This window comes from Odontesthes bonariensis, chromosome 4, assembly GCF_027942865.1.
Source record: "Odontesthes bonariensis isolate fOdoBon6 chromosome 4, fOdoBon6.hap1, whole genome shotgun sequence".
Taxonomy (NCBI): Eukaryota; Metazoa; Chordata; class Actinopteri; order Atheriniformes; family Atherinopsidae; genus Odontesthes; species Odontesthes bonariensis.
Genome location: NC_134509.1, coordinates 25218240 through 25362418, shown reverse-complemented (window position 1 = coordinate 25362418; position 144179 = coordinate 25218240). Strand labels below are relative to the sequence as shown.

The window sequence follows — 144179 nt, the reverse complement described above, 5'->3', positions numbered from 1 at the left end:
GTTTAGAGCGAATTACTTTCTTCAAGGGAGGCACTCAACTGCAGTCCATAGCTAGATTGCTGAAGCAGCAACAAGGCAACAAAGTCTAATAGCAATTTTAGAGCCATCTCAAACACAATTCTGCAAACAAACTGGTCAAAAAAGGAATTCATAAAGGAGCATTTCAAATTTAGATAAGTGGCTTTGATCAAAATATAAATGTATCAGACAATAGCTATATTTGATTTTCCTCCTCTGGGTCATAAGAGCTGGTGTCTATTGGGAACATAGCAAAATAAATAAATAAATAAATAAAAATAAATAAATAAAAATAAATAAATAAATAAATACAAAAATAAAAAAATAAAAAAAAATATTGGGAACATAGCGGTAACACAGTGGAATCACAGGGCTGATACATAGGCTATTAAACATAATAGCAATTAGGCATAGGCTATTTGACAATCAATCACACTCACATGCACACGTACAGGCAGTTTAGAGTGTACATATGTCTCAAGTGTCAAAATTATTATGTAGGGCCATGTATAAAGTCTGAATACAGACTAAACTAAGTATCTTAGCTTAGCTTAGCTTAGCATAATAAATTTAAACAAAGGAAAACAACAAACCTGACAAGTTTCATATGACAAAAGAAGGCTTAATACCTATAACATATATGTTTTGTAACATCCGTTTATGTATGGATTAAACATTATATCTGATTTATCTATATGGATTATTGCATATAAAGTGGTTTGCTTTATCATGCATTCACACATACAGATTCAAGCACCAGGACCCTGCATTGCTGCCTGACGCCCTAGATAGTGATTAAAAACACACTAAGCTGCACAAAAAAAGAAGGTGTGGGAAAAACACAAGTGTATGGTTACATTTCGGTTGAACTAACATGTTAAGTGCGCTTTAAGTCCGGTGTTGGTCAGACTAACACAATAAGCATAGTTACATGCTCTGTTGAGACAAGCTCTGGCTGCAGCTCGACATGGACATTGAGTTAGGCCAATGCCCTTGTCCCAATATACGCGCAGGGGAGCAGAGTAGGGTTATTGACTGAAGTATGTGCAACTCTGCAACGCTGTGGACTGTGAAAGAAGACGTTTAAGACATTCTGCACCTCTAATGTTATCTGTGAAAGATCATAGTACATGTAAGTGTAGTTGAATTCACTGTTCAGAAGTCGTTTTTAAGGTACTTTCAACAGTGATTTTTTTTCTTATGATGCTGCGGTTATAAAATTAGGATTTCATCAGAGCAGAACAGTCTGGAAGTACTTTAAACTACTGTGAGTTGACAGGTAGTCTTAATGAGCATAAGGAAAATAAGTGAATGAGAACAGATTTATTGGGAATTTGGCTGTCTTTATATAAACTTAAAGTTAATTATTTTTACAAAAAGATGGAACTTTGGACCATGTGCAAAATGCCGAGGCCCACTTGTGTCTAGATGAGAGTATACATGAGTGATTTGATGCCCAACCTCATTATCTGAGTGTTTTCGTCCAGTTTGGAGAAGCTCGATTTTGTGCCGTTTTTATCTGACTTATATCTGCATATGTATCTACATGCATTGTAAAAGTCCAGTTTTGATAGGGCTAGCACAATAGTTCAGTTTTTTCCAGTGTTATGTAAACTATGTTCACTACTGGTACCTTCAAATGGAGTCAAGCTTTCTACGTTTATGAGAAAAGCCTTCTTATAAAGCATGCAGGTTTTATTTGAAGAAATAATGCGTCTCATTAAAGATGTGTCTCATTTTGATTATCTCACTTGTTACTATCCAAAGTGAGCTTCTACCTGATGTATGACACATATGTTCACACACTGTGGGGTACCATTTACCTAGTTACCGGTTACGTATTGCTGTCAAATTTGATTAAAAACCTTCTGACCCCTTCTGTGACAAAACGTAACCTTTACAACAGTAACCAAGTAACCACTATTCACGATGAAAATGAAAACCATGAATTGCCTTTGCCTTTATCCTTGTTTAAGATGTCTAGTAATCCGTTATCAAGTGGTTTATAATTTGACATGATATCCTTTTCCTTACATTCACAACAAAAAAAAATTCAGAAATATCAATTCAGAATCCAAGTTAAACAGTTTTAGAGACCAGATGCATGCACATTAACTGCTAAAGAAACTCTAGTGCCCAGCCAAGTCTCACTAGGAGTTGAATAATAAACATGTTGGTTCACTTGTCCATAACATAGCAGAATCACCCTCCATGGTTGTACATTTTGAGATTGTTATATATCCCTAGGTTGTTGTTTTGTGTAGGGCAGCATTTATGTCAAGGTATATATTTGTTACTGTCTAACCATGTGTTTTGTAACATGTAAACCTAATGACGTGCATTAATTCTAACCATAACCATGTACTTTTAATGCCTAAGTGTCATTTGTGGGTGTGCAGTAGAAATGTAAGGACTTGTGTGGGAGGGAAGTGGAAAAATGCAATGACTGTTGAAAACATTGTGCAGGACAACCTCAAACCAGCATTTTCTTGCACAACAGTGTTACAAATGTCAAATTTCCTTTTACCATCCCCCTTCTTCCGCAATATTAGCTTTTGTGACCAAGTAAACACTAGCAAAATACAGAAAGTGAACAACACCGTTCAGGAAGTCATATGTAGCTGTAGGAAGTCGACTTAAGCTCTATTTGAGTAGGGAACAATGAAGGGAAAAAGTAGTAGATGCAAAATATCTTCACAGTGAAATAGTTTTGAGCTGCAGATGACTGGTTATTTCAAGCTCTGCCTCAGTCAGGTAGATATGCAGGGTAAAATTAGTTCCCTATAATGCATTCTTGGGTCTTATCGGAAAATGTGCATCTATCAGCTACTCATATCAGATAGTGACACTTCTGTTTTGTACATTTTTGTTCTAATAAACTAATAAATCATAGACTTAAAGAGCCAGTGGCTACTGGCTGTAGTTTCAAAACCAGATTACTGCATCTGTCTTTTTTCGTAAAGGATTTTTTTCTGCAGAAATGACGTTCATTGAAAAGTTGCTTGACAGAGAATGTGGGCAGAGAGAAGGGGATGACATGCAGCAAAGGGCCCCAAGCTGGGACTGAGTGCAACTGAGTTGAGGAACTCAGCCTCAAGCCTCTGCTCTACTGAGGGAGCTACAAAGTGCCCCTGTATATATAATTTAGTCTGATGTGTAGTTGCCTACAAACATTACTGGATGCACAACTATTCAGGCATAAAAACTGGTGTGGCTGGTCACGAGACTGCATATAAACTAGTTAATAACTATTTAATAAACTGTTTTAATAAACAATACCTTGGATTGTTGGTAAATTTTTGATGACTTGATAATAAAAAATAAAATAAAAAAATCGTTATGAGTTTAGTTTTAATCATAAATTGTGTGAAATGTAAGGTTGACAACGTTTTAAAATTACTTACCAGATTTTTTTAATGCTTTTTTTTATGCTGTCATTATTTCACAGTATCACTGGCATGGTGGTAATGTTCTGCGGGCCCTTTAAAAAAAAGTAAGTAAGTGCACATGTGTAGCATATTTATGATTGCTATCTTTCCTATCCTGTATTTGTTCTGGGTGTGCGCACAAGCTGCCATATGGAGGTGACCAGTAGAGGCAGCATAGAGACACATTTAAGTGTCTTCCATGATTTAGTGGCCTCAAATAGCATCTAGTATGCCGCAGCTCTTGCTTCTTTCAGCCGTCACATAACAACATAAACCAAACACTTACATCCTGCAAATTCTAAAGTTCTGTGTTGTCTGGGGGCTACAAAGTAGTTAACACCGTTGCCTCACAGCAAGAGGGTTCCTGGTTATGAATATAATATTTGATACAGGAACAATAGAAATGTTTGGGAGAAGGTGAGTAAGTCCCCTTGTGTAGCTCTATGGCACCCATAAGGTGCCATTGAGCTAATCAAGTCTTCTCCAAATTGTTGCGCAACCAGCACACATGTAATTTAATAGGTCACAGCCAAAAGTGTTGAGCAGTAATCATTTGAAGGTTAGCACACATCCCACTGGGTTCCCTTGTGCACATCTGGATGTTTGAAGTCTACTTTGTGGAGCAGGTGAGCATCCGTCAATGAGGTGGTCTCTGGAGGTCAGTAATCTTTACCCCTCCAACCTGACTGCCTGCAGAGCTTTGTAGGGGGAGGAGAGTGTGCCTCTGTGTACCTTTCTAGTTTTTACATCCTCTGCACATTGATAGGCAAGAACTGAGGTAGTGAAGGGATTTATGTTTGAAAAGTGAAAAGTTATACGCACTTAATAGATTTGAGTAGTATATGTATATATATATACGTATGAATAAAAGATTCTGCATGACTTATTTTCTCATCAAGATTAACAAATAACTCAAACAGTAATTCAACTTGCACTCTGATGCTGAAAAAGAAAACAACACCAAACAAATTGTCCCTTATCTGATGAGAAGAAAATTACATGTTGATCCTCGTTTGGGAAGCAGAACCCTCATTGATCCAGTCAAGGATAGAGATGTTGATGATTCTTTTTGTTCTACAGAAATATCAGTTCGAAATGGATCTGTGGGAAAATGTCATTGATAAACACACAGATCATAAACATAAAGCTTAATTAAAGCTTATCAAGGTTATAGTGTTATTCGCTCCAACAAATGTTAAGAGGGAGTAGAAAAACAGCTAACTGCGTTCTTCAGTATTTCATATTAATAATGAGTTCAATTACCATGTGTAATATGAAGGGCTAGATTAGATTAACAAGCTAGCATCATAAATCATAGACATCTGCCTGAAGGGAAAAAAATCCTGATGCTACTGTTGTTCTGAGCCTGCTAATAAACTGGGTAAAAGTTTTATCAACCCAGGCCTGAAATGTGAAGTCAACAAGAGAATGACCAGGGATTGATCCCAGTGGAATCTTTTCTTTGTTTCTTTAGACGTAAAGCAACACTTAAGGACGTGTGTGGACCTTAAAGCTATGTGCTCATGACTTGTTTTAAAGTACTCTGGTGACTTTGCTTAATGAAAGTCTACCCTGATGCGCCCAGGGGCTTAGAAAATGCAGTTTGCAAGAAATGCAATTCGCTTTATGGCGCCACATCACATGATATTAAGACCCTTTTGCCTTAATCATAATAATCTAACCTTTCTTCCTGTCTTGTTTGTGTTTGTATTTAAGACAAAAATTCGGGGAAAAAAAGAAGAAGTCAGACTAGCTTTTAATCGCTGGAGTGAGCTCAGAGAAAAAACATGACTCACGGTGGACACCGGCTTTTTATTACACGTGGTACTTTTTGTACTTAACAACCAATAAGCTCTGTTGTTTTGTGTTGTGTCACCATTGTTTTGTTTGGCTTTTGTTGAACCTGTGGGTCGTAATTCTGAAAAATTACAAGAAATTTGTCAGCATTTTATCTGCTATTTAAAAAAACTTAGAGGTTATATTGGTAAACTTGACACCTAAGTTGCAGCATATCTAACTGGGCAAAGCACGTCACACTTTTCAGTGTTTGTGGTACATTTCTAAGGTGTTTTTTTCTCCATCTGAGCCCTGCACATGCACAGTCATGCATGTGAATTTGGTATAATGTGCATGGCTCAGATGGTGATTTTTATTTCTATATCAGTGGTGTTACATCCCACAACTGTAGGAGAACCCAAAAGCAAACAAATTCCTGTCTAGTGCTGCTTTAAAACAACTGGAAAGTTTCTGTCTTTTAAGTAGGAGCAGTGCCTGCTAAGCTAGCAGAATCATGAAGTCTCTGAATAAAAGCTGTGCCACAATCACACATCAGCACATCGCCTAACAGATGGCAACTCTAATTATTAATGATACCTTTTGTAAAGCAAGGAAATATAGATCGGAACAGTTTGGTAGGGATGGCGTCAAGGGAGCAGGTGCAGGCCTTTAGATGATAATTACTATTGCATCTACCTTCTTGGAGTGATTCATTTGTTTATCAATGAGAATGAAACTGTCAATAGAAAAAAAATTAACATTTAACTAAACAGACATAAAGCAATGCAGACATTTCCCTGAGAAACTAATGACGCAGGGTTATTTATGGCCGTGTTAATTTAGCCACATCAGCCACAACCTCAGGGCTCGGAAGATTAATGATTGAAATATGCTCTTTCTGACCTCTCAGTTCCACATCTGTTCAGCTGCAAAGGAAATTAAAGTTCACTGAAGTGACCTGATTGCGCTAAACAAAAACTCTTCATAAAGAAGCTTGATCTGATGAATGCGTGATGCGATGTTATCTTTGGAAACATGCCGAAGCTTTATTTTGGGTTAAAATTGCAGAACATTTCTGCACCAGCTCCATGAAAGGTAGCAGCCAGACAGTGAGGGAGTCATTCTGATATTCATCACAGACGAACCAGAAAAAGAGAGAAAATCAAGCTTTGAACATTATTTTTTAACAAAACTGCATCTTTCCAATGATCAGACCATATCTGTTTCAAAGCTGTAACATATGTAAGAAAGGGAATTCTTAACACCGATATATGAAACAGAATCATCTAAAGCCGATCAGAGGCACTGTCCTCCCTCTAAAGCTTCCCATTATAAACTATGCCTTTTCACATGTTTCATGTTTCATGAACATTTCAGATTTGCCTCAGCTTTTTTTTCTCAAAGTAACACAACAACCTTATGATTAAAGGTCTTTAAACAATTAAATAAGAACACTTGTGGTGGTACAGAAATTATTAGAGCTTGTAGTCCTGTTACATGTGCCATAGGCAGGACATGGTTCTTCCAGGCCTAAATGCCAAAACTGAGTCATTTTATGTCATTTATTTTTGTGTTCTTAAGGAATGTATTGTGGTGCTGTTGATGCATATGGGGATATCTTTGGTATTGTGGATTTTCTTGAGGTTACAAAAATATATAGAAATTTGTGAGGAAAAGATGACCGAGCTGCAATGAGAATCTGACCACACTGTGATCTGAGTCTGCAATATTGAAACCACAGATTGCTTGATAAGTATTCTACAAAAAATGCTTTAAATGCATAATCTAATGCAATCTGTTACACAGAAACTACATCATATATATTATGGTAGTATATATAATATAAGGAAAGAAAAAAGGCGCACAAGTCACACTCACCTCCTTGTCCTTGTAATTATCCACACAAATCCTAGTTAATTCTGCTGGATAGATATAATCAAGCATTGCTTTAAAGGTTGTGGCAACAAGGAATTGTGGAACAGAGTCTCCTTTTTTTCCATGAGGGATGGTGCATTATTTCATATGCTAAAGGGTTACTAAAGGAAACACTGAAATTCCTTTCCTTAGAATTTCGGCTGCTGTTTAGATAAATCTGGGTCATTTCACTCAGTATGGGACCTTGCTAAGCAAAAAAAGACTACGCAACCAGACCTCTTGTGGTTATAACCTTAATCAGTTTCTTGTTCTGATGTTTGCAATCTTTTAAGTGTACCAAACTTTGTGTTGAGATCTCCATCCGGAGCAAGTTACTACGTGTGGAATATTACCGTTATTACCCAAATGTTACTAATGAAACAGCCGTCTCAATAAAGGCTTTTAAATTCATCCTTTCAGACGTCCGCTTGATCCTCTTATTTTCTTCAACGTTTGTGTCCCTTATCTGGGAACACCCTCACTATACTTATTTGATCTTCCATCAAATCATGCTATGGATTTTTGCTTATTTTAATAGTATTTGAAGATTCTCTTTTTCTCAAAATAAAAGCTTTGTCATAGTGTGCAGGCTGGATGGGAGGGAAGGGCACAGCTGTTGCATTATGGATTAAGCAGCGGCAGCACGCACCTCTCAAAGAGTCAAGGGAACATTTTAGGATGGGGTGGTACACGCGATGCGCTCTTAACAGACGTGTGTTAGTCTGCTGAAAATGTGTATGCAAGTCTGTGTTTTGCACTTGAATATCAAGGAAACAAAACAGATGTGAACAATTGAACATTTCTTCAAATTGATGCTGTCAGTTGCCTTTTTTTCATAATAAATTGTAAATTGATAGATTAGAAACAGATCTAAAAAACAAAATGCTGTCATTGAAATAGTTCTCTTCATTGAAGTTTGATTTGATCTGTTTTATCATCAGGAGCTGCAAACAGCTGAACAAGGTTGCTGTAGGGACACATCCCACTGGGCTGACCTTGTTTTGTTGCTCGGCTGCATCCTCCCCGGCCTACTCCAAAATATCAAGTCTCAGCTGAACAGCACTCCCTCGGTGTCAGGCAGTGACTGTACCAGAGATTTTGGCAATTTGAAATGTCATAAGCTATTGCAGTGTTTCTTTTAACTGAAGAAAAAAAAAGCTTTAAGTACATTATTTCTAACGGACGACAATAATGGGAATTTATTTATGATTGTTAATATGGAGTCCTCACATGGAAAGAGATGGAGAGAATTTCAAGGTTTTCCAAAGTATTCCCAAGTCGTTTGACATTTCTGATATATATTTTTTTCAGCACAGTCGTCGTGAAAGAGACACTTCTTACCCCCTGTGCATCCAATGCCACAGCAGTCACATTTTTAGCTCCTCCATCTTTCAAACATTACTTTCTCCAACTACCTCCCTCTTTGTCTCACAGTGTTTGAGACAGCCAGCCAAAATCTAAAAATACCCACCTTTTAATGTTTAATTTCAATAGTTTCCTTATTTGAGCATGGATTTTCACATGATACTTTTAATCACCGGAGGTGATGAATCACTCTTGTCCACACTTCTATCTATTTCACCATAAGGGAGGATAGAAGAAGGCCCTGGTGTGATGTGTTTTGAATTACGGTTTCAGGCTGTCTGCTAGTTGGAAAATCAAATGCTAAATCAGAGGTATCGGATTACTTTTTAAATAGAAGGAAACCCTGGAAGACTCCATAAATGTAAACAGACAAGAAAAAAACTGTTTAGAATGTGTTCAGGACTCTTTTTTTGCAGATAGGTACTCCTGTGTTTTGGTGTGCATATCATTCCAGACTGAAGTTTAAATGCATCCATCATGGACATAAATGTCTTTACCGTATTGAAATTGAATGATTTCTTTGGACTGTTATTTTTTTCTTTCTCTGCAGCAAAATTATAGTAAAATCACACGAGATGGTAATGAAAAATAATAATTCGGTGCTGAATCAATGCACGACATCAAACTACACACATTCTTTCTTTTCACTTTTATGAATACATTTTACAAAATCACAGAAATATCCCCAGGGCCTTTTCACCTCCTGTCAGAGATCATAATTGATTGGAGCTGTTAGCTTATCCTTCCCGATGTAAAATGGTTTGTTTGAAAGCGCACTTTGGACTGATCAATTCACAGTAAACAGGAAAGTTCAAACAGCTCAGCGCACATCTGAGAAAGAAGACTGTATGTTAACAGAAGTCAAGGCAGAAGACAAAGTCTATCGGTCTCATGATCTGTGGTTTTGTGGTTTGTTTTTTTTCCTTTCTTATGAGTTTTCGTGAGTTTTTTTAGTTTTTGTTTTCAGTTTTTGGTTTTTTGTTTAGATTAGTCCACACGTTTTGTTTCTGTTTTATAAACAAAGTTTAGTTTTACCTCATTGGATGGAACAATATTTAGGGGCTGGAGCCTATCCCAGCAGTCATTGGGCAAGAGGCAGGGTACACCTTTGACAGGTTGCCAATCACAGGGGCATACTAGACAAACAACCATGCATGCTCACTCCTAGGGCCAATTTAGAGATAACGATTAAATTAACATGCGCACACGGGGAGAACATGCAAACTTCACACAGAAAGGCTCCAGCTGGGATTTGACCAGGAACCCTCTTGCTGTGTGCTAACCACTGGGCAGCCCTCAGTGAGACCAATGTTTCCCAATCCTGATCCTCAAGCCCCCTACAATGTATATTTTACATTCCCTCCTCTAATATACTTGATTCAAATTAATGGATCTTTATTGTGTTTTTGCAGAGCCTGAAGAGCTACTGAGCTTCCTCAGTTATCTGAATCAGGTGCGTTGGAGCAGGGAAAGGGGGCCGGAGGACCAGGACAGGAAAAACTTCACTACAAACTTGGATACAGCTAGATGAAACAGGCTAATATAAAGCTATTGGATAAAAGTTTTTCTAATGAAGATGTATGTCGTACAATCCCTCTGCTTCAAAGAACAGCTCAAAGAAATCACTGAAAGCCCAATATTGACGTGATATTCATGAATATGATGAGTTTCTTATAACTTCCAACAGGAGAAGTATGACATAATGCATGGGTTTGAATATGAATACTCATTAAAATCTTGAAAATTGTATGTCTCGTGTTGGGTTTTTGGTTCGTGAAAGCAAAATATAATTCTCACGTCCCACCATTAGCCCATACATGGCCAGATATACTCCGCAAATGGTGACTGCGTGCTTATGTTTTATAGACCACTGACAAAGTTAGCGGTGTAATCAAATGGTAAATATTAGGGCTGTAATCAACAATAAAGTCCTGGCTGAAGAAAAATGATGGAAATCTCAAAATGTTTGATTTTGCCCTTTTCACTTGTCTATATCCTCTTACTAACAACTGTGTAATCGGTATATTGAAAAAATTAACCTATGTTTCTATACTTATTTCGCCAAAAATGTAAAAAATCTTTCAATATTTAAATATTGAATCTAATGTGGCAAAGAAAGTTTATTTGTACAGCACAATTCGTATACAAAAAAAATCATTAATTAATTCAATTTAAAAGTGAAGAGTGCAGATAAAATACTTTCAGGTGTCATATGCACAGCTAAATAGAACTGTTTTCAGCCTGGATTTAAACATTGTCAGAGTTGAGGCCTGTCTCACATCTTCTGGAAGGCTGTTCCAGATTTTAGGGGCATAAAACTGAAACGCAGCCGCACCTTGTTTAGTCCTGACTCTGGGCACCAGCAGGAGACCCCTCCCTGGGGTTCTCAGAGCCCGAGTTGGTTCATATGGCTCTAACATGTCAGAGATGTACTTTAGCGCTAGACCATGAAGAGACTTGTACACGAGCAGAGCTGTTTTAAAGTCTATTCTCTGAGCGACAGGAAGCCAGAGCAGAGACCTGAGCACTGGACTAATATGGTCGTATTTCTTGGTTCTAGTCAGGACTCGAGCAGCAGCGTTCTGGATGTACTGCAGCTGTCTTATAGCCCGTTTAGAGAGCCCAGTGAGCAGGCCGTTACAGTCGTCTAACCTGCTGGAGACAAACGCATGGATCAGTCTCTCTAAGTCTGGTTTAGACACTATTCCTTTGATTCTGGCAATGTTTTTTAGAAGGTAAAAAGCTGCTGATGTTATTGATTTAATGTGGCTGTTAAAGTTCAGGTCTGAGTCCAATATTACCCCGAGATTTCCAACTTGATTATGTAGGTTTTAGAGAGAGAGTCTTAAGGTGATTGACAATACGTTCTCTTTGTTTCTGTGGGCCACAGTCAATGATTTCAGTTTTGTCTGAGTTTAGCTGGAGAAAATATTTTTGCATTCACACACTGATCTGTTCGATGCAGTGACACAATGTATCTACAGGCCCGTGTTCTCCTGCCGTCAGTGGCAGTAGATCTGAGTGTCAACTGCATAGTTGTGGTAGGACACATTATAGCTCCGTATTAGCTGGCCTAATGGAAGCATGTACAGATTGAACAGATCTTGGACATATATCAAAGAACACAAAATATGGAGCATAGATATATTAGATTAAAAGCCACTTAATGTTCACCCAGTAAGTAAAATCAGTACCCTCTAAATGAAATTCCCTGAAAACATTTGAAGAACAATGGTGGCACAGCCCATGCCATTCTCTGATTGGTGACACAGACTTCCAGCTAATGTAATTGCATTTCTCAGGTTGAATACCCTCCATCCTCCCAGAAGCTTATAGAATGAGGTCAAGAATAAGGCCTGCAACCTTCCCCTTTGTTCAGGGACAAATATCCTCCTTTCCTCTGTCTCTGCCTGCCTGGCTCTGCTGGCTCTGTCTCTGCTATTATTAGAAAAATCGCTCTGATGCCAAGGTTCACTCTGAAAAACGCCACGTCACACACGCCACAGGCCCTTCCTCTAGAATGACTCAGCATCCTTAGAAAACAGCTAGAGGTGGTCGAATCATGAAAAAACCCAGCAAAAAATTATTTTCCTTGCAGTAGTTCTTAATCAACAGGTTATTCTCAGCTGCCACAGGTTTTTAGGTGATTCCATTAACATCTACACAAGCAATACAATGTCTCAAGTGTGGTGTAATTGCTCTTTAATTTGCACTCTGTCTCCTTTATTCATCCTCTGCAGTGACCTATGTATATTCATGTGTTTCAATCCCCTCAGTCCTGTCTGGACAAGCGTGAACTCTTTGTCTCTGAGAGCAGTCACTCCCCAAGGCTGCTGCAGCTCTGCAAGGCACCAGCAACAGATTCTAAGGCAACGGTAACTAACAAATTAACGCTTTGTTTACCCGTACAAAAACTGAGACAAGCATGGCTTCTTTAACTGAGTCAAGTGGCTGAATTATATTAACAGTACTTTGAAAGTCTCTGCTCACTTTTTGGGCTTCTGTGGGTAATAATTTGTACAAGCGGACTCACACATTTCACATTTATTATGTCTGCAAAACTGTCACCATAGTCTGGTGAGGAGGGATGGCTTTTATTGGAGAGGCTGACACACTGGTGAAATTTACAGCTGTGGCCTTCTCAGCCTGATTCTCATTGCTACCATCAGGCAGAACATAAAGCAGGTCTCTCCCTCATCGTAGACCCCCTTTTTTTCCTCTACACAGTAACATGGAGGACATGAAATGGAAGTATTGTCCCACAGATGACAGCAGAGATGATGCTTGGTTAACGCTTTAAATTTAGATTCTGAGGGAGTCAGGTTTAATGTGTGTGGGATGTGGCAGAAGTAATGCATATACGTGTTAATGCTTAAATTAGGTGTTGAGACATGTCAGTGTTTGATATGCAGTACTCTGGAAATGTTATAGGCACCAAAATTACAATGAAGATTCCCTAAAAATGCTTTTGAAGATAAAAATACTATCACGATTTAATTTATTGATTACTTTTGGAAGCAGAAATAAAAATACACCAAATCAATGTTTGGCATAAGCTCATTTTCATTTTCTAAAAGGGGATGTGAAAATGACGAGAGATGCCTCCCTACCTTGTAGGTAAGAATCTACACATGTAAAGTACCCAAAGCTGTTGTGATTTGCTGTATGAATAGCGTGTGATTTCATGACTTTTAACAACTTTCAGTCAGTTAATGTAGAGTGTTATAATTGTTTGGGCAAATTTCTGGTAAAAACAGAAGCTAGGGAAGCTGCTTTTATCCCTAGAAAGCTACAATCTGCTCTGATTGGTCAGCTGACCAGGCTCCGACCACCATTTCACAACAGACCTGCTAAAATTCAGAATTAAATAATTTTCCTGAAATATTGAACTCTAAGATAGAGAACAGAATAACTAAAAAAAACACCTTTTTTTTCTTTGTTGGGAAACAAACAAAGAAAAACACATATTGGTGTTTATGTGTCATTTTTGAAAGACAGCTCACATCAAACTCCTTTATATTCCAAATATATTTAATCAGTTCAAGGTATCATAATGAAATTAATGGAGAAATTGTTTTCATCTGTGTAATGCAGAAACAGTTTGCCTTTCTTATTCACAGATACACCATTTAAAACCAGCAACTGCTGAAGCAAAACAGAAAATGTACTGAATTTCACATGAATCCCACAATGAAGAGGCTTTTCACTGCATGTTGCACAAACTACGCATGTGACAAATAAAGAATCTTGAATCTTTCCAATAGGAAGTTGTACTTTGCATTAGAAAGATTCACAAGGTAGATACACAAGATGGAGGGACAGTGATATGTTTAGTTTGTTGCCTTGAGCAGCTCTCAGGTACGTTTTGTGCTTGTGAAGTAGCGGCAGGGTGTCTGAGGTGAAACTCAAAATAGAAAGTTGAAGCACTCTTCAAGTTTCAAGCAAAAAAAGGGAGGGTTGTTTCATAACAGGGCTTTTACGGTGGCATCTCGCATCAAGGCTTCTGCCACACCTTCCGCTCAGCAGCATTGCAGGGGTATAAATCTTTGAAGAACCGCAACCTGCGTCACACGTGTGCTCCCAGCTCTGTGGCTGTCCCACCCAGTTGGTGGGCAAGAGCAGAGATGGGATAATCAGAGATGATCCGTGAAGCTCAAGGTCTCGAGGTGTGGGGCTCTGTGTGTGGAGCAGGGATCAGGGTGTAAAGATAACTCAAAGTACAGCAGCACGTAATCCACCATATCTCCGTAATGCACATGTGAGGGGTGTTCTTGAGAGGCAAAAGAATACATTTCTAACTTCAAGAAAGAGATAAAGGTGATGTTTCTTTATGGCATGTACGAGTCAAAAGCAACTATGTTTTTCATGGATAAAAGGAGCAGAATTATTTTTTTAGAAAACTAGAGAAAGTTTTGCAATATATTACAAGAATAGCTCTCTAAAAAGTTATTTTGAGTAAAAACTTAAATAATTGCGACTTTGTTTTTAAAAAAAGCCTTCTAAAACCTGAGGGTTTCTTGGAAAAGTTACAACTGTTTGCTGAAACATTTACTTTCCCAAATTCTGAAAACAGCAGACACATGAAAAAAAAACATTTGAGAGGTTCAACCTTCTGCTGTTATTGCATTTATCTACTGTGTCCTTATGTTTACCAGTTTTTAAAAAAGAATTTGTTTGGTTGAAAATGTTGGCCTTGCATGTGTTGCATTGACCTCGTGATTATAATCAGTTGCATGTTATCTGTTGAAATCTAATGGACAACTAAAATGTAATGGAGTGAAAATACAGTGCTTGCAATCAAGGTGACACCATCACCAATCAGACAAAGGCTCTAAGAAGTTATTTCAAGCTGCAGTATTAACAGGATCTTAAACACAAGTTTCCAACATTGTATGTTTTTGGATCTAACACAATATCTCTTATATTCCAGCTGCACATCCACTCCCAGAGTGGGTTTTATATATAAAAGAGAGACAATGCAATCATGTGCAGTTCCAGTAAAGTCAAGTCTTTATTGATATGGTGTCATACAGCAAAACACAAGTCTTACTCACAGTAAAGAGAATAGCATGTCAACTACATTCAATCTCTATGCTTTTTATCTAATGGTAACTATAATGAACACTAATAAAGAGATAATAATAATTAAACACCCCACTGGACTGAATCATACACATCAAACACATGGCCAGAAGCTGCTGGTGTTTTAAGGCATTTTACATCCTACAGTATCTGTACTAAAGTATGGCAGAATATTGGTTGTTTATTATGGTTTGGTGACATACTGTATATTTTGACAATGCGTTTTCCATGAATGTGCACTTAAAAGGATTTGGCAGTGCTGCAGTAGTGACGTTGTTTTTGGTTTGCAGTGTAAGGGTAAACGCTTGACATTTGCCATCCATTGAAATAGTGTGTACTTTAAAACGCTATTAGCTTTTTATGACATTTATTTTCTCTCCGCTTTCCACTTGAATTCAACATTCCATGAACCAAAAAAATCCAACTTTCAGATTTTCTGCCTTCCATTCTGTTATTACAGTTAGATAGGCCACGGTGTAAAAATACAAACACTTAGGACAGTACTAAGATGCTCGTCATATGCTTCAAGTAAGACAACCAAACCCAGAGCAGCTTGCTGTACAATCAGTTTTTTTTTTTGTTTGTTTGTTCGTTACCATTCGTAGTGTGAGTGCAGTTTGTCAGGGCTTTAATCACCACGACCAGCAGCAAGAGGATATGATAGTTGTGTTCAAGCTGGCAGTGCACAAGCAGGAAAAAAACAAAACAAGCTACAAGTCTCGTACTGAATAACTCCTAGCGGTGACGTCACACTACAACAGACATTTTATCCAGTCATGGCCACAGTTAAAGAGAGAGAGGTCAAGTTGTTTCGAACACATCTATGTCTGACAGGCTTTTGTTGGCACGGTTGTCTTCAGCCTGAGTGATATGATTCTGGGGTTCAAATGTGCTTCATGAGAGATGGTGCTATGTTGTCTGTTTATATAATTCGTCACACCCGGAAGGATGGATCTTATACAATCTCATGCATTTGTGCTAAAGAATAATTTACACTTCAGTATCTATTTGACTGGGTTGCCTAATAGACTCCTTCTTACCTTTTTTTGTTTCTATTTCATTTTTTAACATTCCTCACGCCCTGCATCCTTCATAGAAGATTGTGCAAACTATCCAAAATTTGCCAACTAGCTTCCATTCTTACGTAAGTGCTTCAAAGTGGAGCATCTTTATATTCATAGTATGAACAGCTGGGATCTATGATCTACTGAAGCCACACCCTTATTAAGTTACAATTATGGTGTCAAATCGAGCCCAGCTGTCAGTTACAGTCATGAACAGGTGCTGTGCATGGTGATGCTGATGAATTCAATGCAAGCATGACATCTACATGCAAATTCTGCTTGATTAATACAGTTTTATCGTTTGGATCGTGTCTTAATCTCATGGAAATAGCTCTTGTAACCACTTTAACTAATGACACATCATTGTTACGTCATAAAAGGTCAGTGCTCCCCTAAAGACGTTAATCCTCCTTCCTACTGTTGTCATGCTAAGCTGGTTGGACTGCGGTCAAACTGCTGATGCATCTACTGTCATTGGAAAAAGTGTGCAAGAAGTGAATTAGGCTTTCACTAATGAGACAACACATTGTTTCTCAATAGGATGTTTTCTTTAATTATTATTGTTTATTTTGACTGATTTGTTATGCAGAAGGTGTGCTTCCTCTCAGAGCTGTCAGTAATAGTAATATAAGACCAGTTACAGTTGATGTGTTTAGGATCTTTTTTTTTTTTTTTGTCGTTGTTTGTTTGTGTGTAAATGAGCACCATAACAGTCACACACACACACACACACACACATGCTTCCCTTGGAATGTGTTGAGAGTAAGTCACAGCTTGTGGTAGAAATGCATGATCAGAGTTATTATCTACTGTGCATCGGCTCAATGTTGGTGAAACAGATCAGTTGAATGTTGTTAATGTGAAAGACCATACTTTTGAACGAGATGCTACCTATGTGCTAGTTACGGTTCAACGTTGAGTTTGTGAAAGAGAGAAAGTGAGAAGAGCTGTACTGTATTTTGATAGTGTGATTGTTATAGTAGAGTTATAATGGATTTCCTTTAGGGAACACCTGTGGGAGAGAATGGGGATGAGAGTAAATACTCCAACATGAAAACAAACCTGTATCCTGCACTATTATGACTAGTAGACATCCAACACACATTAAGTATGCTTTTAGAATAGGAGGTGAAGACATGTATGGATTTACAAGTTAACGGTAAGATTAAGGGGGCAACGGTAGGCTTACAGTAGGCTTTTAGTTTTTCTGATTGGTGGAGATATCCTCTTGCTGCTTCTCCATCTTCTTGGTCTCCTCGTAGACTTCACGTGGGGACACCTTCCCACCAGACTTGCTCTGCTGTTGCTCCTCCTCCTTGCCCTCCTTCTTTGAGCTCTTGCCAGAGCTGGTGTAAATGCGGGTCTGGTAGCTATAGCCCTGCCCACCACCGGCACTTATGGAGGAGCTGGGATAGGCGATACCCGTTCCAATGCGGGTCTCCTCCCCTTCCAGGAGTTTCCTGCAGAAAGGGGTGACACCAGGAGTGATTTAGAGAGAGCAGACAGTGAGGTGTAGTGAAGGACAGAGGGAGAATTAAAACACTAAAATAAACAAAAAAATAAAAAATTGTGTGTACATATTTTTAAATTTTGCCCTTTCACTTAGGTGTTATCTCTAAGATGACCTTACCTGTAAGCTGCAATTTCAATGTCCAGGGCCATCTTGACATTGAGCAGATCCTGATATTCCCTCAGATGACGAGCCATCTCACTCTTGGTGGTCCTCAAGTCATTTTCCAGCTCTACCATGTTATCCTAGGCAAGAGCAGTAGACCAGGGTGCAATGTCAAAATTATATTCTGTAGCCACAATGCTTGATGCAGACTTCTCTCAACCCTATTGTTTAGCTGAACATCGTGGAATGTTGGAATCAGTTATGGGTGAAAAAGGTGGAAATGTTGCTCTTGTAGCAACATTTCCATTAGATCAAAAGCATTTTTCAACCAGAGAGACTGATTGAAAGCCATTACTGGACAAAAAAATGACTCATTTAGATCATTTGTATGCGTTCGGTGGGCGTTGTCTGATGCAGCCTCGCACGCTGTCTCGGGGGAAGTGTTTCAGCACCACGGACAGAGCCCGAAAACCAGATGCTGCCCCTGATTTTATTTATTACTGAGATATTTATACTCCTTCAGAGGGAAACACTAGACAGAGTATTCATTAACGTGTAAATAAACTTTCGTGAGGCTGACTATTTAAAAAAAAAATATATATATATATATATATATATATATATATATATAAAAGCTGATTTTAGCTTCCATAATTACAAGTCATTAAAAGAGAATTACCTGGTAAGAGCCAATCTCCATATTGTGCCTATCCTCCATCTCTCGGAGCTGCTTTTCGAGAGACTCGTTGGTTCCTCTCAGGCTCTCTATCTCGATGGTCTTGGACTGCAGCTGCCTCCTGAACTCGTTCATCTCCTCCCTGCTGGCGCGGATGGCCTCGTTACTCCGGGTGGCCTGCTCAGACAGGTCCGCAAACTTGTTCTTGTACCACTCCTCGGCGGACTGCAGGTTCTTGGACGCCATGGACTCATACTGGCCGCGAATCTCTTTGAGGGCGGAGGTGAGGTCTGGCTTGGACACCTCCATCTCAACAGACACCTGAGCAGCCTGGATCATGTCCGTCAGCTCGACCACCTCTTCTTCGTGCACCTTCCTTAGGAAGTTGATCTCGTCCAGGAGAGATTCCACTTTCTTTTCCAGGTCCAGGCGCACCATGGTAGCATCATCCACATCTTTTTTAAACGCCTTGAGGGTGGCCTCCGCCTCCTCTCGGGCACGGAACTCCTCTTCGTATTTCCCTCTGACCTTCTGCAGGTCGTCGTCGATGTTATCCCTCTCGATCACCAACTGGGACTTCTCTCCGTTCAGTTCCTCAAGCTGGGAGCGGAGTTCGCGTATCTCTTGTTGGTAGAGATCTGCCAGGCGGGAGGGATCCGTCTGCCGCTGGCGCAAAGCACTCAGCTCCGTCTCCAGCACTTTGTTGTGCTGCTCCAAGTTACGCACTTTATCGATGAACATGGCAAAGCGGTCATTGAGGCCTTGCATTTGTTCCTTTTCATTGGTGCGGATGATTTTAAACTCATTGTTGAGGACGCTGCTCTGTGTCAGATCGAAGTTCTCCAGTGGCATTGAGAATGAGCGGCCAGACTTCTTGTTGTACGAGCCCAGGGACGTGGCGCTGGCCCGAGACTGAGAGGAGGACCGGTAACCTCCGCGTGAGGACATGCTCATCGGTGTGCGCGATGGAGAGGACGCATAACGGGGAGAATCCCCGAAAATCCTCCGGTAGGAGGAAGCGGAGAACACTTCAGATCCGTAGCTCATCTTCGCTAGTATGGAGACAGTGCAAAGCAGTGGGGGCGCCTCCCTTATATAGGGGGATCGACCCAATCACTAATTAATGCCAGCTGGTAACATCCGGATTCGGTTCGTTCCAGATACGTCAGGTAGACCGGTGCTGCATCTACGAAACCTCACAAAATATTGAACGACTCTTTTTCTTTGGCCAAAATTAGTCAGCAAAAAAAACGACCCGGATGTGAGTTGTATTTTTTTATTTTTTATTATGTGGAACAGATGGATCTGTCCGGTTTGGCGCAGTTGTGCTGCAACCACACTAGATCCTGCATTGCACATTTAAAGAAAACAAATGAAAATTAAAAATAATTAAAATTTTCAGCTTTTATCAATGAAAAAACTACTCGAAATAGCACCCCAATAAAATAACATGAACTCAGAGGAACATCAATCCCCTCTTAATGCGCGAATTAGGTTAAAGAGTTGTGAGTATAGGCTATCTACTACTATAGCTACTGTATGGCTGTATCATGAACAATCTTTGATTTGTTACCACAATTCCTTGTAAGACAAGTAAAAATGTACATTTTTAGACCATGTAAGTTACAATTTGTTCTTTTCAGAACAGTTTCAAAAGTAAAAAAAGGCCTTTGCTGCCCCCTGTTGTCAAATAGAGCCGTAATGCAACCAGCCTGAACACAAATGTTGGTTATATTTGTGATGTGTGAATAAATGCAGCCTTGAGTATGGAAAGGCTACTGAATGTTTGACTAATATGATGATAGATGATCTGGTTAACAGGCAGGTTGACCAGTGGTAACAATTTTACCAAATATGAAGCAAAGAGAAATAAACCCAAAACCCCCACAGAACTTCAGTTGTGAAAGGTCTGATGTGTCAGATCTTGTGATCGGGACTTTCCTGTCTTTGTGAACCTTATCACTGTATTTTGCAGCTTTGAATAAAAGATTTGTTCCCTTGTTGAATTTCTGTTTCATTTTTGAAGATGTGTTGCGTTCATGATTGCGTTCATGATTTCATGAAATAAACAAAACAAAATAAGTCATACATTCTATGTGACACCATGCAAGTCACAGTAAACAGTGGATTTATGACAGGAAGTTACAGCAGGGGAAGAACATAGTAGATGCATATCAACTGAAATCATTTATTCACATAATATGGCAATGTATCAATATTTGACTTTGTTCTTTGGAATCTGAAAGGCATGAATTAAATGGCTAATTAAAAACAGTGCGATCCATTTTGACTGTGAGATGTTTTCTACTTATTTGCCGGATAAAAGAACAGATTTAAATATTTGAGCATTGTCAAAATGTATGCTGTAATGTGACCTGATTTATAGTTAAAATAGTGTGGAAGGACACTGGCAATTTCCACAAGATGAATATTGTTTTTTGGACTGCAGCACTTTGCCCGACATCCATTTTGTTTGAAAATCTTTGTGCCAATAAAAATGTCTTCATTGACCTCAAAGTAAAACCTTTTTTAGAAATATTTACAAGTTTATCAATTATAAAAAAATATAGAAAAGTAAATGCATCCTGTTTGTTTCTGGAACTTGATTAGGGTTGATTTGGGGCAAATTGGTCATTTAGAAAGAGCCCAAATTTCGAAGAAATGTAGATAAGGAAAACAAAATCATGTTCAAAGCCTTAAATCATCCCAATATTGCAATGGCCTCAATAGGAAAGACTGGGCAGACATTATGGTTCTTTATACATAACTCCTAACTCTGTGTGGGGGGGGAAATCATGTGCTACTTATCCCCTGGCTAATACTTTCCATATAGTAGGCAGGGTGGCGCTAAAAGCATAGTGTTGATGTGCTTCTTAGTGGCAGGAACTAGAGCTGAGCAAAGCAAAAATGCTCCTTAAAGAAAATGCCTTTGGAGCACATGTGACTTGAAACAGGACCAATAGTTCATCTTGCAACACAACAATGGTCTGAGGCAAACAGACGTTTGAGTTTTTCATGTAGGTTGCAATCAAGAGCTGCCCCTTGAACCTTTTATGTTTTAAGATTTCTAGGAGGGACATTTTTTTCTGTAAACGAAATTACATTATGCATATCTGAAACTGAAAGTGGAACAAAGAAAACAGCGCTTACATTTCATAACATTAAAACACCCTTTTACAGGCTCAGTTCTAATCATTTCAAAGATGACACTCCTATTTGTTGACATCTTGAAGAGTCATGTTTTAAACTGAGTAATGATTGTCCATATTGTGTGCTAAAGAAGCGTGCTTGCACCAAAACAGCAAAAAGGAGTATAAGCAACATGTTCTCACACATTTTAAGCTTTTCATGAGTCATTTGTTGCTAAAAATGCATGAAATATGTTGCTAGGGTAACCGTAAGGAGCAGGGCGTTATCCTTAATCAATGCATGACATGCAGTGACACACACAGACACACACAATGTTTGGTTTTCACATGACCTGCTGTGTTATCAATATGCTTTTACACTTAACTGGGCTGGTGTGAGTCTCTAAATGAGGGATTCAGTCAGTCAAGTTTTCATTCGTACATCATCTTGAGGGGTGGAGCTTGCCAAGAAGCAAGAACTTTTATGCAAATTGAAACGAAAATTCACATTGTGTCATTATGAAACCGTAAGTCATAAATATGAGACACAGGTGTCGTGCTTGTGTCATAGGCTATGTTTCATGTGGATCCAACTCTACTGAGTGAGTGCATATAGGAGATATACTTCCTATCACTGATTAATAACTTGGCACAACACCTGCTGACTTCATGACTTTTTACCTACTAATCTCATATTTATGATTTACTGTCTCATAAATAGCCTATCACACACTATGTAACTGTCTTCCCCCCGTGGTGGCACTGTTTGGCTTCCAGCTGATTCTGTTATTTATTAATAAGATTACATTATTAGCTCTTTAAAAATTACTCCAGCCAAAGAGTCAGAAGTATTTGTACACCTGGGCCAGCAGTAGAGAGAGGCGGGATTGATTTACATTTTCATTTAGCACTGCATATTAAATAATTCAGATATTCTGAGTTAGATTAGATCGTTTCTCCACTGGAACAAACTGCCAGTGGAGATCAAACTTTCACCAAATGTAGACATTTTTAAATCCAGGTTAAAAACATTTCTTTTCTCATGTGTCTATGCATGAAATCTGCACGATATCTTTTAATTTATCTGGACTGTTGCTTGTTTTTAAATTCATTTAAATTATTTTATTTGTTTCTCTTTATATTCTGTTATGTATTTTTAATGCTTCTGACACTCCCAGCTGCAATGCTTTTATTTTATGTGAAGCACTTTGAATTATTTTGTACATGAAATGTGCTATACAAATAAATTTGATTTGATTTTTGATTTTGAGTTTATCAGAGAGGAAGGAAACATTTTTCAGAAAACATTAACTGATGTAATTTTGATGAGCAGGTAACAGTTCTTAAGGGTTTATGCAAGAAAGGGGATTTTACTATCCTTCTTCTACCAGTACGACATCTATCTATATATTTCTTGACCATTCTGAAAACTATGAATATGATTTTATGCAGGAACGATGCATTGATGGTTATCGAGGCTTGTCAAACTGTGGTCACGTGTCACTGCCACGAAGACATATAGTCCCGCCTCTTTGTTTTACACAGAAATAAACGCCGCCCTCTGAATGTCTCATAACAACAGCTGGCAGTTCATACAGACTGTAGAACGCACTCAGAGCACGGACACTCATCTACTGCCAAGCTTTGCAGAGTATTCACCGCCGCTTTGCCTGTGGCTTTCTCAGAAAAATACCCTCTTTCTCCCACTTTCACCCAGCTCACGGCGCATGCTCAGACTAACCGTCGGCGCATTTGTTTTATTCAGGAACTCAGAGGTGAGTACAGTAATGTCAGTCGCGGCTGAACGTAGGGAAATCTGCACCGACAGTTTAAGGTTTATGTGTGTTTTTGTCCCTATAAGAGGCAGCTGACGCATTAGCTTTGTCCGGACCACTTCACTTCTGTCTGTCCTTCCCACCAGTGTCAAATAAAAGGAGCAGGGTTAGCAGACTGTTAGCTAGCCTTGCAGTTCGGCAAATAAGGAAACGTTGTTTGGAAACCGTGCGAACAAGGTGTTCTTTGCTGCTAGCTTGTGTTGAGGCTCCAACAGTGGCTAATCTTTTCACCGCTGAATATTGTTATTCAGCCACAGATAATGCTTAACACAAAAGACATCCTGTTAAGACTGTGTATATTGTAACAACAGACGGCTTTTAACTGCAGACCAGACCCGAGGAAAAAATGAAAGCACTGTTCTGCAGTGTAGTTGTACCAGAGCCTCCTTCAGACCTCACTGGCCCCTTTGTCACCATTAATCAAGATGTTGTGAATACATTAGCTAAAGAAAACAATCAATAAACTGACTGAATTTGGTATTCTTTCCGTTATTTTTTTCAAAAATGCCCATGCACATAGTTGAAGACAGACCGAGTCCCCTGTAAAGCTGCGCATTGATCATGTAATGGTCCGAGGCGGTGTTTTGTGGCCCAGTTGACAGTTCTTTTCCTCGGCATTTGAAGCTCATTTGCATTCGTGCTGTCACTGAGAGCAAGAAAGCTGATCTGTGCCCTTCCTTCCGGCTGGTTTCCCAATCAGGGTAGAATGATAGAGCGTCAGCAGGGGATGAAAATCATACAACACTGGCCATAAAAAACTAAAAAAACAAAAACACAATGGGCTTTTTTTTTTTTAGTACTGCTTGTTTGTTTGTGATCTGAGCAAGACTTTGTCACAATGTAATAGTAAGACTTCTGTGTGTGAAACTGTGTTACAGGTTTTGATTTCTCATTTCAATGACTGCACTCATCTGACCCCTTCTTTGCCATGTAATCTATTGTTTTAGCAGTTTGATGAAGCCACAGGAGACTACCTAATTGTGAGATGATGATTGAATCAGTAGGATCTATTGTTTCTATAGATTGGAGCTTTGTTAATCCCATTTATCTTGTTTCATTAGTCTAAAAAATGCTGCATCCCAGGTGTGAGTGAATGCATATTGGTAACTAAAAGCACTGAAATGATTTGATATGAACTCAAGCAAATGTATTGTTTCCTCTTTCTGCAGACACTGAACGGTTAAAAAGATGACCACCTCATGGAGTGACAGACTGCAGAACTATGCAGACTTGCCTGCCAACATGGACGGCTTGACAATGAAAAAATACAGGAGGGAGCCCTACCACAGGTATGTATATATATATATATATATATATATATATATATATATAAAAAAAACAAACACATTTGTGGCACCTGGACTTTGTGGCTTGAGGTTGTACAACTAATTACAGAGACACAAGCACGACTGTGGAAAACCAGTTTAAGCAGCTGTTACCTTTGAAGGAATATAAGAATCCCAAAGCACGAACTGAATCCAGACGTTCAGAAATGTCGGTCAGAGTAGCTCGAAGAATAGGTTTTATTTTCTTTGACTCGTCAAAGATTGACAGTATTTATAGTACTCTCCTGAAACTATTGAAATGGTAATGCAGTATTGTAGTAAGATAAATGATAACAAGATAAGAGCCGTCTTCATTCCCTTTGCGTTACGGCGCCTCGAACAATACATTTAGGCAGTTTCTCCATTTTGCTTTATTCACAAAAGAATAAATAGTTTAAATTGAATTTGCCCACTTCACATCTAGAGTTAAAGAAATGGTTTGTGTAGTTATATGCAGTAACCACAAAGGATGACAAGGCTACTCTGTTTAGGAAATACTGGGAACCCTGTTAAAAAACATTGTTTTTAAAGCTTCGGCTCAGTCAGATTGGCTCTCTCCTTCGTTTTTTTTTTCTTTTTGAGACCAAAGTAAATGACACAGAAATTTAGAAATGTACAAAAACAGCTCTTAAGGCCACAGTGTTTTCTAATAGAAATGTGCCTATATTTCCATTTTCTTCCCAGCCCCGACTCACATATAATGATTTCAAAGCAGTGACTGAACACGAAGGAAAGTTTCTCCTTATAGACTTTAAAGAGAGAGACTTCTGGTATTTTGCAGTTGCTTTTATCTGTTTGATTGCGGTCCCGTATTCTGTTAGCTGCCGTTAAAGCTGCCGTCGGCAGGTTTTCAAAATTCCGAGTCTAAAGTCGGAAAATTCTAAACAACTTTCAGGTTCCTCCCCCTCTGTGGACGAGGTTGTGCATGTGAGTTCACACCAGTGTGCGTGCACACAAGCTGGGGGCAGACTCACGCTCAGCATGGAAGACGTGGTTGGTGACTGTTCTGCTCAGATAATAGATCAATAATAAACCTAACGTGATTGGTTAAAAACAGCCGGGAGCGCTCGATTTTTGCAGACACGATTACAGGCTTCAGAGGGAGCTACAGAATTTGGGATTTTTTTCTAAACAGCCTATTTAATATTCTCCTTTCAGAATCCCATGACAGTTCAAGCTAATATGACTAAAAAAAAGTTGCCGACGGCAGCTTTAAGGATTACAGAAATGCTACTTTGGGATGTCAGATTGTCACATTTCCTAAGCTGAATCAGTATTTACAGTCGAGCAGGTTTTTCTGGCAGAGATTTCTTGGGTGGGGTTTTCATTTTGGCTCCGATGTGGTGTCTTTCTCTCCGTCTGATGGCAAAATGTCAGCAGACTTTTCCGGCCCTTGTTGAAAAGCTTGTGGTTGCATGTAGTTCATTTAAAGACAGTATATGTATAAGTATATGTCTTTGACTCTTTAGCGCTCTTTATGGCTGTTACCACTGTTGGACACCCTTGTTGCCTGCTGATGGGGAAACACCCTGCAGTGAAACAGGCTGATGTAAGGAGAAGTTCATTTGTTGGCTTAGTAATAATATGTGTTGCTGTTTAATGATTAACTCTAAGTCATATGTACAATGGGTGTAGTTGTTCCCCCGTGCCTCTCTGTCATATATCATGCTCAGATGTTTTATGAAACCATCACTTATCTGTTAGGTCTGTGTGCGGCGTGTTGTCAGGACAAAAGTCACTCAGCCCGTGACCTCCCCCTCCCCTTCCATTACACACATGCAATGCAAAGCAAAAGTTCTAAGTTCCCAATCAGTTAGGTGATCGTTCGTTTATCACACAGATGGACAAAGATCACTCCCGCAAAGCAGGAGCTCAGATGAAACAATGCATCCTGAGTATCACATGGCAGGGGGCCGACGACTCTGCCCAGCACAGATAAACGTTCTGACACACAGTCACTGTCTGCCTGAGATTAGAGGCTAACGGAAAAAATCTGGCAGATTGTTTCTCAGTTGCGTTCAGATGGAGTAAAAGTTATTAAAGGATACTCTTGTAGATGCAGTGTGGCCCATGTGAGTTATTTGAAGTAACACTGATGTCAGCAGGACCAAAGTCAAGCCTGACTACAGTGATCAAGACACCCCCACCCACTGTCAAAATGAGCCGGCTTAAGAGCGACACAAGCTATCATTTATGGCTGTACAGCCTTCCAGCCAGAGGTTACATTTTAAATGTCAACAGCACAATAAGAATAGGAAAGATCTAGATTTAAATCCTTCCCCTGAAAAAGCTTAGGCCCACTCAGTGGGAAATGTTGACAGCAATGTAGCACATATGCTCAGATTGTTCGGGATTCAGTCTTCCTTGAGGGCAACATTATGACATAATGAGATTTAGCAGTCAACCGGATACATGTCAAATGACCAGAACTAAAACTTTGCCTCTCAGTTGAGGGCATTTACATAATTTGGTATTTAAATGAACTAAGAAAATGAAAGATTTCCTAAATTTAAGCAGACAGAAAGGACTATTAGTACCCTTAATTTTTGTGTTTGATTATCTGAATTCGACTACAAAGGAGTAACGCATTTCAATGCCGTGATGAGTTCAGAAACCTTAGATTTAATTTATGTTGAGCAATCGGATTTTGTTTCCTCTACAAAATCTGTTGAAGTCAGATAAACATAAAAGGTGGGGGGAAAAATAAATCGCCAGCCCTGTTAGAAGTTGTCACCAAGTGACAAAATCAGTCAGACAATTCCTGCGCCAAGTTCACCAAGGACTGCAAACAATTAATCTCTTAATCAAAAAAAATGATTGGCAGTTGCGAGCCAACTCCGGGTGTTTATAGTGAGCCTGACCTGAGTAATGTGAGCACCTGTCGCTTGGGGCTCCGGCTTGCTTGATTCTACCTGACTTGTGATTGTTCTAGATGTCTTTGAGGGCCCACAAACATCGTGCCGCACAACAACAACTCCCACTGACAACACACAACAACAGAGAATGACGCGGAATGGCCACAATCATTTTTGCAACAAGTCAGAAAATTTCTGAATGGCAAGAAAGCAAAGAGAGAGGGAGGGGGGTATTGTTAGAGGGCCAGAGCTGCTCTTTGCTGCTGGAGCAGATCAGACCAATGCAGAGTCAAAGTGGGATTTAATTTCACACAGAATGTATTGCCAGTCGTGTCCTGGACTCGGCTCCAAATGGGAACTTGTTCACTATGGATCTGCTGCCAGGTATTTCACAGCTCATTAACAGATTGGTCAAACTGAGGAGGCAATTGTCACAGATTGATGGATTATGGATGTTTTGTGCATGTTGAATGTTTAGGTCGTGTGTTAAAAAAACGTTTTCTTTGCTTTAGTTTGCCAATTCTGGTTTCCCCTTTAGCTTTATTTATGGCATGGGTAAATATTGAATTGTGTGGAAATATTTCGAGGAACACAGATAGTTTCAGCTCAGTCGTAGCTGTTAGAGATAAGTTATGTGGTTCTGTGCCAGCAGGTACAGTTTAAGGTAGCAGTGATCGACTGGTGTTTCTGTGTCAGCCAGGCTGTGTGAACATTAGCTATCTTTGAAATAAATGTCATTGAATGCTACTTTTTTTTTAAATCCTAAAGAGAAATGAGATTGTTGCAGTATATATTATTGACCATATCACAGATGGTCCTTCTTAAGACTCATTCTCTTTGGCTGTTAGGGTGGGCAGGAATGATCTGAAGCTGTTGCAGTGCTTTCCACTGTGTTTTTCTATCAGCTCCTCTGGCTCCAGAGCAGTCCTCACCATAGGGCCAGCCTTCTTCATCAGAGTGTTCACCTCTTTGAGTCACTGTCTCTGACACTGCTGCCTTAACAGATGGCTCCAAAGATGATATTTAGTTTCTATTATTTCAGTTTAATCAGGATTGTTTGCAGCAATATGTTACTTTTCTGTTTTTCTCTCTTTCTTCTTTGAAAAAATGCCCCTAGTGACTTAATAATGTGTTCCCCACATTATTGTGGCACAAAAAGCAGATAAAAGACACTCTACTGGACATAAATTAACATTTAGGGCGTGACCAATACTTTATTTTTTTATAACGGTGTTGCTAACAGTGGAGTCAGAGTAGTTTCGCTGGACGATGACATTATGTCTTCATTGCCTCTAGGACCTTAGATTGTATTCCTGAGGATGCTAATATGTCTGTTTCTGATTACATTGCAACTAAGATGCTTTTCTCAACTTTTATCCTCCAGAATCTTTGTCAACAGAAGCTTGGCAATGGAGAAGATTAAGTGCTTTGGCTTTGATATGGATTACACTTTAGCAGGTAAGTTGAATACTTATTTACTTATTACCAGTAGCAGTAGCAGAAACAGAGAGTTTGGAAAATGGTAATAAAAAATAAAAAAACTTGATATTTTTTAGTTTAAGCCTTTTTTAATGTGAGATTTATCTTTTGTTTGTTTTTTGGGGCTTTTTTAATTCAACACTGGGCTCAAATGCTAGTTATTGATGCCAATCAAAAAGTGATATAAATAAATCACGATGTAGATGTTAAAGACTAAAGTGTGCTTTTTTTGCTACCTTGTCATCAACCCCTGAATTGCAGGTTGTTTGCCACAAATTTTATTCAGGCCAATGTCAGTAATGTACAGACCTTCGATCAGCAGATCTAAAGCATAGCGCCCTAATTCTCAAAGTCCGTTGTGCGTATTTTCTTTTTGTAACTGAACGGTAACTGGGCCACACATATCCTGACATTTCATGCCGTTTTGATCTGTGACTCCAGTCCAACTCCAGTTTTTGGTCTCTATACGTCTAAAAATAAATCTTCCCTAACTTTGAAAATCAGGTCACATTTGTTTGTTAAGTTCAGCGGTGGTGGCTCCCCTGAGAACAGGATTCACTGGTAATTCCTATGTGGCTGTGACCCTTATTCCCACCCAGAGTGCATTTTGCAGACGCTCAGCTGTTGACATGGCTCACTTTATGGGAACTCGTAACCGAGTGTTAATGTTTGCTAGAAATCTGGCTATCATGTATCTTTGGACGGTTTTCATGTTTCAACCACAGAGGTGCCTCATCACTCTCACAGAATGGTTGCTGCTTAAGAGCAGCACCCCGGATGACTGCAGGGTTTGTTTTAGGAGGAGTTCACATGTGCAACATGCCTGAACATTGTCGTCTGGGAAAAAATTCACAGAGGACTTCCTTTTATTGGAAGGTAAACTTGATGACTTTGTCTGATGCTGGTAGAACCTAAGCACAGTAGAGAAATGCACTGAAAACTACTTTGATGTTTTGTTAATTGTGTAAGGTATTGAAGAATACACACACAGTTAGCAGATTGGTGAATTGATGGTTAAACCAAAGCTGCTCACAAAAGCAAGTAAAATGTTTTCTGTGATGTTTCCTTTTAAGTTAAAGTGATAAACACATTGCATTCCAGAAAGCTGTAGTCCAACAAGATATTTGACATGTCGTTGCCTCTGTTATTTTTGTCCTGGCTTAGTCGCACGGCCTCTAAATCAACCTTAAATGACCTGACCCTCAGATCTATGGGATCAACATCTGTCCGTCTTCATTACTATTATTACTTATTGCCGCTTGTTGGAAAGTTTTTATAGCACTTACAGTAAAATGGCTGTCATCAACTAGTAACACGATCCGTCTTTCATCTGTATCATCTCCGCTGTTGTCGATCATACAACAGAGGAGTGGAAGTAATCTTAATATAAATTACACCAAAATGCACCAAAGACGTTCACACCAAACTAAAACATACATTGTTCTAAAACCAAAGAAAAGATAACTTAACAGACTTTACTCACATACCTGCACATACGATTAATTGGGGTTTTAATTTGGGTTTGAAATTATATTAATGGGAAAACAGTGGAGAAAGACATTCACACTGTTTTCTCACTCCGACACGCCACAAGTTCATTATCTCTGATGTTAAAAAACTAATTCGAGCATGATAATGTACCCCCTGACAGGGGAAGACTGACCTCACTACAAATTTGTTCTATTTTCATTTATTTCTAAGCTGTAGAGAGTGCAGCACGTACCCAAGACTGAATAGTTAGATGAGATTAGGAGAACAAAGCTGTAAAACAGTTTTTTTTCTCATTGTTTCACAGTCATTATGTTCTAAAGTACATGAAAAAGTAGCTGGACCTCAGCAGAAACGTGTCACATTGGCAGATTCAATGTTGTGACTCTGTGATTGCATACTAGGTTAAATGTAGAAGATTAGGCTGTAATAATCCACAATTTCACATCAGAAACATTGACGATTTGTGGACTACGACACGGAGACCGCTTGCAGCTCAGCCGTATAGAAGCTTTTCAACATTTATTCTGAGGTAAACGGAGGTATCCTTAAAAAAACTCATAAAAATAAAGTTTAAAAACACACTTTTGGATGTTGCTTGTCAAGAAAATGCAGAATCACTGTCCTGGCCCTCGGCAACTTGGTTAAAGACCCTTCTTTAGAATTTAAAGAAAGAAATGTCTAGAAGTATGCTTCTCTCAGCCTTTCACAGTCAATACCTCACATAATCTCTGCCGTAAGGACTGTTGGGTGTGGTTGGATGTGTGACTGTTGGCAACAGAAGAAAGTGAATTCTTCATTTTTATATCACCTGTTACCAGCTGAGATTGCGAAATCGACTTCAAATCTGAGAAACAAACTAATATATGATAAAATACAGAAAACCCAGTTAAAACTTTGACAGAGTACTTTGTGTTCTGGTTAGACTTCATAATCTATTAAGATAAACATGATTTTGGGGCTTTTTTTGTAAATTGTTGAGGATATTGTGATGATATGTTGCCATTATACATGTTGGCTTGTGAAGCCTGTAGTATTTTTGCTACACTCCAGCCAAGCAATTTGAACCCTTGTTTTACTACATACTGTACCGTTTTTATAGGCTGTGTTAGTGCATTTTATCTTTACCAGCTCACACTGCTCAGTCATGATACCTTTGCACAGCATGGGGAAAGTAGAACTCAAATATTTGCCCAGTGTGATTTCTTAGAGCGCAACTTACAAATATCTCACATTTTGTAATTTTCCGTGAGGCTTTGTGAACTAGATCAATATTGTATAGAGGAACATTGCTTCATCTGTTCTTCTTCTCCTAAAGGGAACACGTAATAGCCTGCAGAAAATGTCGCTCCAACGCATAAAGTTCTTGGTTGTTTGAGAGATACAAACAGTTTTGCCCTAGTTTTCCAGCAGACTTTAGGCTGGACTGTCGCCCCTCGAGGCAGTGCTGAAGTTTTTTCATTTTTCCACAATGTAGTTTCATAAATCTATCACATAGACCTACATTCGCACACTAGTGGCAACGGATAAATTAAGACACATATAGATTGCTACGTGACATGGTTCAGATAAAGTCGCCCTGTATGAGACACTTGGATTTAGTGGTCTATTAGAAGAAGGGTGCTTTAGCTTTTAGAAGTTGTTTAGCTTGAGTGTGAGGGGTGTAGGTTACATGTGGTGACCTGGCCTATAAACTCTCCAGAGACATCACACTGCTCAACAATTGGAGCAGCGGGAGTATAATAAGATGGCAACAATCCCATCAGGGATAAAAAAGTAACATATTTCTGAAGCTAAAGTCATGTCTCACCCTAGCTCTAAGAAGATGTGTATTCTTGTGTGCATGTCTATGTTGACAGCATGAGAAATGTGAGAGGGGGGCTTAAGGGGGCGGGGGGGGAGGCAAGGACCCCGATAAAGCAGAAATGCAAGAATGTCAAGGACACAACAAGCACCAATAATGCAATTTCCTGTCCCCACAAACACGAGCTTTCCTTCTGCTGACGCAATCTTCTTGCACGCTTTCTTTACTTCTTTCCTTTACAGTAAATTAGCCTTACTACAATCTATCCACGAACATGGTCTCAAGTGTTGCCTCAATGAAAAACAGCTCTGTAAATCACTCTGCAATGCATGGCTCAAGCATCCAAGAATCTGAAATAGTGAGTGGCATCTTGACTGACTTACTGGTGAAAAGGATACACTGCAAACCCCTGGGTGTCATGTGACTGAGGGGAGCTAAAGGGGGGCTTGTTTTTCAAGTTTCTAAACAGTAATAGAGGGTCGTTGCGTAATAACGGCAGAGAAAAACAGGCTAAGTTGTATGATATCACATCACTGTCTGGTAAAGATAAAGAAACTTTAACTTTTTGGCGTTTTTCTTGTCTTTTTTTTTTCAATCTGATGTTTTGTAAAAGTACTTTTGAAGATCTATTTTCATGGGATTTAGAAGCATTTTGATAAATTTTTGTAAAAATGAACAACGAAAAAAAAGGTTAATCTAATTTTTGCACAGTGGTGTCTGAGGTGTGTAGCATGGATTTGACAAGACAACTTTATCCTAGATGACTGGCCTGATTCACTTTACAGTCCTGAGATGTGATTTTTCTGGTATGTGAGGACCACACTAATGTCCAGGGAACAACGTATAAAGACAGCCTATGTCTGAACTAAAGGCAGAGAGGCTGATGATAGCAAAGGTGACAGAGGGGAAACGGCTCTCAAAATAGGTTTCTTTGTAGCACCTCAGATGTTCAAGAAGATTATGACAAGTAAGTGAAGAGGAGGGGGTAAGGGGATGTATGCTACTGCTCCAGGCAGAGAGCCCAAAGCCTCAGTGTGCTGGGAGAACTCAGCGGGGGGTGAACTGCAAGAGCCTACGTGATTATAATGCAGAAACAGACTTGGGCTTGCAGAGCTGGGGAGTCAACAAAAGGACAAAACCTCACTGAGCCAATGATTTTTCACGTAACTCGGCCCATGCTCATAATGTGCCTCTGTGCAAAATGTGTGTGCGTTAACTTGACTGCAGAGTAGCCCACAGATGTTTTTTCTGATTGACCTGCAGTGCAGTTCTCAAAGTTTACTGTCCCCTTAAGAACCATCAGCCAGTTTCTCCCCTCTCCGGGGTCCTCCCAACACCCCACTGGGAATATAGAAAGCAGGCAACAACACAAGTGCATTCTGTGTTTTGTATTTATAACATCTGACATATTCTTTTTCCACTCTCAGATAGCATTTTAATCCTCTGCCAGCCTTTTCTTAGCCTAGCATCAGTCTGTGTTTATATTTCCAGAGCATGGGGTAAATATAAAGCCATGGCGGTGACAGGGTGGGGGCTTGCCAGTCTCTGCAGGGCTCATTAGAGCTGCTGATGAAAATAGAGTGAGTTTTCATTTTCACACCCGATCCCCTTTCTTTTTGGATTTGCATGCCGTACATCAAGATCCACGCTAGTATCACAAAGGATGGCAGTGTGTGTGTGCGCGTGTGGGGAAAAGGTCCGGCAAGGGGGGAGAACATGTTGTCGAAATACTGACACAGTCTCAAGTGGATTACAGATAGTCTTGGAAAAGTCACATTTAGATGTGGCACAAGCTGAGTGACCTCAACAAACTCAATGTCACCTCCAGCTGGTGTTTGCAGTGGAATCTCCCGCAGGACATGTTCCATGTGTGCATATGTACACATGGTTCGCATAAATGTTCACGCCCGCCTCATGTTCTCCAGCTCTATGGCGGATAACTGGATCATTTTCAAAATACCAGAGCCTGAAGACAAGATTTTTATTCTAAACCTGTAATTTACATGTTATTTAAGTTGATAATTCTTGTTTGTTCATAATATAATGAATAATATTGACGTTTACTTATTTTTACTGATATTAAGAAAAAAGCTGGAAATTCTGACATTTTAGGGAATGGACCCATTATATATACACATTTATGTATACGTATATACATACATAACATTAGCATAGATTTACTTGTGGCCAGTAAATCAGACACGGATCTGCTCAGTTCTCTTTCCTCATGTGATATCATTAAGGACATTTACTTAACAAAGTTCAAATATTTGTGTCTCATTTCTAGTGTATAAGTCACCTGAGTACGAGTCATTAGGCTTTGAGCTGACGGTGGAACGGCTGGTCTCCATTGGTTACCCCCAAGAACTGCTCAGCTTCGTCTACGATCCGTCATTTCCCACCAGGTCAGACCCAATCACACTGCACGGACGTCAGGTTAACGCCCGACTGCTGCTTCTGTTGCTGCTTGTCTCTTACCATTTAGGAGGCTTAAACTTTATAACCTCCTTTTAACCCTTTTGGTTGGTGTTTTAAGGAGAGCTGAAGAACAGGATAAAAAAGCCCAACATCTGTTGATTGATTGTTCAGTTCCACTGTAGATTTATTTGGTAGCTACAAAGGTAATAACTGTAAGAACAGTCCAACTAATAACAGTTAAAGTGCCTTTATTTATAGATGACAAGTAAAGAAGATTAGTTTAATTCCATGTTAAAGCCTTTTTAAAATTTTTCTTTTCTTCTGCTTTCAGGGGCCTTGTGTTTGATACTATGTATGGAAACCTACTGAAGGTTGATGCTTATGGTAATATCCTGGTCTGCGTCCACGGATTCAACTTCCTTAGAGGGTGAGCGTTTTGTAGCATTCTCCCTTTGCAGCGCATGTTTCAGTGCAGAAAAGTGAGCACAAGGAAGATGGAGAAATATGAATTTTTGCCTGTGTTTTTCAGCCCTGAAATCCGTGAACGGTACCCGAACAAGTTCATCCAGAGGGATGATACAGAGCGTTTTTATATCCTTAACACACTCTTCAACCTGCCAGGTAAGGTCTGTGAACTTAAAAGAGGAGACGGGGGGACTGTCTGAAAGCAATGACATCAGGAAAGGCTTGAACACTATCGATAATTTTATTGAGACATTTTGTGGCTGATATGTCTTCTGGTTTTCTTCAGAAACCTACCTCTTTGCTTGCCTAGTGGATTTCTTCTCCAACTGTGACAGATATACAAGGTGAGGAAGCTTTTGTTACGCTCTGTATCATGCAACAACAAGTTTCTGAGCGCCGCATGATGACATAAAGACAGTTGCAAGCCACACAGGGGCCGAGAGAAAGCCCTAAAGCATGGGAGGGTCCAGGTGTTTCAACTGCTAATCTCAGCTAATTCTTTTAAAATCAAGTAATCGAGTAATCAAGTGGGACTTCAGTCAACAAATGCCTCTCTTCTACTACAGTTTTTATTAATTTTTTATAGCAGATGTGAAAAAAAAAAAGCATGGATTCTCTGCCAATTGAGATAGCAGCGTAAAACATTTTTTACTAACTATTCACAGAGATTAAAATCCTGATTTAACATGATAATCTCCCAAATGCTACTTTAAAGAGGTTTAATTGCCTGTAATTTTTAGGTTTTTTTATTTATTTTTTTATTTCTTTATTTTTTTTGAGAATGTGACCTGGAATGGCTGCATGTCCTTTGTCCTCTGAAACCTGGTTGTTGGTCTTTTAGGGGGAGAATGCTTTCCTGTTTGGCTGGGGACCCTCCAACAAGGGAAGGCTATCCCATTTAAAAGCAAACAAAAAACAAATGTCACGTTTTCGATAACCGTCTGTAAAGATATGGCCTGCCCGACGGCTGTGTACGTGTGTGTCTTTGCTCCGTTTCTCTAGCTGTGAAACTGGCTTCAAAGATGGCGACCTCTTCATGTCCTATAAAAGCATGTTCCAGGACGTCCGGGATGCCGTCGACTGGGTCCACTTCAAGGTGAAATGCGTGCAGTGCAGTGTTTACAGACATGCATGCAGGTGATGCCCAATCTTTCAGTGATTAGTCTAACTCTTGTGTTTAACACTGCAGGGAACGTTGAAGGTGAAGACTGTTGAGAACTTGGAGAAGTACGTAGTGAGAGATGTAAGTACTTCGCATTCATCCGGATATCTGCAAGTGTACTGTGGCAGGGAACACACACACTCACACAGTGTCTCTTGTTCTTTGTAAAGAAGCTGTTTTGTTGAAGATGCTTAGCTCTTTTCTGCTTCTCTGTTCCCATCAGGGGAAGCTACCTCTTCTCCTCAGCCGAATGAATGAGGTAGCCAAAGTTTTCTTGGCTACTAACAGCGACTACAAATACACGGACGTGAGTATTTATGTGCAGTTTACTGTTTAGTGGAGAATGCTAATGAGGGTAATTGGAAATAAAAGTGACATGTGGGTAAATTCATTCTCTTTTATATATCTATATGTGTACATATATATGTATGTGTCCTTTTTAGATCAAAATAATGTTGCATTTGTCTTGACTTTGAGTCCTTGTGTGGCTCACTTACAGAAAATCATGACTTACCTCTTCGACTTCCCCCATGGCCCAAAGGTAAAATCAGATTTGCTGACCTAGCAGGTAAAAGCAGACATTTCATATTCTCATAAGTGTTTGTGTAACGGCTTGTGCTTGTGTGTATTTACACCCCCCACAGCCTGGTACCTCCCACCGGCCCTGGCAGTCTTACTTTGACTTGATCCTGGTGGATGCCAGGAAACCGCTGTTCTTCGGGGAGGGTACGGTGCTCAGACAAGTCGACACGGTGAGCAGACACGGAGCCCGCAGACGGGACAGGGAGGACATTGCCAATAGCTGCACTGCTTTTGAACACTGGCTAATGGAGCTGAACATGCTGTATTTTCCACTGTTAAGAATTTGCGAGAGAAACGTGCTTTTCTTGATATGCTCATAGGAGTTATGGGGAAAGTGAAAACAAGCGAGTTAAATCCAGTATATGTCTAACTGTAAGATAAAATAGTATATGAGAGGCCCACAAAGAATTTTGGACATCATGGTCACTCATAACGTGACACAATGTTTGGTAGTCTTAAAAATAGAGGCCTCACTAATGTTCATGAAACATACAATCTAGGTGTTTAATTTCCATTATTTGCCTTTTCCCTTCTAATCGAATCAGACTACAGGACGTCTAAAGATAGGAACCTACACAGGACCTCTCCAGCATGGAATCGTGTACTCCGGAGGTGAGACTTGTCTTTATCCAACTCATTCGTTCTTTGACTGAGTTTCCATTTTTCCCTTCATTTTTGCAATTGAGAAAACACCGACCGTGTCACTGATACCATGTTATCACCCTTAAGGTTCCTCAGACATTGTGTGCGACTTGCTTGGGGCCAAAGGGAAGGATATAGTGTACATCGGGGACCATATCTTTGGAGACATCCTCAAGTCCAAGAAACGTCAAGGCTGGAGAACGTTCCTGGTTATACCTGAGCTGGCCCAGGAGCTGCACGTTTGGACCGACAAGAGCTGTGAGTGTGGAGGCGAGCACGTGGAAATACTGGATTTCTACAGTGTCTTTCAGCTGCACTGATGAGTGAACTGCACAGGATAAAAAGTTCTGGTCAGGTGTCAGGACCTGTTTTGGGGTCTGACATCACATTACAGGGTTGTTTGATTACACTGGACTGTGCGTGATACATCAGCAAATTATAAGCTTACTGTGAAGTCTTTTTAGCCGATAATATCAAAGTTATTGTCAGAGCAGCTTCACTTCTGCTAGATTTCCCCTTAAGGTTGATGACTCTCGCTGTTTTATACGTCATGTGAGTGAAAACGGGATGCCATAAATAAGGGAAAGATAGAAAGAAGTTATTGAGTTGTATAAAAGATTGTTGTGAAGTAAATAAGCATTTAAATGCTGCGTGACCTGAAAGCAGAGAAATATACAAGCAAGTGAGTCGCCATGAATGCCATGAGGGATTTCTGTTGGATTAATTGTGCAGTCCTCGTGTCCACAAAGATATTGGTTGGAGTCTGGCGAGTTGGCAAGTTAGCAGAAAAAAATACAGTAAAGACAGAGAGTTTGAGTTTGAGTTTGATTTGATTTATTTATTTATTTTTCTGTGTGTGTTTTCCAGCATTATTCGAGGAACTGCAAGGCCTGGATGTTTTCTTGGCAGAACTTTACAAGTAAGAACTGCAAACTTTAGTCGCTTTTAGCCCCCTCCCCCCATAACTTCACCATATCCCATTTTCTCCACACTGTCTCCTGCACCAACTCTGCTGCACTTTGCTCTCTGCAGCAACAGCGTCTGTTTGACGGCATGTGAGCATAATTTTGAGAGAGAACAACGAGGTCAATAGGGTAAAGTCTGGAGGGTCGGCTCAGGCAGGCCGTCAGATAACCAGGTTCACTGACAGTATTTATAGCCTGGCATGACTTGCTGTTGCACCACCTCTTTGACATATTACCGTTCAGCAAAGTGATATCAGTATCCCTCCCTCCCCCACACACTCCCTTCCTCATCGTCTTTCTCTACGACTCTCCTCAGACATCTGGACAGCAGCAGTAATGAGAGGCCAGACATCAGCACTATTCAGAGAAGAGTCAAGGTACGTTTCTATGACAACAGGAGGCCTGTCCACATGCTTTTAACAGTAGCTATCGGACATCCCTACAATACAGCATGTTTGATACCTTTTTACGGTGTGTACTTCAGTCTAACCATTAACAGTAAGTCACTTCATCAAAGAGCTCATTCATCTTTTTAGTTGGACCGTATTCAGCCTTTGTTCCCTATCGGCTGGTGAAAAAGTTGTTGATTTTAGGATATCAAATGAGGATGAGCAAACACAACACCCCTGAAAATCAAGGGTGTACATCAAGGCTAGGTCCTGGGACCACTTTTTTTTCATTTAATTTTTAATGGTCTTGATCGAAATGTATCATATGCCAAATTCTATTTTTACAGCGATGATACAGTCATGTACTGTGCTGCATCTACAAGTGATCAGGTTGTCGGCCTCAACAAGCTTTTAGTCCTGTTCAGCAAAGCTCATTATGTTCTCAAAAGCAAGCTCAAAGCTCCTGAATCTTCTGCCTGTCGTCACTATTCAGGTCTACACGATTGAGTCAGTATCCCAGTGCATTCACCATCAGCAGTTGGTAAAAAAAAAAAAAAAAAACTGAAGTTAACATCTTTTTTCTTTATGATCAAATCTAAAAAAGAGACTCGTTGCCACGACTTTCATGTCTTTGTCGGATCACAGGGATATTATTGGCATGCATGCATCTTTGCAACGCTTACATATGTAGGATACAGCCTCCCATGGAGCACTAAGGCACATCACAAACATTGTATTCTCACTTATACAGCTATTCCTGGTCTGGTTCCAGCTTATCTATAAACCTACATCATTCAGTAAAGTTTTGAAAGTTATTGCCTTTACTTCTAAAGTATCCAAAGTCACACATTCCCATAGCCCTAAACATAAGGAGTCTTTATCACTAAATGAATGTAGCCAAACCCTAAACATATTAAAGGCACATATGTCTGGTTGTAAATGCTATAATTGACCATTTTAGCCTATTTGGCCTAAAATTATCGTTTTGCTTACACTGTTCCTAAATTTTGGTTTCTTATTATGCTTTAAATTTATTATTCTTTTAGCTCCTTTTCATTTTGTGGGCTCTGTGTGGGCTGTGTTATTCCTTCTGACCTAAGCCGCTGTCTTTCTTTGCCATGTGTGGATGAGATTTTAAATCTCACATATTACTGTTTTTTAAAGAAAGTTTCACAACAACGCGTTCTCTGTGCGTACCTTCAGAAAGTGACACATGACATGGACATGTGCTACGGCATGATGGGCAGCCTTTTCCGCAGTGGCTCCAGACAGACACTGTTTGCCTCCCAGGTGATGCGTTATGCCGACCTGTATGCCGCCTCCTTCATCAACCTGCTGTATTACCCCTTCAGCTACCTCTTCAGAGCTGCACACGTACTGGTGAGTATCAGAATATCAAGTGAGGGAGGGGTGCCATGCTAAAACTTAATCGATACAGATGCCAAAGTCTTTTCTCTTAATAGTTAGAATAGTAAAACTTTCAGGTCTTTTAAACATTTTCTCTTTATTGCTCAGCCTAATTCTAAGTCTTGTGCAATTTTAAGTTGGCATTGAAGCATATAATGTATTTTTATTGGCATTACAGACAGTATAATGTTAAACATGTTGTTATAAACGTTAAAAATTGATGTAACCTGTTTGTGGACTGCTTTTTTGATGCACAGTTTAGAATGTTTTTGCCTCCATCTTTGGTTTTTGACCCAGAAATAACGTGAAAGTCTGAGGACACAATACCCATCCATAGAGTTACATAGAGTTACCCATACATAGAGTACTCTGATGTCATGATGATGATCCCTTCTTATAATTTAGAAGAACTTTAATCCCATTAAAAAATAAACCACCAGGAAATTTGGCTGGAGAGACAGAGCCACTCTGGTATAGCAAAGTTTCTTTCTCCATGTCTTACTGTCATTGTAACAAAGATACTTTTAGTATTTAATTGAAGGAGTGAAATCCGACTTTGCAGCAACAATCTGAAAGGAAGTAATTACAGTTTTTACATATAGTAAAATGAGTGATTACATACAGTATATTTGGCTCTTTTTATTGGAACTGACAAATTATTTGTAATAACAAGAAAATGGCTGACTTAACTGTAGGACAAGCACACACTAAGCAGGCCGGTCACAATTACACAGCTACCTTTACACAGTTTACATCATACACTCACAATTTGCCACCAGGTTTGTGCTAAAAATCAAGCAAACTTAATAACACGGTTGTGGAAAGTTGTAGCTGCATCCACAAAGTTAGAGTCATAAGTTCAGCGTCAGATTTCAGGTCTTTACTCCCCAAAAGCAAGAAAAGCAAGAACGATTCTTCCTCTCGTTTTATATATTTGCTGTTGAATGCAGGTTCTTTGTGGGAGGAGGTTGCGGTAAAGGTAATGTTTGCTTACCAGGAGCTTCTGACATTTGATAATGACTGAATCAAGCTTTACGACCTTCTCCTCTGCTTTATGCTTTGGTAACAGTCACTTTATTTGTTTGCTATTGCTTCCTTTCTTTCTTCCTCTTCTGCTGGCTCCACAACAGAATAGAAAAATATGGCGACTCACAGCTCATCAAGTGGTGCAAAGTGTTATTACTGTAAAATGCTTTGCATCCCCGAAGTATCTAAGCTGCATAGTACACAGGCTGCTTTAAAATAACGTCATGCATACTGTTCTTTTCCAATTCTGTTGATGGGTGTAGTTGACTTTTTGACATTTAAAACCTTGTTTTCTCCATAGAGCACCTTTAAGTTTGGGATGAATAGCACTCATTCCAGGCAGGGTGTCTATGAGTGTGTTTTTTGTTGTTTTATTTTGATAACAGCCAAAGATGTTCATTGTTTTGTCAGCATCCTGACCAAAAAAAAAAAAAGGCTGTTGCTTAAACACGGTGTTTTAGATTAAGGATCAACTCCTTAGTAAGTCTGGAAGCAGTGGCTAACACATTTTTTTATTTTTCTTCTCCAGATGCCCCACGAGTCAACGGTCGAACACACCCACGTAGACATAGACACAGAGTCGCCGCTGGCGACGCGCAACCGCACGCACTGCAGCGACTGTAAGGACCTGGAGTGCAAACGCAACCAGCTGACCCGCTCCTTCAGCGAGATCAAACCTCCCAACCTGTTCCCCCAGACTCCCCAGGAGATTACTCACTGCCATGATGAGGATGATGATGAGGAGGAGGAAGAAGAAGAAGAAGAGTAATAAGCTCGATCTACAGAGATGAGCCGTGTTCCTGTCGCCTTATGTTTCCCAGTAGAGTCGGATAGTGATCTCTCTGAAAGCGAGGCAGGGAAGAAAAACTTCTCCAGTATGTGTCTGTGTGTACTTATGAAATAAATTATATATTTACTGTAAATATCAATAGGGTATACACACATACACATACACACACACATACACATCCTGGAGATTTCTGAGGAAGTACAACAGACCATTTGCAGTGGCGATCTCACAGCTGTCAGAAGACTGCATGCATGCTCGGTCCTTAGACTCATCAAACACTAAATTTCCATTTCTTTTATAAGTTTAAGACCTTCTGATGCGTTGAAGTGGTTGTACTCATAGTTACACGTTAATCCATCGGATACGGTCACGATACTGTAATTTTAACTAATATGGGCTAACAGAAAATGCACAGCAAAAATCAAATGAAAGCACTCTTCTGTGTCGGGGCTGAAAAAGATTGTTATTTTTAAAGCTACGAGGGAACAATATTGAGTTTTTCGTCTGTTCTGCTTGTTTTCTACACAGCGTTGTAACTTGTATGTGAGGGTGTGTTCATCTGCCAAAGTAGCCTCGTTCAGACTGTAGCGTCTCATGTGACAGTGAGGATCTGTTGTATTACAAACAAAGTGACACACAGGAGCTCTGAAGCACAAGCTGGTGTTAAACCGATCAATATGCATTTTTTCTTTTTATTTTGTTCGACGTTTGGTTGGGATACGTGTTATGGTACATGACTGAGGTGGCTTCGCTCATATTTTGTAACCAAGCAACAATGAGGACAGGGTACCGTAGCTGCATTTGAGTCTCTGTGACAACCCTAACGTACAGCAATGTTCCTGTAAATAGCTCTGAGGCAGACCGATGGCTTTGCCGTGAGTTCACACGCAGTCCAGCAGTATTTTTCAGCCTGAATTTGGTCATTTTGAAAGACGAAACATGAGTATTGCATCTGATCGTTGGTGGTTGTGATAACAAAAGATATGTGAACTGATTTTATTTATTTTTTTCTCTTCAAGTGTATTATAAGAGCATGAAGATGCAAAGATGTCAAGCTGTTTAGTGCAAAACTCATGTCAGAAGGTCTGATTGGCTCCAGCTTGCTGTTCATGTGACTGATGCAGAGTCATCAGCATCATCCATGAGAGGAAACATGCTGACATGCTGAGTATGTACAGTATTCTTCTGTTTGCCTCCTAACACTGTGAAGCAGTCACTTCATTATAGTGTAAGTTCAAGCTGTGTTTAGTTAAACCCTCCTGAAAACATTTTCCATTTTCTACACCTTTTAGAATAAAATAGAAGTTTCAGTGTGTAAGATTTAGGTGGATTAAACGGGCAGAAATACAGCTTGATCTTTTAAAATTTCATTATCGTTAGTGTAGAATTTTGTAAGAATAAGAACTGTTACCTTGAAACAGTGATGGTCCTCATCCTCACACTCCATTTTATTGCAACAACCTAAAACCGAACGTTTCAGCTGGTTGCAGTCTGCAGTTGTGCCACTAGATGTCACCAAATCCTACACACTGAACTCCTAATATTTATAAATAAAAAGCAGCATCTTAGAAATAATTATACATAGATAAATAGATTTTTAAACCTTGATTCTTAACAATTCTGCCGAGTGCATTATTGCTCGTGCTGAAAATGCATATTTTCAATTTAATTAAGGAAAAGAAAGCTAGTTTAACCATCAGTATTAGTCTGTAGGTCGAAGGGAGCTGCCTGAACTTCTTTTTCCTTTTCTAACATCTGCTGTGTCCTCACCTTTGTGTTGACAATTTGTATCATTACCAGTTAATGTTGGATCGGCCTGATGATTTGGGCCACAAAAGGGAAGGAACATGCCGTCTGCCTTTTGCATAACTTTTTGTTTGGCTTGATGTGGAGTGGAGAGAAGTGAACGTGTTCACCTGGGGCTTTATGAGACGATTCATTGGTTAAAACTTGTTGGAAATTGAAAAATGTATGATTAATGTTTGTTTTTCTTTTGGTTCCTTTTTTTTTTCACATTTTATTCTCTTTTGATCTTTTTCTTTTTTTTGCATAGAGGAGCTGGAGATGCTACACGAGGCAGCTGCATTGCTAGTTGGTTATAGTTGACTGCATCGTTTGCATGCACAGATTATGACATCCATTCTGCCACGACGGTTATGGTAGCGTCGCTTTTTACTTTACCTGGTTTTCATCATTTAAAGAATTTATTTTTTAAATTTTTCTTTGTAGTTTACACAGATAAATAACTGCAAACCTGTACAAAATAAAGACTCTTAAAGTGAAGGGAAATGTGAATAGCATGTTAAGTACCATAACTCATATTGTGATCAACACCATGGGGTTCTTATTTTTCTAACCAAGTGTTTTTAAATGGTCTTGGTTCACAGAACTGTAAATAGACCTTTCCATTTCCTTTTCTTATCTTTTTCTTTTTTTTTTTTTTTTTTTTCAAATATAGCTTTTTTTTGGTTAATTTTTATACAGTAACACAGAAGTCTGTCATGCAGACTTTACCAACTAAAGCCTTGTGAACGGGTTTTAGTGCTTTAGGTTTTTATTCATTGCTGTGATGTCCAGAATGCATTTGCGTTTTCTAAACTCTCTAAAAAGTGATCTTTTGTGTTTTTATGCATATCGATTTATGTTCCTCTGGACAGTGTTTTGTTTATTTGTTTCCAGAAATTATCCTCCAAACTGTACATTGAGGTAAATTCCATGAAAATCTAGAATAAAGATAGTTTGTAATATTTTGTTGTCTTGCGTTTATTCATATTGTGCCAATAGACTTTAATTAAAGTTCTAAGTAATGGACGCTGCACTATGAAAATTAAATGATAGGTGTCTGAGGGTGACACAGGTTGCTCCATCTCAGTTTCAAGTAATTTCTTTGGGATGGTTCTTTATTTGAAAACACATTTATTACATCATTTCAGTGAAGGTTGTGCAAATGCACAATGTAAAGCGAGAGCGGGGGAGGACCCGCCTGCCATCCGCTGAGGAACACAGTCCTCACACTTACGTAATCCCTTAACCACAAACATCCATCTCACGGGGCTTTGCAGCCATGCTGCATTCAAGGTCAGTGATGCTGCAACATTTTAAACATCCTCATACAGTCGTCGTCTCTTGACTCAAAGTTATTTTGAATTAATAGTGACTTAATTACGATAAAACAATTTGGATGACTTCAGCTGGAAGGTTCCATGTTGATATATTACCTACAACGGAGACCAAGCAGCCTCGGACTGTGTGGTGTGGATCAGAGGATTATATATTTACCTTACCAGGCGGTATTAGAGTTCTGAGTCAGATAAGGGATGGAAGCTTTGTTTGACAATCTCACTGCACATATAAAGCTTAGCTTGGCCATCGGGGACACGCCACAGTGTAGGTGATAGGGAGGAGCAAAGACCAAAGACCCTTCCAGTCGAGCTCTGAGGATATTGACTGAGAGATCACATGTCCTCTACACAGAACACAAGGTTTTTGCCTTCTGGCAGATGATACAAAGTTCCTCGCTGTAAACTCAGTGGTGTTAAAAACTCCTTTGTTCTTCCTCTATTGTTAAACACATCTGTGTGAGGCAAGACTGTATGGTCACTGGGAACTATATGCAGTTTTATCATCATGATCATCTTTTGCTAGAACTGTGAATTCATCTATGTTTGGAGCATTTGAGCTCAAGACAACTTTCCCCAAGGGGACAATGAAATAAACTGTAACATCTCCATGGGTGGAGTGTAACTACGTCAAATACAGAGGCATAGTTGAATAGTTCTAATAATTTCATATTGCACTTTACCTTACCAGTTACTTTACAAAGATTTGTTCTTGGAAAAAGTGTGAAGTCCTAACAAAACACTGTGTTCTTAAATTGTATAACATACTGTAGATGTATAGTTAAAGACTTGGCAAAGTCATTTTCATGTAAAAAAAAAATAACTTTGGGCTGTTTGTTGAACAGTAAAAGCCTTCTGAATGAAACTAAAACTAGTTTCTAAATCATTACAAACCAAATTAATTAGTATTTGAGAAAGTAATCAGCAGTTAAACCCACGATGAAAGTACCACCTCCACCTGTCACAGAGTTTATTTACTGCTTTCATGCGCTTGTGTAAAATATGATACAATTATCATATATCATACAGTACTTAAATGTTCCGAATACTATCATCATGTAGGATTCAGCCTGTCTGAAGCCTCTGTTTTGCTGGACTTGGATATTTTCTGAAGGTTTTCGGAAAGACAGCATCCTCTGTAGTCAGAGGATATAAAAAATGTAGCACATTAAAGAGTCAGTTACACAAAAAACCTCAGCTGTAAGGTTGTAGCAACAAAATAACTGAGTGTACTGAATTAAGTGTGTTTTCTCTCGCTAATGTACCCAACCTTAATCTGAAAAAGCATATTTTCTAAAAATTTTGATTGAACGAGTCCGGTGTATCAGTAAAAAATGTGTCTGTGGCGTCAAGTGGGAGCACACACCAAAAGCAACATTAAGCACACGGAGCCAGCACCTGTCTCATCTGTTAATCATTCACTTTTTTATTAAACCACCAGCTGGAGGCAATGGGAATGTTGTGTTCAGGTAGAAAAAGCATCATGAACAGCACACACAGGCAGCACTGGGATGGACAAAAGACCAGGTAAACACACACACCTGCGAAGCATTCACACAGTCGAAGGATGGAGTGTGGAGAGTTCATGTGTGTTTTCTGTGTCAGAGGGTATTAAAATAACCCTGTCGCAGCTGATGCCCCCCACCCCACAGTGTTTCTTGTTGTGCATTTAAATGTTTTAATTGTCACGCTTCTTGTTCTCCTGTCAGGCACTAAGATCCACACGCTTGTGTGAACGTCACAATCTTTAAATCAGACTACATTACTCTATATCTCTGGAGTGATTGTCCCTGCAGAGCAGAGTGGGACTGCGTAGGAGCACTTTCAAGTAAACAATAAACAGCGAGCGCAGCTGCAAACAATGCAGACGTGCTCTGTATCTGGTTATGCAACAGGGACGCCCCTCGTGGCGGGGGCAGCCGGAGGGACTGTTTGTCCGTGTGTGCAGATTTCAGAAATTCAGAGGCAGATTTACACACTCACATGCGACACACACTGACACACAGAGAAATACATGAGGAAACAGCTACCACCAGTGGTTACAATCTGCAACTGCATTTTCAAAATACAGATTCAGCTTCAGGACACTTTTATGTTGCGGCAAACAAACGGCCAGCACACAGAACAGAACATATGTAAATGAGCAGCCCTGGAAGTGGCATCAACATATTTTTAAAGCCTAAAATCTACACCCCTATAGATGTAAAGTTAACAATTATTCTACTCTATGTATCTTTAGGAACATTTTCCAGCACGCATAGTTTCTTTAAACTCATTCCTGTTTTCATGAGGTACAACATAAGGGCAAGAAACTACAAAAGAAAAAACAAAACCCTTTAAGAAATAGTTCAACAGTTTTGAAAATAAGCTCACTCGCCTTGTTGTCACGTTAGGTGAGAAGATGCATGTCTGTATACTCAATATGAAGCTGTTTTTGTGCAGATTAAACAAACAAGGTGCATGCAAATCAATGTAAAGACTGAAAAAAAGAGACTTTATAGCTTTATAAAGTGGTAGTGGTTCTTGGCTCAGCAGAGTTGCTTCCAAGTGGAATTAATGAGTGTTTAGAACGTGGCAGACATCTTCTCGTCTAACTCGACAAAAGAGCAGGTAAATGTTTTCTTCCCGAATAAACTACTCTTTAAATGTGTGCTCTTGGAAATGTGAAATAAACACTACAGTGCACCTAAGATAAAAGCAGAACAATATAAATATCTCTCTTTAATAGCAGCCAGCATTTGTGAAGAACATTTTAGATTCTGATCTGAATCAACTCAAGAATTAATAAGCTGAGGTTATAAACTACAATATGTAGGGAGCCAAAACAAGTACAGTCTAGTCTCTTTCACGTTAACTGCTGCCCACGCCAAAAAAAAAAAAAAATAGAAAAATAGAGCAGAATGACCAGGTTAGCTCTCACAGCCATACAGAAAAAAACCCAAAACACATTCATAAACATTAAAGGTGGAGAAGCATATCTGTTCATCATTAATGGACACGTTTAATGTCGAGGTTGCTCTTTGTGACGTTGATGGTGCTCAACACGTTAGATGAGGTCATTAATACTGTGCAATTATCAAGTTTGATTATGCTTAAAATTGCTTAAAAAAAAAAAAGACTCCTCACATGCATAGATACCACGCCCCCTGATACACACACACACACACACACACGCGCACACACACACACACACGCACACATCCACACACCCACCCAGTTACCCCCACACCCACCCGAACTACACTGTAGTGACAAGTCAAGGCATCATAAGTCCCACATGAACTCCACGAGACATCGTGGAGGTTAAAGGATGCAAAAACATGACAGAGACAAAGACAAAGAGACTAAGAACAATCTTGCTTGTGGATGGCTGCAGTTAAGCATTTTTCAAAAACAAATATACATACAGTACATACATACAAATATATCTGTCAATTTATAATACAGTTAATTATCTTATTCATAATCATCTCTTAAATAAATCATGGTTCATTGCACTTTGTTAAAATAATTAATTATATGATTTTTACTTAAAGGCAATAGTGTGATTTTTTTTTTTTAAAGGTGAAAAAGATAGTGTACCATAAGCCTGATTTAGGATAACAGTAAAAATAATAAGATCTGTAATATACATACTGTATATGTAAAAGACCCTCACCTCCTCATATACATGAGTGGATGTTCATCCCCATATATGTAGCATGTTCTTCTTGATATGACACTCATGCATGCTTGAATGCCAGTTTAATTCATATCACGTCTCCACGCATACATATATACATACAATATTATAAAATAAATAAATAGAGGAAAACATTCTGGGTTTGTGGTTGAACGGTTTTTGGTGCAGTCTTTGACCAACCGTTGCTCTCTGCGTGTTTGAGTTTGAGTCTGAGGGGATCAACAGTCGCCTGAACCTCCCTGAAAGGTGCACCGGAGGGGTGGGGGGGGGGTTGCCTTTGTTTGTGTGTGGGGACGTGAATGCGTGCGGACGGTTGTGAGTGAGATGGGAGCAGGGGGTGGGGGTGGGACCAAAGTCTTTGGCCTGAGGAGAAAGTACAGCAAGTCGTGTTGTGTTGTGTGTGTGCCTGCACTCTGTCGTCCTCCAGTCCAAGTCACCGCTATGAAAGTGTCCGATTGTCTCAAACAAGAAGCTCAGTCACAGGTTCTGTCCGGATGCACCCTCCGTCTGGGTGTAGTACAGCAGGGATTCTGACAGCGTTCAGGCGGGGGTGTTGGGGGTGACACCCGTCTTTCCCCCCCCCCCCCCCCCCCCCCCCCAGTGTAAGGGGCTCACTGACTGACGGACTGACTGGGGGCTACAGGATGGAGCAGAACCCTCTCTCCACCTGCCTCTGCGTCCCCACTTTCCCTCATCTCCCTCTACGTCACCACTCCATGCGTGTCCACGAGACAGGGTGGAGGGTCTGGGTCTCCACCGGGCTCAGCGGGGGCTACATGGGTCCCTCGTTGTGGCCGCTGTGGTTGCTCCTCATCAGGCCCACACAGTTCTGCTGCTGGTTGAGCAGGTGGGACGTCTCGTTGGCCACCGCGATGGCCACGGCGGGCGTGGTGCTGGCGGTGCTGGCGGTGCAGGCCGTGGCGGTGAGGACGGCTGGGCTCTCCACTCCGTCATGGAGCTCTGTCAGCGTGAGCTCGATCTTGGTGAACTCACTGTCTGTTGACTGGGGAGTCTTGTCCATCCGCGACGCCATCACTGCGTTCTGGTACTGTTGGCGTGATACCTAGGAGGTCAAACAGAAAAACAGTACTTTGGTTGTTTATGTGGATGTTAAGTTTAACATCATCAGTACTGGGGGAAAATGCTGTTCAGTTCATGATATCCACAACTGGATTCACTGAACATGCCTTCTCTCTATGACACAACCACAATCACCGGTAAAGCGAACAGCTTCCTGTGTTGAAGTGATGTGGATATTTCATGTTATGTCGGGAATCCATCAGTCCAGAGAGAAAACCTCTGAATAACTCATTTATCTTGTGGAAATTATCCTGTGGATGGTGTGTAGTTAAGGTGGCCGATAACCATCCATGAGGAACATCTGGAGCTTAACTGAACATCTGTTGTATTTTCAGTGTGTGCCCCCCATGTTGCTACTCGGTTTGTGTCTTTTTTCAGCCTGTTCAACTCGCAGAACAGCTGTCAGTGAAAGAGCTCACTCTGATTGGCTGTTAGGGTTAGTGCAACGACTGAGCGCACGGGAAGGGATGACAGGAAGTTAACTCGACATGTCACACTGAATCTCTTCTCACGGGTCATCTTCATTTCTTTAAAACAAGCGACACTTTCACGGCGTGTTCATGTTGAGTGATGCAACTGATCATCGTGACTCGGGTTGGCCTGCTCTGTTTGACGTTAAAAACACACGGTACACGCAGCTTTGTCAACCTTTTCCTAATATCAGCGGCCTTCTGCTTGTCCTTCCAGTTTCAGGTACCGTTTTTGATGTATTTTCCATCGTTTCTTCTGTTCTGTTCTTTGCATTTGCATCGTATAAAGCACTATGTGTTTCATTTGGTTTGCTATAAAAATAAAGTCTGATTAACAGATTGACTGAATGTCAAAAAACACTGACGCCGAAGTTCATTCATGTCATTTCTCTACACGAAGAAACATGGATGAGTGCAGCTTTAGATGTATCTGTAAAGTCATTTTACTTCCTTCAGAAAACATTCACAAACAAATTTCCTTTTTTTTTAAGAATCTCTTCTTTTTGGATCCAATTATTAACCAGTAGTTGCTCACTTTTGGTGAACTGCTGTAAATTAGAATTAGAATTACAGTGAATTTGTTGTTCATTTTAATCAGTAGTGCTGTGTAGTTCACCCAAAAAACTGGGACATTTTAAAAATAATAAGCATTGGGCTTAAACGAGTTGCAAATCATTTACCCAGCAAGTCAGCTTTTTGAAAACAGGGTTGTATTAACCGCCGCTGAGACGCCGGCAACGGTCGTCAGCTTCTGTTGTTGGTTAAAGTCTGTGAAAAGACTTTTAACATATGTGAATACAAACACTAACCATTACTCATCTCACCTGTTCGGCTCTCTTGTGCGTGTTCTCACCTTTATGTACTGCAGGTCTGACCGCGCCCTGACAGAGTAATCAGGTACGTAGATATGAAGGAAGGAGTTGAGCTGGTTGTTGCTGCTGCCCAGAGTCGGGGTGATGGCGTCTATGCGATCGCTCCTGTTCAGAGAATCTGAGTGGTTCAGTCCAAACGGCCGTGGAGGAGACTTGTTCTCTATAAGAAGGGGAAAGAGTGGGACGATGGTCAAAGTTTAGAAGCTGTGTTTGAGCCTAGTCTAAATTATATGCTATTCTACTATCACTTATGTGGGGTGTTTCAAAATGGGTAAAATGAGTTGTGATGAATGGAATTACAGCTTTGTAGAGACCCTCATGTGGGACTTACTGAGCTGTAAGTTTACATGAACTGTAAAATCTTAATGTGACCAATTACAAACGTGACGTAATACTGTGAAGGACCAAAAATGCTAAATAAATAAACAAATATACAAAAAACATAAATTATCCAATATGTTTGCATTTACTCATGTGTGTATTTAGCTACTGTATTTGGATTTATATCCGTTTATTTCTCCAGTTTTAGTTTTCCAGTTCTAACCTAAATGACCTCATCCAGGGGTTCTAAACCACACGAAACAAACATGAGGTGCCAAACTTTCAGTCACTATAGGTGGATGTCTTAGATTTGGAGAATATGACAACAGGGATGAACTTGGTGTCTTTACATTGCTGTGCAGCAGAAAACATTGTTGGCTAGTTCAGTTTAGCTTGTTACAGTAACTGAAATGTCAGTAATTCATCCCCTAGACTTGAGGAGCATGAAAACCGGAAGCTTGCTGTTTTCAAGCCAGTCAGCTGCCTCCAAAAGTAGATCAACCAGTGGACTTTCACTTAAAAGCATCACTACGGGGCTATTGTGAGTAAAAGTTTGGGGTAGCTTGTTTGTTTCATGTGGATTTGGTAAGAAATTAATTGCTTCTGCCTGGTCCTGCCTGCTTGTTTTTAGACCTACGTTAGAAACACCCGGCTCATAGATATAAACAAAAATACAGCAATAAAAAATGTAGACATGAATAAATCTGTAATTACATTAACAATCATAAATAAATGCAAAAATGTCCATCTATCTATGCATTTTTTTTCTTTCTTTCCTTCTTTTTTAGGTTTTATGGGTTTTGGCCCTTCATACACATCAGTATCAGTCTAAGTAAAGACTGAAAGGGGAATTTAAACAAGAACAAGACCGTGTAAGTGTAATTGTTTTTCAGGTGGAGCTTAACAGCAGAGCTAAGAGTTCAAACTTGAGCTTAACTGGACACACCAATTTCCAGCTCTCATTTGAACGTGTGCTAATAAATGAGGTGTCACACATTCAGCACCACAGTAGCAACTAATTCATACGGATTTTGGCTGGAATTCTGATTTTTGTTGTATGCATACTAATGCTAAAAATGAGTTAAAAGTTTGGCGTTTTAAGTATTTTCCAGATTTAATATGTTACAACGTCGATAACTCTGTAACTAACTGAGGTGCTCAGCAGCTTCGGAGGCACTTAAGGTCCTCTGTGTTTTTCCAAGTCAAGTGTTAGATCTTAACGCAAAGCCTTGCTATGATGTATGGAAATCTAATTTTTACGCAAGTCTTCAAGCAAAGGAAATCTTATATGGCAGGTAATGAGTTGGGGGGGTCTCCAGTGATGCTGCTTCCTTCTGTGTGCTCCCACATAGGAGAGTAATTGTGTTTTTTTCTGTAATTTTTAATTAAAGCCAGATTATGTTTTCCACTTCTTAAAGAAGCCTTGTGAAAATCACACACAACAAAGTGGAAACGGCTTGGCCAACACTAATGCTACTACGTGGACTGGAATCTATGTAATCCCATGTTGGAATATGCGTGTGAGTGTGTGTGTGTGTGTGTGTGTGTGCGCGCATGTGTGTGTGAGTGTGTGTGTGTGTGTGTGTGTGTGTGTGTGCGCGTGTGCAGACGGAGAGCCAAAGACCCGGCATGTGAACTTTTGTGGATTAGTACTCCAATTTCTAGTGGCCGAAGGGACCAGGTCAACACAAAAAACTGTGGTGTGATGTGTCAAGAACACACACACATAATGCATTCATGTACACACAGACACACAATCGACAGTGTGCACGGCACAGCATCAAACTGGGTGAAGGAAACACGTGAAGAGGCACAATGTGGGTCACTGCTAAAGACAGAAAGTGAGCGTATTTGTTCAACAGCATTCCCACAAACATGTGGGTGTGTTTGTGCTTGAGGCAGCTCGTCTGTAGTTATGTGCACTCTGTGTACACGGGCCCATCCATGTGAACACATGTATAAGTCTGTGTCTTTGTATGTGCGCTCAGCGGTGTCCAGCAGGGGGCTGTAGCTGCAAGTCTTGTTTATGTAGTCGGAGGGTTAAAGGTTAGGGGCGAGGGGGGCGGAGCCTGGTTCCACTCTGGGGCCTCCAGTTTGCAACACCATTCAGCCACTTGACGAATGGCTCAGGGGGTGAGGGCGTTATAAGTCTCAGTCTGAATTTGTTTTCCTCTTTCCCTCTTTTCTTTTTTACACACACAGGTTTTCACTACATGTTGCATTCAGGGAAAAACAGACACGCAAGCACTTCAAAGCTTTGCTTGTCACAAAAACCCATGAAAAAGTTATTAATGATAAAAGACACTCGTGTGAGTTTATACAACCTACGTAGGTTAAATTGTGTCATCAAAACATTATGTTTCAAACTCTCAGATTTCACTTGTCAGTGAGACGGGATTATATTAGTTTGGCAGGTGTGTGTGTAAAGACAGAAAAAGCCACTGTACCTGGAGATCCTGCTAAGGATTCGGCTCTACTGACAGCAAATGTACGAGACAGGGACAGGGGCACTTGGGACAGGGAGGATGATTCAAGAGAAGGACAGAAAAGGAGAGAAGAGACTGTCAAAGTGCAGAAAATATATTGGAATACACACAAATAATCAGCTTGGATCAAAACTGGAAGAGGAGTTTCAGTCAGGAGCAAAGTGCCAATCATCTTTTCTGCTACTGAACAAGTAAAGATTGAGAGGTCATGCAAGGCGTTGTGTCTCATCATTAAACGTTTGATTTGACTTCTAAATTTTGAGTGCCTCACACACCACAGGAAGGATGTTGTAGCGTTTCACCAGTAGGTGTCTCTCAGATCCCACCACCCAAGAGAAGCAGAGCAGGAAATAGTACTGTAGTTTATGAATGAACTGAGAGAGCCGAGTGAATCGACTGGTGAGGCTTTTTCGTTCGTGACGTTGTGATGACTCTCTGCAGTAAGCACAACGGACACATTCGAGACTCGTTCTAACACTATTTTACATTTCTGGAAAACAAGTGTTTCCTCGTTCAGTCTTAAGAGTGACGAATACTGTCAAACTCCTTTTTATTTGTATTTTTGAAACAACCAGGTAGGACTATTCCTCTGTAACACGGGCGATATTTCACCAGTGTGTGCTTTTGTAACGGCTGTTCAATGAAATTTGGGAAATCGAAATGTCTAACTTCCATCCGGCAGGGTCACATTTCCTTGTTGAGATATATAACATTAAATAGTACTGGTGGAGCATCATTAGCTAATTTATGTCTTGTATTAAGTCAAACTACATAACTAATGATGAAATTTGATTCATTTTAAAAGGAAGAGTTTCAGCCTCCTACTTATGAGTTACAGCAGCTGTTTTTTCTTTGTTGGTAGTGACTTCAGACACTCCGATATATATGCCTATATAATTATATGCCCCTTTTAAGTCAAATAGCTCCAGATTTACATCAGATGCAGTGGTAACTTAATACAGATATATTTAGATTTTTATCTTTAAATACAGTCCCAGAATTGATAGAGCATACATATGTGATATGTTCAGAGAATATAAACCCAACCAGAGCTCTTAGATCCAAGGACTCAGGTCAGCCGGTCCAGTCCAGAGTCCAGACTAAACATGGAGAAGCAGCATTTAGCTGTTATGCTGGAAACAAGTGGAACAAACTGCCAGTGGAGATTAAACTTTCACCAAATGGAGACATTTTTAAATCCAGGTTAAAGACATTTCTTTTCTCATGTGTCTATGCATGAAATCTGCACGATATCTTTTAACTTATCTTGACTGTTGCTTGTTTTTAAATTCATTTAAATGATTTTATTTGTTTCTCTTTATATTCTTTTATGTATTTTTAATGCTTCTTGCACTCCCTGCTGCACTGGTTTTATTTTATGTAAAGCACTTTGAATTATTTGTACATGAAATGTGCTATATAAATAAATTTGATTTGATTTGATTTTGATTTATTTAAGTTTGTAACCACAGCAGCTTTGTCCTTCATTTAATCTGAACCACCCGTAATGTGTTCAAGGAGGCTTAAATCAACATATGTATCTGACAAGGATTTAATGGGTTTGTGAAATTTTGTTAGCTTTTAAAGATTCTCTACAAATGACTAAAGATTAAACTCCTATATCGATTTTCTAATCATTGATGTACATCTCTTGCTTTGAGCTCTAAATGAAATCCAGTAACCAGAGGAGTTTCCAAGTCTTCCTTGCAAACGCTTCATAATTTATTTCTCTTACAGACTATCTCAGAAGACAGTCTGAGAAGCAGGGATTTTCCCTCCCACTGGTTATAGACTTCCTGGTGGGAACAGATTTATTCAAAATAGACATGAAATTTGTCTGAAAATATTCTCGAGCCAGTTAAACATCTGGAATCAGAGTTACTCTGCTAAACTCACCATCAAGTAAGTCATGCAGGAAAGCCTTTGATGTCTCTGAAATATATTTTAAAAGGAACATGGTTTTACCATGGGATACACATTAATAATGGTGCTGTTGCAAAATATACCAGATAAAGTGTTTTTAAATGATCTGTTTGTTCTGATTAAATCAAGGGAAGTAGTTCAGCTTTAGCCTGGTTGGTTGCACAAGGTTTAAAGATTTACATGTTAATTTACCACAGTCTGAGGTCTCTAAAAGCCTGACCTAAGCCACCCATGAGGATGAATTTTTCTATTATTCAACTCTTGTTAAGAATCTGAAATAGACTTTAAAGCATCCTTTGAGTCTGATAGGATGTGTAACACCACATGAGCCTACACATAGTTTAGCTTAAATTACAAAGTCATAGAGCTGCTGAACTTAGATTTAACATACACGGTACATACATGATCCGTTCTGTAGATTTCATAGTCATCAACAGAAATTGTGTTATCAGTTATAGGTCTCTTAATAGGTCTCAAAGTTTCAGATAGTATCATCATGTCAGCATTTGTTGATTTGCCCAGATCTTGATGAAAGCTACTTTAGGAACAAGACAGCTCGCATTCAGATGGCCTTTTAAATTCTAAGGGAGCAGGTAAGCTTCACAGGTTTGAAGCACACATTAAGAGTCTAGTCTGGAAATGAGAACGGTAACAAATGATCATTCAAATGAAAAATGATCTTCTCAAAAAATAGGTCAAAAAGGAACTAAAAGCGAGCATTTCTGCCACCATTACATGCTTGATAAAAGTGTGAATATTTAGGCCCATACCTTCTTTATAACCTTAATTCTGGCCGAAAAGAATCTACAACATATCCCACAGTAAAAGTCTTATTCTGAGTAAAAAAAAAAAAAAATCCCTGTTTTCTTTCCTCCTCACTGTAAGATTGATTCAAACAAAGTGGATAATCACATAACCGTAAGACAAAGACCAGTAGCTCTCACCAGGTGACACTGTCAGAGCCAACATCCCATAGAAGGAGAACGGTCCCGCTTCAAACTTCATCCCCTCTTTTCCTGCCTCCACCTCCACTTTCCCCTGTGATCAAGAAAACACACCCAGAGTTACTTAAGTTAAGCATATTACATCTCATTCATACATGTTTTTACACAGTAGAATTGCATTTTCTTAACAAGTTTCTAATCATATAATTAGTTGGAGAGACATTTATTTCAGCCTTTTTGTGAATGATTCACAATATAGCTTCAAACATAGCAATCATGGGCTGCATGGTGGTGCGGTGGTTAGCACCGTTGCCTCACAGCAAGATGGTTCTTAGTTTGAATCCCGGCTGGGGCCTTTTTGTGTAGTGTCTGCATGTTCTTTTAGTGTTTGCATGGGTTCTCTCCGGGGACTCCCTAGCAGTGACTGTGAGCGTGGCGATGGACTGGTGCCTCTCACCCAATGGCAGCTGGGATAGACTCCAGCCCCCCCGCGACCCTAAATTAGATTACGCGGGTATAGAAAATGGACGGACGGATGCTTTCTACAGCCCCAATGCCAAAAAGTTTCAACACTGTGTAAAATGTATATAAAAGAAGAATGTAAAACTGATAAATCAACATTCATGAACACTTTCAGAAATCATTGTCTGTGAACAACAGTCCACCTCCTTGCCAAGGCACCATATCCCCATGCTCCCCAGGTGCTGCGAATGGCACCCCCCCCTCATACTGTGAAATAATTTGATTTGATGAAAAAGCTTGATTTGGTGGACTGATACTAAAAGCATGTTTATGTCTTAAATATACAGTAAGCAACAGAGATGAGTGCACCTCTGTTCAGTGTCATTTCACTATCAAATGATTCAAAAATTGTACAAGCTTTCAAAAGTGGCATTATTTCTGCGGATGAGTATTTCTTCTTATGAATGATCCAATACACAAACTTTAAAAAGACCAAGATAAAACCACAGCCCTTAAAGTAAAACCACCATTAAACAAGGGTGAACATGCCTGTGATAAAAGCCAGAAAGCCTGTGATCACTGAAACAAACAAGGATCTCAGCCTAACTGAAAAGAACCTGTGAACTCCTTAACTTTCTCTGAACTTTTAGACTGAATCTTATCTGCACGTCGGTGTCATGTGGAAAAAGCTTTACAAGAGCAGTCATCAGAAGAAGAAACGACAGCGAGAAAAAGACTCAATGACAGCATCACCAACCAGAGCTACAGTGGCAGAGGATTTAACACCCATCTGAAAAACAGATGAGCGATTGCTTATCAGTTCAATTTGAGGCTCAGACAGTGTGAATGATGCCAAATAATCTCATTCTGCAGGGATGGGGTCCAAGAAAACACTTCTCTTCTACACAGAACCGACAAGTTAAACTTGTTCATCTCCGCTGGGGTCCAACGTGTTCGGCATGAGCCTGATCAGAAACCAGGACCACAGTGGATTCACAGTCCTGACGGAGAAGCTCAGAGGTGTGACGACATGGGGCTGAACGAGGGCACAAAGTGCCCTGTGGAGGACCCTTTAAGAAGCAGACTTTTAAAAGAATCCCACATGAGTGTCTAAAAAAATGTTGTGTGACTGGTATCTTCCTTTGGACTGAGTCTGTCATCAGAACAGAAGAGATTTAATCCAAAATGTTAATTGCTGATTGATATTTGACAGCGTTGGACTCACTCTGTTCTAAACTGCTTTGTTAATCTGTTCCTGTGTCGGACGTCTGAAGCAGAAGACCCGATGAGAGCATCCGCTCAGATTTGATACAGTTTTATCACACAGTGGCATGAAATCTGCATAAATGATGAAAATCTGAAGATCATCCTGTATGTATGATATGTAAAGCCAGTGCACTAAGATAAAGCAATCAATGTTGCTCTGACAGCGGGCTTTTGTAAACTTGACACGAGTTTTTTTTTTTTCTTCCTTATTGAGATGAATGAATGATTGTATTACAATGAATTAGGCTGTAGTTGGCTTGAATTAGTTTGCACATTTGAATTGCCGTTGATATGACTCCTACAAAGATCTTCTAGAGCTCACACTCTCAGTATCAGCAGAGTAATGGGTCTTTCTGGGAGGATTTTTAGCCAATCTTTTTTATATTCTTTGGAGGGAAATCTGGAAGTTTGCTCGCCCTTTGCTGCACTTCAGGGACTCACATCCACAAACACGTACACACAGCCGAACCAGCTGCCATAATACAGAACACATAAGATTGGATTATGAAGCACTTAGAGGGAGAGAGACAAGGCTCTCTGGTACGAACATCAACACACAGCTATGTTTTCACAAAGGTCTATTATCAAGTCTTATGGATGCTTCTGATTGGTCTCAAATTCTTTCTGCAGTTCCCTGCAGCGCTGTGATCTCATCATCATGAAGTCATCCTGGGATTACAGGGGGGTTCTCGGGACACTGGCAGAAGCCAAACTCCACATAACTGTGGCAAATTCTCCAGGAAGCTTGGAGCTACCGAGCTGCCAAGCTTTTCTGTCAAGTTAAATCAGTTTATTCACATCTGTTGCAACACTTACAGTCCGTGCCAGTGTGGTTTAAAAGCTCACATCCAACAGTATAATTCAAAAGAATTTTGTCAGTTGGTGTTCCGAACACAAGGTTCAACCTTTGTTGGTCATTAATTAGTCAAATTATAACTTCATCGTTTACTGAAACAGACCTAAAACCTGGTAAACTTGTTTAAAAGATGAGCAAACTTACACAAACTCAATTCAGTCTCAAGACTTTATACAGATTTCTTCTACCAGTAAAGTTATTCAGTAACTCGTCAGTCGAACATGAGCAGAATCAGTGACTATTGAGCCTCTTATGATGACTTATAATCATTATAAACATTAAAAATTCGGACTCAATGTTATTAAATCATAATGATGCAATGTTTTGGACTAATTAAAGGAAGTAGTGGGCTAAAATTCCAAGACGCCTATTTAGCATACAGATGAAAACTAAACTTCACCTTCTTATTTGGCTTTAAGAATCTATCATGTAAAGAGCGACTTTGGTAAAGCACCTGTTTTTCCATAGAAATGGCTTTCAAGTAGGTTTTTTTTCAATTTATCCATATGCGTGTTAATGGCCTTTCAGATGGTGGAAAACCTGAGATCTGTCAAAAAGCTTACTAACGCAGCACTGGCAACACCAGTCTACACTGCAGAGCCACACAGACAAAAGAAAGGATGGATAAAGGAGAGTCTACAATAAAGAGATACAATATGAGACAATATGACACCATAGAGACACATTTAATAAATAATAATGACTATGTTCCGAATCTTCTCCTCCTGTACCTGTAAGCTTTTAAATTTATCTTCCTATAACATCCAAATTATGTTGGTTAGATTGTATCGATAGATTTATAATGAAAGATGTGGCTAAATAATACTAAAGTCTATGTAGCAGTGAAATGGGCTTAGGACAGGATAGGGTGGTTGGTTTTTAATGCCTTTATATGATGTCAGTCTAACCCAATTTAAAACAGGTGAATTCATGTTTAGAATTCCTTTAAATGTTGCTAATATCAAATGAATCAATAAATGCTTGAATAACCCAGATCCCACACTGTGTGATTCTCTGCTACCCCTGATGAAAGGTAAGTGAAAGAATTATGGGGGTACTTTTGAAAACAGTAGTCTTGCATCAGTGTTGTCGCCATGGTATTGGGAGCAGAAGAAATTTAGGATGATCAGCTTGCAGAGTGTGTCTGCTGCTGCAACCTGCATCTGGAACGTGGCACGCGGGGACGTATTGATCAAAGCGAACTAGTAAACATAATGGTATAACTTTCAGCCTGTCAGCTCATTAAACGTACTGTCCGTGATAATTAGAATCAGTCGCATTGGACTAAGATGCAGCAGGTATCTTCATCGTATACTCTAAGCACATCAGATATGATGTGGCGCCGGCAGTCAACTTATATGACAAATGAAACATTTACTTCCCTGTTAAAAACTTTACTAATCGCATCATTGCGTACTTGGGAATTATTTGTGTTTTTATACGTTGTTTTGATTCGTTGAGTTTTGTGTTTTTATGTCTAAACTCTACAGTTGAATTTTGTGGATTTTAAAGACTCTGTGCATTTAAAACTAGCTCCACTATAAACTCTGCGGTACGTGGTACTTTGAAAAGTTGCATCCCTTAAGTCAGGCAGTTTTTATCATTAATAAACTGTTTAGCTTCACTATTATAAATCCAAACTGCTGTGCAGTTCAGTCATGCCTTGCATACCTTTAAAGGATGCGTGGCCTCTGTGGGAACAAACCCCTGCAGTACAGCTCTGTCAGACCGATGACCAAACTGTGGCGAAACTGTCACACCAAGGAAAACAACAGCTCGTGGTGCTAACAGCAACTTATTTAGTGGGATTATACAGTGTAGTGCTGTTTGTGCAGCTGGTGTGATTATAAAATGTTTTTATGTACGTATATTCTAGCTGTAAAGGTAACTTGACCCTAAAATAAGATAATTTTATTCTGCTGAAAATCAGTGATAGACATGTTGGAAACCTCTTTTTTTTCTTTTTCTAATTGAACTACTGGTGTATCCTCCCCTTTCCATCTGAGCATGTCTTCACACCTGCAGAATGAGGATGAAATAGTCCACGGGCTTGTTTCTGTGGAAGAGGTAGTGCTCTGTTGCTCGCTTGTTCTTCTCATCGTATTTCAGCTCCTGGATGACGTTTGGATGCTTCAACAAGCGCAGCAGAATCTTTTCTGACATCTGTACCGGTCCGAACGGCTCTACCTCTAAACAGACAGACAGAGAAAAAGACAAACGGTTTACTTTGGGATGAGTTTTTCACTTTTTTCTGACATTTTATGGCTTGAATCACATTCATAATCATACATGGAGTTGATCATTTTAATCAAAATCTAACTCTGCTGCTTGTGTCTGATCTGTTCTTGCAGCTTTAGAAATGTGAACAGAGGGTCTGTGCCCAATCATTTCTGCCACTTTCTTAAACCAGTGACCCGACACACCCATTTTATGCTGATTCTGGCCAGCTGTGTGGGGGTGGGAAAGAAGTTTGAACTTCTCTCTCCTGCAGCACTGCAACTTATGCTTGTTTAGGTTTGTAATTTTAGTTGAGGAGGGTAACACAATAACAGCTTAACATTCTTTTCAATGTTTGATTTTGTAGTCTTAATAATTGGGAGCATAAAAAAAAGGTAGTAGCAGGTTGACAACAAACCAACCTCTTCGATACTGTTGAAAGTGAGAAATGAGACTCACTTAGAAAACAGATTTCAACAGGGAACTAGTGATTTTTTTAGTCAAACGCATTAATAATGATTTATTAGAATGAAAATCCTGGTTTCTATTTTGTTTTATTAAAACTTGACTTAGTCAAGGAAGTCATTTTGAACATATTCTTACATACAAATGATTTACTTCTTTATCTATGAATAAAGAAATCTGAGTTTACTTTCATTCAAATATCAACTATTTGTGTTCACATCTTAATGATGTCATGTAAATGAAAAAAAAAAACATCATTGGAAAACTCAAAAAAGACTATTATAAGAAGTGTAAAAGTGATGCTGGCTGCCAGGTAACAGCTGATGGAGGGAGGGTGCATGACCATAGGAGCAGATTGTCATCATGTGAGATATATGTGAAAATGTCAGTGGTTCAAAGTGCTGCAGCCAAAGAGATGCTGAAAAACTTCACTGAACTTAATGTGAACTAAACACAGGTATGATGATTCATCACGACAGGAGACGCAGACACAGGCATGTAGAAGTAACGTCCATGTGAACGCCAGAATGAAGGTTTTCCCAGCAGAGAACTGCATTGTAACGCCATGGGCAGTGTTACTTATGGCTGATCAGTGTTTGTTTTTATTGTTCTGCTAACTTTTCCCTACAAGAGGTCTCCAAGTGGCACTGCTGCCTGGGTCGTCTTTGCCCGGTTGTTAAACATGTTGGAATGGTATAAGCAGTAATGTTTAAAGTTACACTGAATGGCACAACCTTGACAATATATGTGGAGCGTCTGTGCACACACGGTGTGCACTGGCCAGAACGTTTCTACATATTAAGCCAAACCCATCAAGCGGTCGACCACCTAAAGTAAGTTGCTATCGCACCCCCCTTCACCTTCCATTTGAAACATAATGTTTTAGCTTCTGTCCCTGTAAGGCCCCCCTCCCGAAGGTCCTATCAACTCCGGTCAGCTGTTTGCAAACTGGAGAACATGGCAGCTACCCATTCTTCACTGTTTGCGCCTAGATTGGTCTGAAACTAGGAGGAATGCTGTGGTGTGACTGGTTATCAGGTTTGGTTGGTTGAAAGAATCTCACACAATCCTTCTTTGTGTACAAGGTGTGACGAACTAGCCAAGAGGCAGAATGTTTAGCTAAATGTGTTTCACTGTGATGTCATTAAGGAAAAGAAGACGAAATTAGGCATTTCAGACAGTTCAGGAGCATTTTCTTCTGTTTGGAAACTATTCTACTTGATGAGGAAAAAGGGTTTTCTAACTTTGCAGACCTTCAATATTCACAAATTCCATAACACGCTGAAAGAATAGGGAAAATGTTTAATATGACCTCTTTAAGTATTTTTGCTGTACACATGCTGTATGAACTTATTCTTTTCTTTCTTTGTGCCAGACCTGTATTAAAACAACTTAAACACATCAGTGAGCCACAGCTTTGAACTTGGTGACACTGGAGTTTATTTTCAGTGAATCCCACACGCACCATCCTGCTGCTGTCAGTTCTCACATTGTTGTTTCTCACAAATCAAGGCTGTCTCTGAAAATAGTCCCTGACAAAACAGAGTGCTCAACGCTTTCGTGCAATCACTGAGACTTCCGTTTTACTCACGGCTTTAGAAAAAGATGTTATGTGTCATGATTAGATTTAGAGTGTCATAAAGCACAGAAACTGCCCCATCAAGGTGACCATTGCCCTCGTTTTAGTGGCTTATACTGCAATTTTAATCATTTTGGATCTGAGTGCACCTTTTGACCCAGTTTTCATTATAACTGACCCTTTTAAAACCTGGGTCAGCATCAAGAACTCATTCTTACACTCGTGTGGGAACCTTTTAAGTCATCACAGCTAATTTCTGATATTTTACAACTAATAAAACCTGTAGTGGGCTATAATTGTAGATCCAATAAAATGTTTTCTATCTACAGTCTTCAACTTGGCCAAAGCCTTTGACATCACATCTTTTCACAGTTACGCAGACAACAAACAGTGATTTCTCCTGACACAGGTCATTCAGATGTCACCTGCTTAAAGGCACATTTTCCTCAGTTCAACTCAAAATCAACACAAAAAGACAACTTTGTATCTTCTTATTGATGATGAATAAATAATAACTGTAAACTGGAAGGAAAATTCACCACCGACGCAAATCCACTGGACTCAGAGACAGAAACTGTTACGTATGATGGCAAAACTGCAAATCAACAGCAAATGGACGCTTTTTTACCCAACATAGACTCCAGTTATGTTGTACTTGAATGTTTAACCTCTAAAATGTAACCAGACGTTGTGAAAAAAAAAATGAAAAAGAAAAATCTCTCTTTCACTGTCCATTAAACGTTCCGTGTTGTTGGTCCCCGGTCTGCTCGTGTGTCGTCCACTGTCAGAAATCATGGGTCAGACCACAGTTGTTTAATCCTGTTTCCTTCAGCTATGACCCATCTAAAGAATAAAACTGCAGCTCTCACACTCCAACATCAAAGAAGTCTTCAGTTTGACAAAATCTTTAGTAACTCCCTCCTTTCGGGTGAAAATAAAAGTCATTCTGTTGCCTCCAGTTAGCTAAGAAAGCAGCAGCAAAGTGTGTTTGTGTTTTTTGTAAATACCTCCAGAAAATAGAGGAGGACGCCTTCCCAACTGCCTGGATTATTGACGACCTGACCACAGTTTGGGACCGGAGGGTTGTGCGTCTGCACCACAGATGCAGAGCAGAGGACAGCGCTGTCACTTTCTGCTCACGTCAGACTTCCCTTACAACTCAGAGCCCTGTCATCACCAGAAATAATCTGAAGACTACTGAATACTCAGGTGAATCAGTGATGGAATAATAATGATTTAAAAAAAAAAAAGGCAAGGGAGACGATTAGATGATTGTGAATTTTAGGAGCATATATAAGCTGAAGTCTATCTCAATCCTGGGAAAAGAGGTGGAGGTGGTGGAGGACTGCAAATTGTATCTTTACTGTTTTATTACTTTAATTTTGCATGTTGCAATTCTGTGTCTTTGTTTTCCCTCTTTGGTTTTAACAATAACTTGAATTTACCTTAACAGTCTCCTGCCCCTGTTGGACTCTTTGCTGCTTTTCTGTTTTGAGTAACCGGCCTCTGTCAAAGCCTTTGTGGACGCCTGATTTTAAAGCCATAATGTGTAATATTTCACGTTGTCTATTAACAAATTTGAGTCTTATCATTCACAAGTATTACCTCAATCGTTATTAATTACCTCCATCACAAAAGTGCAGTGTTCTTATATTCTTTATATTCAGCATACGAATGTACATAAGAGTGTTACACTCCAATGAATGTCTCCATGTTGCTCCGCTATTTTAAAACTACGGGATTTGTAGAAGGACATGTCATCAGCTTCGCATTTTCCGTTTCCACATCCGTGAAATATTACACATTATAGCTTTAAAGCTGCCGAATGAATAAAGTTATCATTATTATCAGGCAGCACTACAGATTAATATTCCATATATGAAGAATCCCTGTGTTGTTCTTGTGTTTTTATGGATTTACCTGTTAAATCTGTCATTAAAGCCAGCTTTCTCTTCGACTCTTGGTGAAGTTTAAATGATCTTGAGATGGCCACTCATGTGTTTATCACCTTTAGATTAATTCACTGTCATTCATGTGTTGGAATGGACCAGAAGCTAATATCAAGGCTACAATTTCAAGGTTCACGCTCCTGACTGGAACATGAAGTGTAAGCATGTTTCAGCTACCATGCCTCATCCTATCGGCTGGTTCTTATTCACACTTTTGTATTGTATGTTTTAAACTATTTTTTCTGTTTATTTCTTATTTTGAAACTTTTTAATATAACTAAACTGACTATTTTAAATCACCATGTGAAAAAATGATTAATGAAATGAGGACATCCTTTTAAAGAGGCATGTATTCAGGATAGAAATCACTAACAAGACCAACATATTGTTGTTTTTGATATTTAGATGACCACAGAATATAAATATCCTGCTGCTAGTATTTTAAAAGCCGCTACGTCATCTCGCCGAGCTAAGAAACTAAAACTTTTTCAAAAAGTATCCCAGTAGTTACTGGTCAGCTTTAACCACCTGTTGAGCCAATCAGCTCCTTCAACTCAGTGGCGGTGATATGTGTCAGCTGGCTGCAGGCTCCACCAAGAGGAACTAAACTCTCTAATAGCCTTTAGAGGAACTTAATCAACGCTTAGCTGCTAGGTCAAAGTTCTGAAGCAAATCCAAATGCAATGAAGCTGCTGCTGTAGTAGAACTTGATTATTCTGCTGCCTGTTCCATTTCCCAAGGGAAAGCTGGTGAAATATTCCACATTTTACACTAGTAAGTACAAAAGTATGTCGACTTGTGTGAGAACTGCGATCATAGGCCAAAAATGCTGGACGTGATGTCATTGAGGAACGAGTGTAAGCAAACAGGGTGGTGTTTTTAAAGCTGTGAGCGAAGATCGCAATGTGTAACCTTCAGTGCATGACATGCAAGCAAATAAACGCCTGCGTTTTTTTGGTTCTGTGCACAGTCTGCAGACATCCCGCGCCGCGCTCCCAAGAAGCCTTGCACCTCTTCACACACACACACACACACACACACACACACACACACATGCATACCAACACGCTTGTTGTGAGTCTTCACACAGCTCATTCCCTCACACACACATATTACAACGGATACTCATTCTACACACATACTCACTCCTCCTCCTCCCTAACACCCGCTTGCCCAAAACTCAGAGCCCATACAGGCACATGCTCACACAAAACAGCTTGTACACACACATATACACACACAGCAACTTTCCCCACAGTGAGGGACTGAGGGCACACTGGGGGAAGTCAAGCAGCAACGCAGCCCCACTTGCCTGTTGCTAGGAAACGCAGGGTAGCCAGCAGAAGCTGAGGTGATATTTTAACCTTCATTTCATTGTCAGTAGGCTTGAAGGCCGAGAAATCCTGCTTCCTTTCCCGATGGGTGATTTTCTTCTTCGTCTTGTTGTCAGCTGAGGAGGGAAAATGAAAAGTCACAACCTGAAACTTTTTCTCCATCAGTAAAAGATCAGTCCAAGACACACCACTGACACCGAGCCCGTCGTCCAGGGTCACAGGGTGCCTAAACTTGAGTTACCCAAAGCTTATTGCCTTTTCTGGAATCAAAGCAGTGGCGTCTTTCTCAGAAAAGGAGAGCTATAGGAAGCTACATTGTTACGACATTCTTACCACATTCTTAACATTACCGAAAGCCATATGTATTAGGGCAACAAACAGACTGGCACGTACTCCATGTATGTGGGCCCTTACTTATACCACTGGGGGTGAAACAAAACAGACGAGTGTAGTTTGGTGAGAGACATGACAAAGGGGTAAATACATTGCAAGAATTTCTTTAAACAAATAAATTAGGACTTAAAATGTTTTCTCTCTGGATGTAAAAATGCAAACAAAACAGGAACAATGCAATACATCAGGAGCTTTATGTCCTCATCAAGAGAGATAATCCCAAAACACAATTAACACATCGTCACACAAAGTTATGGAGTGTCAAGGGGACATTATTTAAAGCTCGCACGGTCAAGCTTTTTATGTACACAACTGTGTGTAATGAGAAAGTTTGTCACCTCAATGCAAAAACCCACAGAGGTGGGACGTAACACTATCATAAATTAAAGAATCTCACTGTGTTGTTCGTTTTTGGTTTCACCAATTCCTGATAAACTACTAACAAGATGCTCATCAGCTGCTAACCTGAGCTTGGTTCTTCATTGGATTTACATGCTTATGATATGATCTACCTAAGCGACCTACAGTGTTGTGTGCAGTTTTATCTGTGTGACACCGTGTCTGCGTCAGCCTCAAGTTACATCCAAACGCTAGTGAATGGTGACTTGAATGGAGTTTTGTGTACTCCAAACAATTACTGTATATAACACTAATAATTGTAACTAATTCATGTGCAGCAACAGCAACAGTAACTTATACTTTTAATTACAGCAACACAGAAAAAAGGGAATACATTGGAAAGGGTGGTGGGTAAGACAGCTGCGTCTGTACGTGGACGGGCAGAACGATGAGAACCGACAGAAAATGGTTATTTAGTAAGATTTAAAAGCAAGTCCAAGATTTTTTTGCTCTATTTGCAACATGTACACATTGGATACAAAACTGGCCAATCAGAATGTTTGCAGTCTGCGTTTGCTTCAACATAAAATTACATTTTGCATGAGGTACACATCACCCCATCAGGATTCTAAAGCCAAAGATTATGACATTGGCCCAGCTACGACATCATTGCCATGTAGATAAATTTTTAGGTGATTCAATTTTTATCATTATTATTTTGATGGTGAAACTGGTTATTTTTAACAGATCTTGGGAACTGAAACAAAAGAAACAAAACCAAAAGAAGGATTGGACGAACGTATGGACACAGAGAGGTTTTGGAGCCTGCACATGGTGGCCATCAGCAGCGCAGGACTTTACTGTCCTCCAACATTGAATGGAATCATATTTGTGCCAATATAACCAAATAAAAATTTCTTAAATATCAAACAAAAATATGAAACTGAAAGACAGAAAGGCTAACTTAAGCAAACAAAAAGTTGTTTTGTTGTTTCTTTTGTTGTTTTATAATACATCCTTTCTTTGATGAGTTTCCTCAGCTTCATCCTCACTGATCAGACCTTTACTCTGACTGTCATCAGATCTTTTGTTTGCATTTCCGACACAAAGGGGTTGATTCCCCCTTTTAAAAGACGGCTCAGATGTCGGATGGCACCCAGCGTAGCTAGCAGACTTTCCAGGTTTATGTTGTTGGAAACTAGGCTCTAATCAGCTATTAATTAGCTATACTGGATTCCTACAAGATTTAACAATTGAGTATTGATCATATGTCTGTCTTTAGATGCTTTGTCGTCTCAACTTTTAAGTAAAGTCAATCTTTGGACTATAACTTAATTTTTAACAGTGGCATTAGATAACTTTTTATCTATATCATTTGATTGTTACCCTCCCTGCGACTGCATCTTATGGTTTTTTGGGTCCAGCTCCATCCCACAAAATTGCCCCATAGAAAGAGTTAAAAGATACTTAAAACACGGATGAATTAGCTCCACTGAGTGATGGCTCACTGTGACTGATTTCCATGGCTTATTTTCATGCTTATAACAAAACTGTTATGACACGCACTTAACCAGGAATGAAGATCAGCCTTTTGCAGTAAAGCCTATCTGTTCACTAGCCATTTGGTTACTTAGCTATGGGTTTTTGGAGTTCAGCCCACAAGTACAAAGCTGGAAAGTCCACTGGCTACACTGGGCAATGTCTGAGGCACTGAGTTGTAACTCAAAAACATTTGTGCCAGAATTGCAATCAAAACAACCAGGTAGCGTAAAGAAGAGATCTGTCAGCTTAACTCCAAAGATGACGGTCTCCATCAGTAAGAAGGAAGCAACTGATAATAAAAGGATTTATCGTCAGACAAAGAACAATATTTTTTACAAAAACTATTTTGTTTGCAGTTACTCATTTTTACCTTTGAATTATCATTATTATATTACAGTTTTTTTTGTTTTTTTTTTACTTTTGTTTGATATTTAAAGTTTGGCACAGATCTGATTCCATACCCACCAGTTTCACTTTAGACAGCAACAAACAATGTCCTTCTGTATAGGCAGTTTGAGGCTGAGAAACACTTTACAGCTCACTGGTCACTGTCAGGAAGTTTGCTGTTAACGTTACATTTATAGGGGTGCAGTATAGGTCAACTGGTGGTGCAGGCATCCCATATACAGAAGCTGTAGTACCTCGACGCAGCCGCCCCCCTAGTCCCAGCCTACAGCCCTTTTCTGCATGTTTTCCCACTCTCTCTGACCCCTTTCCTGTCTACCCACTGTCGAACAGAGGTCACTTGTGCCCAAAACACCTTTAAAATAAAACATACTACATCTAGGATTGTGAGCTCTGAGAGGAGAACCTACTGTACAAGTCAGTCTCATCCAGAATCTCTGACTTGATGATTTCTTCAATAATGTCCTCCAGGGTAACAATTCCCAGAACCTCGTAGAAAGGGTCTCCTTCGCCTTCATTGTTCACCCTCTGAACTATGGCCAGGTGGGATTTTCCTAACAAAACATAGACACACAGGTTATGAACTTAGGGTCATATAATGATAAAGAAAGTTAAACATAGTTCAGGCAGTGAACACGAGGTTACTGTGGGACAAACAGGAGGAACCACAGATGGCCACTTCAATCTATACAGAACAAATCTGATATGTATTGTGAACTAATAATATATGTTTAATAGCTTTTCTTTTTTTTTTGGTGAAATAGGAACAATAAATATCAGATACGGTTGTGGGCATCATGATGCTGATGTTGCTTTGAAGTATTAAATGAGTCCAAATCGCACAACGGGCAGGCATAACTGTTTTTTTATTTTAGATAGATGACCAGCAATGCAGGACGTGGTAGTTAAAGTGTCAAACCGTTAACAGCGCTGGGAAAAAAAAAGGAAAATAACATCCAGCTAAATGGACAGACGGGGCGGTCAGTTAGACAGCTCTAAATTTCATCATATCAGCCCCTTTGGCCCTCCTTGCCTCCACATCTGTGTTCCCAGGACCCTCCTTGTGTGCTGTACCATCTGAAAAAAAAAGAGAAACAAACTGCCGTGTATTCAGAGAAGACTTTCAGGCAAAAACACTAAACAAATTCTTTGCCTTTTCTCAGCTTGTGATCATTTAAAAGGAATTTTCCAGAGGCAGGGGCTAATATTAGCCCCTGCAAAATGAAGTTTCCATTCCACCCTGGCGATATTCTCACCGAGCAAAGGAGCAGACTGGGCAAACCTCCGCTGTGTGATCAGATTGTCTCAAAATGGGCCGTTTGCATGCAGATACACCTGGATGTTAAAAAAAATGGAGGATGTCAGTGTGCACGTGTCGGGGTAGTACGTGCGGGTGTTTATTTTTAGTAAAAGCAGGTACATCGCTATGCTCTGAGGCTGGTTCAGCTAATGTGTTGGCTGCTTTGGTGCAGGCACAGAATCAAAGGACCTCTAGCTGATCATCCGGAGTGTTTTATTGCACTGCAGCTCCTGCTACTTCACGACACTATTGCAGCACACCAGTGTGAATTGGACTGAGGCTGAGAGCCTGAATTTGAGAATGTTGTGAGAGTGAGATGCAGAACTGATGGTTTGAAGAAACACACTTAAGTTATCACAATCGACTGGCTCCCCGGAGAGACGTATTAATAATGTAAACACAGACATGCCCTGAGATGAGGAATCTGTAAATGTAAGGCGACATACAAGCCTTACCTAACAGTCTTGCTATTTCTGTGAGGGTGTGAATGGATTTCTCAGCATATTGTTCTGTCACTGAGAGGTTGGATTTAGCAAAGACAAACATTAATGGAGCCTCATGGGTTAAAGCAGTGAGGCCTCAGAATTCCTTGAGCATGCAATTACTCTGAACTACCAAGGGAAGGAGAGTGAAATGAAGCGGCCAGCACAACACAGCACAGTGAAACAGATCGATGCACACTTACTTCTCTGTCATGGCGTCCACTGCACTCATGTCAGGTCTATAAACAAATCATACCCTGTTCATACCCTGTCGCCTTTATCGCTGGTTTGAGCATATATCAACTAATTTAATTACGAATTTTATTTTTTTTTCCTCATTGTAAAGAAATATTTTTCCAATTTCTGAAACATGCAATAGTACAATCATGAAGCATGGAGCTTTCTAGGAGCCCGTCAACCTACAAAAGATTATAAACCCATTTCCAAACAACATGAGTCCATCATTCTAAAATTAGAAAGGTTCTCCATATCTGAAAAATATATACAGAAACGTTAAAGATTGTTACCAATCTGCTGTGGAGTGGATGTCCTAGTAAGATCCCCCCCAAGGTCAGACTGTGCAATGCTCAGAGAAACTGCAAAAAACCCAAAGAGCTACATCTCAGACTCTACAGGCCTCAGTTAGCATGTTAAATGTTGAAGTTCATGACTGTACAGTTAGAAAAAGACTAAACAAGTATGGCTTGTTAGGGTTGCAGGAGAAAGCCTCTTCTCTCTAAAAAGAACATGGCAGCACAGCTTAGGTTTGCAAAGCTGCATCTGAACAAACCACAAGACTTCTGGAACAATGTCCTTTGGACAGACCAGACCAAAGTGGAGATGTTTGCTCATAATGCACAGCAGCACGTTTGGAGAAAATCAAACACCTCATACCAACTGTCAAGCACGGTGGTGGAGGGCTGATGATCTGGGCTTGTTCTGCAGCCACAGGACCTGGGCACCTTGAAGTCATTGAGTCCACCATGAACTACTCAGTATACCAAATTATTCTAGAGTCAAATGTGAGGCCATCTGTCTGACAGCTAAAGCTCGGCTGAAACTGGCTCACCAACAGATCCCAAAGAAAGAAAGATGAACTTTCCCGTTTACATGCACCTGTTTTCACATGACCAAATTCACAGTCGAGTGCTCCAGAAAAAGTAAGACACACACACTTTCACACCTGATAATCCACAAATCTTTAAATGTATCTAAGAATACAGAATGTTTCATATCCAAAGAAAATTAGATCCAAATATTCCTGAGAGATTTTCACATGTGAAACTATCATTTCATTTTATGACAATGTAACACAAACCAGACAGACAGATACAAACTAAAGACATCAATCAATACCACCTCTCAACAAAAAGTAAGCACATTAACTGATTATCCTTTCAGAGAGAACGCAGTGTTCTTGTTATTGTTCCATCTGCCACACATGTGAAAAACTGGTTCAGCTTTATCAGAAGATGAGGAACAACCAATAGGAATGTGTGTCACCTTAACCTCATCTGTCTGGCAGGTAACAAGATCCGACCTATGACCTTTATGTAAGCATACTGATAAAGCTGTGGAAGACATTTCTGAGACTAAGCACAATAAGTCCTGCTCTCCGAGCGACCACGTGCTCAGGCACACTTCCCACGCAAATGATACGGCACAAGTTGCTTGCTTGACAAGATGAATTAATCCGATCAGGATGTCTGTGGAGTATACTTTCCATCAGCCCCTCAGCCACGCAGAGGAGGTGACTTTAACTCTCAGCGATGGCGCTGTTGTGAAAGCATCGGGGGTGGCAGCATGGGTCGTGAGTTTAAAAGAAGAAAAACCCAAACAGGATCGAACTGAGTGGAAAGCTATTCAATGGAAATGACAAGAGAAAAGCGTGTTTATGTAAAGTTGAATGCTGTTTATTCTAGAGTCTGTCCCACGGGCTGCGATGTAAAGAGATGGAAATTTCACAAATTCCATGGAAAAGAATGCAAAAGAAAATAATGTTTTATTTATACCGTTCAGCATGTTGGAAGTCAGTAGCTGATATATTCAACAAGGAATGTTTTGATTGAACGTTTGTTTCATTTAGTAACACGACTGAGTTTTTATAAACTTCAATCACATCAGTAATCCTTGAATTTCAAAGTTTCCAAGTAACACTAATGTTGCATTTTTTTCAGAATTAAGACCAAATAGAACCGATTAGAGGGGCTTCACGGTGGTGTGGTCACCTCACAGCGAGAGGGTTCCAGGTTCAACTCCCGGCTGGGGCCTTTCTGAGTGGAGTTTGCGTGTTCTCTCCGGGTACTCCGGCTTCCTTCCACTGTCCAAAAACATGGACGTTAGGTTATGCATGCATGCATGCATGTTAGGCTAATTGGTGTCTCTAAATTGTCCCTAGGAGTGACTGTGACTGTGATTGTGATTGTGTGTGTGGTTGTTTCATTATTCTGTGTGTGGCCCTGTGATGGACTGGCAGCCTGTCCAGGGTGTACCCCGCCTCTCGCCCGATGACGATGACAATGAAGTTGACTTCTTTACATGGCGTCAGAGCAAAGACATACTAGCTTGTGGTCTTTGAACAATTGTGTGGTGACATTTGCTACAGTGCTGCTAATACTGAGTATAAGGCTCAGAAAAATGACTAGAGTAATTCTTTCTGCATCCATTTGGCTTGTGTGTCGTAAATCTTCCACTGGGTACCTCTGTGACGTACCAAACAGTGGTTAAGTGAAAACTTTCTCCAACTAAACTCGGACAAGACAGAGACTCTGATCATTGCTCCAGAAAACCGGATCCCACTTATTAGCCACCACATGGGAAGCCTTGGCTCATCCACCCAGTCGAGTCTCCGGAATTTAGGTGTTGCCTTTGATTCAGCCATGTCATTTCAACAACACACAAAAACATTGATCAGGAGCTGCTTTTTCCAGCTGAGGAACATCTCAAAGCTGAGAACCTTAGTGTCAAAGGTGGAACTGGAGATGATCATCCATGCTTTTATTTCATCCCGCCTAGACTACTGTGGAGCCTTTTAAAAAGCAGCTGAAGACCTTGCTGTTTAGACAGACCTTTAGTTAAGGTGAAGGTTTTTTATGACATTTTGTTTTATGTTTGATGTTGTGTTTTGATGTGTATGTGTAGCTGTGTGTTCAGTGTTTTTTTTTTTTCCTTGTTTTTTATTCTGATCTCACTGTGAAGCACTTTGTGAATCCTTTTCTGCGAAAAGTGCTATATAAATAAATTTTACTTACTTACTTACTTACTTACACACAAAACCCACATATTTGTAACCATACAGACTGATCGTACCGACTCCGATCAGAAAAACTACATACCAGGCTAAGATGTTAAGGTGCATAAGAACAACATGGATGTTTGTTTTGAGGGGAAAATTTGCAGGAGAATTGCTGTTATCCACACCTCTAGAATGTAATATAGACCAATGCAGGCTTGTGAATTATAAACTTGAGGCCTGAAATTGGTATACACAAAACCCAGAAGGACATGCAAGCTATGTAGCCAGCTTTATGCTTCTACTTTATTCCTCTAGAGCAGTGAAAAAATAATCAGTGCAGGTGATATCCGATAATAATACAGAGACATGAAAAGATGCTGCTCACAGCGCAGACAGACAGACGAGAAAGAGCAGCCGGCAGCATGCAACGTAACTTCATTCTATTCCTTTTAGCTTACGTTTTGAATTGCACTCAAAAGGTTATTTATATGTAAAGTTTAATAGCAGGCAATTGCAATAGCCATTACATTATTACAAATGTCCCACCGTGAATGGCGAATGGTTGTGAGGGACTTCAGCCCACTGAATTTGTGCCAATTTACAATCTCCAATTACGCTACAGTAAAGGTTTTAGAGGAAATCCAGAGCATCCAGAAAGAAAAGCCACGCAGGCACAAAGAAAGGCTTCGGCTCACTAACCACTGTCCCAAAATGCACACACTTGCACCCAAATACATGTGAACCCAATTTGCTAACACACTGAATGAAGACGTGACCTAGCTAACTATCACCAGCATGTTGACATTGTCACTGTGACCATGTAAGCTGATGTTAGCAGAAAGCTCAAAGCACTGTTGGGAAGTAAAGCATCAGAAAAAAATCTGGAATGACAAGAGGTCAATTATGTCATTTCTTCTTGTTTATTGAAGATATTGGTCAATGTTTACAGTGTCAATGGTAGCTGTGCAACACAACTTTAACATTCAGTGTCTAATAAATGCTAGTCTGACATCCCATTTCTTAAAATTCAGACAGCAGGGCATGCTTAGCTTCTTCTTTTCATTATATTATCATCTTAGCAGACGGTGATGCTAAAATAAGGTTATTAAAACAAAAATCCACTCAATTACAAGCAAAATCGTAGCTGTTTTCAAACACAGGAGCAGCAGCACCAGGAAAATGAATGAGAAAATGAAAGCTACAGTGTTACCAATAATGCACCCATGTGAACTCACTCTACCTTAGAGTCTTAAGTCAGCCTCCCTCAGTGATACACACACATACAAATAAACACACACACAATCTTTCGCACGGTAGCACCACTCCAGATTGTTTTGTCTCGCTGTCCCACAAGATGGGTGCATAGTTTCCAGTTTCCCACAAAGACAAAATACCACATCAGCGACAGAGAGAGAGAGAAAAAAAGCAGCTGATGTTTTCCATAAAAATAATACAAGACAATGACAGCATGTTTATTCATAGCTCCTTAGCTGCTGCAGAGGCAGTCAGTTTTGCTAGAGGTGGAGGGTGGAGGATGACCCTCTGGACCCTCCGGAGCCTGAAACTTGGCAGCAGCTTCATGCAGAGCGTGTCCTTGCATAGACCAGTTGTCTAGGGTCCTATAACCCACCACTGCTGCCTGACATCTAGGGCTGTTTAGCTGGTCTGAGGCTGGGTAGTTCAACACACAGGCACACAACAAGGCCAGGGGTCAATTCACTTTCAGTTTCACCCATTTAGGAATTATGTTAAAAACCGTTCAGTCATCAAACTGCTCGTTTGTTTGAACATTTCTTGGAGTAATAGTTATGTCATTAGCCTCGTACAGTAAACGGTGTTTCGAGTTTCCACTTGTGACTGGGTGACGTAAACACACACATGCAGAGAGGATTATTTTGTTTCCCTCAAGAATATCGCAGCAGAGGCACAATACCAGGAGGTGCATAATCAGTTCAGGTACTGAGTTGTTGTTTCCAACACTCACAGAGTGTCGACACGTGCGGTTAGGTCCAGTTACAGTTATAGCTCCACTAGGACAGTTTATTGGACCTCTTTCCTTTTCCCACTACATATACACTCTTACATCTTACTGATACTGGGATTTTTCCTGTTGACTTATTACACCTTCATAAACCGGACAGCCTAACAGCTCTGTATATTTCATAGGGCTGTAGGCTTTATTTATTTATTTTTTTTTATATAAATGAGGGGTACAGTATGCCCTTGTGGTTATTATCTACTGTTATGTGCCAATTATGCTTTGGAGCATGCGAAAAGCACCAAGATCAGTTTGGGACCAACTGAAAGTGAACATGCGAGCATAATTCAATCAATCAAACTACACACAGCAAAATTAACTTGCTCTCATAAAAGACAAGACTGTGCACATTCTCCCTCATTCACACACATATAAGATATAAGAAAATATAAGAAAATAAGGTAAGATATAATATAGGGAAAGAAAGTTCAAATAAATTGGCTTATTTTTTACATGCAGGTGCTTGATGACCTTTGATGATGTTTTATCATTGATGTTTTTGGTCGTGCGCCTCCTAAATGATCTAACATGGATAAGTTGAAAACATGAGCCTGAAAGAGGTTCATCTTCATTTGTTCAAGGTCAATTTTCAACATGACTAAATGATAAAGGAAGTATTTCTCATTTCTGTATATCTACTTTTAGGGATTGTGTGGGAATCTGATGATGCTTTAGCATATTCATGCAGAAATAAAAAAAAAAAAAGCATAATAAAGTTGTGGAGTGCCATGAGGTAAAGGTTAGCATCAGCTTGCTGACACGCCCAGATTGACAATTACCGTGTTCATCATCACTTTAGACTGTTAAAATGCTGATGCAAATTACCATTACCAAACCAGATGAGTTTCCCTATCACCAGTTCATCATAATCAATTACCATCCTGTGAAACGTGACTGCATCCACGGAGGGTCACAGAAATCTATCAAAGACTGTACACATTTCAACTAAAACAAAAGAGTGATTCTACAGGAGGGAGTGGAATGAAAATGTAAGGAGAATATCAAAAATCAATAAGCTTCATTCTTTGGGGGATGTTCAGTGTCTCGATGTCTGTGATCAAGTAAGAAACATTTTTATTCCAAATGTAAAGCTAGAAATATAAAATATATGGAAAGAACACAACTCTTAATTTTAAGAGAAATGGTGGTTTTAGTAATAAATAACATGAATTCTGTGGATGAAATTCAACAGAGGAGCAATTCAAGAAGAATATTTCTAATAGGCTTATTTCATCCTGTCATTTGGCAAAGATCCTAAGTAGGACAATCCATCCATCCATCCATCCATCCATCCATCCATCCATCTATTTGTCCCCCATCCATCCATCCATCTATCTGTGCCCCATCCATCTATCTGTGCCCCATCCTACCATCCATCCATCCATCCATCCATCTATCTGTCCCCCATCCATCCACCCATCTATTTGTCCCCCATCCATCTATCTGTCCCCCATCCATCCATCCATCCATCCATCTATCTGTGCCCCATCCTACCATCCATCCATCCATCTATCTGTGCCCCATCCTACCATCCATCCATCCATCTATCTGTGCCCCATCCTACCATCCATCCATCCATCCATCTATCTGTCCCCCATCCATCCATCCATCCATCCATCCATCCATCTATCTGTGCCCCATCCTACCATCTATCCATCCATCCATCCATCCATCCATCCATCTATCTGTGCCCCATCCTACCATCCATCCATCCATCTATCTGTGCCCCATCCTACCATCCATCCATCCATCTATCTGTCCCCCATCCATCCATCCATCCATCTATCTGTGCCCCATCCTACCATCCATCCATCCATCCATCCATCCATCCATCTGTCCCCCATCCATCCACCCATCTATTTGTCCCCATCCATCTATCTGTGCCCCATCCTACCATCCATCCATCCATCCATCCATCTATCTGTCCCCCATCCATCCACCCATCTATTTGTCCCCATCCATCTATCTGTGCCCCATCCTACCATCCATCCATCCATCTATCTGTCCCCCATCCATCCATCCATCCATCCATCCATCCATCTATCTGTGCCCCATCCTACCATCCATCCATCCATCTATCTGTTCCCCATCCATCCATCTATCTTTCTGTCCCCCATCCATCCATCCATCCATCCATCTATCTGTCCCCATCCATCCATCCATCCATCCATCCATCCATCTATCTGTCCCCCATCCATCCATCCATCTATCCCCATCCATCCATCCATCCATCCATCCATCCACCCATCTATTTGTCCCCATCCATCTATCTGTGCCCCATCCTACCATCCATCCATCCATCTATCTGTCCCCCATCCATCCATCCATCCATCCATCCATCCATCTATCTGTGCCCCATCCTACCATCCATCCATCCATCTATCTGTTCCCCATCCATCCATCTATCTTTCTGTCCCCCATCCATCCATCCATCCATCCATCCATCCATCTATCTGTCCCCATCCATCCATCCATCCATCCATCCATCCATCTATCTGTCCCCCATCCATCCATCCATCTATCCCCATCCATCCATCCATCCATCCATCTATCTGTCCCCCATCCATCCATCCATCCATCCATCCATCTTTCTGTCCCCCATCCATCCATCTTTCGGTCCCCATCCATCCATCCATCCATCTATCTGTCCCCCATCCATCCATCCATCCATCTTTCTGTCCCCCATCCATCCATCCATCCATCCATCCATCCATCCATCCATCCATCTTTCTGTCCCCCATCCATCCATCCATCCATCCATCCATCCATCCATCCATCCATCCATCTGTCCCCCATCCATCAATACCCTAAAGCCTGAGAACTTCCATTCAGGCCTTCAGAGACTAAGCCGTGTGCTCTTTTCCACCATTCCCAGCTTATTTATGGAATGCAGCTTTGTCATATTTTTCCATAGCGCAATTTTCCCCCTATAAATAGGCACCTAAGGCTCAGAGGGGTCGGTGTCTGTTGTGGACACTCATCACTGCCCCCCTCCCTGTCTTACTCTCCCCCTATTTTTCCAAATATTTGAAGACTGACAAATATAGTGCAGTGTTAGGGTGATGGGAACCCGTTGCATGATCTCTCCTCTACATCTACCGGTGAAAAAAAAATCAGCAGAGTTTCCAGCTATTCTGACCCATTTTTCCACTGACACGGATAAAGACTTTCCCCCATGCGGGTTACACGCCGACTATTTACAGCCTCTTGGTTTTTAGAAACACTGAGACTGGGTTCACCGTGTAGTGAAATCATCTAGAGTAATTCTGTGGCTTCACCCATTTTATCCAGAGACATAAATGGAATCTGTCTGTCTGCATGTGAGCCACAGTGCTTAAGTCCAAGTTTTCCATATTGAGACTACACTAAGTACTGTCCTGAGGTATTTTTTAGCTTCTGACTTTGTGATAAATATGTTATTCTTTTGATAAGTAAAGTAATATTTTATCTTCTCCATTTACTTAGCCTCCCGTGAAACTGCTCAGAGCCCCTCAGGGGAGGCCCACCTCACACTTTAAAAAACCTCTGTTATAGATCGTACTGATTACTGAAATATCTCGTGAGTTATCTATGGAAACAAGGAAATAAACCAGACTAAAATAAACTCCATAATTAGTTACGTAAAGAGCATCGCAGCGAACTTTCACTTTTGCATCTCTCATGGAGACTTTATGGGTCAAAAATGACCTGCAGAAACTAGAGAGGAGAGCAGAAAGTTCAAATATAAAAGGCAGAACTGAAGTGCAAATTTACTAAAAGTTTAGTTTTTATCAAATCTAATTTAATCAAACAGAGGCAAGACTTAGATCAATTCATACAAACTGTATAATTCAGCAAAATTCTGACAAACGAGGGTCATGTGTTACAATAGTTCTTTGCAAAATAAGAATAAAAAGTAGAATAAGTCTGAGATCTTTTTATTTTTGTGAAATAACATCTGTCAACAACAGATGACACATTCAGAGTGTGTGACGCTTTAACTTGACTTGTGTGTTAAACACAGACGTAATCACGTCCTGTACTTTTGTCACTTTTGAGGCACGTTACAATGAACTCCAACATATGAATACAAATTATACTGTCGTGTAAATGTAAGCGCTGTTCTCTGATGTACAATACTGACCTCAGAGCAGTGGTCACTGCTGCTTTTACTACACTCCTGAGCTGAGCTCTTAGAATATTACATGCTACTGGAGAAAGAAAACAAGTCTATCTGAATAATTTGCTCCAAGTTCAACTTCTGCTGTCAGCAGACCTGGAATCTGCAGACTATCCTCTTAACAAACTACATGATATATCCATCCATCCTTTTTCTGTACCTGCTTAATCCAGTTCAGGGTCGCAAAGGGGCTGGAGCCTGTCCCAGCTGCCACTGGGGGAGAGGCTGGTTGCACCCTGGGCAGGTCGACCGCATGATATAACGTGTCGGAAAAGCAGAACAATGAATGCATCCGAAAGAGTAAGTGTTAGAGTAGTGATCGTAAAAGACTAAACATAATTTGAGACAACAGTTCAACACACCACAGCTGGAACATCCTGCCTCGACGATGTCCTCTGATGTCTTGAAAGCTTCTTGTTTGAAGCACACAGCCTAAATAATTCCATAGTTCATACATATTCTATATGAAACTGAAATTATATATTTCTCTAGACCAAATTTCATCAATAAATGGGGAGTTACCTTCACACTAATCCGAATGCCAGACTTACAATGTACGTCCAAACAAGTTGTCAAAACATTTAAACAAATTTGTGTTTTTCTACAGACAATTGCTTCTCATTTTCACATATCGTATCGTGCTCTGCTAACTTCACGTTATGCCTCGCTGTTGCAGTTTGTAAACAAGCCCCTCTGTCTCTGGGACATACACCCCCTCCTCTGTCCAGTTCTGCAGACCCACAGTTTCTGCATTCATGATTGACTCGTATCCCTTCGGACCCCAGCTAAGCGGCAACAAAATCCATTATCCTGACAGCGAAAAAAGAATTTAAGAAGACCTAAATAACTTTTTTTTTTGTTTGTTTGAGGTGATAAAAACAAACTTGATGGAACAGCCTAAAATAACTGCTTGTTTAAGAGAATCAAAAAAAAAATAAACAGCTTTAAATAAACACAACAGGGGTGTGTGGTCCACAAATGTTTCCATTGCTTTGATTAAGGTAATCATGATATTCCTCCACACACACACACACACACACACAGTAATCTATTGGAATCAACCGGTGCTCTGAGGTGAGATATGCACCAGTTTCATGAAGCTTTTCTCACCCACAAAACTACTGATGGAGACAGTGTCTCTTCTTCATGCACTAACATCGATGTCAGCTTGTTTTTATTACTTTTTTAAGAGTGAAACCACTAAAACATTGTGCAACAAAAGCAAATAAGCTTGTCTTATATCATTCAAGCTTCAAATGATTCAACGCTGCCTCACTTTTACAGTCATTGAATCCCCTTTAAATTGCAGCATGGAAACCATTACTTATGAAAGACTGCGGTGGTTCTGCAACGCCAAAGTGGCAGCTTTCGCTGTGGCAGAACACTGCTGTTCTTCAGGTGAGAAAACAAGAAAACAACCACCTGATGCCAGCGTGAGCTGGTGTAAAAACATGTTCTAACGTTTTAAGTTTATGAGGTTTGAGTTGTTTTCCACGGTCAAAATGAACGCCGTTAGCTTTACTCCTCTTCGGCACATTTCATACACACCCACTATTAAAGAAAATGATATCAATAAAAACACGCTGGGAAACTGTCCACCTAACTTAAGCTTGTGCTTGTGATAAACCAAAACGAAACAGGTCACTTAAAGCAAGTGTAGCTGGTCAGTTAACATCAGCGTTCTGTAATGTCAAGTCCAACTGCAGGGTGAGGACCCTTCAATGAAAAATATGAAGAACATGAATGGATTTCTAGTACGCTTCACACAGGCAGGTCAGTTTAGAGGCTTACACAGAATAAAGATGGCGAGATGGATTGTTCAACCACGGAAAATGAAGATTTTTAGACCTAAAACTCACCTTTGTAATACTTTTAGCAAGACATTTGTCATATTGCACTAATGTATACATGTGCAGTGCAACTGAGAGGGGAAATAAAGAAGAATCTAAATGTTTTTGTGGGTGGGCGTCTCTAAGATAAGTTTTTATCGCATGTCTACAGTTTCCAAGTTCAACCTTTACCTGGTCTGGAGCTGAAATGTTCACAACCTCCCAAACTCTTGGTTTTGTCTCTGTTTAAAGGTCTTCGTACCGGCTTGGTCTCAACACTTACATGTACACTCTATCTTCTTTAAAAGGTGTTTATTCAATAAAAGTCAGGTAGCATATTTAGTTGGATTTACTTTTTTCCTTTTTGACATCTCAGGCTTTGGCACTGTTTGCGATCATGTTGGAAGATTTTTCTGGAGACCGAGAGTTATGTTGTCAGACAGTATTTTAGAATAACCACAAGTATTCTCTGAGCCATTTATAAATCCTCCTCCCAACACCTTTAGCACGCCTGTGGCTTCATATCATCACAGTCACACTTCAATGCACCACTGTTAGAACCACACATTCAGTGTGATATTTGGGCCCTATCGATGTCAAATAAATGTATCCTGGTCTCATCCGACCAAAGAATGTTGGAGCACGCTTTGTTTTCTTGGATGCATTCAGAGAGGTTGATGTTATGCAATGTCCATCATGCTGTCAGAGTTTCAGGTGGTTTAAGGAGGATGGCCACGGCAGCTCTTTTTTATGGTACTATAGCTTGTTCCCACTACACTCTTCTACATCTTTGTTACAATCGATTGTTTTAAGTTCTTCTGAGGATTGATTTCCACATGAAGCCATGATGCAGTCATATGGATAGATGCATAGGTCCACTGAGAAAGTCCTAAAAAAGATCCCAGTTTGTGCATTTGCATCACACTGAGTTTTACTTTAGAGCCCTAATTGTTTATCAGAGTGCAGCAGAAAGTACAGCCTCCATTTCCAAGATTTTACATATTAGGACACTGTCTGAAGCGAAGCTGTAAAGAGAAGTGGGACAGTATTCCTTCACAACGATGTGAGAGACAACATCCAACTGAAAATGGTTACCTTACGTTATTGTTGCTAAAGGTTCTACAACTTTTGAATCATTTGGCGTATTTAGTTTTTCACAAACTGCCTTTTTATTTTTATTTTTCTGCTAAATATAGATTGGCTCTCCCTAATATGAAGTGAAGTGCTGTTCTTTATAAGAGTTTGTATTTACCTAATTCAAAGAGCCAGCAAGGCCCACGTCGTTTTTAATACATCCTGATGCAGAAAACCTTTGGAAATTAAGGAGATAGCACTTTGTTGATGACTACCTGCTCACCGCAGCTGAACCACAACTCTAAACAAGGGCAGTCAAAGGCTTGGACAGTCATTTAAAAAGAATGGGTCGGCCTGTACAAAATTTTGACTGGTACGGAAAATATTTGGACTCATCATGTTCAAAAACTTTCAGTCTTCCAGCTCCTGACTGTTTACAGGGCTTTGGTCACTCTGCTGCTACTAGCCAGCGTTGTTTGACTACACTCACACACACATACAGTACAGTCTCACACACACACACTGCTGGAGCGATATTGTTGTTCATTCAGAGAAGCAGCTTGCTGTCGTAGCTGGCTGCGTTTGTTGTTGAAAGGTCCCCTGGGTGGAGATTCCTTTGGGCCTCAGTCATAAGGAGAGGCATCAATGGGAAACCAGTGGGGATAAATGAATGGGCCTGCGATCAGGTGCTGCTCTGTTATGTGAGTGTTGCAACTGCTGAATGGTGAGCACATCCCACAATGATGAGGACTGAGACTTCTTTCTAATGAAAGCACAACTATTTTTATCTTTAAAGTATCATGAAACAGCTGCATGTTTCCTGACCTGTTCTAATATTAAATCTTTAAAGTTTGAACCGCTGATTATATTGTTGTCCGGTCCAATTTTCTAACCGTCTAAGAACTATGTGAGTGAAGCAGGATTCATGGTTACTAGGTAAAATCGATAGTCAGTCTCTGAGCGATACTAGATTTTAGCATCTTACTAGATGTTCATTTGCAACAGCATTAATGCCAGTTTGGCCAACTTTGCCGGCTCCACTGACAGACATCTTCTTCTACAGCTTTGCTGCAGACAAACTAGCAGGCCCTCCCCTCAAAAACAGCTGAACACAGCTCAGACCAGCGGCTGTCACCATCACAGAACTAACTTAACAATCTTCTCATTGTCAAACCGGAAAATGTTTCATTTTGTGATCATTTTGGAAGACAGTGTTTTTACAGAGGCGCACCAGGGCAACTTTCAAATATGCCCCAAGGTTGTTTTTTTGTTGTTGTTTGTCTTTTTTTTTAATCCTCGTCATACTTCTTATGAAATACTGAGTGCGTGTCTTGTGAAAATGTCTTCTCCCTGTTACCATCCAGTTAGCGGCTCACTGTCCTCTTGCTTCACTCCAGTTTGAGCTGTCGGATGCAGACCCATGGTGTAAAGGAAGAGCTGATATTCACTATATTTATATCTAATCATTAAAAAAAAAGAAGCTAAAGTTACTATCTGACTCTCTCTCGCGTGCTCTGACTCGGGTAAATTTTTAGTTTAGCCTGTTTGATTTTGAAGGAAAGGATTTACTTATCTTTTTTAAAATTGCAGAGCTGCTTATTTGTATGCACTTAATGGCTAAAGGTAACACTTATGCATCAGTCTGCACTGCTCTCAGAAGATGCAGAGAGAAGAATTAAACCTAACAAAAAGCTACTTTGTTAAAATGTTGGTTTGAACCTCGAACAGGCAACCTGGAAAAGCAAAAAGCACGAAGAACTGTCAGACAACAGTTGCAATGGCCCTTTTCCAGGAGCAGGTCCCACTCCAGCCCAGTCTCATCACAAAACGTGCAATATGTACATTTGTCCACCTGTCCAGTAGGAAGTTCTGTCACAGTCCATGGTTGTAAATTGTGAAATGGTGACATATCCCTCAGAATTTTTTTCTTCTGTCGGGCAGTGTTCATGTAAAATAATGAGAATCGTGACACATAATTATAAAAATATAGGCTGGAACCATCCACATTTTTTAAAACTGTCTATCCATGTATCATACGTGGACCCAACCATATGTATGAATTCTAACCTTAACCATGTACTTTGAGTGCCTAACCCTAACCATTCACAATTGAGAGCAAAGTAGAAAAGTGTGACTGGCCCTCTTCCATCCCATTCGCTCTCCTTATGAATGTTTCTGGCCAATAAACACTAACAAGATCCTCAATTTTAATTTAATTTGAACTAACATGTTTACGTGTTTTTCAAAAGTCAGATTATGGTCAGAATAACATAACAATTAAATTTTTTGTCTAGTTTAATGAAAACATGCTCATTTACTGTTAGGACCGCGGTAACATGGTTGTCCTGGCCAGGCTCATGCTATACATGCTGAATGACATTTGTACCAAATACATCTGGCAACAGGACGTTCTCCCCACACTCACATTCTTTAGCGAAGTCTTGAAATTTTGTGCCAAAACACAAGCAAAAGTGTGTTTTTATTTATTCCTTCAGTGCTGTCCGCAGAGGTTAATGTCATATTGTGTCGTTTACATTGTCTGAAAAGGCTACCACGGGAACATTTGGTCTTTGTGAAGTCTTAAAAACAAATTTTTTAGGTGCCTTTTTTGTGATTACTGTCTCTGCGGGGACAGGATGCAGGCAATGAGAAGGACACAGTCCATACTTCCAAAATTAAGAAGAATCTGGTGTAAACAGGTCATTTTATGGCTAAGTGGAAACCACAGTTGTACTTGTTCATACAGTTCTTTGTTTTCTACTAACAGGTTCTCTAACTAGTGTGAGTTTCTGTGTTGGGGCTTGCATTTCTTACCAAATATTTTTTAATTATTTGTATTTGATTTTTTTCAGGGAAGGAAATATTTTATCAACGTGTAAAAAATGCAAATACTAAGAGGTTATACAATTATGAATCATTTGTCAAATACACTCCCTTCTGTTGTATACTAGAGAATCCCTTGATGCACTCCTCAACAATTAAATACCTGAAAACGCTCTGTCTTGGCACTGAGTGCTTGGGGCTTTAAAACTTAGAATTAATACCTCAAATAAAACAATTAGCCGTGGCGAAATCCTTAAAGCTAGAATGAGCTAAGTGCTTCATAAAATAAAGCCCCTGTGCTTTATGCAACAAACTTTGAGAATGTGGTAGAAAACACAGAACTTTCAAGTTCTTTTCACTTCAGATTTTAACATTCAATATACCTTATGAGTTTCGAGAACAGTTCAACAATAATTCTGGTTCAATCTCGTGCATTTCCAACCTAAAGGTTGACTTGGAGAAGCAATTTCATAGGATAAAGCTGGCTAACACATTGCATATCCTGAACTTAAAGGCATGTTAGTGATTTATTAACATGTAAAGAAGGTGATATTTACACGTCTTTCCATTAGTCCACAAAACGTTCAGGCTTAAGTTTGTCTGGAAGATGTAAGCAACCTTGAGCACAAAATGCCAGCAGACACCACGTGGCTTTTTCTGAACACTATCTAAAAGAACCTTTCTGCGTAAATCCAAGTCTTGACCCCAAAATGCTCAAATGGTAATAAAAACTTTAAGTCCCTGCTGATTAATGATTAACTGCAGTATTACCCATAAAATTCTAGCTGCTTTACGTTCTTATCAACCACAGGACAACCTGAAATAGATCCGCTGTTCCATTGATTTCAAACATGTTCGTGCGTGTCAAATTGACATCAATGAATATGACTGGTCTCTCCTAAGCAAAGAATACAAGACTCAGGCACGAGTACGGCAATAAAAAAGCCATCTGCACCTGAGGCAAACAGCTCAGGAGCAATACTTGAAGCTGGAGTTTCGGTTGTGGGTGGGGTTAAGGCTTAGAGGCTGAATCTGGTTTGGAGGGACAGCTGGCGCAGTGGCTGGGGCCTGCAACCCATAGTGGGGCTCTACTAGCAGTTCCCTCTCTTGCTGTTAGTTGGGAGACTCCAGAGAGAGCAGGCACACCAAGAGCATTGAATGAGCTAAAAATGCATCTGTGTCTTTACAACAAAGTTACATAGACTGACACAGTAATGTGCAAAAGACTTGAGCCACCTCTCATCACTTTATATGTTACTTCCAATGAGCCAGACTCTCTTGCAATCTCTTAAAGTGGTCTTGATCAATCATTTTCCATGCTTCTGAATATCTTTCAAAGCTTTTTTTGGACACTGGACACTTTCCCTCTTTTTCCCATCCAGTCCTTGTACCTAACCATTGTCAAAGGATTTCTATGAGTCGTAAAAAAAAGGCACCAAACTCAAGGAATTAACCTGTTTGTAATGGTATCTTTGAGAACTTTGTTACTAGCAGCCTGTCGCAAAAGCTATTTTTTTCATGACAGTGTGAACAGGACAAGTCTCATGAATTCCGGTTTGTTCAATTCCAATTTGGGCCACTTCAGTATGTGGTCATAAATCAGATACAGATCAGATTTTTTGCAATGCGACCTCAGTCTGTACAGTCAAATCCCAAATCCTGCGACTTCTGTGTGACTTCTGTGTTCTCTTGATCAATGTTGGCCACAATTCTCCACAGGTGGAAGTCACCGCACGTCTGTCTTTTATAAACATGATGGACGAGAGCACAGACATTAGCCAGGAAGACCAGCGGGGTGCTGGACTCAATAAGCATGGGAGGATAATTCCTGCATCTAGCGATGTCTTTGTTCTTTTTGCTCATGCAGATCTGATTTAGAATTGAGCATCAAGGCCTGCAGTCTGAAAGACAATTATTTGTTCCTATTTTTAGTTGCACCAAAAAAGATTTCAAACTTGGCATATCTCAGCATGGTGTGCTGTGTGTCCTTAAAAAACATGTAAGGAAACTGGACAAGAAGAAGTGTCAGGCCTAAAAAACTATCTACAGCAGATGAACAGGATCTGAAAGTGATGTCCTTTAGAAAAAGGAAAAAAAATCCAGCAAAAACCTGACACAGCAGCTGAGAGATGCATCTGGACCTTCAGCTGATCCATCTACTGTTGGCCCAAGCCTCATCAGAAATGGTCTCCATCGGGGCAGTTGGTGGCGTAGTGGGTTAAGCAGCCGCCCCATGTACAGAGGCTTCAGTCCTCGATGCAGCGGGCCCCCGTTTGAGTCCCGCACCGGACGGCCCTTTGCTGCATGTCTTCCCCCTCTCTCTGTCCCCTGCTTCCTGTCTCTCTACAACTGTCCTATCATTAAAGGCATAAAAAAGCCCAAAAAAACTTTTTTTTAAAAAAGAAATGGTCTCCATGGAAGGGTGGCTGTCAAGAAGCCATTTTTCAGGAAGAGAAAACAGAGAGAAAAGGCTGAGCTGTGCCAAATGACACCAGAAGTGGACTGAAAATCAGTGGCAACAGGTCTGATGGAGGGATGAATCCTTCCCAGAGCCCGGACCTCAACATTATTGAAGCAGTGTGGGATCATGTTGGCAGAGAACGGAACAAAAGGCAGCCGACATCCAAAGAAGAGCTTTGGGATGTCCTTCAAGAAGCCTGGAGAACTATTCCTGAAGACTACTTAAAGAAATGACAGAAAGCTTGTCTGAGAGGGTTCAGGCTGAGTTGGAGAATAAAGGAGCTCAGAACAAATACTGACTTTCAAGCTGGTTAGAATTGTACAAATTCTGTCTTTGCCTTATATACTGTATTTATGTTTTTCTTTACACATGTTTCAATAAATTGCTTCAACAATTCCCCTCAGTGAAAACTTGTATTACACTAAAGTAAAAAGTAAGAACATTTCTGCATAGTGTAAGGAGAGGTATTTAATCCAGAAAATCAAACTTTTGAAGCAGCATCATCAGTTAGTTTTTATCAGTAGAGAGAGCTACATTCAGGTCAAACACTAAGAGGAGCAACTTATTAGAAAAAATGACAAACTATTTAAGTCATGACTAGTTTTTTATACTAAAACCGTACTTTTTGGGGTGGTTTTCACCTTAATATCACTTTTGCAGTGTAAGGGCATGCAATAGTCACATGCCCTTTGGGGAATGACACTTCGTGGCTCATTGGCTTTTGCTAATAAATGCTAACGGGTGGCTGGTGCCAATTTCTAAGAGACTGAAACAGCAGTGTGAGAATTTTCCTAATGCTCTCCAAAGTGACTGACTACTTTCCATCAGACCTTTCAAAAATCCATCAATAATTTAGTAATTAAATCATAAGGTGTCCTCTGAGAGTTCAGGGGTTTTTTGCTTTTCACTGCTTCATTCATTGTTGTTGTGTTTCACACGGACAGCTGGAATTAGAGGCAAACACTGCTGAAGTCTCAGAAAACTAGGCTCCATCAGCTGATTGTAAAAAGCACTGGTGTCTTTCGGGCCTGTGGAGGGCCCGTCTTGGGCCTTTCCCCCTGCCAGTAAATAAAGAGATGGACAGTGTGCCCGGTGTTATCAATGAAGCCAGCCTCTTGGCTCTCCAGAAAGTGCAGCTTGGAAGGCGTCCATAGCAGGGCATTAGGCCTGGAGGTTTGTGTCGTTTGTAATTTATAACACTAAGGGGAAATGGGGAAGAGGACAATATGGAGAGAAGAGGGAGAAAGGGAATGTGGGAGGAGGGGGATGGGACTTGCTGCACAAGCAAGTGGCTCTGCTTCCCTGAGTGTGCTGCACTGAGCCTGGATACTAGCCTGACCAAGCTGCAGGGTTTTCTGTCCCTCTCCGAGGCACAGCCTGAACGGACCCGGTTTTTCTTTAAGTTAAACACACAACGGATAAAGATATGGTCATAAATATCATCCGTATCAAAAATGTCATGCAAAAGGTCAACATACTCTCAGTTGGAAATAAAAAAAGGAAGCTTTGTGAACCAAGAATTTGGTTTCAAGATGCAAGACGCACGATAGTTTTCAATTGATTTCAGCACCACACAATCGCTTTAGAGCTGAAACTTTCCCCCAAGCACAAAGAGCACTGCATCTGGTAGGCCTGGATGGTAAATGTTTAAAATGGTATGGATGTTTTTCTTTATGGATATATTACTTTAATGCTGTGTTTAAATAAACAACACACGGAAGATACCACTATTTTCCTGCATTTGGTCATCTTTGCTCATTCATCCTGACCACTCCAATGTAATATCAGTGCTCCTAATCATTCAGTATTTCAACATGAAACTATGAGGAAACTAATTATTGTGTTTCTCTAACCAAAACCGGACTTTTGAAGCTAATGTAAACATGTTAGTCAGACTTCTCAGAGCTGGATCAACTAGGCCACTAACTGACGCTGGCACCCTGTGCTTGTTCCAAGTTTACATCCAGTTCAGAGAAGAAGAAGAAGAAGTAGAAGAAGAAGTAGAAGAAGAAGAAGAAGAAGAAGAAGAAGAAGAAGAAGAAGAAGAAGAAGAAGAAGAAGAAGAAGAAGAAGAAGAAGAAGAAGAAGAAGAAGAAGAAGAAGAAGAAGAAACAGCCAGTTTAAGCGTGTATTAATACAACAGAATTCCCAATAAAGCTGCTTTCATTCACATATTTTTCCGTTTCTTTTGTCACAGCACAACAGGCTGAAAATCATCCCATTAAGACCAATTGTCAACTCTCAATCAATTAGAGTGTTTCCAGACTGTCGCTCTGCTCTAATAAAATCCTGATTTTATCATCACAGCCTCATCTGACAAACTCACCATTCGGGTAACTTAAAGAGAACGTCTGTGCAGTGAATTCAGTTGTACTGAATGATCGCCCACAGAGAAAGTTAGAAGTGGGAGAATGACTTGAACTCACATAGTCCACAGAATCACAGAGTAGGACATACTTTAGTCAATCAACCAATTTCCCCCTTAGTGCACATATACTGGAGCATAAACATGTAGTCCATTTTGAGTTATGACCATAGCTCTACTCAGCTGCCCATGTAAATGTACTGCATGTTGTAGACTTAAGCTCAAGAGACTTCTTGAGACACGTGTGTTTGGAGATGCAGTTTAAATCAATATGTAAATGACACCCACTTGTGATCAGGTCGGCCGTGATGCCTGTTGAGGGCAAACAGGGCCAAAAGAGGACTCGCTTTGAGAAAATAAAGCAAAAGTTTCCCCTATACAGTATCTGTAAGATCCAGAGTGTTCCAGGTTTACTGCACATCAAAGTCTCAAGATAACCTGCTTACAGTCACAGCAGTTTTCACCTCGTGTGTGTTATCAAATTGTTGCCTCAGCATTATTTATATGTCAGCAGCCAGATAGAGGATCTTGTCAAGATGGCAGATTCTCACCTGAGCAAGACACAGTCACCAAACTTTACGCGCGTGTTGTTGTGTGTGTTGGTTCGAGCTTGAGGAGGACTCTTTAGCGCCATTATGAAGGAACCAGCGGAACAGGCCATGACAGCGAAAACCAGTCCTGATTCTCACAGCAAAGCTGATAACACAAGAGAACGTGACAGATTTGCAGACAATAATAATCAATATAATGATCAGTGCATCATTCTTCTCCTCCTCCTAATCATCACACAGCGACACTAATAGCAGCAATTTCCTTTCATTTCATATGAGTGACGTAATGCACAACACCCAAATGACCCTGATAATATCTTAAAGACATAACCACAGACAAAACAAACATTTCCTCTCGCCAGAGGAGGATTTTTTTTTTTTTACATGGGAATATAATGAGGATCTTTCTAAAATATAAATGACGTAACGACGAGAAAGATGAGCTCTACCTTTACATTTAAAATGAGCATCTTTCTGACATTACAAATAAGGCTCTCAGTTTCGTGGTGTCCAGCTCTGAATGGTCCCTGGCACCCATTCATTCTCTGAGTCCTGAGAGCTGCCAGCAAATTCATGATTGCTTTGGAATGATAACAAGTCTCTCAAAAAGCTTGAAACAATCATTTGGCATTTCATTCAAATGGGATGAGAGCTGTTAAAATGAGCAGGGGTAAAAAACGTCCGGTGCTCTTCAACAGCTCAAGTGGATTACATTTAAATTCAGGCCAGTAGTTTGTCATTGGAAATATAGCGCCGTTTCCAGTACAAGCCCACACCTCTGAGCCTTAGTCCCCTGTTATGGTAATATGGCTCTGTGACCACGTCATGTCATAAAGTCAAAATAATCTGTTCACGAAAGGGAAAAACACACACACGTCCAGAGTGATCTCTGTTTGGGAAACGGCTTATTAAAAGCAACGTGGGGGTGGTTGCATTCTGGATTGCATAATAACAAATTTTCCTCAATAGCGCATGGCGACGGATCCTAGGCAACATGAGCTGGAAGCAGACCCGGCTCCTTAACAACACGCACAACACAAAATTACAAAAGCTATTCCTCAGGAATAGCCATCATCCGAGGCGACCAGATGCGAGCCCGAAGCGACAGAAGAGCAGTGTTTAGGGAAAAAAAATCTGCAGAACTTCAAATGTGCTCAATGTAGTTATTTCACCACTGCAGACAATACATCACTGTTATGGTCTCTGTGGATTAAATACTGACTAAAAGAGATACAGTAATACTACTATACTTGCTACAATACATGACTCGCCTCTTTGGCACAATGTGGGATTTATTCCTAAGCGACTGCTTTGTCACTACTATAAGCAGCCCATTGATTCATCAGGATTATATACAAATAAACCTGGCATACAGAGAGGAGGAGGTCAGGTAAAAGAGGTTCAGATCAGAAGTCCTTCACAAGAAGGAAACCCACCCAGTTTGCTCTTCAAAGTGGCACTTTAGCACGACATGTTCAAAACTACAGCGACCCTGTTGTGGTTTGTGATTTCTTCTCTATTTCTGATTGTACCTTTAGATGCTTGCACACAGCTTTGCCAAGTGGGACAAAATTTGAAGGCTGGCGTATTTTCCAGCTAATGCCAAATACAGCAAGCTGATACTGATACAAAAGCAGTAACTGTGGGGCAGAAGCTCTTAATAGCAAAGCCAACCTTCATATACACTGGACTACACGCAAACTAAAGTATCTGACACCTTCCTGAATGGCAAATCAGGCTCACTATAAGCAGACCGCACAAATGTTTTTAAGGGTAAAATGCATAGAGAAAATAAATGTAGAGAAAAGTCATAATGCCAGATCAGACAGGCCTTGGGAATGCACTGTGTCTAGATTCATCACACTCCTCAACTGTTGTACTAATCGGCTCTTAAAAGCCTACTCCATGTTGTACCAGAATCTGAAGAATGTAGGGCAATTCAAAAACCAGTCGTGTAACACAACAAACTCAAGGGGTCAGCCCAGTCGATATCTAAAACACCAGAAGTCAACCGTCCATTTTCATTCATCCAGATTTTAAACTGAAACTAAGGGCTGCTTTGCACTGATTAACTGGAATTTTACAGTGTCGGTAGATTCAGGACAAATTCACTCTGACGGACTTCATGCTTTAAACCGTTACCGTTTACAGCACTTCATATGTTCTTTAGGAAATAGATCTTTGATTGTTTTTGCACTACCACTGGCTTTCGTCGACTTGAGCATTAAAATTAATAAGAATTTGTAACGGCAGGAATGCTAATTTGCTGCTGAAATACACGTCTTTGTGAGTTGTAAATTTCAGCCAAACTGATATGCAACCGTGGGCGGTGCCTGATCAGGCCAGTTAGAAGCCGACCAATAAGAAGACTTTGGATTTTTGACAGCGGGCAGCTTCCCCGACTTCTGTTTTTACAGGAAATTTGTGAATATGCAGAAGCTAATCGCACTCTTCTGGTCATTTGGTGAGACCAGCAACTTCTCCATCACCTTAACTTATTTCTTAGAGTGTCGTTACTTATTTCTCATGTGTTATTGTGCTGTTGAAAGTAAATATCAAACCAGGCAAGGCGATACTGTGAATGCATAATGTCAGTTTGTTCAGAATGAAAAGTTTGCCCAATTTAGATCGACAACGGGGAAAATTTGAGGGCCAACTTAGATGTAAATTATATTCAGTTTGGGATGTGCACATGGACAACTTTGGCCCCAGAGGTAACATAATTGTTTCTAAAATAGTTTCTGCGTTGAGAACCACATAAGAGACGACCGGCATCAACAGATGCAGTAACAATAAAGTGCTGCACACACACCCTCTGATGATGGCATTTACATTACCTGCACCCCACCAAAGTATGTACAAAGTGTAACAGCCTCATGAAAGATGAAAGAACTGCACGTCGTGCCCAACCAGCTGTTTGTAGTGATAAATCCACAGATTTATCAACCAACTCTGCAGCCGTACAGAACATTTTATCATCTTTGAGCTTATTGTTTGGGGTTTACTGGATGCTCACAGGTTTACCTGCCCAGCAACTGAGTATTCTGGATTAAATAAAGTAAAAGTGAACCACCTGCTCAGCAAAAAGTGGCAGAAAAAAACCACCCTCAGACAGCTCAACACGTTAAGAGAGAATATGCGTACATATACAACCTGATATTTAAGCGCAGGCATGAACAGATTTATTTCGGTTTCTGGGATCATCTTCTGGAACTTCAAATCTGGAGAAGGATTTTTATCTCTTTTTGTCCCAACCAGGCGGAGAGGAGGCATGCGAAATAAGCCTGACTTGGACAGTTTGAACAGGGTAAAAATCGGGCTGCTGCCGCTGTTGAGCTGTCATGACATTATTAACAGAGGTACCAATGGGAGGACAAAGGTAAACTGTAAACAGAGACATGGCAGAGATTACTTCATCATCTTTTAAGATTAATTCCACCAAGCAACCGTTTACCCCCTTTTTTGATTGATTCGCGTTCAACTGAAGGTTGAGAAATAAGAGATTAGAAATGTCTTCTGTGACATGAGTGTCACTAAATGCTAATTAGCCACATGGAGCCAGAAACTTTCTGGGGAATTTTCTGAGGAATTTTCACACCCTTATCAGACAAACAAATCATTTCTCACCAAATCACACTTAAAGCAACAGTGTATTGGATGTAGTGACATCTAGCACCATTACTGCAACCAGCTAAATGCTCCTCCCTTTCCATATGCGTGTGAAAAAAATTATAGTGAAGGCGGAAAACACAAAAGTGTGTTTTATAGCTAATGTTTTGTCCCTTCGGGGCTACTGTAGTAACTCTACGGTACGACGAGGCAGAGCGAGACAAAGAGGACTTATGGCATCCTTTTTTGTTTTCCTTTTAATGATAATAAAAGCATATATATGCAGACATTTTAAAAAGAAATAAAAAGATAACTGTGACAAAAAGGCACGCGTCAAAAAACTGCTGGTAGTGAGTTATACGTTACTTTAACTGACCTTCCCGTGTTCACATGCTTTTGTTGTTAGATCAAATAAATAATAAAGACTGGAAAGAAAACTATCATCAAACAACAGGCATTCCTTCTCCCTTACTGAAAGAAGAACTCAAACCTGTAGAACTATACACACATGGAGTAATTACAGACATAATCCATGTTATCCCATGAGGCAGAAAACTGTTAAGGCGAGGCGAGGACAAGTGAGCAAGAGAGGCAACAAATGTGGGTTTAAAATGAACTATACTGATATAAAAACAGTAAATTAATCAAAACAGTGTGCCATGACATGCTGCTGGTAGCATGTACTTGCTATATGCAAGTGAGCACATTTTTTCTAAAGAAATTACATTCCACACAGGAGAAAATCTCCTACTAATGCCGTCCCCTGTAACACCGAGTATACTGAAATGCACACAACCTCTGATTCAATGTAATTAGTTCTGATAAAGTGAGTGGCTGGCTGGAGAAGTCTTGCTGAGTTCAAAGGGGTGTCCCTAATCAGGAAACATTAAGTGTTCTTACCAACACGATGCCATCTAATCCCAGAGTTTGTTGCAGCGTTAGCACCAAGGGTTACCGGGCAAACACTCCAACACGCTTTCTAGACATCTGCTATGATACGCTCCACGCTAACACCCACAAAGAATAAAACCATTTAAAGCAAAACACAAAACTCCTGTCAGTTACAAAGACTGAAAGTTACAAAAAAGGGTTTCACTTTAAGACAAAGTACTGCGCATAGAGGCCGTGGAGGCTGCTGAATCTGAATTAAGCATAGATTGGCCTATATTGCAGCAATCGGAGGAGTAGTTCAAGACGTGCCAGGCCTCATACGGGCTCTTTTACACAGGAGACCCTACTCTCAAACAGTGAGAAATGAAATATGCACCCAAGGGTAAAAAGCAGTGGCTGAAGGGGGGGAAGGATATATAGAAAACACTTCATCGATGGCAAATGGGGAATTGAATTACTTACACTCAAAGTTTACATGTAAGGAGCGAGGACAAACTGAGTCTAAAGATGCTGGGACGCTGAACATGATTTGAGCTCTCATGCCACTGCTGCATCCCGTCCTCCTCTCATATGGCCAGTATGTGGTTGAGTAACTTTAAATTTCAGGAATATTGCGCATAACTCGGAGTCAGCCAAACTCTTTGTTTTTAACTCAGCTACTTGGTTTGGTCCCAAATGGCACACACTGACCCACTCATTAACCGGTAAACCTGCAGCTCGACAAACAACCCCTGGATGACAGTAATTGTTGCAGTCGCAGACTGAGAGCAATTAATGAAGGGGCCAGAAGTTTCCACAGGGGTGTCTGACTGCATTAAAAGGCTCCTGCATGAATCTGACTGCAACCCCTGACCTATAGGGCCCGTGTTGAGTGTAATAAAATGACAAAATATGGTGTAATAAATATCTACATCAAGATATAACACTTTCTTTTAGAGAAAAACTACTTCTGAGTAGGTTGTAACTCTTAATGAAGGGTAGAGTGAGCATCACAGTGAGTGATGTATGGTTAAGTTAGCTAAAATCCTCACCAACAAATCCAGAGAGGCTGCCCTAAAAAAACTCCAACACGGTCTCTAATATGAGCAACATATATTGAGTTTTTCTTTTCTTTTCTTCTCTGTAACAGTCTCCAGACAACTATGCAGCCCTGCAAGTGGCATCAAATTAATTAACAATGACTTACAATACAAAGCACTTTGAACCGAGTGTGCGCTGTGAACAGAGCCAGATTGACTGGAAACTTTGACCTCGCCGCCGGCCTCCCTGCAACAGTGGCTTATGACTTCCACGAAGAGCTGAAGGCGAATTCTCTCTGGTGCCCCGCCAGCCACAGGAACACTCAGGCTCAGCCACTAAATACCAGAGTATACATCATCTTGGCATGGTGGCAGTGTGATGTGAGCGTACTGTATGTGTTTTTTGGCTTTTGGAGGGACGATCAAAACAGAAGTGACAAATCACCACTGATTCGTGTTATCAGATGTACCTAAGCCATCAATCAGCATGTGTCAAAGCATTTTAAAGCATCTTTCAAAGTGTTTCCAAGTGGTTTTCTTGCTTAAATAAAAGGTTGCTTGAGTGCAGATATGCCTCTTTAGTGCTGTATACTGAGCCTTCTTTTTCCCGAAGAATTTCATACCAAGGAGCAGACAAAGGTGATCTGTGAAAGTGAAACTTATTGGGAATCAACCAAAAAGCTAACTGAGTCTCTGTTTTATCAGCACTGAAAGAAGCCAACCCGCATTTACATTATAATGATGAGATAAAGCAAAAAAATAAATAAAATTACAGCTCCAGTTTGTATGAAATTGGGAGGAATCTACTGATATAAACGTAGAGTTTTAATCCTAACAACAGAATGTGTTCACTGACTTGTTTCTAGAGTGTCCTGGAAGGGACAAACTCAGTTCCGGCTCCAGATTCGCTTTACAAGATACCAGGTATGAGGTGAGGCGAAATCACTTTGCTGCAATCTAAAATTCTCCCTTATAGTCACCAAATCACATCAAGTGTTGATGAAGAAAGTGCATCAGCTAAATGTAAATGTGTGATAAAATAATGAACAATTTGACAGCACTGAACGCCAAAAAAACACATTTCCAAAAATGAAACACAAGTGTGCCAAGGCTGCCTCAGCAGATGACTAACTGATGATACTAATTGCTACTGGTTTTATTTCATCCTGTCCCAGAAAGCATCTTAAGTAAATTACCGCTTTTGGTTTGGAGCTTGCTAAATATAAGCTGATGCCCCAGAACACCTGGCAAAGGTAACGAGTACTCATGTTGATAAATCTTATTCTAGTGATCACTGTGATTGAGAACATGTGTCATTTTTAGGGACGTTTAAATATTCCAACCTTTTTCAATATATTGTGCTCATACCGACACATATGAATCTGATCATCAAGCATAATATAATTTCTATGGTTATAGTAATGGACAAAATGTACAGAGTTATGGGGGAGGAAAAACAATCAAACCAATCTTAATTTATGTTTAAATTGATTTATATTTTTAGCTAAACTGAAGACTTTCAGTAATTTCGCTATTTCAGCGATCCTGAAATTAGCCACAATCAGACCAAATCTGACCGTATCTGCAAGTCAGTGTTGATCTTTGGTAGATGGCGATATTTCATTTTAAAGCATTTATCTGTATCTATGGTAGCTTCATTTGAGCATGACGTGCATCCAAACTCGGCAAGCAAACACTGGGACATGTTTAATAAAAGCATCTAAAATGACTTTTTCATTTCTTTACTCAAAACCAAAGGGCCACTCGGTATCTAAGGTTTATCAGCACAGTTATTATCAAACAGTGATGCTTAAAGGTTTCTAACAAATGAAGAATGTCCAAATAAACTGATTCTACATAAAAATGTCACAAAATTCTATTCGATCATTTTATTCGAGCCAACATTATGAGTCTGTTAGCAAGAAAAGCAGCTCTAGGATTAGCTGTTAACCTCAGGGTGACCTTAGTTGTTGTGGGACGACCTTCTGGGTTGAATGGACGCTCTTTGATTAGATCAGATCTTCACAACCCGTTAGTGGAAGTGCATCAGGGAGATTTCTGAGTTGTTTCTCCTCGTCAGGATAGAAAAAGTTCGATCCGTAGTCGGAATGAATAAGCACAAATGTAGGAAATCTTTCTTTTACAGATTGATGATACCAAGCTAGGACATTCTGGTTTAAAATGATCAGTGGTATGCTTGGAGAATAGTATAGTAATATAGTAATAGTATAATATGGAAAATAGTGTGGTGGAATCGTGATCTGGGCCTGTCATCACTGATGGGAGAATGAATTGTAAAATATATCGACAAAGTCCAAAGGAAGATGTCAAGCCATCTGTTAACGAACCGAAGCTCAACAGAGAGTGTGTGATACGCCGACCCCGAACACTGAAGTGGCCCAATCACAATCCTGACTCAGAAATGCTGAGGAGGGGCCTGCAGCCAGCAGGTCATGTGAGAAAACCTGCCAAAATAAATTTGGATTAAAACTCATCCAAACAGACCTACAGGACTGATCAACAGCTGCTGGAACGTTGGACGTAATGCTGCATAAGGACGTCACATCAGTTACTAAAGCAATAATCTGCACATTTCTGATCATCACGCACGTTTTACTGCATTGTTTTCCTCAAAAAATAAAACACCAAGAGTGACATTTTTGTTTAACTGTTTAACTTTAACTTTGAAATGATGCTTTAGGCCATATGGATGCATACATATAGAAAATCCTGGAGGACTCACATGCTTTCACGCACCAATGTGGCTGATATCTAAACTTCAATATTTGTTTACTGATCACAAGTCAAATGGGCACCATTACACTGAACAGCGCTACTGCATACTGAGGAGATTCTGACACTGAGGAGGCACAGTATGTGCACAGAGGTGCACAGTAGCGGGACAGTTCAGAACGACAGTTAAATCTGAAGTCCAGTGGATAATAAGTGCAAAAATATGGGTTTTCTTGTTAAATAAATGTGATGTGAGGCGGTGGGCTGTAATAGCTGAATGATCTTGCAACAGTTTTGCAACTTTTGGTGAAACCAAAACTTATCTCAGCAAACACAAGAGTGCAAGTATTATAAAGTTGTTACTTTAAGTCAATCTCAGTTAAATGGATCTTTTTTCCTGTATCCGTGTGGCTTTCCATGGATGCTCTCCTGTAAGGGAAAAACTTCAACCTCCCTAACTACACAATACACACACACACACACACACACACACACAGGTACATGCACACACATCTAAAAATACATTCAACACAGAATTGTTGCACAAAACAATTCAACCATCAGACGTGGTGAGGAGGCGAAAAACAGCACTACGTGTGGTTATATTAGCGCTCTAATAATTTCACACAGGACAGTGCGCCTTCTTTGTTCGGCAGCACGTCTGCGACTAGTCAGCGGTGATGAAAACAAATAGTATGTTACGTAATGCTAATTTGGCATGGAGAACTACAGCTAATTTCTGGTAATGGAGCTAAATGATTTGCTCTGTTTTTCCTCCCAATTAATCCTCTTAAAGTAAAGTGATTATTCTAATGAGCACGCAAGGCTTCCATCATGTTTTTTTGTTGTTTTTTTGACATTTTGAGTATTGATACACCAGCTGCCGCCAGATGTGCGTGCTATAGCTGCATATTCCACCTAAAAAGAGCCAAAGTCAGATGACGCAACCGCAGAGACGGGGATGGCTATGCAAAACAGGAGATAAACCATGGGTGAGGTAAACATCTTTCTCAATTGACACGCACATAAGAACACACTTGGGGGCTTGAGGGTGTAAGTGGCGGTTATTCATTATCCACACAACTGCATTCCAGGGCCGGACAAAAGGGAGTTATCGCCACCATCACTCAGATGCAAGCACAAGAGAGGCAGAGACGGATTTAAGCAGGTTCTCAAACAAGATGCCCCCACCTGATAACCTCAGCACTGCTGTTGCACCATTCTCACATGTCCTCACGCTTACGAGAAGGCGATGAAAGGAGGGGGAAAGAGTGAGAAGGGTTCAGTGGGAGTGGGGCAGGGTAAGAAAAGCGGGAGGAGAGAGGGAGTGTGTGAACATTAACACTGAATGGAAGCGATGGAGAATGATAAGAGGCCCCCCCCCCCCAGCCTCCTCCTTCTCCTCCTCATTTACAGGAAGTGACCAGTGAGGCTGTGGCTGCTGCACCTCACTCCTGATGTGGCTGCTTTGAGGCCCGAAACAACCCCGCTGTCGTCCTGCTCCTCGCTTCCCCTTCGCTGCGAGGAATTTCTCGTAAGAATCTTGAAGAGGGGCTAAAAAAAAAATGCCTTCTCCTCATTCAACTCCTGAAAATCAGGTTCCACACTATCTGAAATCATTAACACAGCTCCACCTGCAGATGCACCACAGGTATTCAGTGCAGAGTGACAGGTCAAGCAGTGCGACCTCCTGTCATAAACTACCATTACATAAGGCAGGTGTCCACCTCCCCTTATCACAGGGACAGAGCAGACAGGTGAAACACTAATCTAACAACAGATTGCGTCAGGGGTCAAAGGTTGATGTGAGCGTCCTGAAACTTCTCACACCTGCCGGTAAACCACAAGAATATAGAACTGGCGCTCTCACCTTTTTTAAACTCTTCAAGCATCGCATCCAGCTTGGTGTCATTAAACACAAAATGCAACGGGTGGCTGTAAAACTTTGTGATGGTTTTGAGCGGCGTGCAATCATCCGGGTCAACGAAGGCCAGGTCCTTCACAAAGAGCAGATCCACTATGTTGGAGCGCTCGCCCTCGAACACCGGGATGCGCGTGTAGCCGCTCTTCATGATCTCGGACATGGTGTTAAAGTCGAGGGTGGCATCCCCGGGGATCATAAAGCAATCTCTCAGCGGCGTCATAACGTCCTCCACGGTCTTAGTCCTGAGCTCCAGCGCGCCCTGGATGATGTTCAGCTCCTCCTTCACCAGGTCGTTGTAGGGGTCCGTGACGCGCAGCATCTCCAGGAGCTTCTCCCGGTTGTACACGGTTCCTATCTCCTGCCCGAGCAGGTAGTCCAGCAGCTTGCTCACCGGGTAGGAAGCGGGGAAGGTGAGCAGCATGAAAAACTTGGTGAGGAATATGGTGTTGGCGCCGACGGCGAGGCCGTGTCTGGAGCAGATGGCCTGTGGCACGATTTCTCCAAAAATGACAATTCCAATGGTTGACATTACCACCGCAATCAACCCGGAACCGGCGATGTCATCCAGCAGGATGGTGAGCGTGGTGTTCACCAACACGTTCCCGAGCAAAAGCGAGCAAAGTAAGTAATTCCCTTGGCTTCTGACCGGCTCGATTTTTTTGGCGTAATTCTTCTCCCTTTCGGTGCCGCAGTTCTGGACTATTTGGAGCTCCATGGGGTCCAGAGCCATGAGCCCCAGGTTCAACCCGCTGAACATGCCGGACAGGCAAAGCAACATGGAGATGAAGATGACCTGGAGCCAGAAAGGCAGCAGAAACTTTTTCTCCTCCACCACTATCACTTTGGTGTCATCTCCATCGTGGTAGATCCAGGTGTTCTCCGTCCACGGGTCGTGCATCCCGGCCACCGCCGGAGTCGAGGTGGCGATGCAAAGGTAATACGATTTACTCCTCTCTGTCTTTCGCAGAGGTTTGACCTCAATTTCTACTATTCCGGATGTTTTTCGATTTAGGATGATGTTGGGTAATATAATTATATCCGAAGTCCTTATTCCGCAGGGATGCAAGCCGGACGAGTCCTCCTGGCTCTGGTTATCCCCTGAGGAGCTGTCAAAGCTCCCCACCGCCCGGCTCCGCTCATGTTCCGTAAAAGCAATTTTGGACCAGGTCTCGTTGTTGATGTTCTGCCCGTATACCCTTAATTTCACACGAGACCGCTCACTCACCCGCAGGTAGCCCCTATCCATGAAGGAAATGTCGTCCGTGTCTTCCAGTCGGAGCCCTGTGATGACGGTCTCCTCGGACCCTTCCTTGCCACTTGTCGGGGTGACACAACACCCAGTGACAGTTAAGAAAATCATCGCCAAAGCTCGGACCCGGTTAAGTGACGCCATTTTTGTAGCGTTGGGTTCCTGGGATAACGGATCTGCCATATTGATAGCCATTGGCAACCAACCTCCTGAATGAAAAGGGATTTTAAAAATCAGAGCCAGTCGGAGTCCGCCTTCATCTCCGCCCAGGGTTGCCGTGACTTGTGCATCGGGACCTGCTTGTTCCCACTACGTGTCCGACACTGATGACTCGCGAGCGCAGGCCAGCGGGCCAGCTCGTGCCTCTCTTGATGTCCCCGAGACAGGCGACGGTGGTGACCAATCAGGAGCGGCAGCTGACCCGGGGGCGGGGCGTCTGCAGCCTCCTTGGCGAATCAAGTTCCAAAACAAGTGCACCTCATGTTAAGAAGCCGACAGAACTCTACCCGTGACTTTTTACAGCATATTATACGTCCTGCACTGAGGATAACTACCGTATAACTCCTGCATGATATACTACAATATCTGAAAACAACAACGACCACAACAAAACACTGCCACGTGTTGAACTTATCTCTAAATGAAGCTCTATATGCAAAGATCTCTTATCATAGATTTTAAGAGACCTGATTGGGTTAAGAAAAAAAAAGTTAGATTCGACCAGAAAAATGAAGAATGTTAGCTATGTTTTTATGTCAGAAATTCGTTTCTGAAGTCGTTTATCTTGGTATTTTAAACCACCAGGTTTGGGACTCAGCTGAATTTACAGCTATTTAAAAAAAGAAAGTACGCCTTCTTTCAGATCTAAGGTTTTATGCATAAGGATACAATATAAATCTGGGCCTGATCAGGTCTTAAAATGAGGTAAATACAACTTCAAATTAGGAGCAACACACAACATATTACATTATGTAATTATTTCCTTAACAAAAACAGGCAGAAGCAATGTGTGAGAAACTTAGTACACTTCTACTGCTTCCATAGGAATGAAGAAGCTAAGTAGCAGCCGGGTGCTGCTGATCAAATGCATTTGATTAATTGATCCTCAACAAGTGTGAGCACCTCTATAAAAGCAGAAAATGTGCTTCCCATCTATCTGGGAAGGGTTATAAGGTCATTACCACACAACGTTGAAGTCCATCATTGTACAGTGAGAATGTTTTTAAGTGGAAAGACAGCTCTCAATCTTCCCAGGAATGGACGTCCCAGTAAGATCCCCCCCAAGGTCAGACCATGCAATACTGAGAGAAAGTTTCAATTAGAAAAAGGCTGAACAAGTATGGCTTGTTTGGAAGGGTTGCAGGAGGAAGCCTCTTCTCTCTAAAAAGAACATGGCTGCACAGCTTAGGTTTGTAAAGCTGCAGAAAACCAAACACAGCATATCAGCCCAAACACCTCATACCGGCTGTCAAGTACGGTGATGGAGGGCTGATGATTTGGGCTTGTTCTGCAGCCACAGGAGCTGGACACCTTGCAGTTATTGAGTCCACCATGAATTCTTCTGTATATGAAAGTATTCTAGAGTCAAATGTGAGGCCATCTGTCCAACAGCTAAAGCTTGGCTGAAACTGGGTCATCAGCAGGACAAAGATCCCAAACACATCCAGTTATCACTGCTGAATGTGGTTTTAAAAGCTGAAGCATGGGTTGTTCTTGGTATTTTTATACACAGTTTCTATTTTTTTTGTTAAATGGATGATACAGTGTAACAAGCCATGCTTTGCAAGGACACAGTTCTTTAAAGATCTTCTGATCTGTAAAGTCTTAGAAATGGAAAATGATTTGCTTTCAACATGTATGCATTCATTTTTTTATTCATTTGTGGCATTGGTGTTTAAAATCACAGGATGCGATAGCGGTAAAGAAGCCACAATATCAAAAGCTCAAAAATGAAAATAGGACATTCCTTTGATAGACGATGTTTATTATCTTGCACAGGGATTTCACATTTTAAAAAATCATCATAGATTAGAAACGATTCACTAGTCATTTTTAGTAAAGCTCATCAAAGTGCAAATCCTCTCAGTACACTGATTAAATCTCGAGTGGTGTCATTTGTTAAAGCAAAGTGAAAGTGTGTAGCAGCCGAAACATTTGACTTGTGCTGTATACAAGAAAATTAAAAAAATATTTTTACAGTTTTCTAAACTGTTAGAGATGATTTAAAAGTCCTGACTAATTTAAGGTATTTGGATCTTGCCTTGATAGAAAGCTTCAGAATGATATATGCGACACAATTATAAGAATAAATTAAGGCAAACAATTACAGGCAAAAATAGAACATCAGGTTTTGCAGCACTTGCAAATTTGGATATTTTTTAGCTTTTTTTCCTCATGTCTTCTTTCAGAAATAGTCACATAGATGTTTACTTTTCTACACTCTTATGAATGTATTCAAATGAGCAAATAATGAATGATGCAGTGACCTATTAACGGGACATGTATACGAAGCGAACACCAAAAAAAAGATGACGATGTGCACATAAGAATTAAATCAAATTTCCAAAACGTAATTTGAAAAGTGAAGATGTTATGATGCTGGGCCTGTATTTCTCAGTGCTCTTCCCACCATCATTTGCAGCAGTCAGACCGTGTGCTGCAGCACCCCCCCGTGGCTGAACTGGGGCCTTGTTTGCCCGACTGAAGGGCCAGCTCGAAAGGATCCACGATGCCTGCCTGTATCAATAATTCAACAAGGTAGACAACATTAGGAGTTTAGAACACACACCCAACTCTACCTGAGTGTTACATAATGATCCAGTCTTAATCAGGAGCACTGTAAGAAATGTGGAGATGTTTTTGCTTGCATCAATCAATGTGTGCCAGTGGAATGAGTTTTTAAATATATACATTTACTTCTGCTGTATGGCCCAGTGTCACTTTTGGTTGTTGATTAAATCTACAGTTCACAGTAGCCGAGCTTTTATGAGAAGGAACAAAGACTACTGATCAGTGTTATCAGCAAAAAGATGTTGATTAGAGAAAACTGTATCGAAGCTGATTACAGTTTGGGTGGGTCCAAAGGGTAAACCATGGGGCTGATAAGAAATCATTACGATGTATTTACTTTTATTTCTCACAAAAATCAAAATCTCTTGTTAGTAGAACAAAACTGTCGACTGTTATCAAAGAGATGAGGGCACTCATTTAAAAGAAAAAAAAAAAAAAAAAAAAAAAAGAAGAAGTTGGCTGTTCTGATAAGTATGTGTGAATGTGTGTGTGTGCTTGCACTGGATGACCAGAAGAGCTGATAAGATGGCATTCCACTCGCAGAGAAGAGAACATTCCTTCCTGTTCAAGGTTCCCCAGCATGACACCACAGTCTGGTTATGACTTCAAGACAGCTGCTTGACCTTCTGCATGTGGATGCGTGCGTACGCATGTTTCAGTGGATATGCGAGTGTGAGAGTGTGCAGCATGCGTCCTGGTGCACACATGTGTGGCTGTGCAATATGTGCTCAGTGGGGCACTCTGGGTGTGTCATACACTTCAAACTGATACCACAAACAGACTGACCTCCAATTCTTTCAAAAATAAATACAATTTTGTCATCCAAGAATTTGAAATTGACACAAACCTTAGGTTTTACACCACATGACTTATCGGAGCCTCCCGGTGGTTGGAAAGTAAAGTCTCCTGCAAATCTGGAATGTGTCAAGATGGCAGCCACCTCTCCATCCACCTCCACCTCTTCATTGGCCTACGAAAAGCACCCCTTTGACATCACTTACACAGTGCATAAGCAGAGGAGCTTGAGCTGTTTTTTTTCATGTGGGATATACAGACCTTAAAGGTGTATTGACAGTCAAACTCAAAGCGGTCTTCGGCCCCTGTAATGTCTCCATTATACATCACCTGACAGGCCTTGGCGTTGCCTTTAGGGATCTTGAACAAGCGGTATGTGGCCGAAACAAATTTGAAGTCACCTGTTATGGCAACAGATAGAATATTACACATGTTTAAGTCATCAACCTGATACTAATGATGAAACAAGGCAGTGCAGCACAAATTAAATCCAATTTCATGTCAGTATTCTACAAAGCAAAACTGAGAAGTTAATGCAATTGTAAAAATATGAGAATATTTGGACTTAAAAGTCTTTTTAAAAGTTAAAAGTAATTCATCCCCTTAAAACTTATCTGAGGTCCTCAAAATTGTACATTTTGAAGTCCTTTTCATGAACAAAACCTCTCCCGGTTGTAAAATGGCTTGGACATGACCCTAAACATTTTTCCTCATGCAGTGAAAGAGGATCTGTGAATGTGATCATTTAGCCCCACCCATACTTCCCACTGCCATGAAATGAGAAGCTAGCACAAGTTATGAGAAGTTATCCTTGCTACAATGTAAATCTATTAATCTTGGATACTGGTGACTTCTCTGTGTAATCAACAATGTGCCAAAACTTCCCCTTCTGAACAGAACTAGTTGAGATTAAACTTAAATATTAAAGATGGTCACTGTTTTGAGAGCATGTTTGTGTGTCATTATGTGTGTGTCGGGATGTTCGTACAATGCGACTGTCCTTTTTCTCATAGTACAATTAGCCTGCTAATAAATGATCAAGCAGATAAAGAATTCTACGTATTTGGAGGAATTTACGGGGGGTTGAATAATTAATGTTATTAGATTTGAGCCCGTGTAAACCTGTGGCTGGTTAGCAGGTATTTAGATTCGTCCACAGTACCTAAAATTATTTATAATAGAAAGAATAAACGTCACTTCATAAAAATTGGTTAAAAATTTAAGCAAAATTTAGCCCATTTTGGAGACCAGATCAGATGCATAATAGCAGTGTGCATCAGCATCTACATTTTGTGTATATATACAGGTTAAGGATATGGGAGAGGTTAGGCTGCTATAGCGCATGCCACACCTTATCTGAGCTTGTGTGTCTTAAATCAGGTGGCGAATCAGATCTAGGTGTGACAAGGGGCTACAGGGGGCCGTCAGCTAGCGGACGCTCATTTAGCCACGTTGAGTCTCAGCAGCTTTCGCTTCTCATTTCATCGGTTCCTCGTAGCACACTCAGGATTTGTTACTGTAGTCTTTTACGTGGAACGTTTGGGCTGTCTGACCTTGTCTTTAAAACTGTAGGTGGTGCTCTGCAGATTAAGGCAGAAATCCTCAGCCACACCACTGACGGCTGATTTTGATGGATGGATTACGATGCATGTGTGCAATCATTTAGTGTTCAGTGCAAGCCTCTAAAATAAAATCTCATGTGCTGTCAGAACAGAGTTTATCGTTGGCTTGAAATTCTTAAAAGAAAACTTGCGTATGCACCTGGAGACCAGGAAACTCAAAAAGGTTTATGGATCCACAAATCTGATTTTAAAGTACAAGGATTTTGTGACTCATGAAGTCAAACCAAATGAACCATCATCAAACACCCACAAAGTGCAGACATTAAGGGTTGAGGCCATGGGAGTGCATGCAAACTGTGTCTGATTAACATCTCCCTCTTTCACCTGTTAGTGCTGTCGCGCCTGTCACACCTGTCAGGCCAGAAATACTGCCTTTCTTATTGGTCTGTGAAGTTTTGGCCTTCAAGGCATTAATGTGTGATTCAAGAAAAGTTTCCATTTAACCCAGTTTGGTTTTCAAAATTCCTTGTTTAGAAATGAGTGCGGAGCAAATAGGACAAGACACGCACACACACAAAAAAAGCGAGCACATAAGTCATAAATGAAGGAAATTATTTCTAACCCAGGATGTCCTGCAGTTCCTTGTTGTCCACCGTGACGATGCTGGCTGTAACCAGCCGTGGGGCGCTGAACCCCACTTCATCAGCCAGTTGCAGCAGATCCTTCCACCAGAGCGCTCCACCGAGACACTCACCTGCCGAGATAAAACCAGCGTTTGACGGTTTCTGACAGACCTGTTGAAAACATTTCGCCACACTGATACAAATATGGAAGCTAGGCCTGTGGCAAACTGCTGGTGAATGTGTGGCAAGCTTGGCAGACTTAGCGGTGGAATTATAGCTCAAATTGGAAATGTTTTTTTCTTTTTTGGGCACCAACCATTTGGCAAGCCTTGCCCTGCCGGCTCCTAAGTGCAAAGTCTGGATAATGTGTAATCAAGCCCATTCTGAACACAACGGGTAAAAGTTTGTAGAATTTGATGGTGATGACATCTGCTACGTGTCCGTTACATGGTGGTTTTTGGACTACTGTTCTGAAGCCTTCCATTAGGAATTCAGCCTTCACTCTCTTGTACTTTTGTACGAGGCCTTATACACCTTTATTTCTGCTGTAATTGGTCATTTTTATGCAGGAATCTATGGGGATTGACTCCCTTTTAGAGTTCATCTTAAGCTGGCAATCAGGGAACTGCCGTGTTTCGGACTTTTATGTTGGGTTCATTTTTACCAGCAACTCAGCTGTAGACAGTGTGAGTTCCACAGCTTTCATATTGCATCTTGTTTTCAGCAATGAGAGCACGTCTGAACAAACATACGTCAGCTAACTGTGGCGGCAAACAACCAGGGTTTATTATTGCCACAATGTTCCTCCCATCACTTGCAAACGTGTTTTTGCAGCAAAACATCATCATCAATTTGCCACAACACACCTTGCTCTCACGAGCAGAATTCTGGCATTCCGGCAGGTGCCTGTGATTTTATTGCAGCAGGATATTAATCTGACTCACCCCACAGAACTTTGTGATTTTTAATTTTCTCTGTTAGTCTTCCACTGGTGTAGATATCACTGAAGTGCAGCTCACCACCGTCCTAATGAGAGGACCAATGTTTGAGATCAATATCAGAGCAAACTGCACTAAAACCTTTATGATTCACAATCTAATAATGCTGTTGAAAGAATGGAGCAGAGTACCTTAAGCACACTGTAAGCTTCAGCCAGCACCCGTTTCTTATCTGGAGAGAGATTCACCACGCAGTTGGAACTACACGACAGCAGAAAATCAACAGTGTTCAAAACTGCGAGCAGCTCTAATCAGACAGCAACAGAACAGATAAGTCTGACATCTTACATGATGATATCAAATGAGTTCTTTTCCAAACTCGCATCAGTTAAGGACTCAATGTAGCCCTGGACAAAGCTGACATTTGGCTTCTTGTAGCCAAACTCCTTCATATGATAGTCCACATATGTTCTGGCCAATTCAAGCTAGAAGAGAGGAAGCATATGTCAAGTCCCTTAATGATGGGTGCACATTTCATTTGAACATGTGTCATGTGGTGTTTTTGCTGAGAATCTTTAATGTTTGGTTGCACCTAAGCAGTCAAGTGAAAAAGAAATAACCAATTCTACTGTTATGAGTCAGAACATAAGAGAAGAAAGATGATCTGGTCCTTCACAATTTTGTTTTATTCAATAAAATTAACTCAAAAACACTGAATCAAAAACTAAGTACACCCCATAACATAACAGCTCATGCTGTTATGTTACCTTTAGCAACAATAACTTGAAATAATCATTTTCTGTAAGACATTATCAGTCTCTCACGTCGTTGTGGAGGAGTTTTGTCCCACTCTTCTTTACAGGTTTGCTTCAGCTCATTGAGGTTTGCAGCAATGCTTTATGCACAGCTCTCTGAAGGTCCTGCCACAGCATTTCAGTCAGGTTGAGGTCTGGACTTTGACTGGACCATTGAACACCTCGATTATTTTCTTTTTAAACATTCTGCTGTAGATCTGTTGCTGTGTTTGGGATCATTGTCGTGTTGATGACCCATTTTCAGCCAAGCTTTAGCTGTCGGACAGATGGCCTCACATTCGACTCTAGAATACTTTGGTATCCAGAGGAGTTCATGGTGGACTCAATGACTGCAAGGTGCCCAGGTCCTGTGGCTGCAGAACAAGCCCAGATCATCAGCCCTCCACCACCGTGCTTGACAGCTGGTATGAGGTGTTTGTGCTGATGTGCTGTGTTTGGTTTTCTCCAAACGTGCTGCTGTGCATTATCAGCAAACATCTCCACTTTGGTCTGGTCTGTCCAAAGGACATTGTTCCAGAAGTCTTGTGGTTTGTTCAGATGTAACTTTACAAACCTAAGCTGTGCAGCCATGTTCTTTTTAGAGACAAGAGGCTTTCTCCTGCAACCCAAGTCTTTTTCTAACTGTACTGTCATGAACTTTAACATTTTACATGCTAACTGAGGCCTGGAGAGTCTGAGATGTAGCTCTTTGGTTTTTTTGCAGTTTCTCTCAGTATTGTACGGTCTGACCTTGGGGGGATCGTACTGGGACGTCCACTCCTGGGAAGATTGACAGCTGTCTTGAATTGTTTCCACTTGTGGATAATCTCTCTGTCTGTAGAATGATGGATTCCATGTGCTGATACATAACACCAAATAATTTAAACAAAGAGTACTTTCTTTTCCACGGGACTCTACACGCAAGAGCAGAACTTTGTCTTTAAACCTTTGACAATGCAGTCACTTTGATGCAACTGTGCGTTCAATACATAGTTATGTAACCACAAACTGAGATGTTCGTATCAATTAACAAATTAGTACTTTATTGATGTTGCACAATACCTGAGCCTCAGTCATGTCAATCCCAGTGACATGACCTCTCTCGCCCACTAGCTGACTCAACATGTAGCAGTCCCTCCCAGTTCCACTGCCCAGGTCCAGTATACGGCAGCCCTCTAAGCACTCTGGCACAACCAGACCACAGCCATAGTACCTGTGGCGGTCAGAAACACATCAGTATCAGAGCGATATGAAGTGTGTGATACAAGAAAAGAAAATGCATCATCATAAGCCCACTGACCTGGCAATGACTTCAGGGTGAACTTTCTTCAGGGCCTGACGAATGTAAGGCGGGATGGGCTGGGCTGGAGCCTTGCAGGCACTCGTCTGCAGGTCTGAAGATTTCTTCACCCGCTTTCCATAATAATCCTGCTCTGACAAAGAAAAGCTCCTCATCACGCAGAAGACTGCAATCATTTAGCACACGACAGTTAAAGTGATACTCCGGAGTAGATTCAACCTGGGGTCATTTGAACCGTGATATCCAGCCAAGTAGCCCACCCACAGTTTTTTCGATATTGGCTGAACATCAGCTGAGTTACTGAGTTATCCCGAATAGCTTCGTACAAGGGTTAATGGATCCTGGTCCGTATCTCCAAAATTACCACACTAAAATCACATGCCATGACACCAAACTTCTACAATAGTACAAATATGGTCTGTACTCACCAAACGATGCATTTGGAAGTTTGAAAATAGTCCAGGAGTTTATTATTATCAACACAAGCCTGATAGCTTCTCTGCTGCTAAAGCTGCGTCGACGTCACTTCAGAGAGCTGGGAGCTTCAAAATAAGATGAAGGTTGATCTACTACTGTAGACAACAAAGCAAGGCTGCTCAGTTTCTCCATTGATAAAATAACTTCACAACTCTACAACATAAAAATTCATAAAAAAACATGTAGAATATAGCATATACTTTGTTGTCTACAGTAGTAGATCAACCTTCATCTTATTTTGAAGCTCCCAGCTCCCAGAAGTGACGTCGACGCAGCTTTAGCTGCTGAGAAGCTATCAGGCTTGTGTTGATAATAATTAACTCCTGGACTATTTTCAAACTTCCAAATGCATCGTTTGGTGAGTACAGACCATATTTGTACTACTGTAGAAGTTTGGTGTCATGGCATGTGATTTTAGTGTGGTAATTTTGGAGCTACTGCCAGGATCCATTAACCCTTGTACGAAGCTATTCGGGATAACTCAGTAACTCAGCTGATGTTCAGCCAATATCGAAAAAACTGTGGGTGGGCTACTTGGCTGGATATCACGGTTCAAATGACCCCAGGTTGAATCTACTCCGGAGTATCACTTTAAGTAGAGCAAACTTGAGTGTTTAAAAGGGAACTGTATTTTCAACATTAAGCCTCTTTTCTGAGTCGTCTGCAATGTTTTAGAACCCCCCTCACCGCTTTTTTGATGTTTACTGCTGTCTCCGGTTTTTGCCCAATTTTGATTCATCTCAACCTGCTTCAGAATGGCAAGTCATGTGCATGTCCAAAAAGGTCCTTAAAAGCACCATAAACGTCCGTTTTCAAAATCATCAACTCACCGGAGTGGTTACTGGTGTGCACTGGTAATCCATATCAAATTTGGTTGCGAAAAGTTGCTTCTGTCGTGTTTTATTTGGCAGCTCGTTCATGCTCGGACTATTTTCTTAGCGGTGGCGGAGTAATATCAATGAACACCCAGTACAAAATATCAAATAAAACACGACAGAAACTTTTCGCCACGAAGTAAACATCAAAAAAGCGGTGAGGGGGGTTCTAAAACATTGCAGACGACTCAGAAAAGAGGCTCAATGTTGAAAATACCGCAGTTCCCCTTTAACAATGATGGGCCACTCCAAAGGTCTGAGACAAAAGCCATTTTGTATTTACATTACATGACAGCCTCGTTAACATCAGTGTTTTCTTCTTAACTCTCTAATAATCAGTTTTAAGCAGGTATAGGTAAAAATATAGGTCGACACTGGTTGGTGCGACTGTTCAGCAAGTTTCATTTAAACAACTTGTGCAAATCATCTTAAACGAGAATAGCGAGTTAAATGATTATGTTAAAGATATGTAGAGTGTTGAACTAACACTGACCATTGTCTGAAATATGTGTTACACAGTTCATTATTGTATTCTGGTAAAGACATATCGGACCTAACTCACCTGCAATTATCATCATTATTCTTAGTGATACGGACCCATTACAAGGCTGGGTAAACTTTGTGTGTGAGTTGTTTATAAATACATCTGTTTTGTCCCAATTAGAACAGGCCACTGTTCAGTAAATTGCGTTCTTAATGTTGCAAGAGAGGTCAAATTTATAAAGGGTTATTAGGCCTGAACATTTTTACCTAAACATGAGTTTATTTTTTTATGATCACTCATATTGTGTTAGGGCTTGTGTTACACCGGCATTACATGTTAGTTCAGTTACTTTTTTTCACTCCATATAGTAGAAACCTACAGCCCTCTGTTGGACTTGGTCTAAGCTGCATCTAAACAGCACAGTGTAGTAAATAATGCTCGTTATATTACCTTAACGTCGACGTGAATGGTGCTATCAGAGAAAACTTTGCCACCCGCACTTAAAAATAAAAAGATATCACATAAGTTAAAGATTAACTTACGTTCAGAGCATGACAGTGCTTTGAGGTGGCTATGTTAACTTGAATGAACATATCGAAAACTACTCATAATATTGCTGCCACTTCCTGTCCTGGCTTTACACTGATGTATTTGCACAATATTGCGCTCTATTTCTATTTATTTATTCATTTTATCATTCTATTCTATTTGCAAGACAAAAATGTGACACTGTAGACCGCTGGTCGTTAACTTTTTTTTAGCGACACTTTATAACGACACACCAGACTTAGATTATGCTGCTCTTACCTCTTGTCGTCGGCCATCGTTAGCCTACAGGTATTTCTAAAATGTAACACTGCTCGGGGAAACCTGTGTGGTTTTCACCCTGGATATATTATATTAACGGTTTTCACGCTTGTTCAGACAACAACAACGAGTGCGCAGCGGACTTCCTGCTCAAGAACACGCCCACTTCCTCACTTCCGGAAATCACAGTCGAAAGAACATGATACCTGCCTTGTTGCTTCTTCCCATCTCCCCATCATCTAATATAAAGAATTACATTTAACAGTGAAGTTTGGAGCCACACTTAATTTATTTCCATATTTCTCATCAAGAGCCAGACTCTCAGGCTTTGTTGTAATCTTTTAAAGTGGTTTTGAACAGCTCTCCAAGCTTTTTGAGGTCTATGTAAACTTTTTCTGGCAGCTTTTTCTGTTGTTTTCAGTTCAGTCCTCGTTACTAACCAGTTTCAGGGGAGTCTGCCACTGAATCAATCAAATAAAGGTACCTAACTCAAGGGACGAGCCAGTGTTGTGTCTACACATGACACAACTTTGCAAAGAAACCAATTAAAGCGACACAAGAGAAGTTTGAGAACCATATGTGATTAGTTTTAGTTTTAGGTACACTGACTTTTGTCCAGTTGTTTTGTATATTCCTGGGCTTGAAACTACCCTCGAGCATCTTCAACACGACAACACCTGTATGGCTGTACATTAGCAGGGCTGTGCCTGTGGTGTTGCATCCCACAACTTCTATATGCCACAACTTCGGCCACCGAGAGCCGAAGGAGGAAAAAATAAAAGCCAAATTCTCTAGTGTTTCTTTAAATTGTGTCTATGGGCACTTCTGTCCAAAGCTGCCTGTTGTGAAGACATAAATAGAAGCAATATCTGTCGTGGTATCTATGAAAATTACCTCAATGGAAAACACGATGGAATACTCTGAGTTATGAATTGGCCTAAAGAATTTAGCCCCGGACCTCAACATTACTGAAGCAGTGTGGGATCATCTTGACAGAACTGAACAAAAGTCAGCCAGCATCTAAAGAAGAGCTTTGAAATGTGCTTCAAGAAGCCTGGAGAACTATTCCTGAAGACTACTTAAAGAAATGACAGAAAGCCTATCTGAGAGGGTTCAAACTCTCTTTTTGCATTCGTTTCAATAAGTTGCTGCACTATTTCCTGTTTTCCTGGCAAAATAGAAAGAAATAAGGGAGGCGGCTAAAGACTTAAGCGCAGTAATGCAAGTCTGGACAGATGAACGTATACAGAGAGTGCTGAAAAGAATTACCACATTTAGATACTGTAAAGCTCAGAGATAAAGTCACGAGATGAGTACGAAAAGCTTCCAAAGCTTTAATTATCCCTATTGGAGCACAGAGAAGTCCATGATTCATGAGTGGAAGATGTTACAATGCTTCACACACTCATGACAATCACACCTCGCAATGAAATGAGCCACAGAGACAACAGTGTGCTTAAATTTAGTATGTTTATTGAACATACATTCATCTTAGTTGATGTAATAAATGGCTTATGATCAGAACATTCAAAGAATATGTGCAAAAACACACACTTATGAAGAAAGGAAAGTGTCTTTGGCAAGTTCGCCCTGATCTCTTAACAAATTTGTTTTGTTAGTCAAATGTACCCTTCACACAACCTCAGATTAAGTCTCTCAATACATTTATTTCCTTTGTCAACAGACTTTAATAATACCAATAATAAAAATAAGGAAAAAAAAAATCTATTCATGATAATAAAGGTAATGGTTTCATTAAATATTATGAAAGCAACTATTTGGTTCACAAACATGTTAAAGAGTATTGTACACGATTTGCAAATATAAAGTGGTTTTTCAATCATATGTGTGTGTTTTAAATGAATCAGCCAATACGAAAAATAGCTCATCTTTAAACAACATGTACCACGAGTACACAAAACCCCTTTCTAATTCACAAAAAGCACGAACATGTAAAAGCACTTCAGAGTGTGTTCAGGCTATAATGGGAAAAAGTTCAATCAGCCCACCAGTTTATACAGAAAGTTCACATTGCACTTTGACCTGTGCTGGAAAACAGGATCAAAACTGGAAAACAGGGTATATATTTACCATTACACATAACTTTGTGTGACCAACGGTTGAAACGTCTGTGCTTTGCAGAGACCGCATTGTGCGTATTTTTGCAGATCCTCCAAAAAAGAAAAGTTTAATCAAATCCGTTTGAAAGATTTCACTGTGGCCTCAGTAGTGACAGTTCATTTAAGAGTATGGGAAACTCAAATTTCTTGTCTGAAGTAGGTCAGCTGATAAAAGTCTCGAGCATCATCAGTGGCACATTCATCACCAGTCAACATGGGTTGTGTGATGAGGGCAGAGATCAACATTCAAGCTATTGAAGACATTTCAAACCATGATAAAGTGCATTCAATGAGCTCATAACTGAGTATTTTTGTGGGTGTTTTGTATCTAAAGTACCCAATTTTACAGATAACTTCTTAAATTGTGGTTTTAATCATATCCTGTGTCAATAGTTATCAATCCATCATAAAGAAAACACCTCTTCTCAGACGTATCCTGTTGCGCAAACCTTTATTTATAATGGAAATAATGATATGAAGAACTAAAAATACCCTTCTGTTGGTTTATTACTTTATCTGATTATGTCTTTCCTTCTTCTTCTGTTTAAATTTATATATTTGTTGCCAAACCAAAGCTATGATATAAGTATCCACCTAAAGTTCAGCATGGTTTGGATGTCCCTGTCAGGATTAAACCATAATACACATCTGTTCGTCCTCAAAAAGGAGCAATTCCTCTTTCGGACTGGACAGCGCAAATATAGATGACAGAAAGGATCAGATAAGCTGGATTTAGGTGGCACACTAGTCCAGCAGGCTGAAATTAGAAAGAAACCTTTATAAAAGTTTAACACGACAAGAACAAATCTGAAGAATGGTGAAATTGTGTTAATGGGAACCTCCAACACGAAGAGAGACTGTAAATGTTTTTGTGCAGTAAAGCTGGTGAAGGTGGTAACTGAGGTGTGATGTTGCCCATTTCAGTTGTAATCTCCAAGAAGCTTAACTTTTGTCATTTTGTCTTTGGTACCTTCTTCTTTAAGGGTCTCAGTTTCACTGAAGCTTATCATTGTTCGTCACAATTAAGAACTTTTTTTTTTTTTTTTTTGGTAGGCACACAACTACAAACATTCAACAAATCAAGTTTAAAAATGATTGTATATTAAGTAAATCGCTTCCATTCCTTACAAACATTGCAGCAAAAACCGTGAGAAATGAACCACAAACTGCAATTTATGACTAAAATAATAAAAAAAAGATTTTCTGTTCTTTGTTTTTTCTTCTTCTTCCTTTTGCTAAAAGCTTCATTTCTTGAACAGCTCGTTGTGTGCAAAACAGGAAGTGCTAACACTTAGATTAGTTTATGATTGTACACTTCCCCATCACTGGCAGAGCTGACAGAGCGACAGAAACTGAAGGCAGAGCGGTTTTTATTAGCTGAAAAAGCACTTTAGAAGCATGAGTCTTAACTGGACATCCCACAGACTTCCTCAGAAGTCCCTGGACAGTTTAAACTTCTATGAAAACACACTATTGAAATTACACGTCGCATTCATCTAAAAATGTTCCTGCTGTGCAAGTTTTTCCACAACGTAGTTCACTGGTTTTGCAGAATCCTTGCAGTCACCTGGTGAGCACAACTGCATCCATCCACAGCAGAGAACGTCCACTCCTGATGAAGACCACGACAGAGACAGTAGCTTGTGTTGTTTAAGAGGGACGACTGAAGAACTGTATTTGTGGGTAGCATGAGACGTCTCACTTGCCACAAGGCCCTATATTCCTCCCAAACAACGCAAAATACACAGATTAAGGCCACCGTTCCAGAGTGGGGAGGAGCAGGCTTTCTCAACATTCGGATAGTCATTTTCGCTAAAACCCCCCTTGCTACTCCCACACCTGGTTTATCTAAGATGCGCACATTCATAAAATACACACTCTTAAAGCACTGAAACACTGTTGTCCCAAAAAGAAGCGACGTGTTCTCCTTCCCTCTGTGACAAAGACGAGTTAACTGGGTTTCAGCCCTGCGGCTCAGTACTGGTGCTGTGGGCCGGCCCATCCTGCTCATTGATGGTGTGGAGGAGAAGGCACACAGGTGGGTGGAGGGAGCCGCTGCCCACGCTGTGAGCTGGCTGAGGAGTCCCCGCTGGCCCACGTCCGGCCCTCCTCTCCACCCCCCCGAGCACCTGCTCCTCCTCCACACTATAGGAGGCGCGATGTCCGCAGCTGTCACAGAAGTCGCCCGCCTCCTCTCCCTCCTCATCGTCTTCATCTGCATCCCGCCCCAGCAGGCTCTCCAGCTCCCTCAACTCCTTGCCGTCCTGGCCTGTCCCTCCAGCTCCAGTGCAACTGCTGCTTCCACGTGGGCCGCACACACACACCTCTATCCCAGAGTCCCCTGTGAATCGTCTCCGCCTTCCATTGGGGAGCCGCTCTTTATCCTCGGTACAACCTTCTGACAGGCTGAAATCCTTTAGCAGGGGGTCTTTGCAGGACTCGTCCCCACTTCCAGTTTTTTTCTCCTGGTTGGTGAGTCCCTCCATGTTGAGCCCATCTGACAGGAGTATCACACCTGAATCTTGTGATGTTTGCATGGATTTGGTATCAGGCTTTGGCCTAAAGTCTAAGGTAGGAGGTTGTGGTTCCTCTATGCTGGGTCTGCAACACAGACCATCAGAGGCTGGAGCAACTGGAGGGGACTGGACGGCTGAACATTGTCCGTCCTGCTGCTCAGAAGCCAGGGGACTCGAAGCCACCGAGGATGGGCCTGCATGTAAGGCAGTGTAAGGAGGGGGAGGAGTCGGTGGTCGATTGACCACCTCTTCATATTCAGGGAGGAGGTAGTTGGGCAGAAACCCTAAAGAGAAAAAAAGGAATATATATTTTACTAAAGTTACACATCACATATTTGCTTTGAATGTGCAAGTTACTTATTAATGTGTGTTCGTACTTCCTTTAAAAGACGCTCTCTGACTAAAAATTCACTTTAACCTCACTGAACTTTCCTGAGTACTTTCAGAGCAACAGGGGAGGGGGGAATGTGACAAAACAAGCTCATTTCTGAGGGATATGTGCTGAGGGCTGCTTCAGCCCTGTGTGAGAAGGTTTTGCAATGCTGGCTGTTTCCTGAAAACTGGGGCATGCAAACAAGGAAGATTCTGACACCGTATGAAACCACGGATGGATCACAGAGTAAATATTACATGTGAGAGAGGCAGGAGCCTCTTGTCACTAGTGTAAAGCAAATCAAAAAGCAAAATACATGAAAATTCATCCACAATTTCCCTTCCCAGTAAACAATAATAGCAACTGAACAGCATGACATTGTAGCATCTAAACCAGATGTAACACTATATCAGGTGGAGCTTTTAGAGGGATCCAGCTGAAAGGCCTCAAACATATTTCATCCAATCGGTTAAAATACATCAGCAGATAACTTTGCTTCATTTTTCAGTGTATAAGGAGCTCTCAATAAACCAACGAACCCTTTCAAGCAAAAACATTTGCAGCAAAGAACCACAGAATTTAGAAATGGTTTAAAGTAGTACGTTCAACCATTAACTTTTAAACCACTACACATCTATTAATACTTGGCACTTAGTTTGTATACTTTATTTATAAAAGTTAGAAATATTGTAGTATACACTACGTTTAATCCTGATGTTTTAAAAATACTAAAATGAATAAATACCTTTTTTAATTAATCACAGTGCATTAGCTCCACTTGTCTCTGCTCAGATGCATTAGAGCCTCAGAGGAAGTTTGCCTTATGATCCAACAGAGGGCGATCTGCTTTCAGTTGACCTAATGCCCTGTTACCTCTCAGTAAATAAGCTAATGCCGTTTGCTCACAGGAATTTAGAAAACCAGTGAGCAATGCCGTCCTAAGAGAACAATCAGTACACCAAAAATGGTTGTTTCAAAATATTTTGGATTTGAAACTTTTAGTGATCTGTAACTATCAGAGATGAGGCCATTTGTCGCCTTTAAACAAAGCAGCCATCCCGCCCTACTACAATGTCAACAGACCTGCAGATTCACCTGCCGACTTGCCACTTAAACGAGGACGTGGAGGCACACATAAGCAAGTCAGCAGGTGTTCTATGTTGTCTCAGTATATGTTAATTTGACACAGTAAACTACAACAGGCGCCTTGCCGGCGGCTCGTAAAAATGTCTAAACTGACACGATTTATCAGCCCATCTGTATCGTTTCTAGAGAGGGATTTCAAGAATCTAACATGGAACTGTTCAACACCAGACTAAAAGCCTAAATGGTACCAAAGGATAGGATGCTTTAATCACAGACGGATGGACATTGCTAGCCACACTTATGTGACAGTCGCAGCTCAATGAATTTCAGACAGTTTCAGCCTGAATACAAAGGAGCTGAGAGGAAACCACACAGCTGACCATGTGGTGGACCCGTGTGATTGCTGTGGGCGAAGAGGCGTACGTTCAAATACATTCAAAGCATTACATGTTTACTTCAAATTCATCAAACCTGATTTTGTAAAAACCGACAGCCCTAGTTCAAAGTTTTAAACCGTTAGAAAATGTTTTCTTGGCTTCATCTTTGCAGATCTGCTTCAAGCAGTAATGAGTGATTTCTGCCAAAAATAAATAATAAATAAAATATTGTCATGCTACTGTGTAACAAAGTTTAAAAGGATAACAAATCTGCAGATTCTACCCTATTGAGGGTGGCAATCTTTTCAAATCCAACTACTTGAAGCACCATTAGCATTAATTTGATGTTGAGCGTTCAGTATTATCTTCACTTAAAAGTGCTTTTTTAAAATCTCCATCAAATCCTGAAGCACATATCTGGTGCTTTAGCAGTTAAGTACTCACCTTTATTGTACCAAGAACATTATGCAGGGTGTAAGTGAAAACGAGGTGGATAAAAACTGAATCAATACAGGGACTGATTCTGAGAGCAACAACTTTCACAACAGGCATTCGTTAAAATCCCCCTTTGTCACACTGATTAAACCCCTAAAAACCACCAAAATGATATATTTGCAAACAAATCAGCTTTTTATTGGTAACCAGTATTGGTTAATGTAGCTTTGAATACTTAAATTTGGTGTGAAAAGGCGTTCAGTCATAACAAAAAGAATGACTTTAGAAGTGCAAAACATTACAAATAAGACAAAAGAAATAAAACACATCAGCATTTAGTTTTGTGATAACACAATCTCGGTGTACGAGTGGCATATCTTACTGAAGTAAAAGGGCACAGGGGGGTAGTTGTGTGCTTCACGATAAGCTATGAGGTTGATCTCGTGCTGCCGTTGTTGCTGCTGCAGCCGGTGTTTAGTGCGGCGATGGTGACACACGCAGCAGCAGCTCAAAATGAAGATGATCGCCCACACCAGCCAAAACCCTAAGAAAGATGAACAGAGTTATATTTGCTGTCCAACTTTAACAAAAATGGGGGGAAAAGGCTCAACGTGATGGTTTTGGTTCATATTTTAAGACAAAAATCACACATTGATGGAAGAAAAATGTGCTTTTTCCAATGTCCTCATGATTGAAATAAAATTATACCTGCTGATAACAAACATAAAACAGTGGATCAAATACTTCCAACTTACTTCTATGGTATTTATGGCATGCAATTTATGAGACATAATCAATTTAACCATCACTGACCGATCCAAGTTCAATCTTATCTTCAGAGCAAAGTACTGAGATTCACTCTTTTCTCCATGAAGCAACCCATAACTTCATACTGTGGCTTCATCAGACTCTTTCTCTGGTAGATTTCTGGATATTATCTAAATAATTCTGCCCCAACATGGACAGCAAAGTAAACACAAAAGTAATAAAAAGGCAGTTCTTTGAGTTAGGAGCGTTTTTTTTTTTTTTTCATGCAACATGTCCCTATTTTCTACAAACTTCTTATTTTTGGAGCTATACCAAGGAGAGCTCAGTCTGAAAAACAACTGGGAACAAAGAAAAAAAAAAAAAAAAAAAAAAAAAGGCAGCTGGAACAGAGGAATGTAAACTCTACAATATGGCATCTGCTGGTGCTGCGGCGTCACCAAAATAAACCAAGTCTCTGCGGATGTAATGCTGTTTTGTACTGTTCATGAGTTTTAGCCAACTACTTCTTAAAATGTGGGAACCATCTGTGCTTTTGTTGTTCATCGGGTTAGTTAATAAAAGGTGTTGCTGTAATACGACTACATCTGAAGTCAGTTTGGATGTCTTATTTTTAGGAACCCACACCAACTGATATCAGTTTTGACCTTCAACCTTTTCCACATCCAGCAGAGCTCCAACTCTAGAGCTGGACATGAAATGTTTTTTTATAGAAATAGCTTAATGAAGACTTACAGCTTTAAAGCAAATACATAGATTTTACTCCAGTGAGTGCTTATAAACGGATTATAAGAAAAATCTCACATTTGTTGGCGTAAAAAACACTTAAACAGTACCAGTCAAAAACTTGGACAAACCTAGTCTTTTCTTTGAAGAGTAGGTGTATCCAAACTGTCTAGTGAGTCATAATTAAATAATCTCTAAGTAATTGTGTTACTTTTGAGTGGATAAGCCGAATACGTTCCGTGATAAACTATAACAAGAAAGACTCCAGGATGAAGACCTGCGACACCGGCGTCAGAAAAGGTGCGGTCACTGATAAAGACTGAGAACACCTGAGATTTCCAGGCTAACTGCACGGCCTGAAACAACTGCAGGGCTATAAAATGACCCGTGAACAACAGACGTTCTTCAGTTTTGGACCCATAAGTGTCTGCATGGCTACATTTACAGAGGAACTGAAATAACTGATGGCGAGTCTTCAGAAGGATGTTGAAGCATGCATGCAGGAAGGACAAGCCATCGACAGCCATGATCAATTCTAAAGGAAAATAGCTTCAATGTTTTATTGAGCATAGGAAACAATGGATTGATCCCGTCCCACCATTCTTTGCAGCTGTAGTATTCAAAAAGATGGTTGATTATTTCAAAATAGTTTTTGATGTAAATAAACATGAGGACAGGAGGCGAGTGTGTGTGAAAACAGTCTCAATCTCATGGGGATACATCTTCAGCTTTTGGTCCAGAAAGGAACGGAAAAAGTCTCTGAAGGTTTCTGGAAAATTGCCTTAAGAAAATATTACATTTAAATTCAATTCAGTTCTGTTTACATAGTCCCAAATCACAACAACAAAAGCCATCTAGAGGCACTTTCAAGATGCAGTCATAACACAAGTGACTGTAATCCAATTACATGGAATTCATTCAAATCTAATTAGTCTGAACTGAACCCCAGAAACTCACTGACCAAACATTTGATGGTTGAAGGAAGATTTCAGTCATGGTAACTAAAGGTAAATTGACTTTGTTGCATTAAGATCTTACAGTGATTTCTGCATTTGTAATACAGTAAGCTGTTAGTCATGCATCCATCCATCTGTTTAACTAAGGCACACCACAGTTACTGAAGGGTGAAACAATTCCTAATTATTTGAGTTGGGGGATATCGTACTTGCATGGACTAATTTCTGCTGTATGCTGTGCATCTTAAATCAGAACTTTTTTAAAAAGCCTTGAAAATTCGGACAGTTTGAACTATAGGAAATACTTCTTGGTATCTATTATCTTTCTAGATTTCATTCCCATGATATCACACAGTGGGGTACATTGCATTCAAAGAACACAAAGCAGAAAGACGTAGCAGTGGATGTGCAATATTTAGGTACCGAACGACAGAATAAAAGCAAAAATAAAGTTGAACGTCTTATCCTGCTGTTCACCTCCATCAAGCGATGTGAAAGCTATTTATCTTTTCTTTTTTTAAATGTTCCCAAATGTTTCCTTTTTTTAAACGATGACCTATCACCTTTCCAAACTGCCTCGTCCGACATATGACGTGGTATTTATAACTCAAGGCTGTTGCGTCATTCCTGGAACCAAAGGAACCAAGGAACCAAATATACTGGCAATTTTTAGGATTTACTTCAGGTCATAAAAACTTTCTGTTATTTTCCAGGACCAAGTCTACCACTTTCTGCACGTGTCCGTGTTTCTGGACCAAGCAGCTCCGACTAAGATTAGTTTAAAGTAATTTTTTTCACGTTTACTTTAATTACGTGAATTACGTTCAGTCAAATAATGCAACACAAAGGCGGGTGACTTACACCAGAGCTCATAGTAGTAGCTGCAGCACTGGGACTCTCCGCAGCAGTGTCCGGACTCACAGAAGTAGCTCTGATTGTTGACACCCTCACAGTGGAGCAGGCTCTGTAACGCAAGCATAATAAAACCCAACTTTAACAGGGATCTTCACCAATACCTCAACTTTAAAATAAAAATAATAATATTTTTTTTTTTAAAAACACCCTGAGGAATTAGGTTCTACTGTGCAGTATCAATAAAAAAAATATAAAAATAAAAAGTAGAGATAGTTAGACTTGGAATGTCATTTACCCCCACAGTAAAGACAAAAGATACCAATCAGTTCAACCTTCAATAAACTGGTTATCCTGGTCTCTCAATGTTTCAATTTATTCTCACTTTAACCTTTTTTTTTTTCCTTCACATCACTAGATCCTCTCTCACTGCATACAGCCTACATCATAGACACCAAATGCCATTTTCACACCTAAATCAGCATGTTTGAACAGGAAAAAAAAAAAGAAGAAAAAGGTGATTAAATCCTTTTCCATTCTCCACAGCAGCATATTTACCCTCAGTGCTTTGGGGGTGATAATAAACTCCGAACTGAGAACCTCCCAGGGAACAAGCGGGTGGTAAACTACAGCAACAGGATGCATTGCATTCTGCTCTCTGAGCTGCATGGACCACAGATTCTGATGAGATAATCTTTAGTAATATATTATTTTTCCAATGGGATTGAGCTGCCAGCTATGAAAGCAACTGATCGATCTGATTTCTTTTGTCGGAGTCGTTTCAGAATCTCAACTCGAAACGATATGGTTGGTAAATGTACGTTTCTGCCAAGAAAAAGTGATTTGCGCCCACTCTTCCTACTGCACCCTCAGTAAAAACCCGTTTGAATCTGGGTGTTGAGTTTCCATTATTGCAGATCTGATACCAACAACCCCTGCAGAGGCATCTGAGGAGGACTGATTGCCGATTAAACCCCTTCTAACAGCACTCCAAAGCTTGATGTTTGAGTTTTTGACCGGTGTGTTTTTCCTTCCAATTGTATTCACATAATGACTAAAAATACCAACTCATGGCTGTCTATAGTTTACATCCATCTATCCTAATGTGCTGGAGTTGTGGTGCAAAACTAGCGCTTCTGCGGGACGTGGCAACCTCAACATGAAGATGAATTACTGGATATAGAAATGTCATCACTTCATTACTGCATCCTTTTAAACAACTGCGTGAAATATTTTCTCATAATAAAGCTATGAATTCTCAACATGGGCCAAAATAGGTTTCATGAGGTCATAACCACTAAATTCGGATCAGTTCATAAGTCATTTGGATGCTTGTGCCAAATGCAATTAAATTCCCTCCAGGCATTCCAGAAATATCAAGTTCACAATAACGGGATAGATGTGCGGTCACGGTGACCTAGACCTCTGACCACCTAAATATAATCAGTTAATCCTTGAGTCCAAGTCAACATTTGGGCCAAATCTGAAGAAATTCCTTCAAGGATTTCATGAGCGATCACTTTCAAGAGAAAAAAAAAAAATAATAATAATAATAGGGAGGTAACCCGAACATACAGGGTCTCAACCTGCTGCTGAAACAGAAGGGAAAAAGTTACCAACTAATGTTACTGAAAACATTAACGACAGTGAGAAGTCTCATCACACAGCACTGAAGCCGTCCTGGGTTTTACTATGTCACTTCTTTTTCAGGACTTGTCACAGATTATGAACCGACTAAGTCCTAAAACACAGATTTTCATTTACAAATTGGAAAAAAACTGAACATATACACTTTGAACGCCTCATTCTGCTGACTGTAAAGTCACCCGTTTTGCTTACAAGCTTTTGTTTACATAAAAATGTCACAGACGAAATGCCAGAATAAACAAAAAGGCTTTCCTTGAGCATTTTTTCGTGGTATTTAAGCTGGAAAAAGCCGTTTCCAGTCACCGCTTCGCTCCTCTCGCCTCTTCTGTGTCAGTTTCTTCGATGTCTGAACATTTTTCAAGTTTACAGCTCTTTTAAAGGATGCATTGCATTAGTATGCTATTATAATATGTTGGTAACACAAATAGACCCGAAAATAACAATATCATGACTATTTTTTAGATCATAATAGGGACTGTGACAGTTTCATCAGGTAAATGAGGGGAACCAGTAAAAGCTGCCAACATTCAGCAGAGTTTGTGCCTTATCCTTTCTCTTCTCACTGGAAGTGTATCTAGTACAAGTACATACAGAACAATTTCAGTGTTAGTGTAAAATGGCAAGTAATACATCCATTTCTCGTGTCAGTGTATTATAAACAGTTAGTAGATTATACAGAATACTGTCGCAGTCTTTAACATATCCTTTAAATGACCCTGACCTTTGCATTGGAAACACAATAGCAACCCAGATATCTAGTGTCTAACATTTATTCTTGGCTATGGATCTAAAGTCAACAAGTCCTTCAGTAACCAGTTGTGATGGCATGTTGTTACAATTTCAGTATCTAAGATCTGAAACATATGTACCAAAGTATCATTGTAAATTCTTAAAATGACACCCAAAACAAAAATCACTCGGTACGATGCCGAACATCTAACAAACAAGTTGATCAGGACAAGAAAAATGTGGGAAACTGCAACAAGTCTACTTTCATCAGAAATCAATCGGGCGTTGGTCTCCACTGCACTCCAACAGTGTGTTCTATGTTTTAACTGTCAATATAGCAAACCAGCGGCTTGGTCAAAAGTTAACTAAACAAAATCTGTTATCGATATCCATCCAAACCTGTGAAAAGCTAACTAGAGCTAAACAGACAATAGTGTGACCAAAAACCTCACAAGACGGGTTGACGGATTTCCAAAGAAGATCTCTTGGACTTTGTCCAGATAAACTTAATGATTAGCAACCAAAAGTTCTACATAAGTATAAGAATAATGTTTCTCTATACAGATTACCAGTGCAGGTCCTCGATTGAATGGCATGATGATCCACAGTGCAGATAGGTTCCCTCTTCCTCAAGGGTCATTATCCCACAAAGAGAAAAAGTCAAAAACCTCTCAGACATACTCTCACTCTCTCTGCCTTTCTCCCTACCCACACAACCGCGCAAGCACACACACGCAAACCCTCACCCCACTCCAAAGCAGCCCAAACAGCGGACAAGGATTGCTTTACGGAAATTTCCAAGCAGCAACGGAGAGCAAGCTCCTAGCTACTCCGCCGCATGATAATAAGGTGGTGAGAGGTGTGTGTTAAATGTAAGGCAGCGAGGACAGAGAGTAACAGAGGAATGATCTGTTAAAAGCAACACATTAGATCAGCACAAGCCAAACTGCAGACATTAAAGAGTAGCCACAACTTCAAAGCCGTTTCAACTTTTATCAACATGACATTCTTTAAAAACCCAGCTCAACACAGAGTGACTTAAGAGTCACATGATGTTCTGTTCCTCGGCTTGGTTTGTGATGTCTCCAATACTATGCACCTTCCAGGCTGGGTTAGTTTTAAAACACAATACAGATAACATCTAGTTTGTCTGAGTGTTGCCTAAACTGCAAGAAAAAGAAAAAAAAAGGGGGGGGGGTGGTGAAGATTTCCCAGACAATGAGATAGAAAAACGTATTCAATCAATCTTTAACTTGGTCCAGATATAACTAATCTGTGCTGCTAGGAAACCAAATGTTGAAAATCTGAAACATCAACATCTCACTTTCTACTTACCGAGCAAAGAATCTGCACAGACTAGATTCCCGACAATCGCATCCAAGCATGCAACAATGAAACAATTAACCTCTCTCATGCCATACTACTAGATTACAGATAGATTTGGTTACCTGGCCTGAAACTATTGCAAATTACGAATATCATCAACCTTAATGAGAAGCTGCTGAAATGAGGGTTCAGAAGTCTCTTGGTGACTTATCAGATGGAGATAAGTGGCTGCAGGATTTTAAGTCGACTGCTCAGCAAGAGTTGATCTACTTAGTAGAGTCCTGTAGGACTTAGTAAGTCAGCCGATACACAGAAGGACTTCGCTGACCTCGTACGTATTATTGTCAACAATGAAGGTGCTCTTTCACTGTCATAAAGGTTATGGAAAGCAAACACTGCTTATGCATTTGTAGCATCCTTCAATGCCATAAAAACAAATCAACATCCGGAGGAAGATAGTTCAACAAACTCAGAAGTCATTGACTTTTGTCTCGACATTCAAATAGGCTAAACAGACCGTTTCCCGCATCTTAAGCTCCATGTTAAGATAAACAACTTAGATAAATGCCAGCTTTAACTATTGATTGATAATAAATTGAAGTGTTTAGTAAGTTAACAATCACTTCATACTAACATTAAGCTGCAAAAAAAAATCCATGTCTAAATTGTCTTGGCTTTGCAGACTTAATATGGCTTAAGATAAAATTCTACCAAGTTTGACAGAATCTTTTTCGGCTTTTGCTGCATTGAAGATGCTGGTCTTTTACAGAGACTTCCATCGATATGTTCAAAGCCCAGATAAAGCAGCTGGGAGTTTAATTACTGCTGCTTGTATACGCTCATCTAGACTCAAAGTGGCCTAGGTGCACTGCGCTCCAAAGTTTCCATCTAACACACAATAAAAAGCTCAGTGGTTGGTCGTCCAATAACCGGAGGGTCGGTGGTTCGATTCCCACTCCTGCCGCTAAAAAAAGAGTGATGGACTGACAGCTGGAGGGGTGGCAGTCCACCTCCTTGCCACGGCTGAGGTGCCCTTAACCCCATGCTCCCCGGGCACTGTTTTGGCTGCCCACCACTCCAGTGTATGGCATCTGTCTCAATGAGTATGTGACCATATGCATGTGCGTTCAACAGGTGCTAACCTGGATGGGTCAAATGCAGAGGAGCAATTTCGTGTTAACATTTGTGTGTACAATAAAGTAATCTTAATCTGAAATAAAACAAGTCAGGACAAATACATAATAACTACAAGTGTGCATCTTTTTGTGAAAACTATAAAGCACAAGTGTATATTTATAAAGAATTGGGTTAACATGTGCATGCAAACATGTCAGTCAACAATTAAAGGGGAACTCCGGGGCATTTGAAGCGTGTTTCCATTGCTAGAGGTTGTCAAATACTGATAGTAGGACACAGAGAGGTGCAAATCTGCGCTCCCTGTGTGGAGATCGCGCTGTTCGCACAGCGTGTCATGCGAGGCTAATACGTGGTGGCTAAGGGGCAACTGCTAACCCTTCCACGTAAAACAACAACTTGCACACAGCAGAAACGTCACACCACTTTATAAACCATCCGACAATAAAGTCACAAGCCTTACCATCAAAACCATATGCATGGTTCTCACATTACTGGCATGGGGACGTTACAAAACAACTTTATAAACAGCATGTCACTCACCGGCTGGTTGTAGGCTCGCGCATGTGAAAGCCCAAAAGAGTCGATGGACGATAATCCCATATACAAAACAATTATATTCTCTAGAAAAACTGCGTTCAAGTATTTAAAACATTACAACAATATTACTGGGCATGTATTGTTGTAATGTTTTAAATACTTGAACGCAGTTTTTCTAGAGAAAATAATTGTTTTGTATATGGGATTATCGTCCATCGACTCTTTTGGGCTTTCACATGCGCGAGCCTACAACTAACCGGTGAGTTACATGCTGTTTATAAAGTTGTTTTGTAACGTCCCCATGCCAGTAATGTGAGAACCATGCATATGGTTTTGATGGTAAGGCTTGTGACTTTATTGTCGGATGGTTTATAAAGTGGTGTGACGTTTCTGCTGTGTGCAAGTTGTTGTTTTACGTGGAAGGGTTAGCAGTTGCCCCTTAGCCACCACGTATTAGCCTCGCATGACACGCTGTGCGAACAGCTCATCTCCACACAGGGAGCGCAGATTTGCACCTCTCTGTGTCCTACTATCAGTATTTGACAACCTCTAGCAATGGAAACGCGCTTCAAATGCCCCGGAGTTCCCCTTTAAGCTTCTCAAAACCAGGTTAACAAACCCAGAAAATGAGGTTATGGTTCATATTCGTCCTGCACGTACGTACTTAACTAGACTCAAATGAGCTGAGACACTCGCCCACAATGCAGACCCAACGCATGCTCCAAAGTTCCATCTTTTTCTAAAAACAGTGAAATCTACGTCCATAACGGTAAAGCTAAACCCCCAATAACGCTGCTCTCATTCACATATTTTTCTTTAAAGGGGCACTAGGTAGCATTTTCACCTAAAATTATAGCCTTCAGGAGTTTAACAAAGGTTAAACAAGTCCATGGTAAGCGAATGAAGCCTGTCTCGCTCCTAACAGGGGTCTGTATGCTGAAAATCCCATATGTAACTTCGGCAGGAGCGACCCGCTTCTGAAGTGTCGTGATGCGCGAGAAGAGTCGTTTGTGTTTACGGCACTTAGCTAGGTACTGTATGCTAGCTGTAGTTGTAGGCTATGTGTTCGCTTGCGTTGAAGAGCCAACACCAAGCGTTTCATATTCTGCCTTTCACAGACTGAATATGAAACGTTCGATGTTGGCACTTCCCATCTTTGTGAAATTTCTCCAAGTGTGATCTTGTTCATCTACCATAGTGATCTGCATTTTAGATCGTGAAGAGACAGGTGATGCTCTAATTCCTCCTGAGTTCGAGACGTAGCCTAGCTTCAGAAATACACGGACTGACCTGATTAGAATAAGAATAGCGTTTTGATCCGAACAAGAATTGTTATCTACAAATGAAAATTGATTAATTTGTGATTGTAATCGGAATAGTGTAGAGCTAGTCTGCGTTTATTGCGGCGTGTATGTTGGTAGTGCCTGCGCGTATCTGTCTAAGATGTAACTTTTGTAAGTGTCTGCTAATACAAAGGAATCACTCCACCAATACACCATGATGAGGGAAGAATCCCATTCAAGATCAGCAACAGTCCATCCATACATCCATTATCTGCCGCTTGTCCGGGGATCGGGTCGCGGGGACAGCAGCCTGAGCAGAGAAACCCAGACGAGCTGTCCCCGGCCACTTCCTCCAGCAACAGGATTATAGCATATTATCCTGAGTTCTCTCTTCAGAAAATCTCTGATTATAGTATCTTACGTGGGCAGTCTACACTTGTGAATCAGATGACCCAACTGCACTGACTAAATAACACAATGGCAGCATTCGCCACGATGTTTAGTTAGTGGGTGTGTACAGGTGGGCATTTTTACGACAGTGTAGAATTTCAGTTTGACCAATAGAGATCGCTATACTGCCGCTAAACTACCTTGTATCCCTTTAATGACACAACTACAGAAGTCAGAAATTAAGATTGAAGTCAGCCCATTAAGACTACGTGTCAACTCTTTTAAAAGCATATAATAATAATAAAATCCTGATATTATAACCACAGCTTTAACTGACAGAGACGGCCATTCAAATAACTTAAAGACAACATCTGTGCAGAGAATGCAGCTGCACTTAGATGTTCGATGATCTCCCACAAAGAAAACTAAAAACAGTGGTTATCCAATCACAGAATGTGCGAATTATCCAAGACACAGAATGTTTTGAACATTTACTCGCACAGTCGACGGTTCATAGTTTAAAAGCCAGAATTTGTGAGGACCTTGTTTAACTTCTGTCAAAGCACCATTCATGACACGAGACATTTGCTGATTCTGGATTAAAATATACTGCCATCCAGACGACTTTCCAGGGAAGGCCTTGATTATTTCAGCAAGACAATGCCACATCACAATCTGCACACATTACAAACAGCACATCTCTGTCCAGAAAGAGTCCAGGTTTAAAAGTGGCTTGCCTGCATTCCAGGCCTGTTGTCCACTGGAAGTATTCAGCACGTTATTAATCAAGGAAAATGACAAAGGAAAACCCCAAACTTTTGAGCAGCTGAAATCCAATAGCTATAGGAAACTTTTCTGTCAAAACTAGAGCAAGTGGGTTGAGTTTCCACACACTTGCTCTTAAAGGAAGAGGCAAAGCAACATGTAACAAGAAAAAGAAAATCAGTTGAACACCTAATATGCTTTCACTGTATTATTTACCTTTAAATGAATAAATAAACTCATTTAAATTCAGATTATTAACAAATCACTGCTTTCAGTTTTAATGTACCCATTTGTTAAAACAAAAAGTAAAAGTATCTTTAGAGATCTAATAACTGAAAGTATTAAGTTGACTAAGGACTAACTGAACATCTTAAAAAATTAAACTGACTCATAAGGTTGCCCTTGTCAACACACTGACAATGATCGCCTTGACACAGATTAACTTGAGTTAAAATAGCCAAGTTGGTTGTTTTGCTAACAAAAGGAAATTACAAAGCTATTCTCCCAGTAAGTACATGTTGTTCTGTCTACCAGTGTGGCTGCATTCACGACTGCTTGAATTGTTTCTCAAAGTCCCTTCTGTCTAAAATGTCAACCGTCAACTATAAACACAACAAGGCCCCGAGTGTTTCTTTACGGGCTAGCTATGTTAGCTACCGAAGCTAAAAGGCAAACTTAGCAAGCATGCTAATATCTTACTTTTTATTTTCTAGAGGTACACTAGTTAAGGCAAGTTGATACCAATCGTCAGTCGAAATGTTATGCTATCACAGTAACTAAGATTGTTGTAAAATAATTTGACACATAGGTGGCTTCACAGTTTGCTAACTTATTCGGTGAACTAGCTAACAGTTCTGTGATAAAAGTCTTGTTTTTGACTGCTCAGCCTTACCCGGTCTACTGCAGACTCCGTGGGGGTGACAGAGCCAACAGCGTGCAAAAACAATCCCATTTTAAGACCCGAACATACGCCTCTCATTCCTCCAAAAACTGGCTACGGAAAAAACATAAGCATGAACACTGTGTTCACCAACTGCGTCCGAATATCTTTCAACTATTTGTCAGGTCGCGTCGCGCTGAGAGGCCGCTGTATGCGCCGCCTCCTCTGCGTCCTGAACATTTCAGCAAGGAGCGGAGCTGGCGCAACTGGTTGCTATCGGTGCCAGTGGGTGATACAGCTCTTACACAAGACGTTCCCCCAGCACAGGCGCTCCGCTTCGGTCAGCTGGGTGTGGCGTGGTCACCTAGCCCCGATCCATGTGTGCAACGTGATGGGCGTACAGTTATGAGGATCGTAACTGGTTTTGCGGACTGACCCGTGATTGGATAGTCGTGCCAGCTGGGGAAGAGGTTGACCAATCATTGATCAGTGCGTCCAGAGCAGAGCTGTGATGTCTCCCAGAGCTATAGAGTAATACTTTTTACACTACTCTTTTTTACTTTTTACACCACTCTGATATCTCCGCTAGGGCTGTCACGTTAATGATTGGTCACACAGAACTTTATTGTATTAACCCATAAGAACCCAGACCCATTTCTACTTAAATTAAAATTCTAAATAGACCACATAGAACCCATTTCATAATTTTTTTTCCAAAATACCACCCCCCACTGTCAGAGATCTGTAATGTGACATATATGTCACATTGGGACTTAAGAACCTGGATAATTTCTCCATCAAGGAAAATGATGGGGGACGTAAGGATGTGTGACACCTGTGTCACGGTGGGTGACACAGGTGCGGCTTATCTGCAGATATTCACATCTTCATTGTAAACAAATTAATAACATAGCTAATTACACTGGTCGGACTGTTCAGCTGTTTCAGACTGATACCTCCGGTTCAGGCTGGTCCTCATCCTCAACACGCACTTCTCTCTTTCAATCGCGGAAAATATTTGGATATCTGGATTGAAGCAGCAAACATTCAGTGTAAGAGTTTAAAAAACCTACTTTATTTGATTCACAGCTGCTAGTGTTTTGACCTCGACAAACCCAACTACATTTTTTTTTTTTTTTTACGGCAAACTCGCTTGTTTGCTATGGGTCGGGACAACATTGTATTAAAAATATAATATATTTTTATAGGACTTTTTAATGTGTGATTTTATAAAGGTGCACGTGATACCAACCTTTCGTGAATTCTTTCGGTTGAGCTAATCTAACGCGACGCTGAAGCTAGTGTGGTACCCACAAAATAAGTATTTTTGTTGAGATACTTTTATTGTTTTATTTTCTCTGAGAGTCACTTTTTTTTGTTTATTGCTTTTGTATTATTTTATCATATTCTGTCTGATTCAGCATAAGTAGCCAAGCAGACACACGGACATGCTATTGCATGAGATGGCCACTAGTTGGCAGCACTTACTGGCAGCGTCACCTGGACTCTTTGCAAGGTACCGCGAAAGAAGGGCTCATAATCCAGATGAATGGAGAATGAGCAACAGTTGTCCTGCTTTGCTGATTTCTGTCTGATTTACAGGTTAGTTACTCACCTTTTTCTGTGACCTCAGCTGTTAATAAGCCAATATGAATCCCTGGTGATGTGTTGTCCATAAGCCAAAAGTTCGTCAGATGTGTAATAAAAGTGAAGTGTCACAGTACGTGACGATTGTAGCGGTGAAAATGGCGTCCGACGCCGTGTACTTTCATTTGTTTCTTTCGGCTCCTGAACATTTGCGGGTTATTACTGTGTGTGTGAAAATCAGTTGTGTGTGTGTATAATACATTGCTTGAAGGTTGAACCTAATGCTAATATACAGTTTAAAGGGACATTATGTAATTTCTTCCCCCATCTAGTGGTGCAATTTTATTTTGCAAAGTTGAATGAATTTGCTCTCTAGCGCCTCACGTTTTCAAATGTGCGCTGCAACTTCTTGAACTACGGCAAGCGGAATGTGTCAAGATTCAAGAAGCTATAGCTTCAGACTCAAGGTCCATACAAACAAAAAGAAATCAAGACACACAGTACAAAGGATTACATAACACACATACAACAACACTATAAATACAGATGACAGATAACATGTCAGATAACATAACATCTCCTTTGGTGTGCAAGCAATGCAATTAGTCATATTCCGGGAGTTACCGGAAGTGACGTCGACGCAGCGTTAGCATTAGCAGCGTTAGCAATAGGAGCATTAGCAGCGGTAAATAAACTCCCGGTAAACTTACAAACTTTCTAATGCCTCGTTTTGTGAGTTAAGAGCCTATGTATACTACGGCAGAAGTTTGGTAACAATCAATGCATTATTAGTGGGATAATTTACGAGATAAAATCTATTTAGCATTTTTTTTTTTTTTTTTTTAAACTTTATTAGTAAATCAACAAAATAACAGTTTACAAATGTGAGCATAACCACAGCCATTATAACGAACAGCCTTGCCACTCTCTATTAAGCCCCATTGTACCGGCTTTTTGGCTGCAGTTCCACCAGAATTCCACTGGGGGCGTCGGTGGAGACCAGAATGAATGGGGCCCTATGGAGCTAGATGCTACAAATGGTCAGTTTCACCTAAGTCTCCTCAAGAGCGCTCAGATTTGAATGTAGTTTCTGAGAGCTCAACATGGGTTTCAAGTCAAAAATCTACTGAACGAGTACATATATCCCTTTGATTTCTTACAGGTTGGCTTCTTGTTGTCCACCACGCGCTAGCATTGTGCTAATGACAGCGCTCGACCAGAATTACGACCAGAGGCACCGCTTGACGGCTGGCTCCATACCAAGCGACAACAGAATTAAGATGGACTTTTTCCGCTTATGTTACCACAGCCTAAGAATCTGTGATGTTACCACACTCTTACTACAGCTCTTCCTTGAAAACGCTGCTGCCTTTGAGACCAATAACAAGCAGGATTGTTGCCGTAAAGCGGCATCTCCGGTCGTAAGCTATGTATGACGTCATATACACTTCAAATCCTTTTTTTAAGCAAATGAGTGGCTCTAAAAATCTAAAACTCAGCCATGGGTATTTTCTAAACATCCTCTTTCGAAAACAACATTCGAATTACTAGAGAAAAAATTATATCTTGAGATAAGGGCACGAAAGGGCGTATAGCTCCATAGGACTCAATTCATTCTGGTCTCCAAAATTGAGCGCCCCACGTGGAAAAAGGGTGGAACTGCAACCAAAATCGCCTCGTTGGAAACCGGAAATGTACCGTGAGTGGCGTATCTGTACTATTATAGAATCTGTGGCATAACGCCAAAAAGAAGATAGCCAGGGGCAGAGTGGTGTAAAAAGAGAGTGGCGACACTCCCATAGACTTCTATTGAAAGAAAGGAATGCGGAAGTCACGTGGGTCACGGAGACGCCACAGTTCCAAACAACGGACGCAGCTCCGTTAACCTCAATTGCTCGTCAAGAACAATTACTGGTAAGTTAATAAAATAACAGCATTTTAAACGTTTTTTTACATTTTTAAGCATTATCTATCAGAAGTATACTCTTAGACATCGTTATTTTTACATTTGGTTAGCATGAAATGTCGATGTTGATGTTAAAAATGGAATGGATTTAGGGACCTAGCTTAAAGCTTGGTAACGGAGGCTAACGTGAGGTAATTAACGTGATCATTTCACTAAAGTCCGTTAACTTTTTATTGTCAGGTGACATTGTGTAAAGTTGTTTTGATTGTTAGGTTTTAAAACATTACCAAAATACTATATATTTAATACATTTTTGGTATTTCTGACGTATTTTCTCCGGTAAATTGATTAAATTACTACATTTTTGGCATAGTGAGGCATTAGCTGACTGTTCTTTAATTAAAGACATGGTTGGTAATCCTGTTCAGAAACACATTTTGTAATACAGGGTGAAATGGTCCGTCTATCCTGAGAGAAATCTATACAAGATGTATTTAGAAAAAGGGACGAAAATAATCAGACCTCTGTGGCAGCTGCAGGACTGAGAAAAAGCTGACCAATCCGAGATCAGCGTCCCGCTGATCTCGGATTGGTCGCCTACAAAAAACCAATCAGATGCCTCTGCTTTCTGCCTACGCCCCCCTCTGCCGGCTCCCTGCTCCATGTGCGCACGCGGCTTTGGATGAAGCACTGACGGAATGGGGAGGGGGGGTGGAGCTTAGAGGAGGGGACACTTTCGAATCTTGCTAGCTCTCTTGCTAGCTCTCTAGGATTACCTACCATAGCTTTAAGTAAGTTTTTTTCAGCATGACTTTGCAGCTGTGATAATAAATTTATTAATTTCTCTGTTGTTGTCAGGGAGGTCAGCAGATGTGGTGCTCGCTGCTGCCATGGATCAACCCTTAGGACTTCAGAACTTTTCTACAATGTCCAAACCCTTGAATTTGATCAAATACAGTTCATTGTTGCAGATTAATCTACCCAACAGTAGAGATAGCAGTAAAATAACTTCTTTATTAAGGCTTGTTTTACATGTTCTATGATGACATTTTATAATAAAATGTTTGGTTTAAATCTGTTTTGTTTATTTTTTTCACAACTGACACATTTATTTTGTCATTAATATGGTTTTAACCAGAAAAAAAGTTAAATTCATATTTTAATCCATCCATTCATTATACCCGCTGAATCCGTCGATCGGGTCGCGGGAGGGGGGGGCTCATTGTCCATCTGACACCAGAGAGAACAGACAGACTGAATGACATCTTCTACAGATAGAGTGTTTGGGACAACAGGAGTAAATCCTGGGAACAGACAGTAACATCATGCTCTGTTGAAGGATGTAGATCTGATGGTAAGCTGGACCACTGGCATGATTCAGTATAAAGGAGGACGAGGTAGCTGCCCCCTGCTAGCATGCAGGGGTACCCTCTACGATTTAAAATGGTGATAAATGTGTCTCTGTGCTCCAAAAAAGAAAAACGTTGATTAAAATACATAGTCGGTGAAGTGATCAATGCACATTATGGGTCAATATTTACCGAAAATTGCGTCGTAAATGTTAAAGTTATCGTTTTTGTGCTCCGTCCCGCTAAAACCCGTTCAAACTGACTGACAGCGCTGTGATGTTTGGAACTCCGGAGGCTCACATGAACCACGTGACAGCCCTAGCGGCGACTTCAAAGCGTGTCGCAACTCTGTATTACTCTATAGCTCTGGCCAGGGGGAGCAGAGGAATAATAATAAAAAGAAGAAGATGATGCACTTACAAAAAGAAAGCTAATGAACACAAAGACATATGTGCCAAGGAATAAAATCTATTTAGCATTAACGGCTGTAGGCCTGGTGGGGAAATCGCGATTCGAAGTGCTTTATGTCCCTCTCGGCACTTCGTCGTTTTTCATAGACCAGAAGGACATGGCAGCCTCCATAGAGCTTACCTGCTCTATGTAGATACAGACAAGTTATTCTTCACTCAGGAGGATAAGTGAGATTTTTGACAGAGATCATTTTACACCAATGAGGACTAACTTATGAATGAATATGTTGATTTGAGCAAATAAATGACTTAATTTATTACATAGTGTCCCTTTAAGATCGAGTTAAAGGGTTAAAGCGGCAAGCTATGAGCCAGCTATGTTTGTTTCAGTGTGTGTAAACGGGAAATAGTTTAAATGCAAAGGAGATTTATTCTGTTATACTAAGTAAACACTTAATATACCTAATGTATTTTATATACAGTTATATGAAGGGAATACTCTTTCAATGAGAGAACAGAGATGATGTGTGTAAGGGTGAAGTGCATACATGATTGATGATAGACAGATGACATGATAAAAAGGGAAAATGTTTATCTTTGGATTAATACAAATGTTGAAAAGTGTATTTCTTGGAAATATGTAAAAACAGACATTTAATGTGAATGTTGTCTAAGATGGTTAGTCCTAGCGCTTTAATGCAGACAAAATAACAGAAATAATTACTGGTTGCAGTGAAAAAGTTAAAATGAATGTGTGAATAAAGATAATCCAGATGAATGGAGAATGAGCAACAGTTGTCCTGCTTTGCTGATTTCTGTCTGATTTACAGAAAACTCCTATCAGAGGGTTATCTATATATCTGCCAGCGGCGACCAAGCCAGGACCCGCTACAGATTCTTGGGGGCTCGGTCCGGGATACTTCGGCGCCATCTATAGGATTGGAAGCCGAGTGATGTCAATGATACCGCTGACCAGCAACTAGGAGACAGGGCTGTCACTCGTAAAGTCATCATGTCGTATGGTGGGAGGAAGAGCCTGATGTGGGACATCAGGAAGAGCCTGCTCACCATGTCAACTGACGAGCTCTTTCGAGTTGCCAAAGCGGTGGATCCAGCGTTGGATGCGGACCAGTCAGAGCTTATGGAGGGGGATCAGGAGGTATATTACGACCACATCAACTCGTTCATGTATAGTAAGCAGTTACTGGAAACGGAGGACGAGGGAATGGTCCAGTTGCTGATGTTAAAAGACGCCATTGATGAGGTAGTGAAAGATCGTGATGACATGTCACTGCTAAAGGTAAAGGGAGATTCTGACTTACATACTGTGCAGAGTGGTGAAAAGTTTGTTGATATTGTTGGTTTGTCTGATGGTTCTGTCATTATCCAAACACCTGAAATCACCACAGGCACTCACATGCAAAGTCACCACACACCCATTTCAGTCAGTACTACATCACCTAATGATATTACTGCACCAGATTTTGGCTTAAGTAAAGCTACCATGTTAAATGCACCTGACCCAGCTAACGCTGATTTGCTTAAAGCACTTGCTAGCTATGAAGAGCTGAGCAAGAAACTCATACAGCGTATACCAGCACACGCTATGCCGCCACAGACACATATGCCCCCGCCCGCTGTCCTGCCCAGTCAGCCGAGCAGCAGTCCACCGGATAAACCTACCGTCCAGTCAGCTCGTGAGGGGCTGCTGTCCTTGAGGGAACTCAGCTTCATACCTAGGAGAGAGTTCAAAGTGCAAGGCGGTCAGGTGGGTGATCAATCCTCGGACATCGGTTACAATAACATATGCAAGCAAATTGAGGATGGAATCAGGGAGGGATTTTCCGATTCAGAGATTGTTCGCGGGGTGCTCAAAATCATAAGACCAGGCAACTTCAAAGAGATGTTAATAAACAAAGATGACATAACGGTGACCGAAATCAAAGGGTTTCTCCAAACTCACCTGAGAGAAAAAAACAGCACAGAGTTATTCCAGGAGTTGATGTGCACGAAACAGGATGAGAACGAGACACCACAACAATTTCTCTACCGGGTGATAGGTTTAAAACAACGCATCCTATTCACATCAAAACTGGCTGACACTGACATTAAGTACTCTGCAGCTACAGTACAAGATGTTTTTCTGCACACAGTTTACCAAGGCTTTGGACACAAACACACTGACATACGCAGAGAACTCAAACCTTTGTTGTCAAACAGTGGGGCCACCGATGAGATGATCCTTCGTCATGTGATGAAAATCACCAGTGAAGAGAATGAGAGAATGAAAAGACTGGGCTCTTCTCGCCGACAAACTGTAACAAATGTACACAGCGCGGAGCTTGAGCCTGATGGGGTAAAGAGACTTAGCCCAAAGTCAGAGAGTGTAGAGTCTAAATCAAACCAAACAAAACCAGATCCCCTGAGAGAACTCACAACCAAGGTAGAGGAACTCACCAGACTGGTCATGACCATGCAAAACCAAAATCAACAACAGCCATCTCACAATGGGCGCCAGTACAGTCAAAATAGGACACGATTGAAACGTGAAAAACCATATGGTTGTCCAAGCTGTGTGGAACAAGATAGACAAGACTGCAAACATTGTTTCATATGTGGGGATGAAGGACACCGTGCAGCAGGCTGTCTACAACGGTCAAGGAGACAGGGAAACTTCAACCGGCCACTGGAGGGGGGACATCTAGTGACCGAGCCTGGAAGTAAGTCCCAACCGATAAGTGAGGAAAAAAATGACAAAACATGCCCCTCCTCACCCTCGACCCCAGTAATGACAAGCACACAAAGTTCCCGCTCCCAAGTAGCTCAGGCTCCTCCTCAACTAGCACGTGTAGCTAAAGCTAAAGCTGTTGCTAGCCTGATTGGGAAAAAGGCTCTAGTACAAAGCTATCTGAATGGTTTAGCCGTCACCTCATTGCTCGACTCAGGGTCACAAGTCAGTATAATCAGCCATAAATGGAAAGATGAATATTTACCTGACCTCAACATCCACCCGGTGTCTGAGATCTTAGGGGAGGAGGAACTGAGGATCATTGCAGCAAATGGTGGTCTCATTCCATATGATGGGTGGGTACCTATTACAGTGAACTTGCCAGGGAATTTGGACCCCAATCTGTCCATTAGTGTCCCATTCCTCATCAGCAGCTACCCCATGGATAGACCCATGCTCGGCTTTAATGTTTTGGAAGTGCTAATTTGTGGCCAACCAGAGAAGCTAGTGCCAGTACTTGCTAGCCTTCTTAGCAATGCCATATCTGTCCCCAGTGAAAAAGCTGAAGCCCTCGTCAACTTTATTCAGACATCAAAGTTAGTCATGCAGCAGGGACGCGTGAGAACAGGGGCCAAAGACATCATACTCCCAGCTGGTCAAGTGTCATGGGTGAAGTGTCGAGTCCCAGCAAACATGGATGCCTCTACCTGATTAGTGTTGTTCGAAGCAGATGAAGACAATCTGTCGTCTGAACAGTGGAATGTAGGGCCAGGTTTGTTACAAATCCAGAACCCAAACAAGCCCTATGTCACCATTCCAATTGGTAACGATACCAATCATGACATCACTATACCGCGCAAAACAGCTATAGGGATCCTGCAGCATGTTGAAAATATTGTGGAAGCAGATATCCTGGACAAATCGCAGCCTGTCGCGATTGTCAGCGAGGTCACCACCACTCATGTCAGCAACTCAGATTCCCCTCTGTGGCACCCACCCGTAGACCTCGACCACCTGGAGGAAGAACAGCAGGAGGTTGCTAGGAAGATGCTGCACGAAGAGTCAAACGCCTTCGCAAGGGATGGGGATGACATTGGATGTATCCCAAATCTGCAGATGGTGATCAACCTCAAAGACGATGTCCCTGTGCAGAGAGCGTACACATCCATCCCCAAACCACTGTTTAAAGAGGTAAAGGAGTACATTCAAGATCTGATTGTAAAGGGATGGATTGCGAAATCTAAGTCCGCTTATTCTGCTCCAGTAGTGTGTGTGCGGAAGAAGGACGGCAGTCTACGCCTCTGTATAGATTATCGCCTCCTAAATCAAAAAACTGTACCTGACAGACATCCACTTCCGCGAATACAGGATTTGACAGACACGCTGGGTGGGTATTCGATGTTCAGCATACTTGACCAAGGTAAAGCTTACCACCAGGGGTTTGTAGCAGATGGTTCACGTCATCTCACCGCCTTCATCACTCCCTGGGGGCTTTACGAGTGGAAAAGAATCCCATTTGGACTTTCTAATGCACCTGCAGCGTTTCAGAGGAGCATGGAGGAAATGTTGGGGTCCCTGAGAGACGAGTGTTGCGTTCCGTACCTTGATGACGTACTGTGCTACTCCAGAGCCTTCAGTGACCACGTGGAAGTGATCCGCAAGGTTCTCCAAGCACTGCAGCACCATGGGGTGAAGCTACGGACGGAGAAGTGCAACATGTTCCAGAAGGAGGTTCGCTATGTTGGGCGCTTGGTATCAGCTCAGGGAGTCCGAGTTGACCCCAAAGACCTTGACGCGGTGCTGGCTTTAAAAACCAAACCACTTCAAACAGTTGGTGATCTCCGTTCCTATGTACAGGACTTTGCTAAAATAGCGAAACCACTGTATGAGTTACTCCAAGTTAAGTCCTCCATGCCCCAACTCCCTTCACGTCACGGCAAGTCCAGGGGTCCCCAACTCCCGTCCAAAACACCCATTGAGTGGAAAGCTGATCACCAAAGCACCTTGGAAAGGCTAGTCATTATGCTAACCAACCCCCCAGTCCTTGCGTACCCCAACTTCGAGGAACCGTTCGTCCTACACACCGATGCATCAGAGAAAGGGCTTGGCGCAATCCTCTATCAGCAACAGGATGGGAAATTGAGAGTGATTGGATACGGATCACGAACTCTGACACCAGCAGAACGGAACTACAGACTCCACAGTGGAAA

General features: G+C 40.6%; 5 protein-coding genes across 8 annotated transcripts; 1 reads left to right on the top strand and 4 right to left on the bottom strand.

Annotated features, from left to right (window-relative positions):
* Positions 1–14994: 14994 nt before the first annotated feature.
* Positions 14995–19660, bottom strand: inab (internexin neuronal intermediate filament protein, alpha b). 2 transcript variants are annotated; one of them, XM_075463676.1, is made up of 4 exons: positions 18442–19660; positions 17778–17902; positions 17337–17607; positions 14995–17159 (listed from the first exon to the last, which is right to left on the bottom strand). In XM_075463676.1, the coding sequence occupies exons 1-3, from the start codon at positions 19483–19485 to the stop codon at positions 17346–17348; spliced, it is 1431 nt and encodes a 476-aa protein (XP_075319791.1). In that variant the 5' UTR covers positions 19486–19660; the 3' UTR covers positions 14995–17159; positions 17337–17345. The 2 variants fall into 2 exon arrangements, with proteins under 2 accessions (XP_075319791.1, XP_075319790.1); XM_075463675.1 differs by having other exon boundaries at positions 14995–17607; positions 18442–19659.
* Positions 19661–23131: 3471 nt separating this feature from the next.
* On the top strand, positions 23132–44945 carry nt5c2b (5'-nucleotidase, cytosolic IIb). The gene is made up of 18 exons (XM_075463674.1): positions 23132–23341; positions 24571–24690; positions 28966–29039; positions 34640–34757; positions 35102–35197; positions 35300–35391; positions 35522–35579; positions 36238–36331; positions 36425–36478; positions 36621–36704; positions 36897–36938; positions 37042–37149; positions 37525–37591; positions 37709–37879; positions 38489–38540; positions 38903–38963; positions 40179–40355; positions 41938–44945. Exons 2-18 carry the CDS (start codon positions 24590–24592, stop codon positions 42175–42177), a joined length of 1689 nt encoding a protein of 562 aa, XP_075319789.1. The 5' UTR covers positions 23132–23341; positions 24571–24589; the 3' UTR covers positions 42178–44945.
* Positions 44946–49596: 4651 nt separating this feature from the next.
* cnnm2b (cyclin and CBS domain divalent metal cation transport mediator 2b) lies at positions 49597–103996 on the bottom strand. The gene is made up of 8 exons (XM_075464498.1): positions 102342–103996; positions 70313–70456; positions 67202–67339; positions 61699–61868; positions 57096–57189; positions 54190–54252; positions 51403–51581; positions 49597–50062 (listed from the first exon to the last, which is right to left on the bottom strand). The coding sequence occupies exons 1-8, from the start codon at positions 103837–103839 to the stop codon at positions 49772–49774; spliced, it is 2577 nt and encodes an 858-aa protein (XP_075320613.1). The 5' UTR covers positions 103840–103996; the 3' UTR covers positions 49597–49771.
* A 1615-nt stretch (positions 103997–105611) lies between these two features.
* Positions 105612–115243, bottom strand: as3mt (arsenite methyltransferase). Of its 2 annotated transcripts, none has more exons than XM_075463672.1 (11): positions 115090–115243; positions 114733–114781; positions 112447–112612; positions 112209–112359; positions 110701–110837; positions 110544–110613; positions 110359–110440; positions 109414–109545; positions 107491–107630; positions 107282–107404; positions 105612–106380 (listed from the first exon to the last, which is right to left on the bottom strand). In XM_075463672.1, exons 3-11 carry the CDS (start codon positions 112599–112601, stop codon positions 106276–106278), a joined length of 1095 nt encoding a protein of 364 aa, XP_075319787.1. In that variant the 5' UTR covers positions 112602–112612; positions 114733–114781; positions 115090–115243; the 3' UTR covers positions 105612–106275. The 2 variants fall into 2 exon arrangements, with proteins under 2 accessions (XP_075319787.1, XP_075319786.1); XM_075463671.1 differs by having other exon boundaries at positions 112447–112574.
* A 1297-nt stretch (positions 115244–116540) lies between these two features.
* wbp1lb (WW domain binding protein 1-like b) lies at positions 116541–134390 on the bottom strand. Of its 2 annotated transcripts, none has more exons than XM_075463669.1 (4): positions 134002–134390; positions 125305–125407; positions 122379–122540; positions 116541–120009 (listed from the first exon to the last, which is right to left on the bottom strand). In XM_075463669.1, the coding sequence occupies exons 1-4, from the start codon at positions 134086–134088 to the stop codon at positions 119171–119173; spliced, it is 1191 nt and encodes a 396-aa protein (XP_075319784.1). In that variant the 5' UTR covers positions 134089–134390; the 3' UTR covers positions 116541–119170. The 2 variants fall into 2 exon arrangements, with proteins under 2 accessions (XP_075319784.1, XP_075319785.1); XM_075463670.1 differs by lacking the exon at positions 134002–134390 and adding an exon at positions 128241–128456.
* Positions 134391–144179: the final 9789 nt, after the last annotated feature.

Coding starts and splice junctions, on each gene's coding strand:
- nt5c2b (XM_075463674.1), top strand. CDS start 24,590: ATGACCACCTCATGGAGTGACAGACTGCAGAACTATGCAGACTTGCCT. Junction 35,198..35,299: donor GGATTCAACTTCCTTAGAGG/GTGAGCGTTTTG, acceptor TGTGTTTTTCAG/CCCTGAAATCCGTGAACGGT. Junction 36,332..36,424: donor TCGACTGGGTCCACTTCAAG/GTGAAATGCGTG, acceptor TTAACACTGCAG/GGAACGTTGAAGGTGAAGAC.
- wbp1lb (XM_075463669.1), bottom strand. CDS start 134,088: ATGAGAGGCGTATGTTCGGGTCTTAAAATGGGATTGTTTTTGCACGCT. Junction 122,541..125,304: donor CTACTACTATGAGCTCTGGT/GTAAGTCACCCG, acceptor CATCTTTCTTAG/GGTTTTGGCTGGTGTGGGCG. Junction 120,010..122,378: donor CCCTGTGCCCTTTTACTTCA/GTAAGATATGCC, acceptor TTTTCTCTTTAG/GGTTTCTGCCCAACTACCTC.
- cnnm2b (XM_075464498.1), bottom strand. CDS start 103,839: ATGGCTATCAATATGGCAGATCCGTTATCCCAGGAACCCAACGCTACA. Junction 67,340..70,312: donor GGATGAGACTGACTTGTACA/GTAGGTTCTCCT, acceptor TTCCCTCCTCAG/CTGACAACAAGACGAAGAAG. Junction 51,582..54,189: donor ATCCTTAGCAGGATCTCCAG/GTACAGTGGCTT, acceptor CCCTTCTTATAG/AGAACAAGTCTCCTCCACGG.
- inab (XM_075463676.1), bottom strand. CDS start 19,485: ATGAGCTACGGATCTGAAGTGTTCTCCGCTTCCTCCTACCGGAGGATT. Junction 17,903..18,441: donor TGGAGATTGGCTCTTACCAG/GTAATTCTCTTT, acceptor GCTCTTGCCTAG/GATAACATGGTAGAGCTGGA. Junction 17,608..17,777: donor ATTGAAATTGCAGCTTACAG/GTAAGGTCATCT, acceptor CCCTTTCTGCAG/GAAACTCCTGGAAGGGGAGG.
- as3mt (XM_075463671.1), bottom strand. Junction 110,838..112,208: donor TTGACATGACTGAGGCTCAG/GTATTGTGCAAC, acceptor CCTCTCTTCTAG/CTTGAATTGGCCAGAACATA. Junction 107,631..109,413: donor GGAACTGCAGGACATCCTGG/GTTAGAAATAAT, acceptor TTGCCATAACAG/GTGACTTCAAATTTGTTTCG.